The sequence below is a fragment of the Ovis canadensis genome, chromosome X (assembly GCF_042477335.2).
Source record: "Ovis canadensis isolate MfBH-ARS-UI-01 breed Bighorn chromosome X, ARS-UI_OviCan_v2, whole genome shotgun sequence".
NCBI lineage: Eukaryota > Metazoa > Chordata > Mammalia > Artiodactyla > Bovidae > Ovis > Ovis canadensis.
In genome coordinates, this window is record NC_091727.1 from 116,987,296 (window position 1) to 117,131,474 (window position 144,179).

The 144,179-nt window shown below is 42.4% G+C and overlaps 2 protein-coding genes, 1 long non-coding RNA gene and 1 other non-coding gene across 4 annotated transcripts; 1 reads left to right on the forward strand and 3 right to left on the reverse strand.

The window, feature by feature from the left end:
- Positions 1-8,631: 8,631 nt before the first annotated feature.
- SLC25A5 (solute carrier family 25 member 5) lies at positions 8,632-11,491 on the reverse strand. Its single transcript, XM_070290864.1, has 4 exons — positions 11,222-11,491; positions 9,756-10,242; positions 9,437-9,577; positions 8,632-9,038 (listed from the first exon to the last, which is right to left on the reverse strand). Exons 1-4 carry the CDS (start codon positions 11,330-11,332, stop codon positions 8,881-8,883), a joined length of 897 nt encoding a protein of 298 aa, XP_070146965.1. The 5' UTR covers positions 11,333-11,491; the 3' UTR covers positions 8,632-8,880.
- Positions 11,492-21,328: 9,837 nt separating this feature from the next.
- SLC25A43 (solute carrier family 25 member 43) lies at positions 21,329-63,774 on the reverse strand. The gene is made up of 5 exons (XM_070290865.1): positions 63,186-63,774; positions 55,799-56,040; positions 50,605-50,777; positions 23,766-23,900; positions 21,329-22,953 (listed from the first exon to the last, which is right to left on the reverse strand). The coding sequence occupies exons 1-5, from the start codon at positions 63,458-63,460 to the stop codon at positions 22,753-22,755; spliced, it is 1,026 nt and encodes a 341-aa protein (XP_070146966.1). The 5' UTR covers positions 63,461-63,774; the 3' UTR covers positions 21,329-22,752.
- On the reverse strand, positions 36,617-36,689 carry TRNAE-UUC (transfer RNA glutamic acid (anticodon UUC)). Its single transcript has one exon. It is a non-coding gene; the product is annotated as a tRNA-Glu (tRNA).
- Positions 63,775-65,471: 1,697 nt separating the features above from the next.
- LOC138930513 (uncharacterized) lies at positions 65,472-68,824 on the forward strand. The gene is made up of 2 exons (XR_011446205.1): positions 65,472-65,544; positions 68,314-68,824. It is a non-coding gene; the product is annotated as an uncharacterized lncRNA (long non-coding RNA).
- Positions 68,825-144,179: the final 75,355 nt, after the last annotated feature.

A 144,179-nucleotide genomic window follows, 5' to 3' on the forward strand; every position in this document is an offset into this window, starting at 1 on the left:
TCTAGCATGGACCACATAGCAGCAATACAGAAACACGGTGATTCCCCAACCCCCTGCTGTATCCAGAGCCTCCCTCTAAGCCCAGGAGCTGGGCAAACAATAGATGCCAGTCAAGAAGGCCCAGTGCAACATATTACTGCAGAGTTGTTCCCAGGGTGCAAGAGGCTGGATCCAGTCAGAATTTACTCCTGCAGATCAATAGGCAAGGAGCTAAGTTCACACGTTCATTCATTTCTCCCTCCAATGGACATTTACCACGCAAAGTTTTCTGCTTCATGTTAGGAATGTAAAGAGGAACAAGACACAGCCCCTAATGGGGCCAGACACTTAGTCATTATACAATGACACAAACATTAGAGTTCATTCACTTAATTATTTCTTGAGTACCTACTATGTGCCAGGCACTGTTCCAGGCACTGGGGATACAACCATGAATTGAGCATAAATACTTTAGCAGTTCAGAGGAAAGGGCAGCAAGCACTGACTAGTGGAGTCTGGGAAGACTTGTGGAAAAAGGGGTGATCTCAGCTGGATCTTGAAGGACTGTGCCTTGGCAGAGAGGTAAGGAATGGCAGCTTGTTGGGGGGAGGGTGGCGAGTAACTGGACAAAACTGCTTCCATTTCAGTAAACAAAGAATGTCGCTGCCATCAAGCCATCAGCCACTGCAGTCGCCACCCTCCCACCTTGGTGTGCCCTGAGGGGGAATTCAGAATGGCTAAAAAGAAGATACCAACCCTAGATGCATATCTGAGGAATAATTTCAATGAGCCCAGATTCTTGCATCTTCTATACACACGAAAGTGCTACAATTATTAACTTGAGATGTCTGTTTTTTTGTAATTAGCAGTAATCTTCTGATGTTTGACTATATATTTTTTTCCCAGCAAAAACTCCATTGTATCCTGGCTCCTCCTTTGCCTTTCTGGAACATTTCCTAGGAGCTAGCTATCTGAGAGGCCATCTCCTCGAGTATGGTCCTCAAAAAGGCCCCTGAATAAAACATACGTCACACCTTTTAGGTTGTGGTTTTACTGCAGTCATAGTACAACAAAGCTTAGAAATGCGAGCATGAACACTTGGTGAGGGAATGGCAAGTGGTTTGGTTTGGGACTTTGGAGCATGCACGGATGTAGCAGAACAAAAGGCACAAGTTACTGTCTCTCCATAGATGGTTCGTTCAGCTAAAATAGACCAGCGCCCTGGTGTCAACATTTTTCTGAGACCTGCCCCCAACCCTTGGCAAGAGGTGAGGGGGCGTCAAACACCACCTGGTCATGTGGTTGTGTTAGTTGGGTTGAGCATTGCCCAATAGTCCAATAACATAATAGCCCCCGCTGCAGGCAAGTAACCTTAGTAGGGGTCTCAGCATTCCTTGCTAAGAGCCTTCTTTTAAAAGGAGGGTCTGTCCTGAAAAAGTTAAGGAAATTTGAATAAATCAAATGTAGCTTTAGGTTAAAGTAATTATTCTTGAACAATAATTCTTAAATTGGCTGGAATAGTAAATAACTCATATTCTAAAATTGAACTCTGTAAACAGTGCTTTGGTTATTACAGTTTCTATTTAATATTTGTCAGGTGGTTGTCTGTGGTTGAAACTAGTCAGTTTTCATATTTTAATATATCATGACTCAAAATAAATAGTTGGACAGGCTCACCTTAAAGTTCTCTTTGAAAGTCAAGGACAGCTCAGAGTGCATTACCTCACCTCTTAAAGCCTCAGTTTCACCAGCTGTAAAATGGAGCTTATAATAATACCTACCTCTCAGGACTATTGAGAGAACAGGAGAGTTAATCCAGGCAAAGTGAATAGCACAACATTGGCATATAGGAGGTCAAAATAATTAGTTATGATTGTGATTCTGTAGTTTAGAGAAATCATAGTATTTGGTTGTATTGATTGTTTAATCAGCAGAAGCAGGCTTAACAATCCAATCTGTCTAGCTCTAGAAATTCTGAAAAGAGATTTGGTAGAAGATTTAATAAATGATGTTGCAGCTGATACTGTTAAAACACACACACAAACACATATGTGTGTGTATAACTGAATCACTTTACTGTACATCTGAAACTAATACAACATGGTAAATCAGCTATATTTCAACAAAAAAAATTTTTTTAATGGGGAGTTTCCTGGTTATCCAGTGGTTAAGAATCCATCTACCAATGCAGGGAACACAGGTTTGATCCGTGGTCGGGGAAGATCCTACATGCTGTGGGGCAACAAAGCCTGTGTGCCCCAACTACTGAAACCAGTGCACCCTAGAACCTGTGCTCTACAACGAGAAAAGCCACTGCAATGAGAAGCCTGTGCGCTGCAACCAGAGAGTAGCCCCTGCATGCTGCAACTAGAGAAAGTCCATGCACAGCAATGGAGATCCAGCCAAAAACAAATAAATAAATGAAAATGACATTGTAACCCAAACAAGAAAAGTTGATCTCCAATTCTCCTGGTAGACAGACTGAGGGACTAATCCATGATGAGCTCTGATGTGACCTAAGAGAGACAGGGAAGCATGGAGCTGAAGTGGGATTACAATTTCCATGGCCAAACTCCCAGCTTTCTATCCTAACTGGCAAGCAGCATGCTTTTACCCAGAAGTCCAAGCCCCCAGCCTCCGACCTTCACTTCTAGGGTCAGCCCACTACAAGGCTCAGTTTTTATAATAAAGGGACTCTTAACTCCTGAACTGAATTGCAAAAGTGAAAGGAGATTTTTTGCTTCCAAAAGTCTCAGTGTTGCCTCTCCCCAGCAGCTTCTTTCCCTAGGGAGTCACATCATAGACTTGGGTAATCAGGCAGGGACCTCGTGGATTCCTTGAAACACTGTAAGAACAAAGGGAACCCTGATGATCACATAGCTCTCCTGGGCCAGCAGGGCAGTGGGGGTCTGGATGTGAGGCAGGATGGATTTTTTTTGGCCTCTGCTCCCTTGAATAACTAGAATTGTAAAATAAGTGCTCTAACTTAAGAGTTCAGGATTACCACCATAACCACACATTCCTATTTAGTGCATTCCAAGTGTTTTTTTTTTTTTCTCTTTCTTTGCAACCTTTTCTTTCTTTGTGAGAGAGAGAGATTCACTTTCTATGGGACATGTGGCATTTTCGCGACTGTTTTAGAAATCTGTAGGTCAGGGATAAGTCCATTACATCAGTATCCCATGGATGAAACTAAACTCATTTAAGGCATTCCAATAAAACAGTAACAGTCATTGTTGTTTAGTTGCTAAGTCATGTCTGACTGTTTGTGTCCCCATGGACTGTAGCCCACCAGGCTCCTCTGTCCATGGGATTTCTCAGGGAAGAATACTGGAGTGAGTTGCCATTTCCTTCTCCAGGGGATCTACCCAGAGATCAAACCCATGTCTTCTGCATTGGCAGGCAGATTCTTTACCACTGAGCTACCAGGGAAGCCCAGTAACAGTCAGCAAAATTGTGTAAAGCAGGTGTCCACATTGTTCTAAGCACTTTACACATATTAACCCTGTTAATTTTCATGAGGTAGTGTTGTTATCTGTGTATGATAGATGGGGAAACTGAGGCAGAAAGCAGTTAGGTACAAACTGGAGAGTTGTCAAGTGAGACAGTTTGGTCTTTGAAAATGAGACCTCAGCAGAAACTAATACAACACGGTAAAGCAACAATGTGTGTTGTGTGTGTATTAGTTGCTTAGTCGTGTCTGACCCTTTGTGACCCCATGGAATGTAGCTCTCCAGGCTCCTCTGTCCATGGAATTCTCCAGGCAAGAATACTGGGGTGGGTTGCCATTTCCTTCTCCAGGGGATCTTCCCCACCCAGGGATCGAACCTGGGTCTCGCGCATTGAAGGCGGATTTTTTATCATCTGAGCCACCGAGGAAGCCCTCAAAGCAACTATACTTGAATTTAAAAAAAAAGAAAATGAGACCTCCAGTCCAGAAGAGTCTTATGAGCAAGTCCTGGGCGAGAAGATGGGGAACAGTGAGGAGACCAGGTGACAAGGAAGTCCCAGACCTGGGTAATGCCTCTGCCTTCATGTACAGGGTTGCCTCCAAATTCCTTCATCTATTCCAGCTCCACCAGCACGTGTAGATGCAGGTTTTGTGGGGATATCAATTTATATAATTATATTATTTGGGTGCCCCCTTTTAAAAAACACAAACATATCTTTTGAACATTTTACAAAACCCAATGACAAAATGAATACATCGCTGTGGCACCTCTCAGGGCTGGGAAGGGGCCCATGCAATGGGTGGCTTCAAGGCTGAAGCACCGTTAGGTTCTTGGCACGTCTCTCTCCATCAGGAGAGAGTACATTTGCTTCTCACCCAGCAGGGCACTGGAAACTCATTTAGACAGAAGCATTTCCCTTTGCACTCCCAAACACGAAGCCCTAGGAAGCTGATCTGTCAATAGTGGTCTAGCAAAGACTTTGCCCTGGTTATGTCTTTATGGCCACAACCATCTCCATTGTGGGAGTGAAAACATTAGAGACGGTGAAAGATGTCTTGTGATTAGATCCCAGAAGTTCCCTTAAATCTCAACAGTGCTAAATTTCCTCCCCTCATTACAAAAGTCACCCAAGGAAATGAAATCCCAGGATGGGCACCTCTCTTAAACTGACAGTTATGAATTAATACTTTTAGCCTGTAACTCAGTTGTGTCTCTGAAGAGGGTATAGTGAAAATACTGCCCAATCTGTCACTTGAACGTTGTTTATATTTGTTGCCGGGATACCAAAGGCTCTTTTAAGCCTTTGGCTAAGAAGAACACCATGCATCTGAACTTGTTCACCTGCATTTAAACCGAATAAATGACTGAAATGATGGGGAAGCTCCTCCAAAAATTTTGAGTGGAACACAAGGTACTTTTTTTGTGTCCAGAAATTGTAGCATCCAGTATTTGTTGTTCAAATAAATCGCCACTCGCATACCAAAGTGCATATTACAGATAATAAGATGAGGCTTTGAAAAGACGGATATTAACTATTTTGAGGTAAATCAAACCTCCTTTGACCCAAACTCCAAGCTGTAATTTTGTTGCTCAGCTTCTTGGTCTTGAAATTAATGTAAATCTTTACATTTGCAATTTTACTTGCCAACACCAACCCACCCACACAGTCTGCAAATGACTGTTCTGAGTCAGAGACTATTCAACTTACGACTGTGTTAGATAGTTTAAAATGTTCTCAGGGAGGATTAAATCACCTAATCCCAGTCCTTTCACTGATGCTGCTTTATGTAAAAATGATGGAGCCAGAGAACATCTCAACTGGAAGGAACTTTAAAGGAGAAATTAAGGTTCTGATGTGAAAAGTGACTTGCCCCCAGGTCACTCAGCAACCAAAGCTAAAACTGCAAAGGAAAATACTGGCTTCCTTTTAAGGTTTTAATAAAGGATCACATTTAGAAATCCTTGCTCAGAATCCAGAAACTACCCATTCCCCACCCTCCTGCCTCCGACAGCGTCTGTAAATCCTGGTCCCCAGAGTCCGACACTGGTCTAAAAGAATCATGCCATTTTGAATCCAAGCCGTCAGAATAGGATTCAGATAAAAAAACAAATCAGCTACTCTCATAACAATATGCATTACAAAATTTTTTGTCTGAATAGACAAGAAGCTGTTCATAATGGTTACTTTTGAAGACAAGAGTTAGGGATGGGACAGAGGAAACGCTTACTGTTCATTTTACATCTTTACTGTTCAACTTTGAGGACCATGTACAGATACTAACTGTGTTAAAAACCGCCAAAACAAATTAGAAATACTATGCTTACAAACCTCCTAGGAAAAAGGAAACGTACCGCAGGAACACAGACCCTTGAAAATCTAGCATCTGGCACGGCAGTACTTTAGAATTTTTTTGTACCTTAGTATCTGTAATGGCAGAGGAGGTTGAAAGGGTTCCCCCTGGGGTCTGAGGGCAGTGCCAGAACTCTTTCTACAGCTTTAAAATACATTCAAATTGTGCAATAGACTCGCTAACATATCCACATCTCTTTTAATACAAAATAATGGCTTAAATGACTTACCGTCCACGACAACTGCCCCTGTGGGAAGACACCCCTGGTTTCTTTATCCGGCGGTGGCGGTCGGAGCACCCGGAACACTGCCTCCGGTGACTGAGCCGAGTGGCCCCTGGAATGGAGAGCGAGGCTGTGTGCAAGCTGACCTGTATACTGGCTCTCTCACCTGGAATCGGGCTTCACAGATTCTGTTAGGCTTTGAATAGTAACAAAACAATGGCATAAATTAGGGGGTTGCTAAGATTGTGTACTATCAATGTTCGCATGAGCATAATGGACATAATGAATTCTATAGCACTATCCTGCACAGCTTGGAGAGATTAAAACCACTTTGTCTTTAAATTAAATTTCAAAAATCATTGAACAAGAATAGAAAGAGGGGGAAAAAAAACACACCTCATCTATGTCAGCCACCCAATTGTAGGAAGCACCACTTCTTTCTTTCTGATCATTAACGCTTGGTCCTAGGTTTATTTTAATAGCTGCCAGCTCAGTGAGCCCACATCTATTGTAATAACCATAAAGGGGACTTGGGTTCTCTTGTATTATGGTTTGCAGCCCTAAGTGAAGAGCCTCTTATCCCCTTTCAGGATCAAATTCTCTGAAAAAAGACCCGATCTGAAGTTTATTTTATATAAATCCTACACAAAATAGTATATCTAAGCTGTTGCAGAGAAAAGAGAAGTGAGTTTGAGTTCATTCTTAAGTAGTTCTCTGCTTAGGCAGATCTTCATTCCACAAAATGGATGTCTAATTATGAAAAACTCACATCAGAGAGCTTACTAGATGCCGGGCACTACATTGATTGCCTTACATGCTTTATGTTATTTAACTCTTACTCCCAAGACTCCAAGGAAATATGGCTAGCACTGTTATATCCCCATTTTACAGAAGAAGAAACTGAGACCCAGGATAAGTGACTTGCCCAAGGCCATACAGTTAAGTAAGCAGCAGAGCTGGGATTCAAATCCAGGTACTTCTGATTTTGGAGCCCCTGAAACCTTAACTGTCTGTTAATAATTATCATAGTTACCACTTACAACGTTATGTATGTTCTATGGTAGATGTGGTGGTATTCACTCAGTCATGTACAACTTTTTGTGACCCCTTGGACTGTAGCCCACCCGGATCCTCTGTCCATGGAATTCTCCAGGCAAGAATATTGGAGTGGGTTGCCATTTCCTTCTCCAGGGAATCTTCCTGACCCAGGGAGCGAAATGGAATCTCCTTTAATCCTTCAAACAACTCTCAAAGGCAGGCATTATTAGTATCCTCATTTTATAGATGAGGAAAACTGAGGCTTGAAATTAACTTATCCAACAGCACAGTTGTGGCAGAATCCAGGCTTGATACCAGTAGTCTTGTGGGTTTTTTTTTTAGCAACTTTACTAAGATATTTTTTATTGTCAGTATCACTGAAGGTAAGGGATAAATCCACTATATAAAAACATTGTGTATATTTAAGGTATATAACTTGGTATGTGTACATTGTGTTGACTCAGGTGCTTGGCCAGGTGGCACATAACAAAAAACACTAGGATCCTGTGGGCAGTAACGCCTGCCATGCAGACCCTATCTATGAGTGGCAGATAAACATGCTAGCGTTATGTCGCATTCCTCAGGAACTTTCACCTGTGCAAGTGGATTACCTATCATTTTCTACTTTGAATGTTGTGGTTTGCCAGCCATGGTGCTTCCTACAAACCTCATGTTTTAGGTAAAATCCCTGTATTTCTGAGGCTACAGGAGCTGCAGAAACTGCAAACACACTCTCATGTGGATCCCAAGGAAGGACTCTTCCAAAAGAAACACGCATCCTCCATTAACTGGGCTGATTAAAATGCCAGCCAAAATGTAGATGCGGTTTCCTTTTTGTAGTGAGATTTGGGTTCTTGGCAGCTCTCTCCATAATCTTTAACAGTATTGCCATCTCAGCACTGCCTAACTATGCCAGTTCTAATCCTCTGCTTTGAACAGGATTAGATTGACTTGAGACAGGTGAAGATGGAGGAGGGAAGGCAATTGGACAAAAATTGCTGTTACCACCTTATGGGCTTCCCTGGTAGCTGACAGTAAAGAATCCACCTGCAATATAGGCCTGGGTTTGATCCCTGGGTCAGGAAAATCCCCTGAAGGAAATGGCAATCCACTCCAGTACTATTGCCTGGAAAATCCCATGGACAGAGGAGCCTGGTAGGCTACAGTCTATGGGGTCGCAAAGAGTTGGACACGACTGAGCGACTTCACTTTCACAACACTTTTGTTTAAATGAGATGAAACTCATGGAAGAATGAATTTCATCATGAAATGAGATGAAATTCAAGTGTAAAATTCAGCTAGTATTTCATTAATAAGCACAAGATAGGAAAGGTGGTTCCAGAGTGCTTTTCAGAGAAAGCTCATTAGCTGTCACTGTCCACAGGCAATGGACCAACAGTTTTCGGTTGCTCTGGGTCTGGAATGTCGATGGGTCACACAGCCAAGGTGTTCTTTGCTAAGTGGATGGCTGAAGATTGGTTTTAGAAGAAAGCTCATCACCTCAGGATATACTGCAGCATTTACTCAAACATAGCCCTTACTAAATTATCTAATGTACTTTCAAATGAAAATAAACCACAAACAAAACTATTCCAGGTATTTTTTATTTCTTCAAATTTGTTATTTGCCAGGAGTGACTGAAATAAAAAACTGGGTCCCATCGTCATCATGGAAATGGCTTTAAGAGAAAATTGGTCAGGTGAATATTATTGCTTCCCATTTTCAACCAGTAAATAGTTGCCATAGATAAATAGACAGCTAACAGTCTGTCAGGAATGCTCAAGATATGTTATATAATACAACATGCCTAGTCACAGGAAAAAAACTAGGAAATAACTTAGGTGAACTTCTTGATTTCATCATACAGGACAAGCACAAAAGCCCCGCCCATGCCTCTGAGAACATTGGACCACGCGCCTTTGAAAAAGGCTTTGGCTCCTTCGTCACGAGCAATCTTCCTCCAGCAGTCAAGCGTGCCTGTGTACATGATATCAGCTGCAAAGGACAAAGACAAAGGGTTGGTGACCCGAGGCTGAGGTGAAAAGTCCTTAAGTTTAACCAGACTAACCCAGAGCCCCACCTCTAAGAGCTATTGTCAGTTTTAAAAAATCCAACATTTACACATTAGTGTGGCCAATTACTGCAATCTTAATATGGTGACTAAAGGACAACGGGGAGGTGCAGACAACCTGCTGGCCTTAACCTCTAACACCAGGCAAGCCCCCTTGGGCATAGGCACCCAAAGGGCCTGCTGAAAGGAGACTGTGCAGTGGACACAGACCAATCAACCCCACCTGGGATCTCAACAGACTGCCATTTTCAAAGGCAGGCATGGCTGGTCTGTGCCCATGTGCCATGCCCACATCTGTATCTTTTGCTCCAGTGGAACTTACTTCCTTTGCGCCCTGACTGCATCATCATGCGGCGACGCACAGTGTCGAACGGATAGGAAGTCAACCCAGCAACCGCCGTGACTGACTGTGCGATCATCCAGCTGATGAAGATATGAGTGTTCTTGGGATCTGGAAGCATTCCTGAGAATAGAAGAGAGACACTTTTACCAGTAAGCAGAGTCTTCCTGACTTGTTTTCCATGTCCCCCACCCCCAACATCTCTGTACACAAAGGGCTGTACGGGGTGACACTGGCTGCCTTCAGATAACCCTTTAAAAGTTCTCACATGGACAGTTCTGAAGCCCACGGGCAAACTTACCCTTCGCAGTGTCATATATACCGAAGTAGGCAGCTCGGTAGATGATAATACCCTGCACAGACACGTTAAAGCCTTGGTACAGGCCTCTAATCCCGTCAGATTTGTAGATCTTAACCAGGCAGTCACCGAGGCCTCTGAATTCCCTTTCAGCTCCAGCTTTGCCCACGTCGGCTGCTAGACGGGTACGGGCAAAGTCGAGAGGGTACACGAAACACAGGGACGTGGCCCCGGCGGCACCACCTGATGCCAGATTTCCTGCAAAGTAGCGCCAAAACTGGGTCCTCTTATCCACACCACCCAGGAAGATCTGCTTGTATTTATCTTTGAAGGCAAAGTTGAGAGCCTGGGTGGGGAAGTATCTGATCACATTGGCCAGGTTACCACGCCAGAAGGACAGGACTCCCTGCTCCTTGGGGATACGAACCACGCAGTCTATGATGCCCTTGTACTGCTTATCTGCAGTGATTTGCTTGCTGGCATGCTGCACCTGACAGACAAGGAGGCCAACAGAAAGAGTGATAATCACAAGAAGGGAAGAGAATATAGCATCTCAACGGACACCCTTAAAGGTTAGCTGGCTCCCACCTGCCCCAAGTCTGGCCTTCTAGATCCCACAGGTGGGACCCTCCTAACCTTCTGCCGCTGTCACAGCTAGAAGCATTAAGCCTCCACCCCTCTGGGTGAGGAGGTGCCACCCTCAAGCGGAGCTGTGACCTTTAGACCTGGGAGAAAGGTCATTATCTCAGACCCTGGATCAGAGACATTAGGGCGCGTCCCACATCAGGCGCGGTCACCCTGGTGACCGTGGTCTTCGCCTAAGGTCCCTGGGAGCAGCTTCCCTCCCGCTCGTGTCCCCCTCTCCTGGAGGTGACCTGAGGGCCACCACCCGTCAGCCTGTGCGGGCGCGCCCTCTAGAGCCGGAGTAGCAGAGCGCGCCGCCAGGCCGCGGGAACGCGCCAGCGGCCGCGCGGGGGCAGACGCACAAGGGACACGCGCTTCCCGGCGCCGGCTTCCGGCCCGGCCGGTCTGAGCGCGGCTGCCGGCTGCGAGGCCGCTCCACCGACCGCGTGGCCTCCCCCAGGCTGTTATCTCCTTGCCACGACCCTGAGGTCCTCGGTACAGGCAGGTGTCCCTCTTTTCAGCGTCTTCGCCCTTGACACAAGGCCCGGGAGCCAGTCACTCCTGGGCTGCCCCATCCGAGTTCGCTGCCTCTGGGATGCCCAGGCCCTGGTCTTCCTCCGCCCACCCTCCGCCCCCGACCCTTTCCGAGATCCTAAAGTTCACATCACTAAAACACCTCTCTCAAGTCTGCCTTTTTTGGTCCTACCCCGCGGCCACCCCTGCTCCCACGCTGCCACTTCCCTGGGCAGATCTCGAGGGCTGGTTCCCCCCAGGCCCCGGACCACCGCTTCCCGCGCGGCCCCTCCCCCCACTTCCTGGTCAGGCTCTCGGATTCCGAGACATACCTGCAGCAGCAGCTTCACCCGCTCGATGGGCGCGACCGCGGTCTTGGAGATGGCCGCCGCCACTCCACCTGCCAGGAAGTCCTTGGCGAAGGACACGGCGGCATCTGTCATCTTGGAAGGAAAGAGTAAGCGGACGACTGAAAGATCGACGAGGAACCGGCTTGGACTCCGGGGCTCTGGGGCGGAGCGAAGCAAATGGCTGATTTATATAGGGGGAGCCGGCGCCTGGGCGGCCGGCGTCGGGGGCGGGCCCTGAGCCCCGGCGCGCAGGGCGGCGGGGCCGCTGAGTGGCTGAGCGCGCGGAGGGAGGAGCCGTGGAGTGTGGCAGGGACCGCCCTCCGCGCTGCCCGGGCTCGCCCGCAGCACCTGACCCGGCCCGAGGAGGCGGCGGCCCCAGAGTACCTGACCCGGACGCGGGACCCCAGGGGAGGCTCCGGGGCGCGGAGGGGGAGAGGTCACGGTGTGCCTGGACCAGGGTGAGGCGCGGTATTTAAGGGGACCCTAAAGAACCAACAAAAAACATACCCCCCCTCGCTACCCAAATTTGGTTGTCAAGAGAAATAATATTGAATGCAATATTTTAAAAATTCATATAGATAAATTGTGGCGCGCTGGTCGGTCGCCTGTTTTTGTAAATCAAGTTTACTTGGAGCCCCAGGGCTAGGGTGATGGTGAGGCAAGTGAGGCAGGGCCCTGCCAATGCAAGAAGGGAGCCTGTCTTTATTCAGAAATTTGAAATGTTCATCAAGGATTTTTGCATTCCTTTGGATTTTTAAAATGGTGCATTAAAAAGAATCGTTCATTTTGATTCCTGAGTTGTTTGGTGTCCGCTAACATTTGGCGCCCGGCCAAGTACCTCACTCTCCTCACCCTAAGTCTGGCCCTGGCCTGGAACTTCGCCGGTGTTCTGTTCAGGTCAGTTCAGTCACTCAGTCGTGTCCGACTCTTTGCGACCCCATGAACCGCAGCATGCCAGGCCTCCCTGTCCATCACCAACTCCTGGAGTCCACCCAAACCCATGTCCATCGAGTCGGTGATGCCATCCAACCATCTCATCCTCTATCGTCCCCTTCTCCTCCTGCCCTCGATCTTTCCCAGCATCAGGGTCTTTTCCAATGAGTCAGCTCTTCACATGAGGTGGCCAAAGTATTGGACTTTCAGCTTCAACATCAGTCCTTCCAGTGAACACCCAGGACTGATCTCCTTTAGGATGGACTGGTTGGATCTCCTTGCAATCCAAGGGACTCTCAAGAGTCTTCTCCAACACTACAGTTCAAAAGCATCAGTTCTTCAGTGCTCAGCTTTCTTTATAGTCCAACTCTCACATCCAAACATGACCACTGGAAAAACCATAGCCTTGACTAGACAGACCTTTGTTGGCAAAGTGATGTCTCTGCTTTTTAATATGCTTTCTAGTTTGGTCATAACTTTCCTTCCAAGGAGTAAGTGTCTTTTAATTTCATGGCTGCAATCACCATCTGCAGTGATTTTAGAGCCCAGAAAAGTAAAGTCAGCCACTGTTTCCACTGTTTCCCCATCTATTTGCCATGAAGTGATGGGACCGCTGGTGAAGCCAGAGGAAACTGGAGGAGCGTTCAAAAGGACTGGGCTGGAGGGTTAGGAAATTATTTGAGCCAAAAGCCAAAGCATAGAGGGTATATCGTTAAGGTTAAGAGGTTGTGTGAACTAGATTGGTATGTGGGTCTCTGGGCCCAGGTAAAGCACTCTTGCATTGAGTGGATTGCTAATCTCCAGAAAAGTTTAGAGGAATCAACAGAACTAGATTGACACACCCATTGTCGTCAAGAGACAAGGGCTTGTTGACTCCCTTAATCTCTGCACTGGGAAAACGTTTGCCACACATGTCCTTAAAAACCTACTTGTTAGCTTAAATGCCCTTCCTCAGATTCAGAAAAGAAGCTGAAGGTGTCCTCACAAATCCTATGTCTAAGTCATCACAGCCATGTTTACAGAAATAACTGTTGAAAATACTCACTGTAGCTGAGCCCTAGGTACCCAGCACACTGAAAACATAGATGGCATGCCACTCAATTTCTTGCCCTCTCCCGCCTTCTCCAGATCTGCCTGTTAAAGGACCCAACTCTAAGATTCCTCTGGGCATGTCAGGTTCTTCCTCTAAGTATACTTTGCAATTCATTAGTCTTTCCATGAACCCGAGCAATCCAAAGTGATGAGCACACACAGCACATGTTCAGAGAAGAGCAATTTTCACTCCAGCTTTGTTGATCCTGGGGGCTATCTTTGACCAGTGTTCTGGAGAGGCCACTTGTTTCTCATTAGTTGATTATAATAGAAATGCAGCTGGATACAGAAATGACCTTGCTGTGCAGTTTCAATGATAGAGTGTATTCTCTGAAAGTGATAGCCAATCCTCTACCTCTACTGGTGAGAGAGTGAACAGTGAAAACAAAACATCAACAGCATTTTGTTTAGAGGGAGGTGGTTTTCGAATGCATTTCACTATACAATTCAAAACCTTTCTAGTCTGAACTCTTGACATTCTGATGAATGCATTTTTATTCAAATATTAATTACTCTGACCTAGGTCACTATCACCTATGTACCCTTTTCTTTTTTAGCTTTTCCTTGGCCACATCTGCTGCTTCCACTGAGCATGATATGCCTGCCATATTCAACTCCAAAACTCTCTTATTGTTTCAAGGATCTCCACATTTACTGTTCTGTTACATTTCGCTCTCCACAAAAAGATGATCAAATAATTACATAAAATTTGCCCCTTCTCAGTCTTTGGGTTGGAGAAGGCAATGGCACCCTACTCTAGTACTCTTGCCTGGAAAATCCCATGGGTGGAGGAGCCTGGTGAGCTGCCATTTATGGGGTCGCACAGAGTCGGATACAACTGAAGTGATTTAGCAGCAGCAGCAGCAGCAGCAGCAGCAGCAGCAGTCTTTGGGTGCTTAAGTGTAGTTTTACTGAAGGTGAAATACATTTAAGAGTGACTCCATGCCGTGACTTGGTATTTTGCTGAATTCAGTGAGCTGGAGCTCTCCTGGCTGCCTATGACCAGGTATACTTAAAGGAGTTGGATGTTCTCAAAAGTGTCAAGGTCATGAAAGAAAAAGAGACTGAGGAACTGTCACAGATTAAAGGAGACTAAGGAGAAAGAGGTTAATACAATGTGTGATCCTGGATTGGATCCTGGACCAGAAAAAGGACATGGTGGTACTATTGGTGAGATTTGGACATATAATCTGTAGATTAGTTAATAATATTCTACCAATACTATTTTTAGTTACAGTGGTTATATAAGATGTTACCATTTGAAGAAGCTGAGTGCAGGATACATGGAAATTCTTTATACTGTTTTTTTTTTTGTGGGCAACATTTTTATTTCTGAAAGCTAAAAAAATTAAAAAGTCAAAAGAAAAAAAAAGAGGAAAAAGAAAAGAAACCAGGAGCAAGAGTCCAGGCAAACAGGGACTAATGTCAATGATAATGATGATGATGTTGATAATGATATAGACTATTCAATTCATTAAAAAGAAATGCCTTCATTGAAACATAGTGGGAGCTCTTAGTAACTACTACGTTTCTGGAAGTTGTGTAGAATACACATGCAATTAAGGAAGAGAAAACAGAGCTAAGGCAGTGCCTACTGTCTCAGAAAAAACAAGGAAGAAGGTCAGAAATGATACTTAATGCCTCAGTTATCTATGTACTCACACACCCACTGTATGAGTAATAAAGTGAATGTACAATGTTAATACAAGCAAGAAAAGACAATTTTATAGGTATTGTTCAAACTTGGTAGAATGAGACTTCTGACTGGCATCAGTGAAAAGAAGGGTAAACCTGGTTTAGAGAGATACCATATGGGAGAGCAGAATAGTAATATATCAAGAAAGTATAGCCAGTAATTCATTGGTAGGAGGGTGAAAAGCATTCCATGAAAATAAAGGGGACAAATGAAAGTGAATGTCATTGTGAAAGCATACAAGAGACTGCCCATATAGATAAAAGCTATGAATAGTACTTCATGAAGTCATCATCTTGGGGAGAAATGTTGATCAGAGACAAAAACCATCTGAGTATCTGCTGCAAGTTTCATTATTCTGATAGCAGCACACTGATAAATACTTGACTCTCTTGCTGTAATTTATAGTTCTCAGAAAACTGAAGAAGCAATGAGGTAAATTGCTAAACTAGGCTTACTCCTGATAATAAGTAAGGAAGATCTCATTGTAAAGTGAAAGCGACAATCTTAGGGAAACAGACCAAGACTGACTGATCTGGATCTGTTAAACAAAGGAATGCTGGGCATAGTTAGATAGGTTAACTAACCTGTGTATGTGTGTGTGTGTGTGAGTGTGAGAGAGAGAGAGAGTGTGTGTGTGTGTATGTGTGTGTTTTAAAAGTCAAAAGGATCAAAAAAAAAGATAAATATGATCTCTTGTTCAAACTCCAAATAGAAAGATAGCTCAGGAGAGTGAAATATTCCAAGATAAAATTCAGATCCATACAATTTGCAAAAATTCCAATGAGAAATTTAAAAAGGAGAGATATCTAGTAAATTAAGCTGTCCTTCCAGATTCTTCTCTGATGAGCTCAAATTTTTAAAGTACATATATAGATGACAGAATGAAGGCTAGACTTCCAAGGACAAAGACTAAAGAGTATCACAAATCTCTAGGAACTGAGTCAGAAGGGCTAAAGTCCAGAATAAACCGAGGCTTATAAAATGGGAAGGACCACAATAAAGGTTTCTAATGTTCTGTTTAGTGCAGGACATTTAAGGATAAGGAGCTAGAGCATGTGTGAAAAAGAACTGAGGGTCTTAGTTGACTGTAAGTTGGCAATGCCAAAAGATGCTAATGAGTCTTGAGATGGGTCAAGATGATGGTCCTAAACAGATCAGGGGACTTTCAGTCCCATTTGGGCCTCTGCTGTTGGCCCATAGAACTTTGTGCTCACTTCTGGATGCCATTTTAAGAGGACATTAACAAATTGGGACATGTTTTAAAAAGACAGGAAAGTAAAGTGCCTTCAAATCATGTCATATGAGAAATGGCTGAATAAATAAGAGAGATTTAACTGGGAAAGGGCTTTGGGTGAAGGAGGGCCATCATGACTCTCTTCCTAATTGAAGGACTGTCTGTCAGATGGAAGAGAATTAGACATCCTGTGTAGAATCAATGGCAGCTGGTAGAAGTATCATGAAGGCAGACTTCAACTGAACAAGAAACGACTTTCTAAAACATGAGCTACTTGGGAATTCCCTGGCAGCCCAGTGGTTAGGACTCAGAAGTCTGACTGCCAAGGCTCCAGTTTCAATCCCTGGTCGGGGATATCCTGCAAGCCTGAGGCCGAAACAAACAAACAAACACAAAAAACCAAACCACCAAGTTCTCATTTGCTGGCCAGTCTTCCTGTCTTTAATGTCTCATTTCTGTTTCAGCTTCTTGAACCTTCTTGTTCACGTCCAGTTTTCATCATATCACCTGTGTTGCTCAAGAAACCAATGACTTTCTTCTGCTTAGTGGATCAATCCTGAACTCTGCAGGCTAGCATTTGAAGCCCCTCCACCTCACCCAAGGGCTTTGTTTTTGGCCCCTTTGAGCAGACTCAGAAAGTGTTTGATATATTCCAGCCCTGGATAACTGCTTCAGATAAAACAAAATATCAGTCTTATTGAGGTATAATCATATGCAATGAAACTTATATATTTAAAACTTTTAACATACATAAACACCTATGAAATTATCACTGCAGGTAAGATGGTGAACCTATCCATCACCAGTTTTTCTAGAACCCTATTGTAATCCCTCCCCAAGCAACCACTAATCTTTCTATCACTATAGACCAGTGTGCATTTCCTAGAATTTCCTATGAATGGAATCATATAGTATGATACCATTCTTTTGGGGATGGGGGCATCTGGCTTCTCTCATTATATATATATATATATATACCCTGAGATTCACCCATGTGTTTTGTGTGTTCACAAAGTCAATTCCTTTATATTGCTAAGTAGCTCCATTGTATGGCTATATAACATTTTGTTTAGCCATTCATCAGTTGATAGACATTTGGGTCATTTCTACTTTTTGCCTATTATGAATGATACTTCTATAAACATTCCTGTACAAGTTTTTGTGTGGACATATGTTTTCGTTTCTCTGGGGTAGATACCTAGAAGTGGAATTGCTAGGTCATATGGTTAACTCCATGTTAAACCAGTTGAGGAATTTCCAGACTGTTTTCAAAATGATTGTACCAATAGCAGAGTATAAGTGTTCCAGTTCCTCCACATCTCGAGGCCTTTCCTTAGCTAACATCTCAATGTCATTTCTTGTTGCTTCCCTCTCCCCCAGGGCTTCCCAGGTGGTGCTAGTGGTAAATAACTTGACTGCCAATGCAAGAGACTTAAGAGTCATGGGTTCGGTCCCTGGGTCAGGAAGATCCCCTGGAGGAGGGCATGGCAACCCACTCTAGTATTCTTGCCTGGAAAATCCTATGGATAGAGGAGCCTGGTGGGCTATCGTCCATGGGGTCGAAAAAAGTGGGATACGGCTGGAGTGACTTAGCACACACACCTCCTCCCCCAGGAGTTCCTTTCCATCTCCTCCTTTGGTTGTCTCATTCAGTCTCGTGGCTTTACATGCCATCTATCTGCTGACCACACCCACATTTCTACTTCCAGCCACCACTCCCTCCTGAGCTCCAGACTTGTCCTGTTTGGCCAGGACAGCCCAGGTATGCTTTGTATCCTGACATAATTATCAATAATGTTCTGGTATATTAGTTTTCTATTGCTGCTGTAACAAATTACTGCAAAGTCAGTGGCTTAAGCAACACAAATTTATTATCTTAACAGTTATAGAGATCAGAAGTCTCATACAGGTCTTACTTGGCTTAAATCAAGGTATCTGGCAAGATTGCAATGCTTTCTGAAGGCTCTGGGGGAAAGTCCATTTCCTGGCTCATTCAGGTTGTTGGCTGAATTCAATTCCTTATGGTTGTAGGACGGAAATCCCCATTTCCTGGCTCTTGGGCATCTTTGCATTCAAAGTCAGCCAAGTCCTTCTTGTTCCCCATTTCTTCTGCCTTATTTTGCAACCTCGAATCTCTCTTCCACCTTCCTCTTCCACTTTATCTGGCCCTACCCAGATGCTAAGTGCTAAGTTGCTTCAGTCATGTTTGACTTTTTGTGACCCCATGGACTGTAGCCCACCAGGCTCCTCTGTCCATGGGATTTTCCAGGCAAGGATACTGGAGTGGGTTGCCATTTCCTTCTCCAGGGGATCATGTGGGTTTTTTTTTGTTTGTTTGTTTTGTTTTTTTTACCAGTAGCGCCACCTGGGAAGCCCCGATAAACTATGATAATTTTTCCATCTGAATATCCTTATCCTTAATCATGTAAGTCCCTTTTGCTGTGTAAGGTAAATATTTACAGGTTCTTAGGTATTAGGGTGTGGACACCCTTGATGGGGGGTTCATTATTCTGTCTACCACAACTGGTTTGGACAATTACATGAACAGCCTATGGTCCAGCCAACTGCCTACTTGACTTCTCTACTCGGATGTCTCATGGGCATTTCAAATTTAACATGTCCAAAACAAAACTTTTAATTCCTTCTCCACGAAAACTTGGGCCCCCACCAGTCTTCCCCACCTTAGCAAATGGCAACATTATCTACCTTTTTAATAAGTCAAAAGTGAAAAACCTAGGTGCCATCCTTGATTTCTTTCTTTTATTCCCTACATTCAATTGCTCAGCACATCCTGCTGATCCCAAACTGAAAAATCTATCTTGAACCTATTCACTCCTCTCATCCTTATGGCCACCTTTCTAGTCCAAGCCATCGCTTAAATTTTTAAAAAATTTTTTAATTTTTTGGCTATGTCACTTGCAGGATCTTAGTTCCTAGACCAGGGATTGAACCTGGGCCCATGGCAGTGAAAGCACCAAGTCTTAACTACTGGACTTCCAGGGAATTCCCCATAAGTCATCATTTCTTACTTGGACTTTGTAGTAGCCTTTTAACTGGTTTTCCTACTCACAGCCTTGCTTCCTTCCCATCTATTATCCACATAGCAACCAGAGGGATATTTCAAAAATGAAAATCAGATTTTATAGCATCTCTGCATAAAAGCTTTCAATGACTCCCTGCTGCACTTAGAATTAAACTTGTTTTACTCATTTATTTTAGAATTAAACATTTTACTATGGCCCAAGTGGCCACATATGACCTGGACCTCTGTCCAACCACATCTCATCTGTTCTCACTCACCACACTGGCTGTGCTCACTTCTTTGTCATTCATCCAGCCTTTCCCACTACCAGTACCACTGTTGCACCTTCCGTTCTGCCTGCCAAGAATGCTCTTCTCCCTAGTTCCTAATGTGGTTGACTCATTTTTATTTTTCAAGTCTCATTTCAAATATCACCTCTCATAGTGGCTTTCTCTGGGTGCTTGATCAAAAATACTTCCCTTACCTCCCATGTAATTCTCTAATAAAGCACCCTGTTTATCCCCCTCATAACATTACAATCTATACCTCACTTGTTGATTAGTTTTTTGACTGCCCCCCTCACTAGAACATGGGCAAGGACCTGAGCTGCCTGGTGTACCATGATGCCCAGAGTGCAAGCTCTCAGTGAATGAATGCATGAAGCCAGTCTTCACACTCTTTTGCAGATACCTTTTGCTTCCTTCCACCTCTGTGATACCACATACGCTACCTTCAGCCTGCAACATATTCTCCCCTCAACTTACTCTGCACCAACTATTATCCTTTTACTTCCTTCAAAATGTAATGTAAGACTCATTCCTTCCCAGGACTTCCCTGGTGGTCTAGTGGCTAAGACTCTGAGCTCCCAATGCAGGGGGCTCAGGTTTGATCCCTGGTCAGGGAACTAGATCCCACATGCTGCAACTAAGCGTTTGCATGCAGCAACTAAAGATGCCATATGCTGCAACAAAGATCAAAGATCCCACGTACCACAACTAAGACCTGGAACAGCCAAATAAATAATAACTATTGCAGGAGACTTGGGTTAGATCCCTGGGTCAGGAAGATCCCCTGGAGAAGGAAATGGCAACCCACTCCAGTATTCTTGCCTGGGAAATCACATGGACACAGGAGCCTGGCAGGCTACAGTCCATGGGGTCGCAGAGTCAGATACAACTTAGTGACTAAACCACCACCATGTTAAAAAAGACTTCTTTTTTTCAATTATACTTTAAATCACTGATTCACTAAGTGAATCAATTAAGGAGCCCCTTGGTAATCTTGTTAATGGTTGCTGCTATATTATCATGCCCTTGCTTGTATTTGCTTCGTAATTATAGTCATTTCATATGTATAGGTATGTTTTGTTCCTGATGACTAGAAGTTACTCCTGGCTCAATATTGCATCACATATCTTTATAATCCTCCCAAAGTACTTAGCCCAGTTTGGTGGTGCCCATTGCAAACCATAAAGCAGAAAAGCAGAACACTTCCTTCATACCTCTGGGAAAATATAAGAAGTTGGAAATTTGTTTTAGGAACAGTACTAGAGTTTTAAAAATATTTTTTTACAGCTTTCAGAATTTTTTAAAAAGTTGTTCACCTCAAGGAAAATCAAGAGTAACTAACATGAACTATTCACTCTGGGTTAAGAATCTGTTAAACTCACCTGTCACCTCTAAACTCACCTGATGCAAAGAACTGATTTCTTGGAAAAGACCTTGATGCTGGGAAAGATTGAAGGCAGAAGAAGAAGGGGATGATGGAGGATGAGATAGTTGGATGGCATCACTGACTTGATGGATATGAGTTTGAGCAAGCTCTGGGAGTTGGTGATGGACAGGGAAGCCTGGAGTGCTGCAGTCTATGGGGTTGCAATTGACTGAGTCAGACACGACTGAGTGACTTAACTGAACTGAAACAGTAACTGATTGGGCTACAGATGAGATTTTCTTGTGTGTATTAACTTCTCTTTTCCATAAAACACAGTCTGCCCCAGTGGCTGAAAAAATGAGTTATTTTGATATATTCCAATAGGACAAGTTTCTGAGAGCTTAAAGATTTTGGCAATAGTTTTCTAACTCAAATTAGTAATAAACGACCAACACATCATTTTTCTTTGGAAAATAAATTTAATAGGGAAAAATACTTCCAACATATTGAAAGTCTCTTTCTGTTTGTGTATAAATTAACAACTTCATATTAGATATTGCTTTTTAATGCATAGATAGGCTATTCAAAAGGTACAATTACATAAACTTGACATAGAATCCCCAAGGTGGAATAAACCCAAAATTTGATTTTAAAAAAATCTAGTAGACATGATTAGCCCAAAGTGCTTTTTTAGTTACATTGTGGGTCTGTGTGCGTGTCAAATGTTCTATTTGATCCTCTCTAGGCAACTGGGACATGCTGTGAGAATAAGTTGACTAAATAATTTATTTTCTGGGTAGGCTTGCAAAGCAAGTTAAAAAGGCAGAGAATTCAGGCCATTTGGACTATACATGACTAACTGAAAGAAGGTCTTCTGGGGCATAACGAAGCAGTCATGCTATAAACTACCTTCTAGAAATAGAAGAAGGCTTCAAATTTAAATAAAGAAGGCTGGATCTACTATGATGGTGGTAACTTTTAAATGTTAAATGTTTTTCATTTAGTTTCTGGTAAGGCATAATTTACATCATGGTGTGTGCACTCCAAAGTCAGCCAGGATTGTGAGTTCTAGAATGACTGGATCGGGAAGTCTCAAGTGAATCTGGGTGAAACTAGGCTGCCATGGGTTAGTGTAAGCTGTGAGCCTGTCGTGGAGCTCCAGCATGCTGTCTGCCCAGTCACTTTAACAGCACGTTGCTCTGAGAGGTCATGGCCAGGCCCTTTGGTGTTGTGTACACTGCCTATTTGATGCTTTTGAACTATTTGATGCTTTTGAACTGTGGTGTTGGAGAAGACTCTTGAGAGTACCTTGGACTGCAAGGAGATCAAACCAGTCAATCCTAAAGAGAATGAATCCTGAATATTCATTGGAAGGACTGATGTTGAAGCTGAAGCTCCAATACTTTGGCCACCTGATTTGAAGAACTGAGTCATTGGGAAAGACCCTGATGCTGGGAAAGATTGAAGGCAAGAGGAGAAGGGGACGACAGAGGATGAGATGGTTGGATGGCATCACTGACTTGATGGACATGAGTTTGAGCAAGCTCTGGGAGTTGGTAATGGACAGGGAAGCCTGGCGTGTTGCAGTCCATGGGGTCGCAGAGTCGGACATGACTGAGTCACTGAACTGACTGACTAACATTGCCTATTTATATCCACAGTGTAAACTGTACATTTTATTACTGCTAGGTTTTGTTATAAAATCACGGTGGTGCAGGTGTTCACAGGGCCATTACTCTGGAGCTCAGGTGTGGCTGAATCTTCTCATTTCCAAGAGCAGCAGACAGGAGCACCCTCTTGTTACTCCATGCGTGCACAGTTCTGAGGCTACATTCCTCTCTGCAACACGCCTTCAATCAATGCACCTCTAGTTCCACTCAGTTTTAAAGAGTTGGTTTTTTAGACTTTAGTTGTCCAGTTTTGAAGAACTTATTTAATTCCCGTAACTCCTGGGGCTTCAAACTCTGATCCACCCCTGGGGTCAATTTATAGCTCAGAGGAGACATGATGTAACCATTTTGGTAAAGACAGATTCTCTTGCAGAACTCAAAGGTGCCAAACATAACTGCAAAATATGGAACTATCTGTAGAGAAAGAAAATGAAAATCATGTGAAAATCTTAAAACATCAATGCATCTGCAATCAACTTGGATCAGGGTAAACTGAGATAAAGGCTGTGGACAATACAACATGGTCATTCTTTTTGGAATCAGGGAAGATGGAAAAATGCAAGCCGGCCCAATGTTGGTTGGGGAGAGGAGTGGCAGAGCCACTGAAGGGCCTGCCCTGGGGAAGCCTGGGTATGGGTTGATATGCATGTAGACAATCTAACACTGCCTGTCAACATACACTTGCCTTTTTTTGGCCATGCCATGCATGGTTTGTGGGATCTTAGTTCCCTGACCAAGGATTGAACTCAGTAGTGAAAATGCTCAGTCCTAACCACTGGACAGCTGGGCAATTCCTAACATAATCTTGTCTTGATTGGAATCACTTCTGTGCCAACTAGTGCAAGGTTAGTCCACAGTTCTTAACCTTTTTTTTTAAAGTCATGAAGTTCTTTTGGAAAATGATATAAGTTATGGATCCTTTCCCCAGAGAGATGCACATATGCCCAAATGGACACATTTTTTTCATACAATTTTAGGATAGGGGGTTACAGTCCTTTTAGGAGTCTATGAACCTCCCTTTTGGGAACCTTGACACTAAATGCTTAGCTCCTCTGGGATGGGGTATCAGATGTCCCAACACCACACAGGGTCCCCAGCCAGCCTGCACTCATAGGCTCTGTGCTAGAGGAGGTGTTTGCAGGCAAACTGCAGAGGGAGTGGCAACGGTGTAGAACAGGGTGGCAGTGGCAGAGGCGGACAAGCGGGAGACTGACCATTCCTCTCACCTTCAGTAGGTTGGCTGCCAATCCATTCCAGAGCCCTAGGACCCCTTGTGCTTTCACTATCTGCCGGAAGCAGTCCACTGCTCCTGAGAAATGGACATCCACCCCTCCACCATGGGGAAGGTGGGGGCTCTGAGCCTGGTAGGAAAGAGAAGATGGGATGAGGTGATTTAGTCACTGGGAAATAATGGTTTTGTCAAGCAGCCAAGGTCTCAAGATTCAATGTCCTGGCCAAGATGATGATGAAGAATGGCTGCCACAGGACTCTAGCTTTCCTGTAGGCTTAGAATGAGTATTAGTGGGCAGGAAAGCCATGACACCCTATTCACATATTTGGGGCTATTGTTCTTGGAAGGAAGCAGCTATTCTGGACAGACTCCACTTCACAACTTACCACTGCCTCTCAATCTATACCCTCTGGACATGATAGACACCTCTCATGCCTTTAATCTTTTTTTTTTTTTTTCATTTTCATTTGTCTTCTTTATTAGCTATAAGGATTTAACACATACTATACTCATAAACAGCTGCAAGCTGCCAAGGATACTGTTTTAAATTAAACGGGTTGTAACAGAGACTTTAATCTTTTTTAAGTGCCTTCTGTTTCCTTGTCTTAAATGATCCCTCCTCTGTGAAGCCCTCAAGTGGGGGCTGCTCATTTCCCCACCTCACAGATGTCCCAGAATGGGCAGCAGAGGGAAGGGCATTCTTCCAGCTCCCGCTTTCTGTTCTCAGACCCTGGCCACTCTCATGTCAAAAGCTCTCAGCTGGGGCTGGTGGCACTAAACCACACTCATTGCTGTTTTCAGTTACTGGCCTCCTGGCCACTCTTCTACACTCACTGAGGCCTGTGACACCTAGTAGCTCCCCCTCTTCCACACTCACCACCATCACAGGGAACTTTAGCATCTATAGTCATCCCATCTTATACCTTATTTCTAGACATAGGCATCAGTGATCCTCACCTTGACACCCCTTTGACCACCCACTCCTTTGGTTATCCGATGGATTTCGTCACCACTCCCAGTACCATTCTGGCTGACCACCAAAATGCCCCATCTCTGAAAGTAATTTTTTGTCCTTTAACAAAATAATTTTTATGATCAAATGAAAGAACTTTTCAATATACAATCTACAGGCAGAATTGACACCACTCATCCAGTGTGTCAATGCTCAAACTACCGCACAGTTGCACTCATCTCACACGCTAGTAAAGTAATGCTCAAAATTCTCCAAGCCAGGCTTCAGCAATATGTGAACCGTGAACTTCCACATGTTCAAGCTGGTTTTAGAAAAGGCATCAAATTGCCAACATCCGCTGGATCATGGAAAAAGCAAGAGTTCCAGAAAAACATCTATTTCTGCTTTATTGACTATGCCAAAGCCTTTGACTGTGTGGATCACAATAAACTGTGGAAAATTCTAAAAGAGATGGGAATACCAGACCCCCTGACTTGCCTTTTGAGAAACCTATATGCAGGTCAGGAAGCAACTGTTAGAACTGGACATGGAACAACAGACTGGTTCCAAATAGGAAAAGGAGTGTGTCAAGGCTGTATATTGTCACCCTGCTTATTTAACTTATACGCAGAGTACATCATGAGAAACGTTGGGCTGGAGGAAGCACAAGCTGGAATTAAGATTGCCGGGAGAAATACCAATAACCTCAGATATGCAGATGACACCACCCTTATGGCAGAAGGTGAAGAGGAACTAAAAAGCCTCTTGATGAAAGTGAAAGAGGAGAGTGAACAAGTTGGCTTAAAGTTCAACATTCAGAAAATGAAGATCATGGCATCTGGTCCCATCACTTCATGGGAAATAGATGGGGAAACAGTGGAAACAGGGTCAGACTTTAGTTTTTTGGGCTCCAAAATCACTGCAGATGGTGATTGCAGCCATGAAATTAAAAGACGCTTACTCCTTGGAAGAAAAGTTATGACCAACCTAGATAGCATATTCAAAAGCAGAGACATTACTTTGCCGACAAAGGTCCGTCTAGTCAAGGCTATGGTTTTTCCAGTGGTCATGTATGGATGTGAGAGTTGGACTGTGAAGAAGGCTGAGTGCCAAAGAATTGATGCTTTTGGACTGTGGTGTTGGAGAAGACTCTTGAGAGTCCCTTGGACTGCCAGGAGATCCAACCAGTGCATTCTGAAGGAGATCAGCCTTTGGAAGGAATGATGCTAAAGCTGAAACTCCAATACTTTGGCCACCTCATGGGAAGAGTTGACTCATTGGAAAGGACTCTGATGCTTGGAGGGATTGGGGGCAGGAGGAGAAGGAGACGACAGAGGATGAGATGGCTGGATGGCATCACTGTCTTGATAGACATGAGTCTGAGTGAACTCCGGGAGTTGGTGATGGACAGGGAGGCCTGGTGTGCTGTGATTCATGGGGTCGCAAAGAGTCAGACATGACTGAGCGACTGAACTGAACTGATCCAGTGTGAGAGGGACAGCCCCTTATAGCTGGCTTTCAGAAATGCTGACACATTTACATCAAGCAATGCACCTACTTTGGTTCATTTCTGAGATGTCTAGTTGAGGTCAATACAGCATTTCATTATGATGGAATCAAGCTTTTCCATGTGGGAGAAGCAATAGAGTATATGAGTCAGAGAAACATAAACCCTGGAGTCAAACAGGTTGGGTTCTAGTCCATCGCTGCTCCACTTACTGGTTATGTGACCCTGGGTAACTCATCTAATCTTTTTGAGCCTTGGTTTCCTCATTTAGAAAACAGGAATAGTATGTGCTGTGAGAATGAATGAGATGTGCATGCAAAGTACTGGTGTCAGGCACATGGCAAGGATCAATATTTATGAGCTGAAAGTGAAAGTGTTAGTTGCTCAGTCGTGTTGGACTCTCTCCAACCTTATGGACTGTAGCCCGCTGGGCTCTTCTGTCCATGGAATTCTCCAGGCAAAAATACTGGAGTGCATTGCCATTTCCTTCTCCAGGGGATCTTCCCAACCGAGGGATTGAACATGTGTCTCATGCACTGCAGGCAGATTATTTACCATCTGAACCACTGGGGAAGTCCTGCTGTGACTATTCTGTAGAAAGTATTCTAAATATCAGTCAAACCCCTAACCTGACATATGAGTCCTCTGTCTCCACTTCAGAACTGCTTGGACCAGTGTCCTCATCCATCCAGCTCCCCCGCTCCCTGATGCCTGTTAACCATAATCATTCGGATCACTAACTGATCTAGTCACATGCCCTCTCCCTTGTCTCCCATGCCATTAGTTCCCTCTTGGCTTCATGTTCCTCCTTTTCTTGTCTTCCCAGCCCTTCTTTTCGTTCCTCATCTTAAAATCCTTGCCCTTCATCCTTCAGCTGATCTCCATCCCCCTTCCCCACCAACCTCTTCTCTGCACCAAGCTGCTGAACACGAATCCACAAAGGGACAGGTCGGCGCCACTGAAGCTTTAAGGTCTCTAGCCTCTGCTGGACCATCATACTGCAGGGCAAGCTCTGGAAGCATCATTTCCCATTCCTCCCAGGGGCTCTTCCCAACCTCACCAAACACAATGCCCTGCACACCACACTGTGTCCTCCATCCCAGACGGAGTTTGTGTTGTGCTGCACAGTTTGTGGGGAAAACAGATCATTTTTCCTTCCCACTGGTGCCCTGGATCTCACACCTTTGAATTCCTCTTGGCCACCTTTCCCAAGAGACCTGATTTCCTCCCTTAGTAAATGAATAAACTCAAGCCCCTCCCATATGAAAAAACGACTCCTTCCTCCAATCTTTGTCTTTTAGACTCTGCCCAATCTCGTGTTCTCCAAGTAACATACAGTAAAATTACCTTGTTTGGGTGTAGTTAGTTACATGAGTATAGACACATGTATAGATGGGCTTCCCTGGTGGCTCAGTGATAAAGAATCCGCGCGTCAGTGCAGGAGACACAGGTTCAATCCCTGAGTCAGATCCCCTGGAGGAGGAAATGGCAACCCACTCCAGTATGCTTGCCTGGTAAATTCCATGGAGAGAGGAGCCTGGCAGGCTACAGTCCATGGGGTTGCAAGAGTCAGATACGACTGAGGACCGGGAATACATGCATGCCCATGTATAGATCTGTGTGACCACCCCTGTAATCAGGACATAGAACTGCTCCACTAGCCCCCAGAATTTTCCTGCTCCTTTATAATTACAGTCACCCCCACCCTAACCCAGGGCAACCACTGATCTGTTCTGTTCCTATAGTTTTGCTCCCTGAGACTGTCATAAAAATGGAAACATGGAGCTTGTAACTGTTTTGAGATGGGCTTCTTTCACTCAGCATTATGCCTTTGAGAGTCATCCATGTTGTGTTCATCAATAGTTTTTTTTGTTTTTTGTTTTTTTACTGCTGAGTCAGATTCCATTGTGCGGACGTATCATAATTTGCTTATCCATCTAGCTGTGGATGGACATGTCTCTCCCTTTCCATCTGCACTTCTTGAAATAGCTGTCTACTCTGGCTGACTCCACTTCCTCTCTTCCCACCTCCCCACTCTACCACTCAGTTTAGCACCTGTCTCCATTACCCTGCTGAACTGATCGTGGCCAGGCCTATCTCCTTTCCTTGCTCTTTCATAGTTGGTATAATTACTTATTTTCTTTATTGGTTGCTCCTACCCCCAACTAGAATTTCAGCTCTGTAGGAAAGGGATTTCTGTTCTCCTTCAAGGCAAAGAGTGAACTTTGGGGTTAGGCCTTCCCCTTGAGGTATAATAACAACCAAGCACAGACAGAGTATGAGAAAAGGAATGTGAAATGAACAAGCTGAGTCTCCAGCCTAGTTACAGGAACCAAAAATGGTCAGGGGTCTTTGGTGAATGTCTTTAAAGTGTTCATCTTAGCACTGTTCCGACATGTCCTCTTTTCCCTCCTATCCCATTGAGAAAGAACTGCCATCAAAGAGATATTAAGCCTCCTTTCCCTTAGAAAGAATCAGCCTAATTGCAAGGTTTGAAGCACCTCCTGCTACTGAAAGATTGAAATATTAAAAAGAGGAGATTGTGCTCATGCAGGAAATTAACTGTCTTATTCTGTTATGAGATAATATTATTGATTTATCTTCTGCTGGTTTCCAGTAAAATAGCAAAAAGCCCGCAGTTATGAGTCAAGGTAATTTGCAACCTGAGGTCCCCTGCTGTTGCTGCTGCTAAGTCACTTCAGTCGTGTCCGACTCTGTGTGACCCCATAGATGGCAGCCCACCAGGCTCCACCGTCCCTGGAATTCTCCAGGCAAGAACACTGGAGTGGGTTGCCATTTCCTTTTCCAATGCATGAAAGTGAAAAGTAAAAGTGAAGTCGCTCAGTTGTGTCCAACTCTGCGACCCCATGGACTGCAGCCTACCAGGCTCCTCCGTCCATGGGATTTTCCAGGCAAGAGTTCTGGAGTGGGGTGCCATTGCCTTCTCTGCTGGGGTCCCCTACCACCACTAAAACAAAAAACACTAACCAAGTTACATGAATTATATAACAGGTTCAGCTATAGTCAATTTGTGATGAATCAGGGGCCATCTATGGTCAATCTTGGGACCCTAATAATCTTTCAGATGTCTTTCCTTCACTCCACCTTCAGTGTTCACATGGACCATTGCAGCAGCATCCTTAGTAGTCTCTTTGGGACAGAAAAAGTTTGAGACTTCTTGCCTTCTGTCTCTATAGAGCAGCCAGAGTGATTAAAAAAAAAAATCAAAGCTTTTTACTCACTGGCTTAAAATATTTTAATGACTTTATTAAAGCCACTGAGAATAAATATAAAATTTTCACTGCTGTCTGTAAGCTGTAGTGGTAATATTGTAGTAAATATTTAACAACTGGTTCTGTGGGTGGAAGAAGCCCTGGGTTGTAGCATTTCTTCATTTCAATGTTGTAAATACTCCTACCATGGCAGATTGCAGGCTACCAACTGTGAGGTCAACCAGCACCCAAATTTGCTGCAATTTAATAATCAGCTCTCTTGAGCTGGTAGGAGCTGGCTGAACCCATGACGTGAAGGCTCAGGCCCTGCGTGACCTGCCCCAGTACATATTTTCAGTTTTCATCTTGCGCCACTACACTTCAACTGCACTGGCCTTCTTCCTGTTCTCCTCTGGCCCCCTCTCTCCTTTGAGCCAGAGGATCAAGTAACCAACTGTCTACTTGACATCTCTCCACTTAAAAGTCTAATAAAAACCACAAACTGTATATGTGTTTTGACCTCTTTGCTCAGGCCCCAAGTTGGAGTTACCCTTACCCCTCGTGTATACCACTCAAAACTCATCAGATACTGTCATTGCTTTGCTTCAAAACCTTCACCAATCACCAATTTTCCAAAGGAAAACTTCCAGAAGGAGTGTTTTCCAAAGAAAACTTAATAGAATTCAAAAACTCTACAGTTTGGCCCCCACCTATCTTCCCAGCATCATTTCCCAATATCACCCCATGATGGGTTAGTTTCATGTGTCAGCTTGGCTAGGCCATGGTCAGTACCCAGGTATTTGGTTAAATACCAGTTGGGATATTACTGTAAAGGTATTTTGTAGATGTGATTAACATTTAAGTCACTAGACTTTGTTAATTTGATAAATTGGAGTTTGCGATTAATATATACACACTACTGTATATAAAATAAACAACAAAGACCTACTGCATAGCCCAGAGAACTATACTCAATATTTTGTAATAACCTACAATAAAAAGGAATCTGAAAAAGAATATAAATATATATGTACATATATATATATATAACTGAATCACTTTGCTGTATACCTGAAACTAACACAACATTGTAAACCAATTATACTTCAATTAAAAAAAATCACTAGGCTTTTGAGTAAAGCAAATTACCCTTCATAATGTGGGTAGTTCAGTTCAGTTCAGTTCAGTTCAGTCACTCAGTTGTGTCTGACTGTTTGCGACCCCATGAATCGCAGCACGCCAGGCCTCCCTGTCCATCACCAACTCCCAGAGTTCACTCAGACTCATGTCCATCGAGTCACTGATGCCATCCAGCCATCTCATCCTCTGTCGTCCCGTTTTCCTCCTGCCCGCAATCCCTCCCAGCATCAAAGTCTTTTCCAATGAGTCAGCTCTTCGCATGAGGCGGCCAAAGTACTGGAGTTTCAGCTTTAGCATCATTCCTTCCAAAGAACACCCAGCACTGATCTCCTTTAGAATGGACTGGTTGGATCTCCTTGCAGTCCAAGGGACTCTCAAGAGTCTTCTCCAACATCACAGTTCAAAAGCATCAATTCTTCGGCACTCAGCTTTCTTCACAGTCCAACTCTCACATCCATACATGCCCACAGGAAAACCCATAGCCTTCACTAGACGGACCTTTGTTGGCAAAGTAATGTCTCTGCTTTTGAATATGCTATCTAGGTTGGTCATAACTTTTCTTCCAAGGAGTAAGCGTCTTTTAATTTCATGGCTGCAGTCACCATCTGCAGTGATTTTGGAGCCTCAAAAAATAAAGTCTGACACTGTTTCCACTGTTTCCCCATCTATTTCCCATGAAGTGATGGAACCAGATGCCATGATCTTAGTTTGTGGGTAAGTGAAGTGAAGTTGCTCAGTCGTGTCCGACTCTTTGTGACCCCACGGACTGTAGCCTACCAGGCTCCTTTGTCCGTGGGATTTTCCAGGCAATAGTACTGGAGTGGAGTGCCATTTCCTTCTCCAGGGGATCTTCCCGACCCAGTGACTGAACCCGTGTCTCCCACATTGTAAACAGACGCTTAACCGTCTAAGCCACCAGAGAAGATAGTTTGTGGGTAGGCCTCATCTAATTAGTTGAAGGCCTTTAGAGGGAAAAAGACTGACTGAGGTGCCCTGAGAAACAGAATTCTGCCTGCAGTCCACTGTTGGACTTGAACTGAAACATGTCCAGTCTTGTCTTTTCCTGTTTTGTGCTCCCTGAGGTACTGGTTAGACCTCTGCCATGGGCCAGGCTACCTGGTATAAGTTATCTGGATGCAATCTCTGGGCTGGCAGCCAGCAAGCTCATGGGAGCAGACACTAGGCAGTCCTCACTGTCTCAGCTCTTCAGGGTTTAATAACCTTCATTGCACATACCAGGCACTCGTCAAATGTCAAACAAAATTCCCCTCAATATCAGTGTCACTAGTAGCTTTCCCCAATACAACTGTTTACCTGTGACCAGGCTCAAATAAGCCACATGTATGGCCAGGAAATAAAATAATGGCCAATATTTACAGAGTTATAGGTGTCAGGCATTACACTGAGCACTTGACATGGACTAGTTCATTTAATCCTCACAGAAGCCTCATGAAATAGGCAGTATTATCTTACTAGCCCAGTTTTATGGATGGCAAAATAGAGCCTGAGAAAAGAGAAATTTTCAAAATCACAGACTGCTTGAAAAAGGCATCAACTTGAATCTGGGTCAGATTGAAGCTCTACCCCACTAAGCTACACTATTTCCAGTTAGATTACTACCTCAGCCCTCTGCAAACCTGTTACCACATATCAACCTCGAATGTGGGTGCCACAGCACACACTGAATGAATGCTTTATGCTAGGACTGGAGCTCATGGCAGTGGTGTTGAGTCATGTCTGGCTCTTTGTGACCCCATGGACTGCAGTGTGCCAGGCTTCACTATCTCCTGAAGTTTGCTCAAAGTCATGAGTTTGCCCATGGTGTGGTATGAATAAATGCCTCTACAAGGATCACAGTAAACAGATACCCAGAAAATGGATAACCAACAAGGTCCTATTGTATAGTATATGGAACTCTGTTCAATATTATGTGACGGCCTTGATGGGAGAGGAGTCTGGGAGAGAATGGATACATGTACATGTGTGGCTGAGTCTCTTTGCTGTGCACCTGAAACTATCACAATATCATTAATCAGCTGTACTCCAATACAAAATAAAAACTTTATTTAATTAAAAAAAAAACAAATAGACACCCAGATTGCAAAGGCAAAATCATATTGCTGCTTGCCCCCTGGACTCAATGTCTGTGTGTCCCCCAAAGTTTGTATGTTGGATCCCTCATCCCTACTGTGATGGTATTTGGAGGTGGCAGGTGATTAGGTTATGAGGGTGGAGCCCTCATCAATGGGATTAGTGCTCTTATAAGGAGACACACAAGAGAAATAATGTCTCTCACTCCACCATGGGAGAAGACAGCAAGAAAGTGGCTATTTGCAAACCAGGGAGTGGCTTCTCACCAGATACCAAACCTGCTGGCACCTTGATCTTGGACTTTCCAGTCTCTAGAACCGTGAGACATAAGTGCTTGTCAAGTCACCTAATCTATAGTATTTCTGTTACAGCAGCTCAGATTAAGATATCCCCAAAGAAAGAAAGAATGGTATGGCTATATAACCATGCTTCTCAACCTTTAGCTACATATTAGACTAAACATGGAAGCTTTTCAAAACCATCAATGATTGGAATCACCCCCTGGAGGCTGTGATTTAACAGACTTGGGGTGAGGTTTGGATGTCAGCATTTTTGGCAAGCTCCCCACATGAGTCTGATAGGCAGACAGTTTGTTTCACTGGCGTGGGCCCTTCATAGCACACAGCAGCTAAGGCTAAGACCTGAGCCCACCCTCCAGCTGCTGACAGTGAGAGTGCCTGGGCAGTGAGAACACATGGGCACTGAGGCCAGACTGCTTAGATTGAGACATCAGTTTGCCACTCACTAACCCTGGGACTTTGAGCAAATGCCTTGGCCTACCTGAGCCTCAATTTCCTCATCTGTAAAATGGGATAATAATAATAATGCCTATCTTATAGGATTGTTGTCAAGATTAAATGAAATACATGTAAAGTGCTTAGAACAGCATTTGACAAATAGTAACCACCATTATCATTACTATAGAGTATTTCAGCTTGGAGAAGAGGGAATTCCCTGGCAGTCCAGTGGTTAGGAGTCTGTGCTTTCACTTCCAAGAGCTCAGGTTCGGTCCCTGGATGGGGAACTAAGATACCACAAGTTGTGCAGCATGGCCAAAACAGAACACCCCCCAAACCTAAAAAATTCCCCCCAATACACAAACAACAACAGCAACAACAACAACAAAAAACCCCAAAACCTCCCAAAGCTTGGAGAAGAGACAAGTATACTGAAGACTAAACCAACCCAGGAGCCTAGAATGCTAGACTGCCATTTGCCCAAACTGTATCTTACTAGTAAAGAGACACAAAGCATATCAGGTTACTAACCACAAGGCCCTGAGCTTAAATCCTCCCTCCATACACACCCAGGCGACTGTCCTGTGGTGTCAGTTCAGATCTGCCAGAATGGACATGCAGTGTTCTACAGCAGACACCACTTGAGAAAGCTGAGTCCTACATCTGGCTCTGCCACCATTTGCCTCACCCTGACCAAGTCCTTGAATTCCTTGAACCTTCCTTTCTTCACATGTCAGGAGGCTGAAACTAAATGACCTTGAAGGCTCTTTCTTGCTCCTCTAATCCACGCTGCTGGTCTACTCCACACTCCTTCCTGCCCCTAGGACTTCAAATCTGTGCTTCCCTTTGCCTAGCTAAGTCTTTCTCACCAATGAGACTAAACATTACTTCTGCAGGGAAGTCTTCCCAGATCTCCAGCCTAAGTCAGGAGCCCAGTAAACACTTTTGGGCACCCCGTACTTCTCTTTCATGGCATGTGATACAGTTTGTAATGATCTAGTGTATAGTGCTTCCCTGGTGGCTCAGATGGTAAAGAATCTGCCTGCAATGTGGGAGACCTGGGTCCGATCCCTGAGTTAGGAAGATCCCTTGGAGAAGGAAATGGCAACCCATTCCAGTATTCTTGCTTGGAGAATCCGACAGAGGAGAGCTACAGTTCATGGGGTTGCAAAGAGTTAGACCTGACTGAGCAACTAACATTTTCACTTTCAGTGTATAATTATTTCATGTCTCCCCACCCCCCATACCGCACAGGCTAAATACCATGAGGGCAGTGACTATGTCTATCTTGTTTATGGTTTTGTTCCCAAAGGCTACCAATATGCTCAGCACCCAGAATGTGCTTAATACATATTGAAGGAAAGAAGGATCGGATTTGCAGTCAATGGAAATGATAGGTAAACACTTCAAAGCAATGTGGTTGACTGTTTCTGTGATAAACTCGCCAGAGGTCTTCTACCGGAGGCAATGTTTTAGGTTTTCATTCTTTCTATGAGTACTGAAATAATTAAATAATACTTGTGAAGATGTTAACTCATATTTCCTTGATTAGCGCAATCTTAATTTTAGGAATCTATCCTATAGATACATTTGCCCATGTGGGAAATGATGTATGTTACAAGCATTTTTGTTGCAGCATTGTTGATAAGAGCAACAAACTGGAAATGATCTGAATGTCTATCAAAGAGACAGTATGTCATACTATGGAACACTATGTCACCATTTAAAAGTATGTGGCAGTTAAACCTGGACTGATAAGGTGCCATCTCCAAGATACATTTTAGGTGGAAAAAAAAAAAAAAACCCAGTGTAGAAGAGATATATGCATGCTGCTGATTTTCTAAAAACAAAAAGAATATAAATATGCATATTTATGTATATCTTTGGATAGACCATCTTTGGAATGACTAGGTAAAAAACTGGAAACAATAGGGTTTTCTCTGTAGAGAACTGGAGGGGTTAAGGGACAAAGGTTGGGGAAGACTAACTTTTTAATAGACATTATTTGTACCTCTTAGATTTTGTTTCAAATGCAAATGTTCCCTAGGCAAAAGGTAGAATGTTAATTGTAAAAGAGCATTAATCAAGACAATAAGAAGACAAACCACAGGCTAGGAGAAAATATCGGCAAAAGTCATATCTGATAAGGGACCATAGAGAGAACTCTTAAAACTCAACGATAAGAAACAACCAAATTACCACTACACATCAACTAGAATAGCCACAATCCAGAACACTGAGGGCAACAGATATTGGTGAGGATGTGGGGACAACAGGAACTCTCATTCATTACTGGTGGGCATGCACAATGGTACAGTCACTCTGGAAGACAGGTCGGTGGTTTCTTACAACACTAAATATACTCATACCGTAGGAGCCAGCAATTGTGCTGATTAGATATTGGTATTTACCTAAAGGAGGTTAAAAATTTATGTCCTCACAAAAACCTGCACATAGTTGTTTAAAGCAGCTTTATTCTTCATTTCCAAAGCTTAGAAGCAACAAGAGTCTGCTAGTTGGAGCCAACAGGAGCTCATAACCTTTCACTTGTTATTTGGAAACAACTTCTAACTTCTGCAGTAATATAGGGCACAACCTGAAGACCACACCATCCAGTTTCCAAGCCGTCTGAGAATGTATATTCGTGGAAGGCAGTTGGGCTAAGAGGCTTCTGTCTGTTGGCAAATCCCGAGGAGTCAAACAAGCTAAAAAAACCAGTGGTATTAAAGTAAAAGGGCCTTTATGTCTTGTGAGCCACATGGCTCAAGTTTCTCTTGGCAGTGCTAGGTCCCCCCAAATTGTCCTCATACAGCTGAGAAACACCCTGGCTCCTTGGGGGGGGGGGCGGGGTTGTCCATGCAAGCGGGAATAGGCAGCTGCTCCCAGCTTGGCAGGCCTACAAGCCATCCCCCATAATGACCTACTCGGAAAGCCTGCAATAACATGGGGGCAGCGAGGAAATGGACAGCAGGCTAGCATTTTTCTTGGGAAGAGAAGAGAAATAGTTTCCATGTACCAGCTGGGGGTGGAGGTGGGGAAATCGAAAGTGCAGCTGGACCAGACTCGAGAAAGCAATTGAGATGCAGGCACGGGAGCAGCCGAGGGTGGCCGTGGGAGTGTGTACAGGGCAGAGCCAACTTTTAGAGTTACCTTCTAAAATTTTGTGTTTATTTTTTTGGCCACACCCCACAGCTTGCAGAATCTTAATTTCCTGACCAGGGATTGAACCTGGGCCCTTGGCAGTGAAAGCACCAAGTCCTAACCACTGGACCATCAGGGGTGTCCCTAGTGTCATCTTGACAGGGAGTGAGACTGCGTAGGAAGCTTGCGGGAAAAGATTTGGCACATGCCAGTTTTCAGCAGGCTGGGAATACACAGGCATATGCAGGAGCTGCACCCAGTGGCCTCTGGGTAAACACCTGTTAAATTAACCCAACGAATGATCCACTCCACTACCACCCCTTCTCACCATTATCTATAGAGATGGAAGATCTTTTGAGGTCTTGTGATGTTAGCTCATTTGGGTGTTTACAGTGATCATAAAAAACACATAAACACACCTGGCCTGGCTTTTGTAGCTTTAATCAGGCCTTCAATGCCTGAGTAGATTCTGAAGAGATGCTTCAAGAATAAAAATAGTACCTTAGCTTTACTGAGTATTTATCATGTGTCTGGCTCTGTGTCTGCATTAACCCCATTCAGTCTTCTCCACAGGAATATGAACCAGGCACTAGGCTTCTCCCCGTGTTTTACAGAGGAGGAAAGATGAGGTTCAGAGAGGTGACGTGGTTTACCCAAGTTCACACAAAGAGTAAGGGGCAGGGCTGGCATCTAAAGCCCACACTCTGGACCACAGAGCTAGTCTGCCAATGAAAGCTTTAAGATAAACACAGCTATCAAAATCAAATGAGCAGGGGAACTTCCCTGGTAGCTCAGTGGTAAAGAATCTGTCTACCAATGCAAGAGACACAGGTTTGATCCAGGAGGATCCCACATGCCACAGGGCAACTAAGCCTGTGCGCCTCCGACTATTGAGTCTGTGCTCTAGAGCCTGTGAGCTGCAACTAAAGGAAAAAAGCCTATGCAACAATGAAGACCCTGCACAGCCAAAAACAAGTAAATAAATTATTAAAAACAAATAACCACCTCCCCTAACAAATGAACAGGGACTTCCCTGGTGTTCCAATGGTTAAGACTCCAAGCTCCCAATACAGGAGGCACGGTTTCAATCCCTGGTCGGGGAACTAAGATCCCATATGCCACATGGTGTGGCCAAAAACAAACAAATGACAAAAAAAGAGAGACAAATCTCCAAAACAAATGAATAACATCTATGTGAGGGAAAGGAGGTAAAAACTGGTGCTGCATTTCTAAAGCTGGCTTGATGCCAGCAGAGGGATTCACAAACCCCAGTGTGCATCTCCCCCTGACAGCAGGGCCTACAGATGAGTGCTCACAGCTGTGGGCCTTTCCTGGGACTCCCTTCCCTTCCCCTGTCTCTCTTCACCCCAACCCTGGAGGCAGAGGGAAGGGGAGCTCCCGTTTTAGCTGCTGTTATTGTCCAGCTGGAACTCAAAGAAGTCTGCTTAGCAGAGGCTGGCCATTTTGATTCCCAGACTTTATCTCTTGGAAGGAATAAGACAGTGCAAGTCAGGAGGAAAGGGCAGAGCAATTTTACAATGAGTGGAATTAGGAAGGCTCCTCCCCGTGGCCCTGGGCCCACCCCCCACCCCTCTGCCCCGCCCCGTGCCTGCCCTCTAGGGAATAGTCTTGTTTCCATGATCAACAACTGCCATCCCTAAAGTATTTAGGGCACTCTACACCTTTGGAAAAAACAAAGGGGAGACTTCTTTCCTTACACCTTAATGATGATACTCAAACAAAGCCACCTGGCCTGAGGGATGTCCAGACCTCTACCTGGATATGAAAAATGTCCTTTTTTTCCCCTCAGAATGCCAAGGCAATGCTACTGACCGAGGCAGAAGCTGTCAGTTCCCAAAGGGCCCAGCCCCCAAAGCAAAATGATGGCAAGGAGTTAAAGATGCAGTGAACTCAAGGTAACGCTCCCATCCTCTCCCATGACCCCGAGAGTTGAGAACCCAGCAGTGTTTGTATTTCTGGACCAGCGGGCGAGTTGGCTGTGCTGGGGAAACAGAACTCTAGTCCTCCTGAGACTAGATGCCATGTCAACCAAGAAATGCTGAACTAGGCAGAACACCTGAAACTCATGTAGTGCTTCCTGGCAGGTGTGATGAGAATAATCTACACTTTCTCACGCTGGGGCTTTGCATCTGCTCTGCCATGGGCTCGGCGAGCTGTTGGGGCTTTCTTCCCCGGTCTGTCTGAGCGGCATAGCCAGTCTGAGGCGGCCAAAGGTCCATGGCTGCTGAATGTTCTCTGCTCCTCATTTCAATCTGCAGGCTTCAAGCTTTCCGTTGTCAGGCTGCCAGCGACCAAAGAAAGCCAGGGCGCCCAACAGCCTGGTTTTCTAAAGATTTTTTTTCCCCTTTCCAAATGAGTTAACCATTCCTTGGCCAAAGCCACTCTCATGCCCATTTTTGAGCTTGCGTGCTGTTTTTTGTTTTTTGTTTTTTTTTTCAACTGAGGCCCAGCATTCCCAAATCTCAAAATTAGGTTTCATTCTCTGTCATCCTGAACTGAAAAACAAAAACAAAACCAAAAAAACCCTAACTGATTACCTAGCATCTAGGAACAAGCCCCAGAGAAGGCAATGGCAGCTCACTCCAGTGTTCTTGCCTGGAGAATCCCAGGGACGCAGAGCCTAGTGGGCTGCCGTCTATGGGGTCGCATAGAGTCGGACATAACTGAAGTGACTTAGCAGCAGCAGCAGGAACAAGCCCCTGGAGCCCTGGTGGATAAAGCATGGGCCTGAAGGAGAGACCTGATTTCCTAGCCCCCGAGCCACTTGGTAGCTAAGTGAATGCTGGGCAGGTAACTTACCCTCTCTGTGCCTCATGCCTCATTTCCTCACCTAGAAACTAGGGATACTAACTATACTTACTTAATAGGGTGGATGAAGAGGATGGGATGATACACGGCCTGGTCCACATTACATGATGAATAAATGTAGTTATTATTGCATTATTGTCATTTCTTATTTACTTCCCTGTGGTTTTCTCCTCCAGACATATTTTGTCCCCATCCTTATGCCAGATCTAGATCTGCTCCTTCATATCACGTTTACTGAAATCAACATGCAAGTACAAACACTATGATGCTGATTCATCAAGCACAAAGTGGTGGGAGGCTGTTGTGAAGAGGGGGTGTCCATCAAGACTGTTTTTCTCTGTCCTTTTAGCATATTTACTTATCTTGAAATGGTAACAGGTGTTGGAGCTGAGATACACAGAACAGGAGAGGTAAGGCCGGGGGTAGGAGATAGTGTGTTATCAGAGCAAGGATTGCAGGCAGTTTGAGGCAGGGGACAAAGCCGAGGTTTCCCTAGGTCAGCAGGGAGAAAAAGGCAGGCTGTTCTTACCTTCAGCACAGGGAAGGGATGAGCACACAGGCTTGGGGCTCACCCAGTGGCAGCTAAGTTTCAATTCTGTACTCACAAGGCAGTGGGAATTCAGAAGCCAGCCCTGAACTTTATTCACTTTAAAACAAGTATCAAGTGCCTGAAATATGAGGTTATGTGCTGTGGGGACAAACAGATGTGTAAGACACACGTCCCACAGGCAAGGAGCTGTCTGGAAGGAATCATGAACACAGAAGATTATGACACGAGGAAGCATGTGACATGGGCCTGCAAGCTATAGAGAGGGAGCTATGGGTGTTCAGAACCAGGAACCTCTTTCCTCTTGAGAAGGTGAGAGAAGGTTTCAGGAGGGAAGGGTAGAGGCGTGCAGCAATGGTGGAGAGATGGTAGGAGGTAGGGCACATGGAGAAATGCTATGGAAACTAAACAAGCTGGACCAGAGTGTACACACAGGCTAAGTGTATTATTTAAAAGGGGTTGAAAAGTGAAAATGAAAGGGTTAGTTGCTCGGTTGTGTCTGACTCTTTGCGACCTTGTGGATGGTAGCCCATCAGGTTCTTCTGTCCATGTAATTCTCCAGGCAAGAACACTGGAGTGGGTTGCCATTTTCTTATCCAGGGGATCTTCCCCATTCAGCAATTGAACTCAGGTCTCTGGCATTGGCAGGCAGATTCTTTACCATCTGAGCTACCAGGGAAGCCCTAAGAATGCTGGAGTGGGCAGCCATTTCCTTCTCCAGGAGATCTTGCCAGCCCAGGGATTGAACCTGGGTCTTCCCTATCACAAGCAGATTTTTTTTTTTTACTATCTGAGCCACCAGGGAAGCACCTAAAAGGGGCTGTTTAACCACAAAGCTTCTGGAACAAAATATGCCCTTGGGGGTGGGGGTAGTAACAGTGAAGACAGCATCTATAGTTATTGACAGAGCGCACTTTTAGTTAACTTGGATTCTCCTACCCCCAAATGCCCTCTGAAGTGGTTTGGAACAGCCTTATTTGTGGTTTTACAGAGGCAAAACACAAGATGGATGTCTTGATCCATCACAATAGGACCGCTGTTTGAGGGGTAGGAAAAGTGAACTCATTTATCAAATGAGATCAACATATATGTGCTGTTGTAAGTCAAAAGAGAGCTTCCCAGGTGACTCAGCAGTAAAGAATCCGCCTGCCAAAGCAGGAGATGCAGATTTGATCCCTGGGTTGGGAATATCACCTGGAGTAGGAAATGGCAACCCACTCTAGTATTCTTGCCTGTAAAATCCCAAGGACAGAAGAACCTGGTGGGCTACAGCCCATAGGGTCACAAAAGAGTTGGACATGAATTAGCTAAACAACAACTTGATAAGAGCCAGCCACCACGGGGCACATCTCAGGTGAGATGGAGGTGGATGCTCCAGGCAGACATGATTAGGAATGTGAAATACACTTATTCTTCAGGGGGATGGAGGAGAGGGGCTAAGGAGATAATTTTGATTGAACTGGAGGCTGGAACAGGCAGAGGTTAAAAAAAAAAGTCCTGTTTTGTTTAGCTCAGGCAAAATCTGACAACTTGTATTTGGCAACGTTGAAAGATTGGGGGATCTCACAGGAAAATCTGGATTTTAGGCTCCCTTGAAAAAGGGGCCCACATTTCTAAAAGGCATCTACCGTTTGGAGAAGGGGAACTCACTGCAGCCTCCCCTGGCCACTTTGTTTTATGCTGCGATTCGTATTTAGATGCTGATCACATTTTGTAAGCACAGTGCAGTTAGCTCTCCAGAATGCTTCTGAAAGCCAGGATGGCTCAGAGTGCATTTGCAAGCTTATTCTTTTGGAGGTGAGTGTTACTTATATTATCCGGCTTTCCCTACTTTCTCTTTTTTCCATTACTTCCAAGTTCCTGCCAGCATCTGATTGTGCAACTCCTGATAGAGGGGGCCTCGGTGCAACGAGGGTGGCAAAGTTGGTAAGGGCAGCCTGCCGGGCCAAGGGGCCCAGCCTTTATTCTCTCAGGGCAATGAAGGACACGACACAGGCAGATCTTAAGAAAATCCAGAAGCCCATAGGCTGGGCTGGAGGAGGCAGAAATGAATACTGACCCTGGTGATGCAAGTTACTCAGTTACTGAGTGTGTGGACTTGGGCGGGCTATGGAACCTCTTAGTGTCTCACTTTTCTCCTCTGTAAAATGGGCTTGATAACAGTACCAATCAGGCAGCTCTGTTGCCAGGATTAAAATGAGATAATGAGCATACAGCATGTAGCACAGTGCCTGGTTGGTACATCAGTGCCCAATGCTTATGATCATTTTTAGAATGAATCCTGAGATCAACTGCAGTAGTCGACGTATGAGCTGATAAGGTCCTAGAGGAGGGAAGGGACAGTGACAAAGACCAACATGGGAGTGTTAGGAATGAAGACCCAACTGGGTTCAAGGCTGACTGGGGGAGGGGGAAGAGAGACAACTTCTGGGTCTGCAGCCTGGGTAAGAGGGGAATGACCGCACTGAAATGGACAACCCTGGGAAGACAGTTTCAGGGGAGGGAGAAGTCAGTTTGATACATACTTCAAGGTGACCCTGGAGAGGTGGCGGCCAAACGGCAGTGTCCAGCAAACGATGAGAAGTGCGGGAGCAGGGCTGGGGAAATATGGCTCAGGGCAGAGGATGTGGGTTATGAACATGAGGAACCCAGAGAGGGGAGAGGCACCCTGGAGGGAATGGATGAAGCTCTGGGCTCAGTTCAGCATCTCGGTTTGAACAGCTGGGGACTCTCTTGACCCAGAGACTGTGCATATTCTGCTCAGTCAGCTGTGCCACTTGGATACCACCTTTGTCCTTCATCTTATGTGCTTTTAGTTCAAATGCTGACCGGGCCTAATCCTGCTTGCCTTGTGAGCCCTGATGAGGTCAAAGTCCCCTGTGTAAAAAGTGACAGGCTAACACTTGGTTTTATGTTTGATGAAACGGAGACACCTAATATGGACTGCAGGGAGAGGGGGAGGTCAGGCAGAATTGTGGGGGACCCAGCTTGTGGCTGGCGCCTTCCTCCTGATCCTCTCAGAAGGCCCACCGTGTTCCAAAGCTCCACCTTCTCAGCTGCTCCCTAGATTTTCCAGGCAGCTTCTCTCTCTCTTTTTTTCCACATGAACTGTTCAGAGAACCATTTGCTCAGGACTCCCTGGTCCTCATGGAGGCAAATCAATCTCCATCTACTTGTTTCCCTTCTACTTGTTCTCTCAATACACTAAGTGCTGCCAGCCCCTTCAGTCCCAAGCTCTGGGTTAGGTGTGGGACAGACAAAGGTGGCAAGGCTGGGTGTACCTGGAAGAGCTTGAGTTGAAATGTGCTGAAGTGTGGCCAAGGGCATTTCAGGCACGGTGGTCTTGTGGGCCACGAGGGCATATGAGGTGGGGGGCACCTCATCGTATGTGTGCACAGGGCTGACTCACCCCCTTCCCACCAGCAGCGATCCCATCAGAACATGCACATGCATAATTTTATTTACCTCTCCAGTCTCTAGCATGCCAGCCAGGAGCCAGGGTAAAAGGAAGAAAAAGGAATAAAGTGAGTGTAAGCACGGTGAAGGAAGGGCTCAGCTGGTTAAACAAGACTTCTGATTACTGTCATTAGTGCTCAAAAGAGTTCCAACCCGAAGTGGCATTAAATGGACAGATTGTGTGTGTATGTGTGTCTGGATAAAGCATATATATTAGAAGAACGAGACCTTCAGACAAAGTGGCCAGTCAGTGTGGGGGTGAGGAAATTTCCTATCCAGCTGGTTATCTAATGCACACCTGATGTTGATTTGCTTCCTGATGGACAAGTGTAAGGAGGAAAGCCAATGGAATGGAAATGTTACCATTAAGTGTGCTCAGGTCAGAGAAGCCTGGCTGCCCTGCAAAGCTCTCTCCTTATACATTCAGCTGGCAAACCTTGCCTGCTCCCCAGGGGGAGGTGGAGGGAGACTTAGGAACACTCTCTTCTTGGAGAAGTTGGATTGAGTACTTTGCAGGAACAAACAACCACAATAGAATTTAGTGCTAGCCTGTTGTTTCTAGGTTCCTTATCCTTCAAACTGAAGATGTATTTTGAGCTGGGATTAGGAGGTTGTAAACTGGACAATGATCACCAGCTGCAAGGCTTCCATACCCTCAGGTAGTGCTCAGATACGCTCCGTTACTGCAGCGACATCTAATGGCCAGAGAAAGCAATGCATATTTGCATTTAAAAGCAGCCTGCAGTTCTGCCTCAGGAGGTTAATTTTTTTTAAAGTAGGTTGTCATATATGGAATTTAGAAAGATGGTAATGATGACTCTATACACAAGACAGCAAAAGAGACACAGATATAAAGAACAGAATGGATTGTGTGGGAGAATGCAAGGGTGGGATGATTTGAGAGAATAGCATTGAAAACAATAACATGTGTATTACCATATATGAAATAGATTGCCAGTCCAGGTTCAATGCATGAGACAGGGAGCTCAGGGCCGGTGCACTGGGAGGACCCTGAGGGATGGGATTGGGGGGGAGGTGGGAGGGGGTTCAGGATGGGGGACACATGTACACCCATGGCTGATTCATGTCAATGTATGGCAGAAACCACTACAATACTGTAATTAGCTTCCAATTAAAATAAATAGATTAATTTTAAAAATAATGTAGGTTGGATGGGGTACTATTGTTTATTGTTGTCGTTGGTTAGTCGCTAAGTCGTGTCAGACTCTTTTAAAATTCCATGGACTGTAGCCCACCAGGCTCCCCTGTCCATGGGATTTCCCAGGCAAGAATACTAGAGTGGGTTATCACTTCCTTCTCCGGGGGATCTTCCAGATCCAGGAATTGAATCCGTGTCTCCTGCACTGCAGGCAGTCAGGGAAGCCCCATTATTGCTTATTAACTGCTGTAAAATAACATTTTGACTGCAACCCTAAGAATTCACTTCCTGAATCTTTGGATGACATTTATGTTGTCATCCATAACTGGATGTTAATCATATTTTATGAAAACCAAGTAATTGCCTCTTTGAATTTTTTTCTTACAACCATCATGACTTTGCACTATTTTAAAGCTTCTTGTTGGAGCTCTGTGTATGCATTATGAAGAAGGTTTCTATGGAAGGGAAAAGATAATAAAAATTTCCTCCAAATACCCAGTTCTGGGCTTCCCTGGTGGCTCATGGTAAAGAATCCACCTGACAATACAGGACATGACGGTTCAATCCCTAGGTTGGGAAGATCTCCTGGAGAAGGAAATGGCAAAACCACTTCTTGCCTGGAAAATCCCATGGACAGAGGAGCCTGGCGGGCCACAGTACATGGGGTCGCAAAGAGTCAGACATGACTTAGGGACTAATTGACAACAACCCATTTCCTCTATATAGTAAATTGTTGTGGTAAATATATATTCTAGAGTAGAATGGTGATGGTGGCTGGATTTCCCCATAAGAGGTCACTGTTCTAGCTCTTGGGTAAAGAAAGGAATGCTAAAAGTTTACAGAGAAGATTGAAACCTCTATTCATTGAATTTCATCTGAAACCCTTTGCGATACTGTGACTTATAATAAATATATACTTGATCTTCATCCCCATTTCTGGCACAGAGCTCCTATAATATTAACTTGACATTTCCTAAGTGATGAGAGCAATAAAGGTGCCTTGGTATTCATAATAAACCCCTTTCAGTCACACCTGAGTTTATGTTAATACAGTGACTTTTGGAAAGTGTAGAAATGGATGGAGTCCGGTTGCCAGTAATCCAGTGAATAAACTAGTTTCCTGAGTTCTGTGAGCCACTCTAGCAAGTTAATCGGATTCAAGGCTGTGTGAACGTCTAATTTATACTTCAGAAGCTCGGGTGACAACCTAGACTTGAGATCGGCATCTGAAGTAGGGGGCAGTCTGGTGGGACTGAGCCCTTAACCCAAGGAATCTAATGCTGTCTCTGAGAGTGTCTGAACTGAGTGGAATTGTAGGACTCCCATGTGCCACTGGAGACTTGCTTGGTAGGCGGGGAAAAAACCCACACACTGGAGTTGGTCCTAGAATCTAACCCCTTTCCACTGACCGCCCCAAACCCTGGGCTTCCCAGGTGGTGCTAGTGGTAAAGAATCTGCATGGCAATGCAGGAGACACGAGAGACGTGGGTTCAATCCCTGGGTCAGGAAGATCTCCTGGAGAAGGGAATGGCACCCCACTCTAGTATTCTTGCCTGGATAATTCCATGGACAGAGGAGCCTGGAGGGCTACAGTCCATGGGGTCTCAAAGAATCAGCCACAACTGACTGAGCACACACATCCTAACCTCTAGGGAGGAAGTGAGGTCATGAAACCTTGAACTCTGCATAAGGAACACTAAATTGTAAGAGGTTCCAGAAGGTGCTGGGTAGATGCCTCTGGCTTTACTGTTTCAAAAAGTGATCTCAAAGCATGGAAGCCAGTGATATAAGCAGCCTTAGTCTCATCCATCTTTTGATGGCCAACCAGCGAGAGCCCATTTTCACTCCTTAAAGGAAAAGAAATTCTGAGGGCCAGGATATTAAATGAATAAAAAGCTTGTAGTATATCATACTTCTTTCCCACTCAACTTCACTCTGGATTTTTTAAAGAAGCTATCTTTTTTAGAAAGACCATACTTTGGCCACCTGATGTGAAGAACGGACTCATTGGAAAAGACCCCGATGCTGGGAAAGATTGAAGGCAGGAGGAGAAGGGAACAGAGGATGAGATGTTGGATGACATCACTGACTCAAGGACATGAGTTTGAGCAAGCTCTAGGAGTTGGTGATGGACAGGGAAGCCTGGTGTGCTGCTGTTCATGGGGTTGCAAAGAGTCAGACACAACTGAGAGACTGACCTGAATAATTATCATATGAAGAAATCAACTTTTCTAAGAATTGACCACATGAAGTTGCCCTTTGGGTATGTCAAAAAAAGGCTGTTGGCAGTGTCATATGGTTCAGTGTTAAAAAAAGAAGAACTGAAACTAAAGGGGAGATATACTGTATTCCTCAATAAAGACAGAATATTTTATGTAAATTATTCCAAGTATATAAGTTTAACATAAGTCCAGTCATAATCACAAGGTAGTACTAAAATTCATCAGAAACAATGAATGACTGAGAATAATCAAGGAAAGATTGAAGAGTGTTGAGGGGGTAGATGCCTTGCCAGACATAAAAGGCTCTTATAAAGCTTTAGGAATTGCAATAGTGTGGCACCGGCACGAGGACAGGCCGACTGTGTTCAGGACACACAGCCCTGAGACAGACCCTATGACATATATACATCTGCTGCTGCTGCTAAGTCACTTCAGTCATGTCCGACTCTGTGCGACCCCAGAGACAGAAGCCCACCAGGCTCCTCTGTCCCTGGGATTCTCCAGGCAAGAACACTGGAGTGGGTTGCCATTTCCTTCTCCAATGCATGAAAGTGAAAAGTGAAAGTGAAGTCGCTCAGTGTGTCTGACTTTAGCGACACCATGGACTGTAGCTTACGAGGCTCCTCCGTCCATGGGATTTCCCAGGCAAGAGTACTGGAGTGGGGTGCCATTGCTGGGCCAAAAGTCATAGAACAAAGTAGTGGGAAAAGAGATTATTTCTAAAATGGTGCTTAAACAATTGGTAAATTATTATTATTTTTGAAAGCCAGGTGATTACCTCACATCACACCACAGGTAAATTCTAAATACATTAAAGTGATAAGTGTAACAATTACAATAAAATATTTAAAGAAATATATCAGTGAATAGTCGTATGATTGTGGGATGGGGTAGGTCTTTTACACAGAAGAGCAAAGTTAAAAACCCCAGAATAGTAACATGTATATATAATTGCATAAAAATTGTAAAATATGTACAATAACAGCATAAATAGCATTAGAAGCCAAATGTCAAATGGATGCAGTAAACGACAAAGGGTTAATATCTTTAAGATATAAAGACTTCTTCCCAATTAGTGAAAAGAAAAAAAGCTAAATAGTCTAGAAAAATAGGCAATGGGTACAGACGGAAAGTTTACAAAGAAATACTAATGACAAATTTATATATGAAAAACATGCAATTTGCTTGTAATCAGTGAAATTCAAATTAAAGCAACATGGCAACATGTTTCAGCTATTAGGTTCACAAGGATTCAGAAAGTGAAACCACCCTACTCACTGCTGTTGCAGGTGTCAACTAACAGCCTTTCTGGGGTGCAAACTTCATTAAGACCTTAGACTTATTTTTATTTTGTGGCCTGTATTTCTAGGAATACAGCTAAACCGTGTCATTATAGATGTGAAAAAAATACAAGGGCTTTCACTGCAGTATTATTGTACTGGAGAATTAGAAACAGCCTAAACATTTAAACATGGAGAAATTGTTATTTATGGTACAATGGAAGCAGAGATTGAAATTATACTGCCACAAACCAAGGAACACTTAGGGCTACCAGAAGCTGAGAGAGACAAGGAAGATTCCTCTCCTAGAGCCTTTGAAAGGGGCATGGCCCTGCCAACATCTTGGTAGTAAACTTCTAGGCTCCAAAACTTTGAGAGAATAAATCTGTTTTTTTTAAAAATTATGGCACACCCAAAAGAAGTTGTGCTACATATATATACAATGGAATATTATATTACTCAGTCTTAAAAAGGAAAAGGAATGAATTTGAGTCAGTGGTAGTGAGATGGATGAACCAAGAGCCTGTCCTGCAGAGTGAAGTAAGTCAAAAAGGGAAAAACAAATCTTGTATATTAAAGCATATATATGGAATCTAGAAAGATGACACTGATGAACCCAACTGCAGGGAAGGAATGAAGATACAGATGTGGAGAGCAGACTTGTGGACGCAGCAGGGGAAGGAGAGGGCGGGACGAATTGAGAAAGTGGCACTGCCATATATACACTATCATGTGGAAGACAGCCAGCTAGTGGGAAGCTGCTGTGTAACACAGGGAGCCCAGCCTGGCGCTCTGTGACAACTTAAAAGGTGCAGGATGCGGGGGAGGCTCAAGACGGAGGGGATATATATACACACAAATATATATATATATATTTATGATTCATTCACGATGTTGTACAGCAGAAACTAACACAACATTGTAAAGCAATTATCCTCTAGTTAAAAAAATATTAAAATGGAAAATAATTATGGCATATCCAAATGGTAGAATATTATGTGATAATTAGAAAAGATGTTCTTAATACTTGATGGCCTGAGGCAATATCCATTCAATAATAAGTGATAAAAGCAGATAATTTTTCATTTATTATATAATTTTTACATATAGTAGGAATGCAATTTTATGAAAAAATAACTTTCCAGATACATATATATTTATGCATACACATCTGCATATACATATGAACACACAGAAGTAAAACTTAATCACATAACGCATAGCTATTGGGCTTATAGGTAATTCTTTTCTTTGTTATGATTTTCTGTATTTCCCAAGTTTTCTATAATCTATGTGCATTCCTTTTTTTTTTCCCTGTGGTAAAACACACATAACAGAAAACTTGACCATTTTAACCATTTTGAAGTGTATGTATTCTTCTTAAAATGAGGGATAACAGTTTTTATCAATAAACATACATTAGGCAGGCTCTCAGCTTGCATCGACATGACAATTACAATAATGTGACAATTTCAAAAATTTGTTTGGACAAAGGACAGGAAAGGAACACGATCCAGAGAGATGAAAAGTTTGATGGGCTGGAGCAGCAGAATTGGGTGTAACTGTGATGTATGTTGTCCTGAAGGCAGCTTTTCCTTACAGGTTGAGATAAATACTTGCAGGCTTTTTGGTGCTGAGGAAAGTGAGGCCTGGCTCAGCCAAAAAAGGCACATGGGAAAGCCGGGGGCCACTGAGACAATAGAGGGAGAAGTTACAGACATGAGGAAAAGCAAACTCAGCTGGGGCTGATCATTTCAAATTGGATTCAACTGGCCCCAAATGAATATCTGAGCAGCTCTTCAGGATACATCAACTGTATAAATCCAGATTTGCCCAGAAAAGTCCAGGAAGGCAGGTAAGCCTTTTGATGTGGAGTCTGAGGGGAGGCTAGCAGAGAAGGAGCATGGTTCAGGGCAGATGCAAAGCCCCATTTGGTGTGAACCTGCCTGTAATCCTCATCCTTACTTGGACCATTTTGAGTTTTCTTCGATCAGAATTGGCTGATTCTAGGCTCAGTTCCTCACTATGAGACCTTGGCTATCAGGCTTTTGCCTCTGTGGTCTGTAGAGAAACTGAGTTTTCCTAGGTCACTATTAGGAAAATGCAGGGCCAAGCCCACTAACACACTGACTCATTTCAAATGCAGTTACTTCCTCAGCAGGGGAGTCAGGGACTACTGGCCCCTTGTTAGTGACGGTTCCTGGCTTAGTTTGGTTCTGAAGTAAGGACAGGCTGTTAAGGCCAGAGTGACCTGTCCTCACTGTGGAAGCCACCTTGATGTGACAGGCAGTGCAGCTATAAAGTGAGGGAAGAAAAGTGGACCTCACCTGTAGGTCCACTTCTCTGTAGACCTAAGAGAGCAGAGGGTGGGAATGGGGAGGTGGTGTGGGCCCATGCCCATTGCCCTGAAGTTACAGCAGAAATGCTGTGGAGTGGGGCTTTGCAGGTTTGTTTGAGCAGTCATGAGCATTTTGGATCCTGGTCTCACTCAGGTTCTGTGTTCTTTGCTGTTGTTACCCACCCACAAACAAGGCAAGGTCTGCCCAAACACAACTCCTCACCTGCATCTTCCTCTTCACTGTGTCAAAGGGGAAGGAGAGGGTCTGGGTCACTGCGGCAGCCAGGCAGACATTGGCAAAGTTCTGGAGGAGAGAGAACCGATCCCGGGGTCCATTCCAGATTTTCTCCAGGTTCATATAAACTAGAAGGGAGCCAGCAGAGAAAGGGAGAGCACCTGAAAAACAAGGCCAGGGAGGCTGTGATGGCTCAGGAGACACTGGATTGAGAACATAAATGCCAGTAGGGAACCCTGGGGAAAGCAACAGGACCAGCTCTGCGCTTGTGAAAAATCACTCCAACAGAAGCAGCAGGCACTTTCTTGGGTAATGGTAACGTGGTATATTTTGATCGGGTTTGTGTCATTGATCACAATGCATCGAATGATTCCCTGCAGGTTTGTGTATTCTATGTCCATTTCACTTTTAAAAGAATCATAAACAAATATCGAACTCTAGTTAATAATATGCATGCTGAAAGGCGGAGGGGTGAAGTGTATCGATGTTTGCAATTTACATGAAAATCATCAAAAAATACATGACTGATGAATGGCTAGAGGGATGGACAGATAAATGATAAACCAAAACATTCATTGAAGGACCTGGTATATGCTGGGTATATGGGTATTTCCAATTCTTTAAAAAAAATTATGTATAGTTGATTTATAATGTTGTATTAGCTTCAGCACAGTAAAGTGATGTACAGCAAAGTGATTCAGTTATATAGTCTTTTTCATATTTATTTCTGTTATCGTTTATTACAGGATATTGAATAGAGTTTCCTGTCCTATACAGTAGGATCTTGTTTATCCAGGGTATTTCCAATCCTCTTAACATTTTGGGGTGTTTGAAATAAAAAAAAATAGAGTGTTGGGGGAAAAAAATCACTCCTAAATAAAAAGTTAGTGGGAGGTACTTAATCAAGCTTTGGAGTTTAGGGGATACTGATCTCCAGCTGAGAAGGTATAACATTCTGTGAAAACTGAAGAGTGAGATCGTAGTGGTGAGGGAGGGAGGTTACTTGACCTTGCTTCTGGGAATGACGTGGCCATATCAGGGCCCAGTGGGCACCCTGCACTGTGTGGCAGTCTCAGCTTTCTTTTTTTTGAAAAAAATTTATATTGGAGTAGAGTTGATTTACAATGTTGTGTTAGCTTCTGCCATACAGCAAAGTAAATCAGTTATACATATACATATATTCACTCTTCTTTAGACTCTTTTTCCATATAGGACATTACAGAGTACTGAGGACGATTCCCTGTGCTATCCAGTAGGTCCTTATTAGTTTTCTTTTTAACTTTTTATTTTGTATTGGGGTATAGCTGATTAACAATGTGGTAATTTCAGGTGATCAGTGAAGGGATTAACCATACATATACATGTATCCATTCTCCACCAAACTCCCCTCCCACCCAGCAGCCTCACCTTTCTAGGAAAAGATGGTGAGCAAATAGTGCAGTAGTTGGCACTTTGAAGCTTCCAGAAAATTTTGGACCAATCTGAAGTTTACACAGGGACTAAATTTCTCCCTTAAGATGAGATTTAAAAGAGGGCCTAACACTAGTTGGGTTGCTCATCTTTAGAAAAATGTAGTATTTATTTAATAAAAACAAAAATGACATACCAACACTATATTTTCATTCAGAAAACATCTTTGGAGCTAATGCTATGTGATGGGCCCTTTGCCAGGTGCCAGGAATACAAAGAGGAGTGAGCAGGCTAATTCCTGGAGATGCTCACCGTCTAATGGGAGAGACAGACAGATAACGAGTCATAGTAGTGGGGCTAGGAGGGCTACACAAAGTGCACAAGGATCAGAGGGATCCATTTTGCCTGAGGGAATCAAGAAGGACTTTACAGAAGGGAGATCTTTTCAACTGGGTCTTCAGGAATGAGCAGGAGTTCATCAGACACTGACAGAGCAAGCAGAGGCAACAGCATATACAGAGAGTGGTATTTCCAAGAAATGCCAGTATTTCTGGATGGCCAAAACAGGAGTGCAGGTAGAGCATGGTACGAGATGAGGTAGGGACTGGCCGGCAGGGCCAGGTCTGAAGGCACTAGTATGCCAGAAGGATCTGGGTTTTTCCCTGTAGCTCACAGGAGTCAGCAAAGGCTTTTAAGGAGGGCAGTGGGAAGAGGTTGATGAAATGATTAACTTGCACTTAGAAAGCTCACCACACCCCTGGTAGCAAGGTACAGGGTGGACCAGGGCAGGAGAGACCCAGGACTGGGACCAGGTAGGAGCCTCTCGTGTCTGCAGGAAAGATGAGAGCGTGACCTGGGGCAGAGAAGATGCGGATGGAGAAGGGGCAGACTTGAGAGTTTAAAAAGGTGAAATTGACAGCACTTGGGGCTGAAGTGGGCATGGAGTGAGAGGAGTCAAAGTTGAGGAGATTATAGGTTTCTTCTGGCTTAGGCCACTGGGTGAAAGAAAGGCAGTCTTGTTCACAGGGACACAGGAAGGGAGCAGGCAGGCAACTAATGAGGACATCAGGTTTAGTCCTGACTGATGTATCAAGGGAACATCAGGTGAGGGTGTCCAACTGCAGGAATTCATACTACCACTGGTAGTCAGTGGCTAAGAGAGATGGCTCTGGGGTTGTATTGCTAGATCTTCCGCTTTCTATCTATGTGGTCTTGGGCAAGTTGCTTCGCTTCCCTAAGCATCTGTTTCACCGGTAAAATGTGGCAAGCATCTATTTCACCAGTAATATGTGGCTTAAATGAGGAGCTGTGTGCAAAACGTTTAGGACAGTGCCTGGCACATAATAAAGAGCAATAGATGTTAGTCATTGTTATTATAGAGGTGAGATTGGGAGTCATTAGAGTATAATAATGTTTGTTTAAGCCACTAACTTAGATGAGGCCACCCAGGGAGGGAATGAAGAGTGAGAAGAAAACTCAGAAAGGAACCAGGGAATAGCGACAGGTAGAGAGCTGGCAGCATCAGATGAGCCACACAAGAAAGAGCCGAAGAGAGGTGGGAAAAGACATCTAGAGACAGTGGGATCTTGGAAGACAGGTTTCTAGAATAAAGGGTGGTGGATCTCATCAAATACTGCAACAAAGGTCAGATAAAAGGCAAAAGTCTACTGGATTGGCAATTGGGGGTCCTGGTGACTTGTGCAGGTGTAGCCCTGGCAAAGGTTCTGAAGATCACAGAAGCTACAGTTGCTACCCTGGCTGTGCTCATACATGTATGGATGTACTTGGAGACTCCTTCCTGCAGTCATATGGGGAGTGTGTGGGACTGTTTGCCTGTCAATTTGTGCCGAGCCACCTGCAGGCTGTCCTGCTCCCTCCCAGGCCAAAGTTAGGAGTGCGGTGTATGGCTATGGAATAGAACAAAGCTAATCAACTATATATTGAATCCATATGACCTTGAACTCAGATCATTCTGTCATTTTTGAAGCAGAAGCTATTAAGAAGAGGTGGCAAGAATACACAGAATAAGTATACAAAAAAGATCTTTATGACCCAGATAATCACAATGGTGTGATCACTCACCAAGAGCCAGACATCGTGGAATGTGAGGTCAAGTGGGCCTTAGAAAGCATCACTACAAACAAAGCTAGTGGAGGTGATAGAATTCCAGTTGAGCTATTTCAAATCCTAAAAGATAATGCTGTGAAAGTGCTGCACTCAATATGCCAGCAAATTTGGGAAATGCAGCAGTGGCCACAGGACTGGTAAAGGTCAGTTTTCATTCCAATCCCTAAGAAAGGCAATGCCAAAGAATGCTCAAACTACCACACAATTGCACTCATTTCACACGCTAGTAAAGTAATGCTCAAAATTCTCCAACCCAGGCTTCAACAGTACATGAACCCTGAACTTCCACATGTTCAAGCTGGTTTTAGAAAAGGTAGAGGAACCAGAGATCAAACTGCCAACAATTGGATTACGGAAAAAGCAAGTGAGTCCCAGAAAAACATCTATTTCTGCTTTATTGACTATGCCAAAGCCTTTGACTGTGTGGATCACAATAAACTGGAAAATTCTTCAAGAGATGGGAATACCAGACCACCTGACCTGCCTCTTGAGAAATCTGTATGCAGGTCAGGAAGCAACTGTTAGAAGTGGACATGGAACAACAGACTGGTTCCAAATAGGAAAAGGAGTACATCAAGGCTGTATATTGTCACCCTGCTTATTTAACTTATATGCAGAGTACATCATGAGAAACTCTGGGCTGGATGAAGCACAAGCTGGAATCAAGATTGCCAGGAGAAATATCAATAAACTCAGATATGCAGATGATACCATCCTTAAGATAGAAAGTGAAGAACTAAAGAGCCTCTTGATGAAAGTGAAAGAGGAGAGTAAAAAAGTTGGCTTAAAGCTCAACATCCAGAAAACTAAGATCATGGCATCTGGTCCCATCACTTCGTGGCAAATAGATGGGGAAACAGTGACAGACTTTATTTTTTTGGACTCCAAAATCACTGCAGATGGTGACTGTAGCCATGAAATTAAAAGATACTTGCTCCTTGGAAGAAAATTATGACCAACCTAGACAGCATATTAAACAGCAGAGACATTACTTTGCCGACAAAGGTCCATCTAGTCAAAGCTATGGTTTTTTCCAGTAGTCATGGATGGATGTGAGAGTTGTACTATAAAGAAAGCTGAGCACTGAAGAATTGATGCTTATGAACTGTGGTGTTGGAGAAGACTCTTGAGAGTCCTTTGGACTGCAAGGAGATCCAACCAGTCCATCCTAAAGGAAATCAGTCCTGAATATTCATTGGAAGGACTGATGTTGAGGCTGAAACTCCAATACTTTGGCCATCTGATGTGAAGAACTGACTCATTGGAAAAGACCCTGATGCTGGGAAATATTGAAGGTGGGAGGAGAAGGGAACGACAGAGGATGAGATGGCTGGATGGCATCACTGGCTCAATGGACATGAGTTTGAATAGACTCAGGGAGTTGGTGTTAGACAGGATGGCCTGGCGTCCTGCAGTCCGTGGGGTCACAAAGAGTCGAACACGACTGAGTGACTGAACTGAACTGAACGGACCTTGAACTCAGTTAAATGAATTTAATGGGTTACAAGGATATACAATACATTGATATATATCCCTTGAACTCAGTAAAGTAGATTTCACTGGTTACCAACAAAGATATAAAAATCATTTGTATAGATCCAAGAACACAGCCTTTTTTTGGACAAGGTGACAAGTTCCGTCTTACCTAAAACAGTAAGGGAAACCCCTCGATAAAGGGCCAGGAACCCTTCCTGTTGATAAATAGTAGAAAATGCATGGAGGATCCCCCTGTAGGATGGTTCCAGCATGTTCTGCACAATTAACCGGGTTTTGATGAGGTCTGTAGGATATGTCACAATGGTGGAAACCATCCCTGCGAGACTCCCAGCCATGATGGAGCTCCACTGGGAAATATGGCCCAGGTCATCTGTGAACAGCACGACAAACCTGGGAGAAAACAGGGAGAAAGGCCCAAGGGAATCAGCTATGGATTGTTTTGGAGTGTTCAACGCTACTGATTGCAACATTTCCCCACGTTTGGAAATGCTTTATGAAGCAAAAATTACTATACTAATGTATTAAGATAAATGAGTAACACATTCAATTCTACTATATTTATGTAATTCTACTTAGCTCTAAGGAAGAGATATCTAACCTTCTTATTTACGTCTAACCCTAAGTCGATTTACTTCATCTTAAGCATTTTCCCCTTTTATTTGCATAACTATCAACCCCGGCTTGCCTGTGGGGTGTAAATGAACAGAAGTACTCGATAAATACTGAACTGGAATGTGCTCCTTTGATTCCGTTGCAACTTCAGTGAAATTGCTTGAAACAATGACTTTAAGCATTCCCAGTAATTGAGGTTTTTTGTTTTTGGCTGCCTCAGGTAACAGTAACAAAATATCATTTCTCACCCAGCTGACAGGAAGACAGTCCCACACACTCCCCATCTGACTGCAGGAAGGAGTCTCCAAGTACATCTTGTGTCTTCATATATACAAGAGTTTCTCTAGGATATGCACTGAGAAATGGAATTGCTGGGATGAAAGTAGGCTTTCTTCCAATTTTACTAGATACTGCCAAAGTGACCTGCCAGTGTACGCCTCTCCCAGCAGTGAGTGAGCATTCCTGTTTCCATACTTTCTCACCATCACTTGGTGTTAGACTTTTTCATCTTTGCCAGTCTGTTGGGTGAGAAATGGTATCTTGTTACTATTCTTATTTGTTATTTCTCTGACAGTTGGTGGGGTCATGCATCTTCTCTTACAATTATTAAACCAATATATTTTAAAAACTCAAGGGACTTCCCTGGTGGTCCAGTGGTTAAGATTCTGAGCTTCCAATGCAGGGGGCGCAGGTTCAACCCCTGGCTGGGGACACTTATTATTAACACATTGTTTGTAAGTGAAATTGAATAATCTAAAAGTCCACTGGTAGAGGAATGGATAAATTGTGGAAGTCATATAATGATACCATAAATGAATACACTTAGAACTGTGTATTTACATGGATAAATCACAAAAGCATAAAGTTAAGTGAAAAAAGCAAGTTGCAGAATGACCTATAGTGTATGGTACCTATCTACGGTCATTTCTCTGTTTCAGAAACCCCAACAGATGCCAACATCTGTGGATGCTCAAGTCCTTCATATAAAACAGTGTATTATTTGCCCTCTAGTATACTTTAAGTCAGGGGCTTCCCCACTGGCTCAAACGGTAAAGACTCTGCCTGCAATGCAGGAGACGCGGGTTTGATCCCTGGTTCAGGAAGATACCCTGGAGAGGGGAATGGCAACCCATTCCAGTATCCTTGACTGGAGAATCCCATGGACAGAGGAGCCTGGCGGGCTACAGTCCACGGGGTCACAAAGAGTTGGACACAACTGAAGCAACATATCAGGTACACACGCATACTTTAAATCATCTCTAGATTACTTATAATACTTAATACAGTGTAAATGCTATGTAAAAAGTTGCTGGGGCATGGCAAATTCTAGTTTTGCTTTTTGCAACTTTCTGGAATTTTTTCCCCTGAATACAGTATTTCCAACCTGTGGTTGGTTGAATCAGTGGATACAGAACCTGAAGATACAGAGGGCTGACTACATTTAAATCAAGAAATACATCTACAAAACCATATCGTAAAGTAATGATGGATATAGACATGTAAAAAAAAGTATAAAACAGACCCCCAAGAAGGTAGAGAGCAGATGGGACTGAAAAAGAGAATGAAAGGGACTTTACCATTATCTGTAATATTTTATTTCTTGTACTAGGTCTTCCCTGGTGGCTCAGTTGGTAAAGAGTCTGCCCCTAATGCAGGAGACCCAGGTTCAACCCCTGGGTCGGGAAGATCCCCTGGAGAAGGAAATGGCAACCCACCCCAGTATTCTTGCCTGGAGAATCCCATGGACAGAAGAGCGTGGTAGGCTACAGTCCATGGGGTCACAATTAGCTTAAAAGATACTTAAAGTATCTTTTTTATTTCTTGTATCTTTTAAGCTAATTCTCTTTTATGCTGTCAATTCTGCACCGTGGGTATATGAGTGTTTGCTGGACCATTCTTTGTGTTTTGCTGCAGTTTCACAATTTAGTCCCAAATGGTTTTGGGTGGACTTTTCTATTGGCAAACTAGAAAGCCACTCTGTTACAATTCCTCTTTCTGGAAGCAGTACATCCCCAGTCATGAGAGCCTACGTTGGCAGAAATTGTTCTAAGAGAACGTTTACATGGTGCACGTTCCCGGGCCAGGAAGCAAAGGAATTTTATTCATTCTTGGGAAATGTGGAGAAAATAAAAGAGGACTTGGAAACCAGGAAAAATAAGATTTTCTGTGAGAGAGTGGGTAGGGGGTGCAGGAGAGGTATAACAAGGATCTGAATAAAAGGAAGGTGAACAGAGCTAGCTAAAAGTATTTTATCTTTTTTAAAATGAGAGCATCCTGAATACTTTGGCTTCCAAAGCTCCAGTGAAGATATGTATTTCCTGCTTTTTCAGTTTGGCAGCAGGCCAGGGCCCCCTGACTGCCGAATAAGTGTTCAGGTGAAACCACTGAGAGAGTTCTAGATTGGCTCCTTTGCTCGCAAGTAAACACTTTTCTATTAAAAACATCTCCTTCAAGCTGTAGGAAAGTCTGGACTTCATTTTGTCAGCCTCACTTAATAGTCATTTGAGTGAAACAGCGCGACCTTCTAAAGAGATGGGTAAACCAAGCTGGTTCTCCCTAGTGGGCCGTCTGCCTTGGTTTCACTGCCTGCACCCTTCTTGAGTCCTTCCTCCCTCCTCTCTCCCCTGGCCAGTCGAGTGGGAGGGGAACCTTAGCAGAGGGAGGGGAGACAGAGGAAGTGGAAATGCTTGGCTAGAGGGGTGGTCTGCAGCATGCTGGAATAATCTAGAGAAGAAGGAGGAGTTTGAAGAAATACCATTCATTCTCATTGCCTCCCCCTTATTGGCCATCCCAGGGCACTTGCGCATGCATTCGTTCCCCAGTCACTGAATATATACACTGTGTGAGCTTTCAGCATAAGATCACGAGAGTTCAACGGACCTGCCAGAGAGACGTCTGATAGGGGCGGCCCGAGATAAATTAGGGTCTCTGAATGACTTGATGAACTAGGAAGAACCCTGTCTTCTATAAGTTTGCTTTATAAAGAGGGTTTTGCTGACAAATATACAAAATCGAAAAGAAGAACCAAGGAAAGCCCTTTTTCTCAGACTCTTACTATACAGAGGGGAAGACTACAGATCGTTCCTCTTACAGAGTCAAAGCAGGGCAACCCTGATAGGCCATCAATGACGTCATCTGAATGCTCACATCTTAAGTGCTTGTCTGATTGGCTGGGGCAGCAGTGTTCCCCTTTCTGCTCTTCCTTGCACTCCCACACATTGCACAGCAGCTTTTCCAGCAAGACTGGATAAGCTGATGCACGGCAGTAACCCCTTCATTTCAGGCACACGGAGATTACACACACCCTTGATGTATGTAGTTAGAACTGCCAACACTTCAACCTAACACAAGTTGGCAGCCCAACACAAGCTCGTGAATTGGTTACACAATAAGGAAATGGTGTTGGTGGTGAACAATTTCAGAGTTTCAGGGACCCAAAACGATGCTTATACAGCTAGACAAACAGTTGTAGCATAAAGTTGGGTGAGGGTCTACATTTGATAGCCACCCATTGTGTTAGATTTTATTTGTTTAGTACAAGGACCTAGCTCCTCCCAGACTCTGAGTGGATTCTTTTCATTGTAAATCCATGTAAGGAGATATGTCATCATCACAACGTTAAGCTGAGCACTGGACTAAGCAGAAGACCCGGTTTCAAGCTCCAGCTCTGCCATTAATTGTGTTTGTGAGCAAGTCACTGAACTATTGCATTTTCTTTTTTTAAATTTTTATTTATTTTTGTCTGTGCTGGGTCTTTGTTGCTGCATGGGCTTTTCCTGAGTTGCAGTGAGTGGGGGCTACTCTCTAGCTGGGGTGCATGGGCTTCTCATTCCGGTAGCTTCTCACTGCAGAGCATAGGCTCTAGAACTCCCAGGCTCTAGAGCACAGGTTCAATACTTGTGGCATGTGGGACGTTCCTGGACCAGGGATCAAACCTGTGTCTCCTGCATTGGTGGATTCTTTACAACTGAGCCACCAGGGAAGCCCTGAACCACTGCATTTTCTGAAAATTCTGTATGCTTTTTTATTCAAACCCACAATCACAGGCTGTACCATTACCCACAACTAACTGTTCTGCAAATTCAGTATAATGATGGATCCAAGGTATTGTCTTAATGTAGGAAGCCTGGCATCATGATTGATCAACCACTTTGCTGCCTATCACTGAAATATTTCCTTTTAATTTTCAGAAAGAAACTAACCTTTCAGGAGAACATTATTAGCAAACCTAGCCTGAGTAGCTGTGTGTTCTTCCTCTCTCACACATCTCCTTTTCTCCATTCCCACTGTCATCAGCCCATTTCAGATGCTCTCAGCCACCACATGGACTAGTGCAACTGGTTCCTAACTGGTCCTGCTGCCCCCAGCCTTCTTCCTCTTTAGATATCCTCTGCAGCTACCAGGTGACAATCCCTGTTGAATTGCTTTAATCACAGCACTCCCCCATCAAAAATCCCCCACAGTTACCCTTGCATTCCAAGTGAAGTCCAAACTCCCTAATCTGCCCCTCCAAGATCTCATTCCAACCTGCTTTTCTGGCTGTATTTTCCATTACAGCCAGAGGCACACCTTATGCTCCAGTCATGCCGCATGCCTTCCCACTGCTGTGCCTTTGCTTATGGCATTACCTGCAATATCTTTCTCCCCATCTTTGCCAGAAAACTCCTACTCATTTTCCCAAGACCAAACTTGGATGGTTTTTCTCCGCTGCGACATCTTCACATCTCCTCCGTCATCAGAGGTGTGAATTTCTATAGCACTCTATCCTTGGCAGTCACATGCTATGGGCACACTAGTTTTATTCTATTGCTCTGGAAGCTCCGGGACACAGGGACCATGCCCCTTTCATCCTTGCGTTGTCCCCAACATCATGCATACAGTGGGCACTTAATGAATGCAGACAGAAAGGCAGTATGAAGTAATAGGGCATGGGTATTAGAGTCGGAAGGCCAGGTGGTGGAGTTCAGCTCTATCACTGATGAGTGGTGTGGCCAATCTGAGCCCAACAGTGCATCTGTAAAGTGGGCATACTTCCTGTCCTGTGGATGGTACAGGGAAGGAGACAGGTGTTGTAAATATCCAATGATTTACACACACATACATACACACATGAAATGGTAACTAGGTAGAGGTAATGGATGTTAATTAGCTTGATTGTGGCAATCATTTCACAATGTATACATATATCAAAGCATCAACTTGTACACCTTAAACATAGATAACTTTTCATGTCAATGATATCTCAAAATCTTAAAAATCCAATGATATACAGTCATCCCTCTGTATCCATGGGTTCCAGAACTAACTGCAGATTGAAAATATTCAGAAAAAAATTCCAGGAAGTTCCAAAAAAGCAAACCTTGACGTTGCTGCACAGTATCAACAATTTACATAGCATTCACATTATATTTACAACTATTTCCATGGTATTTACATTGTATTGAGTAGTATAACCAACCAAGAGATGATTTAAAGCATCCAGGAGGATTGTGCAGGTTACATGCAAATACTACTCCATTTCATAGAAGAGACTTGAGCAACGGGCGGGTTGGGGAGTGGGGGGCAGGTGGAGGTTGTCCTGAAACCAATTCCCTCCCTGATATGGAGGGATGTCTGTATATATTGGAGAGGGTTAGCAGCAAAGCCACAGTACTTAAACCAGCCTTTGAAGTTCTGCTTCCCTCTCCTTGGTACACATTCCAAAGGAGGAGTTCCATACTTTGTAGACAATACAGTAAAGTGGGGAGAAATTGAGTCCTTAAAACTCAGAGGAGAAATGTTTACAGGCTGCAGGCCAGATGTTGCTGAGAGCAAGGGGGCTGGGGAGGAAAGAGAGCCTTGACAGAGATTCCCCATCATCTCACTACCCTCCTTTCCCAGAGTTAAGAGAGGCAACGCTATTCCCAGGCATAAGTGAAATAAGCGCTGGCCTCGAGGAATCAGTGATAAGGAAGATTCCACTGGGCTTGTCAGTTGTCGGATGAGACTTCCAGCTCCAGCCTCCCTGAGCCAAAGGCAAAATCCTTCGACTGTCAGTCTGCAAGGCAGACCTACAGTGGTCAAGACTGTGGGTTGTGTTTCTCTAATTTTGAGCCAAGGCCAGGCTTCAGAGTTGGCTGCTGTTCCCAGTGAATGGGGAACCCGGGACCATACCCCCAACTACAGAAACATCTTTACCTGAAACCCCATCTCTACCACTTCATTCTTTTAGCCTGTGTTTCCAGTTAAAATGCAAATATCTCTGAGTTCTTGAGGAAGCTTCAAGACTTATCAGGCTAATTTACATCTTTAGAAGTTTTTCTAAAAAGCAGCTGTTTTTTGTGGGAGGTGTTAAAAGGAGGCCAGTGAGCAGTGAGGGTGGGGCAGCCTCTGTAGGACCCCAAAGGCCAGCTTCTTGGGGGAGAGGGCAGGGAGCCGAACTCCAGGGCCTTTTGGTGACAGTAGATTGGGCCCTCTGTCCCTAGCAAGAACTGTCTTCTGGGGGTTCTGGTCACACAGACCCTCTTCCATACATGTATCTTCAGAGGTCTCTCTCCCAAGCCAGCCAGAGCAAAATTTCCAAGTTGGTGGACAGTGGGAAGGGGGTTAGGAGCCATCTATCCGGAGATTTCTTCTCTTCTTCCCCCCAAAATCTCCTTTCACCTTCTTCCGCCTCCTCGCCCGTCCAGCCCCGTCAGCCTCTCTGGGCCACAGCTGCGTCCCCCTCAAACTGCAGAAATCCCCAGAAAAGGTGAAGAAGAAAAGGTGGGGACTGCACTCTGGGGGCCGAAGAGGTCGCCTTCTGGCCCAAGGGGCTCCCATGAGAGCCGGAAGGAGGCGGGGGCGCACCGCCGGCCCGATCCCCAGCACCCCGGCGGCGTCGGGCCGCGGGATACCCGGCGGCGGCCTCCCGGGCCCCGGGCCCGCCCACGCCCGGCTCTTACTTGCGGTAGGCGGCTAGCTGGACGGCGCTGCAGGGGAAGAGGCGCAGGCAGGCCACCGCGTTCCCCTTCCACAGGGCGCGGGGCCCCTCGGCACGCCACACGCGGAGCCCCGCGGCCCACGGCCCCCGGGCGCGGCCGCGCACGACGCCGACCTGGGCCAGTACGGTGGCGAGCTCCAGCGGCGCGGTGAGGCTGAGGCTGAGCGCCCCCGCCAGCCCGGCGCATAGCAGCCGCTGGCTGCCCGTCAGCCGGCCGTCCCGCCGCCAAGTCGCCATCGTGCGTCCGCGGCCCGAGCCCCGGGCGGCCGGCCGATCGCGTGGCTCGGGCCTGGGGCTCCCGGGCTCCGGCGCAGGGGGCGGGCCAGGCTCCGCCCGGCGTAGGGCGGACCCGCGGACCGGACGGGAAGCCGGTCCGCCGCCGGGCCCGAGCGGGCCTGGGGCTGAGGCGGGGTTGAGGAGGCTGGTCCGGGGTTGAGGCTGTGGCCGCGCCGGTTTAGTGTCTGATTTTCGGCCAAGACGTTTCTGTTTGCAGTTGAGAAACACCGCGTTCTTTCAAGGCCTAGGCCGCCTTATTTGTGTTCTGAATATTCAGCCTCCGCCCCCCCCCCCCCCCCGCCTTATTTATACCCTTTCTCCCTTTCCAAGTTCCACCTTGCCTGCGACCTTTTTTCTGTCCTTAGGGAAAGCTTTACAGATTTCTCAGGGCAGAAGGAAAAAACCTTCTATAACATACACACGATATCCAACACTTGACAAGTATCAGGCTTTTCGTACATTGTCTTATTTAGTTTTCAAAACAGTCCTTAGTAGGTGTGTCCCCATTTATTACTCTCAATTCGAGAGGTTGTAGAGGTGCTTAGACCTTCAACTCCAACCTGTGTTAGCATCTGAGCCCTGCAGTTTACCAGCTGTGTGACCTTGAGGAAGTCATTCAACCTCTCTATGCCTCACTTGCTTCATCTATAGTTTTTTTTTTTTCCCCTCTAGGGGTTAAGTAGTAAATGAAAAATGATACAGGTAAGTACTACAGATGTGTTAGCTATGATTAGATGTTGTTTTTACAACAACAGGAAGAAGGAAGAGGAAACAGAGATTGACTTGTTCTAGGCACACAGCGGCTAGATGCCATCTGGATTCAGGTCTGTTTTGTGACAACATTCCCAACAGCTACACAAAACGTCCACTGGGACAGCAGAGTGTCTCTCGAGTAGAGACATTTTCGGTGGTTTTGTGAGCTAAGGGGACCACAGGGGCAAAGAAAGCTTAGCAGTCAGTGACTTGGCCAGAGTCTAAGAAGGATTTTGATAAGTTTTAAAAAATTCAAAATTTCTCCCTGTTTTCTCTTCTTAAAAAGCCATTTCAGTAATAATAATGGAAAGGTAGTCCAGCAGTCTGTTAGTATAAGACATCCCAGTTGCTTTTAGGCTTGTATTGTTATTTTCTACATTTACTGACAGACATGATGATATAACGATCCTTTTCTAAAACCTGTTGCAGGGTTTTGATTAGGGGAACTTGTTCTACCTATTTATTAAACAGCAACAGACTCACAGACAGCGAGAATAGACTGGTTGCCAAGGGGGATAGGGAGTGGGGGAGGGATGGCTTGGGGATTTGGGATGGGCTTATGCAAACTATCATATAGAAAATGGATAAACAAGGTCCTACTGCAGAGTACAAAGAACTATATTCAATATCCTATGATAAACAATCATGGAACAGAATGTGAAAAAGAATGCATATGTATGTAACTGAATCCCTTTGCTGTACAGTAAAAATAAACACAACATTCTGAATCAACTATACCTCAATTTAGAAAAAGGAAATGGAAAAGAGGACTTGTTCTAGTTATAGAAGCCTTGCTCTGCTCTCAACCATTTGGGATGCCTGTTTTTCTTGTTTTGTGAATTCTCCTGTCTTGTAAGCTAATTTCATGGCTCTGGGAGGTTGAGGAAAGTAGGTTTATGACTCTGAAGACCAGAGGACATGAATTTCACAGGGTTTGAATTGGAACTGGGGGACTACAGTAAGGAAACCTTCAGTTACTAGTCCTGTCCTAAAGCACTCTGTTGGACAACAGGACTAGATTCTAAAGGTCCTTCAAGGAGCTTGGCCCTGGGAATGGAACAGTTGATGGAATCACCACATTGTGTGGAGTTTGGCTTGACTGGGTTGTACTGGTTTTGTTTGGCTTTAAGGCAACTTATGTGAGCATTTCAACTGCACCCACCTCGGGAACCAGCTATCCTTTTTTCTTGAGCACTGCTGTTCTTTTTGTCTTCACCAGGAATACGATGTTCTAGTGAGCCAGAGGCAAGAAGAATCATTTCAGTCTTCCCAGCTGTGGGCCAGGAGAGATCGTGAGTAGATGGTCTATTTTAACCTCAAAAGTAATTTTTCACAGTAGGTACCTTGCACAGTAAAACGAGTAACCGTAGAATATTTTCTTTGCTGCCTTCTGTCTTTTCATGGCCATGTGCAAACAGAACAAGGTTTGTTCCTATTTTACTCAGCTAGAGTCCCATTCATTTGCTAAACCTTGGGAATATTATGTAGATTAATCTTAAACATAAATCAGTCCTTGAGGGTGTCATGTATTTGGATTGCCACTTATAGACTTGTTAACCTCAGTGCCTCTTCATATTTGTTGAAAAGTCTGTGAAGAATATAATAAGTTAAGGATCTCCAACTTTGGAAAAGGCGCACAATATGAAACTGGAGTGCTGTGTTAAAAATAAATGTATGATAACTTAGAAGTAGTATTGTAACTTGAGGAAAAAGGGTGGCTAGCTGATTCAGGCCAGTAGGCAGCCTCCTGTCCTTCTCAGCAGATGTTGGGAGATGCTCATGGTTTTGGATTCTTCAGCACTCACTTTTTGTTTCTCTTCTCACAGAGTGAAATCTTCTCTCAATACATTACCTTAGTTTAGCTTGCTGATGTTTCTAAGATTATAATTGATCTTGCTATATTTATGCCAATGTTGGTGGATTCCTGCTCTAATTTGTATTTTATTCTTTTAACCTTATGGGATTTTGTAAATTGCAAATGTAGAATATACCTGTCATACCAAGGAAAACAGTACAGAAGTGTATTTAAAAAACTGTCTCCCTGAACATCCTCTGAGGTAACATTAGAGAAGCCAGCATTAAGAGCTTGATGCGTGTATGCGTGCACACACACACACATCTTTTCTGCAGTCAAATGTTCTGTCACTGAGCTATACCCTCTCTTCTGGGTGTATCTTTCCTCATCTTTTTAAAAAATGTTCAAACAAATATTCATTTGTATGAGTATTCCCCCCCCTTCCTTCTAAACAAACAAACAAACAAAAAAACAAAAAAACAAATGAGATAAAGCCACTGTAAAAAACCCTGATAATCAGATTATTTCTAGGGAAGAAAACGGAATGGTGGGAACGGAGGTGGAAGGGAGATCAACTTTTGACTATGTGCCCTTTTGTACTGCTTTCTTTTTTCCCCTCTTTTCATTTTACCTCGGGTATGTCTTATCCATTAAAATAAAATCTCTCCACCATCGTCAATTTTCCCCGAAGCCTTTCCCATTAGGTGCAGTGTTTCTCATTAGGTGACATTTGCCTTGCCTTCCCGGAGGTGTTGGCTTTGAAATGTTGAACAACTCTTGGTGAAGTTCTGGATGAAATAGAATACAATCTGCTTTCTATTTACATGGTAATTGCATTCCTAGGAAGTTCCATGTGCATAAACACTGTGCAAAAAATGTTTTGTCTTTAGGAGTTAAGCAGAGTTAGGTTTTCAACTCTGATAATGAGAAACAGCTTTTCCACTTATATGGGTGCCTGGTGGGATCTTTGAAAGTCATGAAGGATGCAGGACAGTCTGGTGCATTGAAGCTCTGCAGCATCCCTGCCCTGCCCATTAAATGCCAATGGAATCCTCCAGTCTCTGTGGGCTCCCTCCCCCCAAACTTCCAAAATGCCCTCTAGGAAGCAGCGCCATTCCTTTTGAGAACCACTACTCTAGCTGCTCCCTCTTCTTGGAAAGTTCTTTCCTCAGATATTTGCAGAGCTGATTCCTTGTCATTCTGAGCTCAGTTAAATGTTAGCTCCTGTCAGAAGGCTAGCCAGCCCACCCAGTCTCCACACCCTCATTCACTCTGCCACATCGCCCCATTTCAATCCTCTGTGTGGCATTTTCCCCTATTTGCCATTTTTCTTTCTTGGTTTATCGTCTGTTTCCAGTTACCAGAATGTAAGTTCCATAGGGGAAGGGATCTTGTCTCTTGTTCACAACTGTGTTCCCTGTGCCTGGAACACTGGCTGGTGCATAGTTAGTGCTCAGTAAACATTAGATCAATGAAGGAATTTCTTTCTTCAGTTTTCCAAGTTGGAAAAGATTAGCAGAACATAATGTCATTACAAAATTACTTATTTAGATTTAAACCATGGTAAAAACTCAAAAGATGAGCTAGATTCACAAGCTTGTAGATTTATAAATTCCCAGTAAACACTGTCAGTTTTGTCAGAAATTGGATGTTTGCCATTTTAAATTTCCAGCCACATCTGTAATTCTAAAGTGAACTGTGATATCTGATAGAGACTCTTTGTACCCAGTCATTATTTTCACCATGTCTTGAGCAGAAGTTTTGGCAAGTGTGTCAACAATGACTTCAGTAGCCCTGGCCTTTGTGGTTAAATAGAACACTATAAAGTGTGGCTTCCACAGCTTTTTCATTTTTCTCCCTTGGCACACTGCATTTTAGCTTTAAGCAATGTTTGAATATCCTTCCATTCTGCTTCAAACTTTTTGATGATGTTGAAGACACAGGGTTTCATATCAAAATGTGTAAGCCTTTTCCTTCTTTCATTTTCTCACTCGTTTATTCATTCCACAAACGTTTGCTGAATTGTTACTCTGTATCAGGAACTAGTTTGGGGATACATATTTCACATAGTGCAATTTAGTTTGCTCCCATTACCAAGCCATGGTAATCCAAATTTCAATGTGTGTGTGTGGTTTTTTCTTTTTATGGTAGTCACATAATACTTTTAGTTTCTTTATTGCTGGTTTGTTTAGTGTCTTTGTTATTTTTATAACACTAAGAGATGGTCCAGGTGATGAAATGATATATCTTTAATATATGTCTGAAGACCTAGGACTGAAGGAGTAAACAGACAGAACAGGCTCCATCTTGAAAGCAGGACTCCATCTTGGGCTGGACTGTGGAATTGGGCTGGACTGTGGACTATATGCCCAGTATCTATGGAAATGACATACCAACTGGAAAATCAGACCCCCCGGATGGAAGAACCCCAGGGCTCATACCTACACTCTCCATTGCCTAAAAGAATTCCCTAATTATCTGTGTAACCAAATAGAATCATAAATTCTATTATGCTTATTGGGGTATGACCACAGGCCTATTGATAATTGTCCACTGTTAACTGCCTAGGCTTAAGGCATATGAATCACAGGCCAACTCTGATTGTATCTTTCTCTTCCTTTGTTCAGACTAGTTTCACGGAATTTGGGGAGGTGGGTTTGGGCACGTACACTTAGGGTATATAAGGTTTTCACAAATGCTAGTCAGGGTCCTTGGCTAAAAGGAGACTCTGCCTTGGGCCTGCCAGTGTAATAAACTGTACTTCACTATCTGCATTATCCTTCTGAGTGAGTTTGTTTCTCAGAACGTGTGGCTACAAGACTAAATTAATTACATTCTTTTTGGCCTTGCTGTGTGGCATGTGGGATCTTAGTTCTCTGACCAGGGTTCAAACCCATGCCTCCTGCAGTGGAAACATAGAGCCCTCAGCACTGGACTACTGGGGAAGTCCCTGAACTCATCACATTTTAATCACCAACTCCACCTCTATACTTTTTGTCATTTATGTACAGTAAAATTACTTTATTTTGGTATAGAATTTGTTATATGAGTACTAACACATGTATAGATCTGTGTAATTAGCCCCAATCAGAATACAGAACTGCTCCATCAGCCCCCAGAATTCTCCTGTGCTGTCTGTCTGCAGTCAAAGCCTCCCTGACTCTCAACTCTGGCAACCACTGATCTGTTCTTACAGTTTTTCGCTTTGAGAATGTCATATGAATGAAAACATATGGTTATATAGGGGCTTCTAGGTGGCACTAGTGGTGAAGAACCCAGTTGCCAATGCAGGAGACATAAGATACATGGGTTCAAACCCTAGATCACAAAGATCCCCTGGAGGAGGGCATGGCAAAGTGACTTAGCATGCATGCACATGGTTGTATAACCTTTTGAGACCATCTTCTTTTACTTAGCACGATGCCTTTGAAATTCAACCATGTTGTCATGTTCATCAGTAGTTTCTTCCTTTTTATTGCTAAGTCATATTCCATTGTGTGGATGTAACATAATTTGGTCTTCCATTCATAGACATTTATGGTGATTCCAGTTTTTGGCTATTATGAATAGAGCTGCTATAAAACATTTGTATATAGGTGCTTGTATGAAAATATCTCCTTTTGTTACATAAAAGGTGACTTTCTATAGATATAACATTGGTACTTGCTTTTTTCATTGTATACTATGTCTTAGGTATTACTCCAACTCAGTTTATAGATATCATTCTCACTTTTATTTACAGCAGCAAAATATTTATTTATTTATTTTTTATTTAGATAAAAAATATTTATTTACAGTTGCATGGATGTACCACAGTTTATTTAGCCACACTCTAGGAATGAGTGTTTAGGTGGTTTCCAGTATTTTGCAATTATAAAAAATATTGCAATGAATAACCTTGTGCATGTGTATTTTTGTATTATTGGGGGTTTATTTTTATCTACTGTTAAACTTTAAAATCCCATTTGTAATCACTGATCCATGGTGAGTTCTATGGAAAGTAAAACTGAAAAGAATGAAGCACAGGCCTAATTCCTAGTTAAAAAAAAATGTATATACTTTTACATACATCCTGTACTAAAGATTTGTCAGCTTCTGGAAATCATGTGTTGATGTGTAAATGAAAAGAATGCATGGACCTTCAAGATACAGGGCCACATACTACTGCTCTGGATTGTGACGTGGCAGTGGTCCCTGGCAATGGGCAGATAAGGAAACAAGAAACCAGGGTGCTGGGTGGTTGACTATGTGAATGTTGAAGTGACTGAGAATGATGGGAGAAGTTGGGACAAAGAGGACAGATAGTTAAGAACTAAAGCCTATATGGGGTTCTCAAGGTAAGAATACTGAAGTGGTTTGCATTCCTTCTCCAGTGGACCACATTTTGTCATAACTCTCCACCATGACCCATCTGTCTTGGGTGGCCCTACATGGCATGGCTCATAGTTTCATTGAGTTAGACAAGGCTGTGGTCCATGTGATCATAGCAAAGTAATGCTCAAAATTTTCCAAGCCAGGCTTCAACAGTACGTGAACCATGAACTTCCAGATGTTCAAGCTGGATTTAGAAAAGGCAGAGAAACCAGAGATCAAATTGCCAACATCCGTTGGATCATCAAAAAAGCAAGAGAGCTCCAGAAAAACATCTACTTATGCTTTATTGATTACACCAAAGCCTTTGACTGTGTGGCTCACAACAAACTGTGGAAAATTCTTCAAGAGATGGGAATGCCAGACCACCTTACCTGCCTCCTGAGAAATCTGTATGCAGGTCAAGAAGCAATAGTTAGAACTGGACATGGAACAACAGACTGGTTTCAAATCGGGAAAGGAGTATACCAAGGCTGTATATTGTCACCCTGCTTATTTAACTTATATGCAGAGTACATCATGAGAAATGCCAGGCTGGATGAAGCACACGCTGGAATCAAGATTGCCAGGAGAAATATCAATAACCTCAGAAATGCAGATGACACCACCCTTATGGCAGAAAGCAAAGAAGAACTAAAGAGCCTCTTGATGAAAGTGAAAGAGGAGAGCGAAAAAGTTGGCTTAAAACTCAACATTCAGAAAACGAAGATCATGGTAACTGGTCCCATCACTCATGGCAAATAGATGGGGAAACAATGGAAACAGTGAGAGGCTTTATTGGGGGGGGGGCTCCAAAATCACTGCAGATGGTGACTGCAGCCATGAAATTAAAAGATGCTTGATCCTTGGAGGAAAAGTTATGACCAACCTAGACAGCCAAAAGCAGAGACATTACTATGCCAACAAAGGTCCATCTAGTCAAAGCTATGGTTTTTCCAGTAGTCATGTTTGGATGTGAGAGTTGGATTATAAAGAAAGCTGGGCACTGAAGAATTGATGCTTTTGAACTGTGGTGTTGGAGAAGACTCTTGAGAGTCCCTTGGACTGCAGGGAGATCCAACCAGTCCATCCTAAAGGAAATCAGTCCTGAATATTCATTGGAAAGACTGATGTTGAAGCTGAAACTTAATACTTTGGCCACCTGATGCAAAGAACTAACTCATTGGAAAAGCCCCTGATCCTGGGAAAGATTGAAGGTGGGAGGAGAAGGGAACAACAGAGGATGAGATGGTTGGCTGGCATCACTGACTCGATGGACGTGAGTTTGAGCAAACTCTGACAGTTGGTGATGGACAAGGAAGCCTGGCATGCTGCAGTCCATGGGGTCACAAAGAGTCAGACACGACTGAGTGGCTGAACTGAACTGAACTGAAAGCCTATATGAATGAGGACAATCACCAGGAAGGTGATAGAAGACTACCACCAGGGTGGGGAGAGGGTGAAATAACAGGAAGGTGTGAAAGGAGGAGGAGCCAGAGACTTCTCAAGAGTGGGAGGAACAAAAATCAGGAAATGGCCTTGGGGCGCAAGGAGAGTTTCAGCTCTATCACCTGGCACTCTCTAAGGAATTTAGCTATGGGGAGAAGAGAGGATAAACAGCCTGTGCTTTAGAGGTGTCATCAGACAGTGAAAGATTCAATTACAGTAGGATGTGGAGGGAACGTCCTGAGGAGAGGTTCAAGGCTACTGGGACCTGTTGTTGTTTAGTCTCTAAGTCATGTCTCAATCTGTGCGACTCCATGGACTGTGGTCTGCCAGGCTCCTCTGTCCATGGGATTCTCCAGGTAAGAATACTGGAGTGGGTTGCCATTTTCTCCTCCAGGGGATCTTCCCCACCCAGGGATCAAACTTGCATCTCCTGCGTTGGCAGGCAGGTTCTTTGCCACTGAGCCACCAGGGAAGCCCCTCCTTGGACTTGGCCCATCATAGACTGGAAGTTCTAACCTTAATCCAATCCTAACACCCACTTAACCCTCATCTTCACCCTAACCTACTGGTGAGATTCAGCTGTTGTCATGGAGTGTTCCTTTACTTCTAGAACTGCTGGATTGCTTCTTGGCCTTTTGGTTAAGATCAAATGTAGATCAGCTGGTGCTGGCAACAGCAATGAAAATAGCAGCAACTGGCTACAATGAGCATTGTAGCCCTTTGCCCTTAGGGCACTGGTAGTGGTTTTCAGTGTCTCTCTGGATGTTCTTCAAGATTGAGCCTGAAGGCCTGGTTGGAGGGTCACAGGGCTCGGCTCCTCCTGCAAGTTTGGCAGCCACAGTTCTGGTGTTTAGTGTCCCCATCCAGAGTCTAGCCACATCTCCCACCGTATTGCCATGCTACTGCTATTTTGCATGTAATTTGCATGAGGTTTGTTGCATTTCAAAGATGTCAAAGGGAAAAACTGACTGACTAATCAGCCAGATTTCACAGGACAGTAGTACCTTGGTAGGGGTCCCTGCTATCTATTCCTTAGCTTTGTGGATCCAAAAATTCGGTGTTATCAGTGTACCCTGTGGTAATCTCATTCTGGGGGCTGACTCTTTTTTTAAAAATTAATTATTTTTGGTTGTACTGGGCCTTTGTTGCCGTGTGCAGGCTTTTCTCTAGTTGCAACGAGCAGGGGTTACTCTCTAGTTGGGGTGTGAGGGCTTCTCATTGTGGTGGCTTCTTTTGTTGCAGAGCAGGGACTCTAGGGCAGGCAGGCTCACTTGTTGCAGCTCATGGGCTCTAAAGCTCAGGCTCAATAATTGTAACACAGGCTTAGTTGCCCCGAGGCATGTGGAATTTTCCTGGACCAGGGATCGAACCCTCATTTCCTGCATTGGCAGGTGGCTTCTTAACCACTGGACCACCAGGGAAGTCCCTGGGGGCCAGCTCTTGATAACTACTGGTCACTCCTCAGTCTCCTTTGCTGGTTCTTCCTCATCCCCACAATCTCTAAATATTGGAGTGCTCTAGGCTCAGTCCTTGAGACTCTTCTCTGTTTAAACTAATTTCCATGGTGATTCATCTAGCCTTGTGGCTTTAAATATCATCTCTGTCCTGATGACTCTCAAATAGGTATCTCCAGCTTGCAATGCCCCCTTGAACTCTAGATTCTCTACTAGAGTTAGAGAATCTAGCTCTACTAGGACATCTAATGGGCATCTCAAGCCTAATGTACTTCAAACCAAACCCTTGGTCTTCCCCACCAAATCCTTTCCTCCCCTTGTCCCCATGTCAGTAAATGAAAACTTTGTTGTTGTTGTTGTTTTATTTTGTAACTCAGGCCAAAAAATCTTATATCTGACACTCATTTTTCTCTTTAAAATGTATTCTCTCTCCCTTCCATTATCAGAATTTCCTCCTAACAGGCCCACCACTGTCCCCTTCCCTGCTTTCTTTTTGTCTATAAAGTTTATCACTATCTGACATACTATGTATTTTCCTTAAAAACCTTTAGCCCACTAGAATGTAAACTCCATGAGGGCAGGAGTTTTGTTTATTTTGTATACTTTTATATTTGTGGCACTTAAAACAGTGTTGTGGCACAGAGTAGGTTAGTAAGCACTCATTACATGTTTGTTGAATATATGAATGAATGAACCAACTCCTAAGATACTGACCTATCTGATATATACTGATGTATCAGTATCAGCAGAATGTCTGTCTCTTAATTGGCTGTGAGAAGTATGACTGCTAAGCAGATCTGAATACTCACATTAGATATTCAGGGTACCCTCTTCCCTTTAGGGGAGTCTTAATGGGCTATCACACTACAGTGAGAAGTTAGGGAAATAGGATACTCTTTACAGGTTCAGTTCAGTTCAGTTTAGTCGCTCAGTCACGTTCTACTCTTTGCGACCCCATGGACTGTAGCACGCCAGGCCTCCTTGTCCATCACCAACTCCCGGAGTTTACCCAAACTCATATCCATTGAGTCAGTGATGCCATCTAACCATCTCATTCTCTGTTGTCCCCTTCTCCTCCTGCCTTCAGTGTTTCCCAACATCAGGGTCTTTTCAAATGAGTCAGCTTTATGCCCCCCTGTCATGGATGCTTGTCTTGATTGCTCTCACCTAATTGCTTTATGATGACTTACTCAGCAAGAGACAGAAGGAAAAGGGGGCGGGGGGTGTCTTGAATTGAATTTTGAAGGACAAGTGGGCATTGCCAGTCAAAGATAGGTAAAACACATTTCAGGTAGGGAACTTATATGTGAATTATGGGGTATAGAAAAAGAATTCTTCAAGTTTATATTTTTTCCAGAAGGTTGCTATGTGATTGCATCGCAATTTGTTGAACAAACTTTCTTCTCCCAGTGTCAAATGACACCTTCTACCTTTATCATACTCTTAATGTGTGTGTGTGTCCATTTGGGCTGCTATAACAAAATACCAAGCACAGAGGGGCTCGTGAACAACAGAAATTTACTTCTCACAGTTCTGAAGGCTAGAGGTACAAGATCAGGTGCCAGTATGGCCAGATGAAGGCCCTTTTCTGAGTTGCAGACTTCTCTCCTATAGGAAGTCTTCTGCATATGAATGAGTTCCATTTTGAAATTGTGCTTGTAAGCCCAATTTGTACGTAAGTCCAAAGAAGTTAGCCTTAGTACCCAACCAACAGAATTGGCTATTTACTATTGCTTTTACACTTGCTTTGGGACATCCTGGGCTAGAAATAAAGAGACTGTACTAATGTGCTCTATGCTGTACTATGCAGTAAAGTACGCAAAAGCACAACCACTTGTAGAGGATGGATGCATGTGACAATGTCCACCAGACACGTGAACCAAATTGTGTGACTGGAAATGGGAATGCAAGTTCTAAGCTTTGAAAGTTTGCAATTTGAAGATTCCTGTGTAAGGGATTTAGTATATTCTGACAAGGCAAAAGGAGCTAGGGAGCTCTATGAGTTCTCATTGTACGAGCATTAATCCTCATTCTTGGGGACTCCACCCTCATGATCTAATTATCTCCCAAAGGCCCACCTTCTAATATCAATCACACTGGACATTAGGTTTTCGACATGAATTTTGGGGGAAACACATTCAGACAAAAGCTCTGTGTGTATGTGTGTGTGTGTAGTTGATTTTTGTATTCTCTTCTTACCTAGCGAACGGTAAGTCTAACCATGTACCAGTACTAATCCTATACCAGTACTTCTCTATGTAACTATGTAGTCTTAACTATATGCTTTAAAAGCTAGTAAGGACTGCCGTCCATGCTCATTTGTCTTCTTTTTCAGAAATGTCCTGCCTCTTGTTACATGTTTATTTTTCCACGTTTATTTTAGAATTAGCTTATTTCCTACACCAATCATATTAGTATTTTTGTTGAGATCTTATCACAATTATAGAATAATTTGAGGAAAATTGATATCTGTATAAAATTTTTCATACCCCCCCCAAATAGATATCTTTCCATTTCATCGGGCATTACATTGTGTTTTTCAGTAGCATTTCAGAATTTTCTTAAATAGCTATTGCATATTTCTTTTAAAATATATTCTTAAGTAATTATCTATTTGTAGCTATTATAAATAGTGTCTTCCATTATAAATGTAATTGGTTGTTAGTGTATAGGAACACTTGTTTATATATTATTATTTTTATTCAGCCATCTAGCTCAATTCCCTTAAGGTACAGCTGTCCCTTGACATCTGTGGGAGATTGGTTCTAGGACACCACTGCCAACCATCAGATACCCAAAGCCATGGATGTTCAAGTCCCTTATAAAAAGTAGTGTAGCATTTTAGTGTTTACATATAAACTACACACATCTTCTCATATACCTTAAATCATCTCTAGATTACTTATAATACCTAATATAATGTGAATGATTCATAAATAGTTGTAAATACAATGTAAATGCTATGTAAGTAGTTGCCAGCACATGGTAAATTTGAATTTTGCTTTTTGGAACTTTCTGGAGTTTTTTTTTTTTTTAGTTTTTATTTTTTTAAAATATAAATTTATTTAATTGGAGGCTAATTAAAATAAATATTTTAAATCCAGAGTTAGTTGAACGCTTGGGTGTGAAACCCATGGATAGGAAAGGCTGACTGTATATAGCACTTTTCTCTTGGAGTCTCCAGATATATAATTATGTCATCAGCAAATAATGTTGCCTCTATTGCCCTATGTTTTAAAGATAAACTTTAAAAAATCTTAGAACAATTTCAGATTTACAAAAAAGCAAAGGTAGTTTCCATATATCAGAAAGTTCCCAAATATCACACATATTATTATTAACTAGAGTGCTTACTGTATTTCTAAGATTTTTTTCTACTAAGATTTTCTTTGTACCCAATGTTCTTTTTCTGTTCCCTGATCCCACATTGCATGTAGTAGCCATGTCTCTTGAGGCTCTTCTTGGATGTGACAATTTCTCAGACTTCCCTTGTTTTTTATGACCTTGATAGTTTTGAGGAGTACTAGTCAAGTATTTTATAAAATGTTCCTCAACTTGGATTTGTCTGATGTTTTTCCTATTAGCCTGGGACTATGGATTTTGGGGGAGGAAGACTGCAGAGGTCGAGTATCCCTTTCATTGTGTGATACGGTCAACATGCCTTATCCCTGTTAATGTTGATGTTAACCACATAGCTGAAGTAGTGTTTGTTAAGTTATTCCACTGTCAAGTTACTCTTTTTCTCTCATTCCATATTGTTGTATTTTTTTTTGGAAGGAATTCACTGCATGTAACTCACTCTTCAGGGATAGGGAGTTACGCTCTACCTCTCTGAGAGCCGAATTACCTATGTCACATATCTGAAATTCTTCTGCATGGGAAATTGGTCTATTCTCTCACATGTATCCAATTGTTTATTTATATCAGTTTTGACCCATAGATATTTATTTTATACTTTGGGGCATAGTACCAAAAGGTTACTCAATTTATTTGCTCATCTTGTTACAGCTTTGGCCATTGGGAGCTCATTCCTGTCTTCTTTGATGTAACCCCATTACCACAGGGCTTTTTTATTTTTTATCACTTCCTTTCTGACACAATAAGATCTTTCAGCCTCCTCTTCTATATTTCCTCTCTGAGCCCTACAATCAGTAATTTCTCCAATAAGCCTGGTTCCTTTATTGGAAAATAGTATTGGGAACCAAGATCTGTGCTTATTTCTACATTTGTTTCTTTCAGATTTTGAGAGTATCATTTCTCTTAGACCCTTTCAGCTAACAAGACAAAGAAATATATGTATGTATACACATGTGCCATTTATTTAACTGTTTAATTTAAGCATACATGTATAAACGTATTAGGATTATTAACCTATACCCATACAAGAAAGAATACTATCAACTAGATTACAGTGTTTTTATCTTTTGCTTTTAGTCTTGCAAACTAGATTTCTGAAGTTATTTAAGTCAGGGAATCTTAGTGAGGTGGTTTCATACAGTTGTAATATAATTAGATTGTTCAGTCAAATTCTGCATTCCATTCTTGATGTCAAAATGTTTTTTTAATATGCATACATTGATTCACTTTTTGTGCTGTATGTAAGGTTCTATGGGTTTTGACAAATACGTAGGATCATGTATTTACCATAACATCATACAGAATAGTTTCACTGCCCTAAAACATCCTCTATGCTTGGAGAAGTGTTCTTGTCTGGGAAATCCCAAGGACAGAGGAGCCTGAGGGCTACAGTCCATGAGGTCTTAAAGAGTCAAATATGACTTAGTGACTGAGCACAGTCATTTTTAGGAACAGTGTAGGCCACACAAAATACATCAGTGGCTCCTTGTTTGTGGCCTCTGGTTTGATATGTTTCTTTCCCACTTGGCTGTCTGCTCCACAGGGGCACATGCCCACATGCCCATGTCTGCTCTGCTCAGCACAGTGTCTGGATTTAACAAATGGAAAAATAAAAATAGAAGACTGAAGCTCCCTCTCAGTAGAGCATCAGGTTCAGAAAGAATACACTGGCAAGGAGATGGCATTCTGTCACTCCCCACCTCTTTTTTGATTGCCTGCTGGAAATGTCACCATTTCCCTTTAAGCCCTATTCCCAGTTGGCCCCTGCAAGCCTCCTTATCCTCTGCCCTGAAGTCATCACAATGGCCACATGGGTTCTGGCTGGGGCGGGTCCCTCTATGCCATTACCAAGGGCCCAACCTTGCTTGGTCCTCACTCTCCAGGTGCCAGGGCAGACTAGAACATCAGGGGCCATTTCCTCTCGGCACATCATGTGGTCCTTCAAATGGTTCCTGTGCTTATCCATGGGTGTTATCAGTGTTGTTTACTTCTCAGAGAAAGAAAGCTGAAGAACTCCAGGGGAAGGTGCTCTTTGGAGGACACTTTCTAATTTGGCAGAATCTACCGGAGTATGCCCAAGATTGGCTTGAGATCACGTTGCTCTGGCTTTTCTTCATTGTGCTGATGTACGTGTCAGTGAAGTTGGCAGGAGAGAGTGGTGAGAGTAATGTGCAGACTCCTCCTTCCCATCAGGGCGATTCCTCTGGCTCTCCGGGAAAGAAAAAGAAACAGGCTTCCGCCGACAAAGACTATATGTTCGATACCTTAACCCTGCTCTAGATGGACCTTGTGAAATTTGTGTCCAGGGTGTATAATCTGAAACTCGCCATGGCAACCGGTGACCCTCCCAATGTTGAGGTTCCTGCAGATGCACACAGTAACATTACAGTATATGAGCTATGGGGCAACGAAGACTCTGATTGAGTGGATTTGTGTGTCAAAGTAGGAGAGGAATTGTTGAGCGTTGACATACTGTTTCCAAACTAATAAAGCTATTCTGAAGTAAAAGAAAATAGTCTCTGAAATTTTTTTATTTGCTTTAAGTTTTACCTTTTCCAGAATGTTGTATAATTGGCATCATGCAGTGTATAACCTTTTCCAGACTAGCTTATTTACTTAATAACATTCATTCAGGTTTCATCCATTTCTTTCTGTGATCTGATAGCTCATTTCTTTTTATTCTTGAATAATATTCTGTTATATTGATGTACCATAGTTTGTTTATCCATTCAGCTATTAAAGGACATTTCCTCCACCCAGCTCACATCCATAGGACAGAAACTCTACTCCAGACATAGTAAGCTGAGAATACTAGGCTTCAATAATCTTCAAACCAGGTTCCCTGTAGAGCTGAGATTCCATACTGGGAGAGACAAACCAAGAAGACCAGCAATGCCCCATCCCCTCCTGCCCCCGAGCCTAGAGTCTTGCTTATATGAGAATGGCATTGATAGAATAAAAGTTCCTGTTCCATCTCTGGAGCAGTAGCACAGAGATTCTGCAGAGGGAGAGAGTCAGGCCATATGAACAGAGGTGTGTAGCTCTCCTGAAGAGACTGACTTTATTTGGAATAGAGACTGAGGAAGTTCAAGTTTAAGGATGCTGTAAAGAAGTGCAGGTTTTGCTGCTGAGCAAACAATACAAAAAATGGAAGAGGAGATGGAACTGTATAGGAGTAACATTTCTATATCTCACTGTCATTGTTGTTCAGTCACCCAGTCATCTCTGACTCTTTGTGACCACATGGACTGCAGCACACCAGGCCTCCCTGTCCCTCACCATCTCCTGGAGTTTGCCCAAGTTCATGTCCGTGTTCATGGCATCAGTGATGCCATCCAGCCATCTCATCCTCTGACACCCTCTTCTTCTTCTGCCCTCAATCTTTCCCAGCATCAGAAACTTTTCCAATGAGTCAGCTGTTTGCATCAGATTTACCAAAATACTGGAGCTTCAGCATCATCATCAGTCCTTCCAGTGAATATTCAGGGTTGATCTTCCTTAAGATTGACTGGTTTGATCTCCTTGTTGTCCAAGGGACTTTCAGACGTCTTCTCCAGCACACAGTTTGAAGGCATCAACTCTTTGGCCTTCCAATTAGACCATAATATTCATGGAAGGTGCTTTGGAATCACCCATGCATTGGCTCTCTTTTTTCTAGTTTCCATGTAGAGGAAACAAAGGTAACTTCTAAATTTTGGACTTATAAATGGATAGAGAGGCTTCCCTGGTGGCCCAGTGGTAAAGCACTGCATACCAAAGCAGGATATGCAGGAGATCTGGGTTCGATCCCTGGGTTGGGAAGATCCTCTGGAGTAGGAAATGGCAACCCACTCCAGGATTTCTGCCTAGAAAATTCCATGGACAGAGGAGTCTGGTGGGCTGCATACAGTCCATGGGGTCACAAAGAGTTGGACACAACTGAGCACACTTGCAAGGAAGGAGGAAATGGGCAGATAGTGAGGCAATTAACAGAGATAGGGAAGGATATCATGAGAATAATTTAGACTAGAATTACTGTATAAGTATATAGTATGAAGGATGTTAAAGTGAGAAGGGAAAGTGTTAGTCGCTCAGTTGTGTCTGACTCTTTGCAACCCCATGAACTGCAGCCCACCAGGCTTCTCTGTCCATGGAATTCTCCAGGTGAGAATACTGGAGTGGGTAACCATTCCCTTCTCCAGGGGATTCCTGATCCAGGGATTGAACCTGGGCCTCCTGCATTGCAGGCAGATTATTTACCCTCTGAGCCACCAGATGAAGAATGTTAAAACTGTAGTAAATCCAACTGGAGGGCTTGTTTCAAGTATTCAAACTGTTATACCAAAAGCAAAGTCTACTATGGCAGAGACTGTACACCGGTATTCATGTGGTCCTCTATATTTCCTATGGTTTTCCGTTTAGCCAAGTGGGATCATGTGGTTTGATATGACCAATGGAAGTGGATGATGGGATTGATAACTGCCACTTCAGGCCTGGCCCATTCAATAGCCCTCATAATTTTTCATGCTGAAACTCTCTGATGTTGATGCAGCTGGAAGCAAAGGAATTGAGATGGCATAGCATGATGCAAAAAACCTGGATCCTTGAGTTCACCACTTCAGTTCAGTCGCTCAATTGTGTCCGACTCTTTGTGAGCCCATGGACCACAGCATGCCAGGCCTCCCTGTCCATCACCAACTCCTGGAGTTCACCCAAACTCATGTCCATTGTGTCAGTGATGCCATCCAACCATCTCATCCTCTGTCGTCCCCTTCTCCTGCTCTCAATCTTTCCCAGCATCAGGGTCTTTTCCAATGAGTCAGCTCTTCGCATCAGGTGGCCAAAGTATTGGAGTTTCAGCTTCAACATCAGTCCTTCCAATGAACACCCAGGACTGATCTCCTTTCACCACTTAAAGGAAACCTATCTAGAATAGTTGTTCAGACAGGAACCATCTCATAGGACTTTGTGTGAGTGAGAAAAAAATCTCTGTATTAAGCCAGTGAAATTTCAGGGTTTGTTTATTATTACAGCAGAGTCTAACCTACCTTGACAAACATGTCTGTCTACACACCACTGTCCATAGGAAGACTCTTTCCACTGGAGCTACACGTGGAGATGCAAGAGAAGCACTTAATGCTTGTTAGTTCTGTTAAGGGTTTTTTTCCTCAGCTTTATGACTTTTGCTCAAGAAAGTCACTGACTTTCATAAGGAAAAGTCATCACTTGATTATTTGAGTTTCAAGAAAAATCTGTGTCTTTCTGGGAAAAAAACCCCCTCAATTTGAATGATTATAAGCATGGCTCAGATTGACTTTGAACAACCCAAATTTATGCTTTTATGATGAGCTTCATCATTATGGTACCATGCAAGAGAAACTGAATGCAGTGATGGGAAAAACTGTAGCTGTAGCACCTAGGCTTTTGATGGAGATTGTGAGTTTGGGGTAGTAAATGATTTTCATTGTCTGAATTACCTAGCTGTGAAGTAAACTGAGGAACTTGCTGAAAACATGTTGATCATAACAGAGAGACTCTTGAAATGCTTGATTAAGTGTCTCCTGCAGAATTTCTCAAAGTGGATGGTGGTGGTGAATGCTTAATTGCGTTAATTTGGGTCCTCTGGGAAGCAGATGCTAATATGGAGTTAGGAATGCAAGATGTTAATTGGAGATAAAGCCTGTGAAAGATAAAAGGGCAGGGAACAAGACTAGGTTAACGGACCATAATGTGGATCTAACACATGTGAAAGGGTCGAGGGAGGGAGGGAAATTGGGCAGAGATGCCTTAGGCTGCAAGACAGATGTGACAAGGTCTTGGTCAACCCAGTGGAGAGTTCTGGAGGAAAGATCGCCTGTTAGAAGAGTCCGAAGTTGGAGAGAAATGGCCAGGCCCTAGTATCACCACTATTCCAGGTTGTTGGCTGGAATCTTCCAAGGGAAAGTATGGCTTTGTCAAGAATACTGCAGCTGATCTTGGAAGACAGTGTAGTTTGAGCCTGTCAGCTACCTTCACTCCTTACAGATATATGGCAAATTCTTTCTTGAAAGGTGATCTAAGCCATGCACGTCCATGCCTGCCCAGCCTTCCCTTTGCATTGCATTGATTCATTTCTCCAAGCCTGCACAATGTTTCTGTGAGCCTCTATATCTGAGGGGAAACAGAAGAAGAGTCTAGACAGACCTTGCTGCAATTGTCTCAGGGCTTCCACTGATTCTCATCTTCTCCCTTCTCCATTCATATTGATTTTCTGTCTTCTGGATCTATCAATTACTAACAAAAGGATGTTGAAATCTCAAATTCTGATAGTCGGGTATATCTATTTTTCCTTTCAGTTTGCCAGTTTTTTTTTCTTTTTTTTGGGGGGGGGGTGAAATCTTAGTTTCCTGACCAAGGATCGAACCCATGCCCACTGCAGTGGAAACATGGAGTCCTAACCACTGGACCACCAGGGAAGTCCCTGGTTTTGTCCGTTTTTGTCTCACTTATTTTGATTCTGTGTTGTCAGGTATATATACATTAAGGATTGTTATGTCTTCCTGAGAATTGACCACTTTATCATTATGTAATGCTCCTCTTTATTCTTGATAGTATTCATTGTTCTGAAGCCTCCTTTGTCTGATAAAAATGTAGCTACTCTAGCTTTCTTTTGGTTAGTGTTTTTTTGGTATATGTCTGTCTATCCTTTTTTTTTTTTTTAACCTACCTGTCTTTATAATTGGGTCTTTTTAAAATCCACTCTGACAATTTCTGTCTTCTAATTGGTGCATTTAGACCATTTACGTTTAAAGTGATTATTGATATAGTTAGATTAATATCTATCACCTTTCTAACTGTTATCTATTTGTTGCATTTGTTCTGTTTCCTCCTCAACCTCTTTTTCTGTCTTCTATGACTTTAATTGAGCTTTTTATATGATTCCATTTTATTTCCTTTCTTAGTATACCAATTCTTTCTTAGTATAACAGTTCTACTGTGTGTTTTTCACCTTTTTACCCCTCTATTAGTATCATGGTTATAATTGTTGCCCTAGAGTTATAATATACATTTTAAACTAATATAAGTCCATCTTCAAATAATACCATACTGCCTTATGTGTGGAGAAGGCAATGGCACCCCACTCCAGTACTCTTGCCTGGAAAATCACATGGACGTAGGAGCCTAGTAGGATGCAGTCCATGGGGTCGCTAAGAGTCAGACACGACTGAGTGACTTCACTTTCACTTTTTACTCTCATGCATTGGAGAAGAAAATGACAACCCACTCCAGTGTTCTTGCCTGGAGAATCTCAGGGACGGGGAACCGTGGTGGGCTGCCGTCTATGGAGTCACACAGAGTCGGACACGACTGAAGTGACTTAGCAGCAGCAGCCTATGTGTAATACAGGTGGTTATATGAATAACAGAGTATTTTTGATTCACATCTCCCATCCCTCTGGTGTCCAAAGGCATTGCTGGCAGCTTATAGTTCAACGGGACTCTTGCTATGCCCCTGGTAAGAGTGTGCCCTCTGGGTACCAGTACCTGTTACACTGCAGAGCTCAAAACTATGGGGGACTGAAAGCACAATGTCTCTCTGTGTGCATGTGTGCTCAGCCACTTCAGTCATGTCCAACTCTTTGTAACCCCATGGACTCTACCCTTCAGGGCTCCTCTGCCCATGGGATTCTCCAGGCAAGAACACTGGAGTGGGTTGCCGTACCCTTCTCCAGGGGATCTTCCCCAGGGATTGATTCTGCATCTGCCTGCATCTCTTGCATTGCAGGTGGATTCTTCACCCACTGAGCCACCTGGGAAGCCTAATGTCTCCCTTCTAGTAGGTTATCGGGAATGACTGTGTACGTGGTCACTTCTGCTTCCTTTCCTTGGTTCCTTCACCCATGTATTTTTCCTCTGGGGAATATGGAGCCATAGAAAGGTCTTGGATTTAGCATTTACATCATATACTGGAGGATGGTACCACATCCTTGTAGAGGATTGCTTCTGAGCTGGTGCTTCAGCTGCACCTTTAGCAGGCCATTCCATTGCTCTATGAGGGCAGCATCTTCTGAATGGTGTGGAAGGTAACATGCCAGGGGGTCCTGTGGTCATGGCACACTCCCACACTTTCCTTGAAGCAAGTCCTTGGTTAGTTGCTATTCCATGGTGTGAATAGTCAGGTACTCCTTAAGTCCCTAGATTAAGTGGTGCTGGCTGAGGATCTATGGGCAGTTAAGGCAAAACCACACCCAGAGTAAATTTCCATTTCTCTGAGTGAATTTCTGGTCCTTCCTAAATGGAAGAGGCCCTGTTATCCCTTTTGCTATTTATAAGCCCAGTTCTGGGTTTGCCCTGCCTACTGTTGGCCCTGGCCTGCAGAGGAGAGCCACATGAACTTCTGAAAGGTTGTTGCTGAGCCGTGAAAGATGCCAGGATTCTTGGCCTCTGGAGGAGAAGAATTCAATCTGGGGCCAGTGACAAGGCTTGATTGCTCAGAGCTTTTGTGTAATAAAGTTTTATTAAAGTATAAAAGAGAGAAAGCTTCTGACAGACATCAGAAGAGGGGAGAAAGAGTGCCCCCCTGCTAGTCTTTAGCAGGAAGTTATATACCTACTAGCAGGCTGCTAATTAGAGAAAGGAAAAGTTTCAAAACTCAGAGAGTGGCACCAAGCCGCTCACCCACAACATGCATTTTGAGATAACATTGGCATAAAGTAAGTCATCCCAGGCCATAAAACGATTGACATGAATCTTGAAGAAAGGCAGGTTTCCAAGCAAATACATAGTCTCATTAACATAGCTTAAGAGAACTTTTCCATAAGAAAAATGCGTTAGTTAGATCAAGGTTTGAGGAAAGTTAAGTTCAGGTGGAACCAGGTGTTGTCATGGCAATACAGAATTTTAAAAGAAACCTCTTTTTAATTTTGTATAGAGAAGGGGAAAAAATCTGACACTTGTAGTTTGTTTCCTCCTGCCGCTTAAGAGATACATGAAATGAATCTGACACTTGCAGCCTGTTTCCTCTGTTTGGGGACCCCTAGCCTTCCTGCCTCTTACCCTTTCACTTCTCAGTGACGCTGGTGCTCTCACCAGCACATTCCACATGGCCTTGATGAACAGTGTGTTCCCTGAGCTGTTCTGTACAGTATAATCCTGCAGTGGGCATTCTGACCTCAGATAACACATCCATGCCAGCATGCCCACCTTCCTGAGCCTTCTCATCACTGTTGTGGCAACTGGAGCATTTTTAATTTATTAATTTCAGGCAAAGTTAATATCAACCAACATGTTTTCCATGCTTCTAGGATCCAACCTTCTATGTGTGTTTATATCATCTTTCAGGGTCCTTGCCAGGGTGTTAAATCCTGTATTCCAGAAGAAAACTCCTATATTTATAAAGTATCTTTTATCCAAATCTGTGTTCTGCCTCCCTATTTATTACCTGGAACCCCTTACTAGAGAGACACTTTAGGTCTCTGGGTATTAATGTCCAGTGATCCTCTAAATGTCTCCCCTTTCCCTAGCATAGAGTCACCCAAGTCAATGGCCACACATCCCTTCAGGAAAGGACTGGAACTATTATTATAGTAATTGCCATGGTGATGTATTGTTCTTCCTCCTGGGGGCCTAGCCATTTCTTCAGCCAGGGGGTTCTGGGTCTGAAAACTGACTCAGGTCCAGGAACTGGGTAGGGTATCATGGCTTTTTATTGGGGTGTTAACGCCTGGCCTCTTTTCTATTGTTGCTTTTTAAAAATTTTTATTTTTACTTTATTTTACTTTACAATACTGTATTGGTTTTGCCATACCTTGACATGAATCTGCTATGGGTGTATACGAGCTCCCAATCCTGATTCCCCCTCCCACCTCCCACCCCATATCATCTCTCTGGATCATCCCCGTGCACCAGCCCCAAGCATCCTGTATCCTGTATCGAACATAGACTGGCGCTTCATTCCTTACATGATAGTATACATGTTTCAATGCCATTCTCCCAAATCATCCCACTCTCTCCTTCTCCCTCACAGTCCAAAAGTCCATTCTATACATCTGTGTCTCTTTTGCTGTCTTGCATACAGGGTCATCATTACCATCTTTCTAAATTCCATATATATGTGTCAGTATACTGTATTGGTGTTTTTCTTTCTGGCTTATTTCACTCTGCATAATCAGCTCCAGTTTCATCCATCTCATTAGAACTGATTCAAACTTATTCCTTTTAATGGCTGAGTAATACTCCATTGTGTATATGTACCACAGCTTTCTTATCCATTCATCTGCTGATGGACATCTAGGTTGTTTCCATGTCCTGGCTATTATAAACAGTGCTGCAATGAACATTGGGGTACATGTGTCTCTTTCAATTCTGGTTTCCTCGGTGTGTATGCCCAGCAGTGGGATTGCTGGGTCATGCTGCTTTTTAAAAATCGTATTGTTAAACAACATCCTTATTGGCTGTCTGTTTGCATCCGTGCATGCTAAGTCACTTCAGTTGTGTCCAACTCTTTGTGACCCTATGGACTATAGCACCCCTCCTACCCCGTCGGGGCTCCCCTGTTCATGATATTCTCCAGGCAAGATTATTGGAGTGGGTTGCCATGCCCTCCTTCAGGGGATCTTCCCAACCCAGGGATTGAACCTGGTCTTCTGCATTGGCAGGTGGGTTCTTTACTGCTAGAGCCACCTGGGAAGCTGCATCAATCTGTTTACCCTTGGGCTATTCACTTAGTTTTCAGTTGTTAATTGTCCTCAGCAATTTTATTATTCCTCCATAGGGTTTCAAAGCAATTTATTAATAATAACAGCCAGGCAATTCCACTGTCCTTGTAAACAATATTATCCACGTCTTTTCATTGCATCTGCCAGAGCATTTTCTCTCACCAGAGCATTCTGTCAACTCACTACTAGTGAAAATTTTAGCAATTGGGCCATCTTGTGCCAGGGACTATCCTAGGCCCACATACCAGCTGGGATGAGGTCCTCATTTCATTTCACGTAGTAAGTGATCCAGTCCCAAAGCCCCACCTTACCTCTGCTTCCTCAGATCAATCCTAGTACCAGTTGTTGCCAGTTCAGGTCCTCTGGGAAGCAGATATGAGAGTTTGGAGTGCAAGAGGTTTATTGGGGGTACTAGCTGTGAAATTGGAGAAGGCAATGGCACCCCACTCCAGTACTCTTGCCTGGAAAATCCCATGGACAGAGGAGCCTGGTGGGCTGCAGTCCATGGGGTCGATAGGAGTCAGACACGACTGAATGACTTCACTTTCACTTTTCACTTTCATGCATTGGAGAATGAAATGGCAACCCACTCCAATGTTCCTGCCTGGAGAATCCCAGGGACCGGGGAGCCTGGTGGGCTGCCGTCTATGGGGTCGCACAGAGTTGGACACGACTGAAGCAACTTAGCAGTAGCAGCTGTGAAATACGAGAGGGGAAGAAACAGGATTGGGCAGGAAATGCCGCAGGCCATAATGCAGACCTGACACTTGTGAACAGAGAGAAGCTAAATAGGAGAATTGAGAAGGGTGAGTCTCAGATTACAAGGCAGATCTGACAGTCTAATCTCAAAAATGTTAGAATGCTCTAGGACTCAGTCCTTGGTCCAAGTCTTTTCTCTTGTTTAACTTACTCCCTTGATAATCTCTTCCATTCCCATGGCTTTAAATACCACCTCTACCCCATGTCCAAAGAGCGGTGGCTGCGTGGGCTCAAGAGGGCCGAGAGGAGCTACTCCATTTTCAGGGTCAGGAGGGGGCAATCTTGTCCAAGGTAAGGCGCAGCGGCTGTGCTTTGCTGGAGCAGCCATGAAGAGATACCTCACATCCAAGGTAAGAGAAACCCAAGTAAGACGGTAGGTGTTGAGAGAGGGCATCAGAGGGCAGACACACTAAAACCATAATCACAGAAAACTAGCCAGTCTGATCACATGGACCACAGCCTTGTCCAATTCAATGAAACTAAGCCATGCTGTGTGGGGCCACCCAAGATGGGAAGGTCATGGTGGAGAGGTCTGACAGAATGTGGCCCACTGGAAAAGGGAATGGCAAAACATTTCAGTATTCTTGCCTTGAGAACCCCATGAATAGTAGGAAAAGGCAAAATGATAGGATACTGAAAGAGGAACTCCCCAGGTCAGTAGGTGCCCAATATGCTACTGGAGATCAGTGGAGAAATAACTCCAGAAAGAATGAAGGGATGGAGCCAAAGCAAAAACAATACCCAGTTGTGGATGTGACTGGTGATAGAAGCAAGATCCAATGCTGTAAAGAGCAATATTGCATAGGAACCTGGAATGTCAGATCCATGAATCAAGGCAAATTGGAAGTGGTCAAACAGGAGATGGCAAGAGTGAACATCGACATTCTAGGAATCAGCAAACTAAAATAGACTAGAATGGGTGAATTTAACTCAGATGACCATTATATCTACTACTGTGGGCAAGAATCCCTTAGAAGAAATGGAGTAGCTGTCATGGTCAAGAAAAGAGTCTGAAATGCAGTACTTGGATGCAATCTCAAAAAAGACAGAATGATCTCTGTTCATTTCCAAGGCAAACCATTCAATATCACAGTGATCCAAGCCTATGCCCCAACCAGTAACACTGAAGAAGCTGAAGTTGAACAGTTCTATGAAGACCTCCAAGACCTTTTAGAACTAACACCCAAAAAAGATGTCCTTTTCATTATAGGGGACTGGAATGCAAAAGTAGGAAGTCAAGAAACACCTGGAGTAACAGGCAAATTTGGCCTTGGAGTACAGATTGAAGCAGGGCAAAGGCTAATAGAGTTTTGCCAACACACTGGTCGTAGCAAACACCCTCTTTCAACAACACAAGAGAAGACTCTACACATGGAAATCACCAGATGGTCAACACCAAAATCAGATTGATTATACTCTTTGCAGCCAAAGATGGAGAAGCTCTATGCAGTCAACAAAAACAAGACCAGGAGCTGACTGTGGCTCAGATCATGAACTCCTTACTGCCAAATTCAGACTGAAATTGAAGAAAGTGGGGAAAACCACTAGACCATTCAGGTATGACCTAAATCAAATCCCTTATGATTATACAGTGGAAGTGAGAAATAGATTTACGGGACTAGATCTGATAGACAGAGTGCCAGATGAACTATGGACAGCGGTTTGTGACATTGTACAGGAGACAGGGATCAAGACCATCCCCATGGAAAAGAAATGCAAAAAAGCAAAATGGCTGTCTGGGGAGGCCTTACAAATAGCTGTGAAAAGAAGAGAGGCGAAAAGCAAAGGAGAAAAGGAAAGATATACCCATTTGAATGCCTAGTTCCAAAGAACAGCAAGGAGAGATAAGAAAGCCTTCCTCAGTGATCAATGCAAAGAAATAGAGGAAAAAAACAGAATGGGAAAGACTAGAGATCTCTTCAAGAAAATTAGAGATACCAAGGGAACATTTCATGCAAAGATGGGCTTGATAAAGGACAGAAATGGTCTGGACCTAACAGAAGCAGAAGATATTAAGAAGAGGTGGCAAGAATACATGGAAGAGCTGTACAAAAAAGATCTTCACGACCCAGATAGTCACGATGGTGTGATCACTCACCTAGAGCCAGACATCCTGGAATGTGAAGTCAAGTGGGCCTTAGGAAGCATCACTATGAACAAAGCTAGTGGAGGTGATGGCATTCCAGTTGAGCTATTTCAAATCCTGCAAGATGATGCTGTGAAAGTGCTGCACTCAATATGCCAGCAAGTTTGGAAAACTCAGCAGTGACCACAGGACTGGAAAATGTCAGTTTTCATTCCAATCCTAAAGAAAGACAGTGCCAAAAAATGCTCAAACTACCACACAATTGCACTCATCTCACACGCTAGTAAAGAAATGCTCAAAATTCTCCAAGCTAGGCTTCAGGAATACGTGAACCATGAACTTCCAGATGTTCAAACTGGTTTTAGAAAAGGCAGAGGAACCAGAGATCAAATTGCCAACATCTGCTGGATCATGGAAAAAGCAAGAGAGTTCCAGAAAAACATCTATTTCTGCTTTATTGACTATGCCAAAGCCTTTGACTGTGTGGATCATGATAAACTGTGGAAAATTCTGAAAGAGATGGGAATCCCAGACCCCCTGACCTGCCTCTTGAGAAACCTGTATGCAGGTCAGGAAGCAACAGTTAGAACTGGACATGGAACAACAGACTGGTTCCAAATAGGAAAAGGAGTATGTCAAGGCTGTATATTGTCACCCTGCTTATTTAACTTATATGCAGAATACATCATGAGAAACATTGGGCTGGAAGAAGCACAAGCTGGAATCAAGATTGCTGGGAGAAATATCAATAACCTCAGATATGCAGATGATACCACCCTTATGGCAGAAAGTGAGGAACTAAAAAGCTTCTTGGTGAAAGTGAAAGAGGAAAGTGAAAAAGTTGGCTTGAAGCTCAACATTCAGAAAACAAAGATCATGGCATCTGGTCCCATCACTTCATGGCAAATAGATGGAGAAACAGTGGAAACCGTGTCAGACTTTAATTTTTTTGGACTCCAAAATCACTGTAGATGGTGATTGAAGCCATGAAATTAAAAGATACTTACTCCTTGGAAGAAAGTTATGACCGACTTAGGTAGCATATTAAAAAGCAGAGATATTACTTTGCCAACAAAGGTCCGTCTAGTTAAGGCTATGGTTTTTCCAGTGGTCATGTATAGATGTGAGCATTGGACTGTGAAGAAAGCTGAGTGCCGAAGAATTGATGCTTTTGAACTGTGGTGTTGGAGAAGACTCTTGAGAGTCCCTTGGACAGCAAGGAGATCCAACCAGTCCATCCTTAAGGAGACCAGTCCTGGGTGTTCATTGGAAGGACTGATGTTGACGCTGAAACTCCAAATCTTTGGCCACCTTATGCGAAGAGTTGACTCATTGGAAATGACCCTGATGCTGGGAGGGATTGGGGCCAGGAGGAGAAGGGGACGACAGAGGGTGAGATGGCTGGATGGCATCACTGACTCGATGCTCATGAGTTTGGGTGAACTCTGGAAGTTGGTGATAGACAGGGAGGCCTGGCGTGCTGCGGTTCATGGGGTTGCAAAGAGTCGGACATGACTGAGCAACTGAACTGAATTGAACTAAACTGATGACTCAAAAAACACCAAAAAAAAAATCGAGCCCAGGCCTTCCCCTGAGCTCCCAACTTGAATATTCAATTGATGTCTCCACTTGAAAACTTGGTATATTTCTAATTCAACAGGGCCAAAATGGAACACTTGATTCTGACCCTAATCCAATCTATTCTTCCTAAGGTCTTCCTCATCTCAGTAAATAGCTCTCACTGTTCACCCAGTTTCTATGCCATTTTTGTCTCTTCTTCCTTATTTCCCATGAGTATCTATTTCTTAATAAATTCTGCTATCCTTTCTGTTCTTCAGATATGCCAAGGTGTTTCCATATGCAGTTCCCTCTATCAGAAGTGATCTTTCTCTGTCAGGGAGATCCTACTTCACTCTCAGCCTAAAGATTCTCTCTCCAGAGAGGACTATTGCAAACACTCTCTTATACTCCTTGTTCAGTCACTCAGTCATGTTCGATTCTTTGCAACCCCATGAACTGCAGCACACCAGGCTTCCCTGTCCTTCACTTTCTCCTGGAATTTGCTTAGACTCACGTCCATTGAGTCGGTGATGCCATCCAGCCACCTCATCCTCTGTCACCCCCTTCTCATCCTGCCCTCAATCTTTCCCAGCATCAAGGTCTTTTCCAATGTGTCAGCTCTTCACGTCAGGTGGCCAAAGTATTTGAGTATACGCTCTCATAGTGCCCTATATTTCCTTTGTATCATTTTTTGTCCTTATATATTTATTTGTTTTATGTCTTTCTCCCTCACTAGCGTGTAAGCACCATCATGAGAGAAGCCAACTTGCTATGTTCCCTACTGTATCCCCAGTAAGTGCCATATAGCAAGTGTGCAATATTTATCAGATGAAGAAATGGATTAAAATTATTTCCAACAATTTGTTGTCTTCTGTCACTGAATAAAATCATTTTTTAAAACTGTGGATTGGGGAAATAGAGAAATGTCCTTAAGGACATCCAGCTCCAGTAATATGGTGGACATGGTCAAAGCTTCTCAACTGTATTGATAGTATTAGCATCACTAACAACAGCAGTAACAAAGTACCAGGGTCTGGGTGCAGACATTTATTGTCTTACAGTCCTAGAGGCTAGAAGCTGAGATCAGGTGTCAGCAGGTTTGATTTCTTCTGAGGGCCGTGAGACAGAATTGCCTGTCTCTTAGTACTCTTGCCTGGAGAATCCCATGGCTGGAGGAGCCTGGTGGGCTACAGTCCACAGGGTCGCAGAGTCGGACACGGCTGAGCGCCTCCACCTAGCTCTGGCAGTTTGTTGGCACTCTTTGCTGTTCTTTGGCTTGGGGGTGCGCTGCTCCAGTCTCTGCCTTAATCCTTACATGGCGTTTTTCCTCAGTCTCATTCTGTGTGTCCGAATTCCACCTCCCACCCCCTTTTGAAGGATGCCAGTTATATTAGACTAAGGCCCATCCTAATGACCTCATTTTTACCTTGATTACCTCTGTGAAGACCCTACTTCCAAATAAGGTCACATTCGGAGGTACTGGGGGTTAAGATTTCAACAAACCTTTTGACGGCTATAATTCAACCCTTAACTCCAACCCTTTTGAGGAGGAGGATGAAAATATGAGAATAGCTACTTTTATTTTTAAACCAGGAAGTAAGATATTGATTTTTAACCTGTGGATTGACATCATGAGCATGCTGACATAGTCTTATGCCTGACAACGGGTGTCAGACATAGGATACAAAGTAGATATCTTGAAAAAAGAATGGGAGTTTCACAACCCAGAGGGTTTGACAGTGGTGTCATACTCATTCTTTTACTTCTAGTGTATTGCAAGGTTTTGCCATTCACTATGTCAAATTAAGTGAAGTCATGAATAACATGATCTTATTTTAATTTAACCCTTGCAAAATGTAAAAATAGATTTAAATGATTCCTGTACAAGCAAAATAAATACCCATCTGCTCAACTTCCCCACAAACCCAGCTATAGATTAAAAATAACACTAATACTTCAAGCACAAATAAATTGCAAAAAAGAAAAAAATAGAATACGTAGAAAGCACAAATTAAAGTGGTAAAAGGAAATCCAATAAACTAGCAATGACAAGTATAAACAGATGAAATGTACAAGTTAAACAACATATACTGAAAAATTGTATTTTTTTGGTATTTATTTTTATTTGGCTGTGCTGGGTCTTAGTTGTGGCATGCAGGATCTTTAGTTGCAGATTCTAGTTCCCTGACCAGGGATCAAACACAGGCCCCCTGCCTTAGGAGCATGGAGTCTTAGCCACTGGGCCACCAGGGAATTCCTGAAAAACTGTGTTTTTAAAGATCTAACTATGCTGTTTATAAGAGATATACCTAAAATATAAAGACACAGAAAGTTTGAAAGAAAAACACAGAAAAAAATATACCCAGAAAATTATAACCAAAAGAAAACTGGTACCGTGTTAATATCAGACAAAAATAAACTTTATGGTAGAAAACATTAGGCATAAATATGGTCCCTATATAATGATGAAGGGAACAATCCATCAGGAAGATATAAAAATTCTAAACCTGAAATGGATTAAGGTCCTAAATGTGAGATCAGACACTATAGAACTCCTAGAGGAAAATATAGGCAGAATACTCCCTGACATAAATCATAGCAATATCATTTTTGATCTGTCTCCCAGAATAATGGAAATAAAAACAAAAATAAACAAATGGGACCTACTTAAACCCAAAAGCTTTTTGCACAGCAAAGGAAACAATAAACAAAATGAAAAGACAACCCACAGGTGGGGAGAAAATATTTGCAAATGATGAGACTGATAAGGGATTAGTCTCCAAAATTTGCAAACAGCTTATGATGCTTAATATCATCAAAACAAACAACCACTCAAAAAATGGGTGGGAGACCTGAATAGACATTTCTCCAAAGAAGATATACAGATGGCCAATAGGTATGTGAAAAGATGTTTAATATCGCTAGCTGTTAGAGAAATGCAAATCAAAAGTATGAGATATCACCTCACACTGGTCAGAATGCCTATCATCAAAAAGTATCCAGAAACAACAAATGCTGGAGAGGGTGTGGAGAGACGGGAACCCTGCTACACTGTTGGTGGGAATGTAAATTGGTACAGCCACTGTGGAGAACAGTATGGAGGTTCCTTAAAAAAACTAAAAATAGACTGCCATATGACCCTACAATCCCACTCTTGGGCATATATCCGGAGAAAACCATGATCCGAAAGGATACATGCACTGCAGTATTCACTGCAGCACTGTTTATAACAGCCAAGACATGGAAACAACCTAAACTAAATGTCCAGCAACAGAGGTATGGATAAAGAAAATGTGATGCATATATATAATAAAATTTTATGCAGCCATTGAAAAATAAACTAATGCCACTTGCAGCAACATGGATAGACTTAGAGATTATCATACTGAGTGAAGTAAGTCAGAGAAGGAGAAATATCATATGATACCTGTTATATGTGTAATCTATAAAGAAATGGTACAAATGAACTTGCAAAACAGAAAGAGACTCAGACTTAGAGAATGAACTTATGGTTGCCAGGGGGAAGGATGCAGGGAAGGGATAGTCAGGGAGTGTGGGATGGACATGTACACACTGCTATATTTAAAATGGATAACCAACAAGGACCTACTGTATAGCACAGGGAACTCTGCTCAATATTATGTGGCAGCCTGGATGGGAGGGGAGTTTGGGGAGAATGGATACACGTATATGTATGGCTGAGTCCCTTTGATGTTCACCAGAAACTAGCTCAACGTTCTTAACTGGCTATGCTAAGTCATTTCAGTTGTGTCAGACTCTTTGTGACCCTACAGACTGTAGCCCACAGGCTCCTCTACCCATGGGATTCTCCAGGCAAGAGTACTGGGGTGGATTGGCATACCCTCTTCCCAGGGGATCTTCCCGACCTAGGGAGTGAACGTGCGTCTCTTATGTCTCCTGCATTGGCAAGCAGGTTCTTTACCACTAGTGCATCTGGGAAGCTCAGTTGGCTATGACCCATTACAAAAGAAAAAGTTATAGAAATTCTAAGCCTATATGTAATCTAATTATATTGTTGTAAAAATGCAAAAATGGACAAATTTACAAAGAGAAAAGGAAAAGTACACTCAAATAGGAGAAATTTTAACATACTTCTGTTTGTATTTGAGAGATTATGCAGACAAGAAATTAGTAGTGTATAAATGATTTAAAAGTACAATTAAAAGGCTTTCTCTCCTAGACATATATAGAACCTTGCATTTATCAATTAGGTAACACATATTCTTTTCAAGAAATATAATAGTTTAAAAATTGATCATTAACTTGCAAACTAAATAACAAACACCAATGAATATTTATCGTGGAAATCAGTCTTTGATCACAGTGAAATTATATAGAAATAATAAACAAGAGGATAATTTTAAAGCCACAGATACTTGGATATTTATAATCACATATCATATGGGTCAGAGAAGAAATTGTACTGGAAACTAGAAAATATTAGAGCTGAATGATAATAAAAATGCAAAATATCAGAGCTTGTGAGGGTGCAACTAAGGTGGTCCTGAGAGGAAAACATATAGCTTCAAATTCTTAAAAAAGGTGAAAGGCTAAAAAGTAACCCAAGAAGTTAGAAAGAAAGTGAGAAAGTAGAAGGAAAGAATTTCAAAATGGTAAGAGCAGCAATTAATAAAATAGAACAATAAGCCAAATCAAGAGGAACAACAAAATAAAACTCCAGTTTTTTAGTATGAATATAAACATGAAAAATATACATGCTGAATGTGCCAGGATAGGGCTTGATCTCACATGCTTAACTGTTACATTAACAGATAATTATTCTTGTTAAAGTTTGTATTTCTTCTCATGTAATTTTATTCAAAAATGTTATTGATTAAATAGAGAATTAAATGACTCAGCCTTCATAAGTCTATCTTATAAATGCATTTACAAGTGAGAAATAAATGAACACCTGGTTGTTTGAAAAAAAATGAATAAAACACAATTCTCTAGCTAGGTGAATAAAACAGACAATTATCTGGAAAAAAGGAGAGAAGGCACAAGTAATAAAAATGAACGGGGTGTAAGGTAACTGACACAGTAGATAGGATATTGACACAACAATAAGAGATCTTTATGAACAGCTTTATGCCAGTGAATTTGAAAACTTAAATGAAATGGACAACTTCATATAAAACTATCAATATAATTTGCCATAACTGATGCAGGAAGAAATGGGAAAAGTAAGCAGACTTATGATTATTAATGAGATTGAAACAGTCATTAAAATCTATCAAGCAACCAACAAAGAAGCACATAGACAAATCACCACAGTCCCAGGAAATAGCTGGCTGTATGGGTGAGTTCCAACGCACATACAAGGAGCAGAGCATCTCAATACTACATAGACTGTGGCAGTAAATACTCTCCAACTCATTTTACAAGGCTAGCATAATCTCGATACCAAACCAGACAAGGCTATTGAGAAAGGAAAATTACAGGCTAACTTCACTTATGAATATACATGCAAAAATCCAAAACAAACTACTAGAAATCAGAAGCAATAATGTATTAAAAATGCATTATGGCCAAGTTGCATTTATCTCAGGAGTATGAATGTTTTAGGATCAGAAAAATCTACTAAATCACCACTATCGTAGAATAAAGGGGCAAGACTAGCACTTCTATTCAACCTTGTACTGTGGGTCCCAGTCAGTATCATAATAAAAAGAAAATAAACAAAAAATATCAAATAACCTTGTACTGTGGGTCCCAGTCAGTATCATAATAAAAAGAAAATAAACAAAAAATATCAAAGGTGAAACAAACATTATTAACAGGTGACATGATAGTCTACATAGAAAATACAAGAGACTATGCAAGAGGAGAATGAAAAAGTTGGCTTAAAAGTCAACATTCAGAAAACTAAGATCGTGGCATCCAGTCCTATCATTTCCTGGCAAATAGATGGGGAAACAATGAAAACAGTGAGAGACTTTATTTTGGGGGGCTTCAAAATCACTGCTGATGGTGACTGCAGCCATGAAATTAAAAAACACTTGCTCCTTGGAAGAAAAGCTAGGACTAACCTAGACAGCATATTACAAAGCAGAGACATTACTTTGCCAACAAGGTCTGTCTAGTCAAGGCTATGGTTTTTCCAGTAGTCATGTATGGATGTGAGAGTTGGACTATAAAGAAAGCTGAGTGCTGAAGAATTGATGCTTTTGAACTGTGGTGTTGGAGAAGACTCTTGAGTGTCCCTTGGACTGCAAGGAGATCCAACCAGTCCATCCTAAAGGAAATCAGTCCTGAATATTCATTGTAAGGACTGATGCTGAAGCTGAAACTCCAGTGCTTTGGCTACCTGATGTGAAGAACTGACTCATTGGAAAAGACCCTGATGCTGGGAAAGATTGAAGGCAGGAGGAGAAGGGGATGACAGAGGATGAGATGGTTGGATGGCATCATCAACTCGATGGACGTGAGTTTGAGTAAGCTCCGGGAGTTGGTGATGGACAGGGAAGCCTGGCATGCTGCAGTCACAAAGTTGGACATGACTGAGTGACTGAACTGAACTGATGCAAGCTATTGAAACATGTAAGAATAGTTAACAAGGTTTGAGGATATAAGAGCAATTATAAAAAAAATTAGTAGTGCAGCAGTTAGAGCTTACAGTAGCAACAAAAACTAAAAGACACTCAGGAATAAATCCAATAAAAGATGTGTGAGACCTCTGTGGAGAAAAATAGAAATCTTTATTGAATGACATTAAAGAAAACCTGAGTTAATGGAGGGACATAACTGTGCTCATGTACAGGAAAAGTTAGTGAGTAATGGTGTCAAGTCTCCCTAAATTCACTTAGAGGTTTGATTAAATTCTAATTAAAATTCTAAATAGGAACAGGAAGAGCAAAGACAATATTAAGCAGCACAAACTACCCTACCAGATGTCAACACTTCTTATAAGCTATAGTAATTAGCATAGTGCAGAGAAGAAGAAATAGATCAGTGGAATATTACAGAGAACCCAGAAACAGACCCACACATAAATGGAAACTTGATACATAACAGTGTGGAAAGGAAGAATTATTTAAGAGATGCTACTGGAACCATTGGTTAACCATATGAAAAAAAGTTAAATTAGATCCCAATTGTATATTGTATACAAAAACAGATTCAAAGAGGTTTAATGACTTAAATGTGACAAGTACTTCTAAACTTCTAATACAGGCAAATACCTTTATGATCTTGTGCTAGGGAAGAATTTCTTAAAATGCAGAAATAAACCATAAGTAAAAACTTGAAAAATTTTTCTACATTGAAATTTAAACATTTGTGTATAAAGAAATAAATCATGAACAAAATAAACAACAACAACAACAACAACAAATAACCAAGCCACAGACTAGGAAATATTTGCTATATGTTTGCTCCTGCCTCAGACCCCTGACACCTGATCATCCTCTGCCTGGAACAAATGTCATCCAAATACAGGTTTCACTCTCTCCGTCAATTCAGTAATGCCTCTGTTCCCATGTCACCTCCTCAGAGAGGCCTTGCTGTCCACCCTATTGAAAATAACACCTCTGTCGCTTCACCTTCTTCCTCTGTTTTCTCTTCATAGCACTTATTGCTACCTGATACTCTATGTCTATTTGCTCACTTATTTATTACTCATCTCTCTACTCCTTGAGAGCAGCGACTTTGTTTTGCTGTCATATTTCTCAGCACTCAAACAATGTCTAGCACATGATGTATACTAATACATACTTTTTGAGTGGATAATAAATGAATATAGATGGTAAGGGATTAGTATTCAGAATATGTAAAGAACTACAGATCAATGAGAAAACTTTGAACACATGGCTCAATAGAAAAATTATTTAGGTCTCTGAATAGGCAGGTCACAGAAGAAGACACCTGAAGGGACAATAAGAATATGGAAAGAGATTTAATATCATTTGTGATCAGGGAAATGTAAAGTTAAACGATGACTTCACACAAGAGACTAGCAAAAATTAGAAGTCTGATATTGCCCATATGGAAACTTAGTGAGTAATGGTGTCAAGTCTCCCTAAATCTGCTGAGAGATTTAATTAAGTTCTAATTAAATGATTGTCAATAGATTGTAAAGGAGTCAAGGAAAAAGGAACTCTGTTCACTGTTAGTTGGAGCATAAATTGGCACAACCATCCTGGAGGAGAATTTGGAAATATCTAATAATCATACACATGCACTTACCCTAAGACCCAGAAATTCTACTTCCAAGTAAACATGTTAGAGATACTTTTTAATATTTGAGTCAAGTGACTACAAAAGAATGTTTATAGTAGCATTGTTTTAATAGCAAACAACTGGATATAAACCAAATGTATACCACCAGTAGACTAGACAAACCATGGTGTAGTCATAAAATGGCATAGTCTATAGCAATAAAAAATTGCTATAGCTATAGTCTATTTCTCAAGAGGCAGGTTAGGTGGTCTGGTATTCCCATCTCTTTCAGAATTTTCCATAGTTTATTGTGATCCACACAGCTAAAGGCTTTGCCATAGTCAATAAAGCAGAAATAGATGTTTTTCTGGAACTCTCTTGCTTTTTCTCTGATCCAGAGGATGTTGGCAATTTGATCTCTGGTTCCTCTGCCTTTTCTAAAACCAGCTTGAACATCAGGGAGTTCACGGTTCACGTATTGCTGAAGCCTGGCTTGGAGAATTTTGAGCATTACTTTACTAGCATGTGAGATGAGTGCAATTGTGCGGTAGTTTGAGCATTCTTTGGCATTGCCTTTCTTTGGAATTGGAATGAAAATTGACCTTTTCCAGTCCTGTGGCCACTGCTGAGTTTTCCAAACTTGCTGGCATATTGAGTACAACACTTTGACAGCATCATCTTTCAGGATTTGAAACAGCTCAACTGGAATTCCATCACCTCCACTAGCTTTGTTCGTAGTGATGCTTTCTAAGGCCCACTTGACCTCACATTCGAAGATGTCTGGCTCTAGATGAGTGATCACATCATCATGATTATCTGGGTGGTGAAGATCTTTTCTGTACAATTCTTCTGTGTATTCTTGCCACCTCTTCTTAATATCTTGTGCTTCTGTTAGGTCCAGACCATTTCTGTCCTTTATCGAGCCCATCTTTGCATGAAATGTTCCCTTGGTATCTCTAATTTTCTTGAAGAGATCTCTAGTCTTTCCCATTCTGTTGTTTCCTCTATTTCTTTGCACTGATCGCTGAAGAAGGCTTTCTTATCTCTTCTTGCTGTTCTTTGGAACTCTGCATTCAGATGCTTATATCTTTCCTTTTCTCCTTTGCTTTTCACCTCTCTTCTTTTCACAGCTATTTGTAAGGCCTCCCCAGACAGCCATTTTGCTGTTTTGCATTTCTTTTCCATGGGGATGGTCTTGATCCCTGTCTCCTGTATAATGTCCTGAACCTCTGTCCATAGTTCATCAGGCACTCTGTCTATCAGATCTAGTCCCTTAAATCTATTTCTCACTTCCACTGTATAATCATAAGGGATTTAATTTAGGTCATACCTGAATGGTCTAGTGGTTTTCCCTACTTTCTTCAATTTAAGTCTGAATTTGGCAATAAAGAGTTCATGATCTGAGCCACAGTCAGCTCCTGGTCTTGTTTTTATTGACTGTATAAGCTTCTCCATCTTTGGCTGCAAAGAATATATTCAGTCTGACTTCGGTGTTGACCATCTGGTGATGTCCATGTGTAGAGTCTCCTCTTGTGTTGTTGGAAGAGGGTGTTTGCTATGACCAGTGCATTTTCTTGGCAAAACTCTATCAGTGTTTGCCCTGCTTCATTCCGCATTCCAAGGCCAAATTTGCCTGTTACTCCAGGTGTTTCTTGACTTCCTACTTTTGCATTCCAGTCCCGTATAATGAAAAGGACATCTTTTTTGGGTGTTAGTTCTAAAAGGTCTTGTAGGTCTTCATAGAACTGTTCAATTTCAGCTTCTTCAGCGTTACTACTTGGGGCATAGACTTGGATTACAGTGATATTGAATGGTTAGAACTGGACATGGAACAACAGACTGGTTCCAAATAGGAAAAGGAGTACGTCAAGGCTGTATATTGTCACCCTGCTTATTTAACTTATATGCAGAGTACATCATGAGAAACGCTGGACTGGAAGAAACACAAGCTGGAATCAAGATTGCCGGGAGGAATAACAATCACCTCAGATATGTAGATGACACCACCCTTATGGCAGAAAGTGAAGAGGAGCTAAAAAGCCTCTTGAAGAAAGTGAAAGAGGAGAGCGAAAAAGTTGGCTTAAAGCTCAACATTCAGAAAACGAAGATCATGGCATCTGGTCCCATCACTTCATGGGAAATAGATGGGGAAACAGTAGAAACAGTGTCAGACTTTATTTTTTGGGGCTCCAAAATCACTGCAGATGGTGACTGCAGCCATGAAATTAAAAGACGCTTACTCCTTGGAAGAAAAGTTATGACCAACCTAGATAGTATATTCAAAAGCAGAGACATTACTTTGCCGACTAAGGTCCGTCTAGTCAAAGCTGTGGTTTTTCCTGTGGTCATGTATGGATGTGAGAGTTGGACTGTGAAGAAGGCTGAGCGCCGAAGAATTGCTTTTGAACTGTGGTGTTGGAGAAGACTCTTGAGAGTCCCTTGGACTGCAAGGAGATCCAACCAGTCCATTCTGAAGGAGATCAGCCCTGGGATTTCATTGAAAGGAATGATGCTAAAGCTGAAACTCCAGTACTTTGGCCACCTCATGTGAAGAGTTGACTCATTGGAAAAGACTCTGATGCTGGGAGGGATTGGGGGTAGGAGGAGAAGGGGACGACCAAGGATGAGATGGCTGGATGGCATCATGGACTCGATGAACGTGAATCTGAGTGAACTCCGGGAGTTGGTGATGGACAGGGAGGCCTGGCATGCTGCGATTCATGGGGTTGCAAAGAGTCGGACACGACTGAGCAACTGAACCGAACTGAACTGAACTAATAGCTATAGTCTATAGCTATAAACAAATTATAGTTGGCCTTCCATAACTGAGGATTCTGCATTCACAGATTCAACCAACCTTGGATTGAAATTATTCAAAATGAAATTTCAGAAAGTTCCAAAAAGCAAAACTTGAATTTCCTGCACACTAGCAACTATTTGCAAAGTACTTACATTGTATTTACAGTTATTTATATAGCATTTGAAGGCTTCCCTGGTGGCTCAATGGGTAAAGAATCTGCCTGCAATGCAGGAGTCTCAGGAGCTGCGGGTTCAATCCCTGGGTCTGGAAGATTCCCTGGAGAAGGAAATGGCAACCCACTCCAGTATTCTTGCTTGGAGAATCCCTTGCACTGAGGAGCCTGATGGGCTCCAGTCCATAGGTCACAAAGAGTTGGACATGACTAAAGCGGCTGAGCACACAGAGACACATATAGCATTTATAATTTATTAGGTATTTTGGACTTAAATGATTTGAAGTACAGGGGAGGTTGTGTGTAGGTTATATGCAAGTACTGCTCTATTTTATATAAAACACTTGAGCATCCATGGATTTTGATATGTATTGGAGGTCTGGGAACCAATTCCTTATAGATATAGGAGAACAACTGTATCCACACATCATTGCGGGTGAATCTCATAAACACAGAGAGCAAAAGAAGCAAATGGCAGCATACATGTTATATAATTCCATTTATGTAAAGTTTCAAAATATGATAAACTGTGCTGTATGTTGTCTATGAATAGATGGACATGTGGTCAAAGGGTAGTGGTTCACTCTGAAGTGGGAGGGAGTGGTGTGGGATTAGGAGAGGGTGCAACAGGAGGCTTCAACTCTCTGTGGTTTGTTACTTTAATAAGAAACAAATATATTAAAATTTGATAAAGATGTGTGGGTAGTGATAATATCATGACACAACATGAATAATAACTTCATTATTCCCTTAGTATGTGCTTGAAATGATTCATTTGAAGAAATTACCATTAGCTCAGTATCATCTGTGTTTGGGTACGTGTGAGTTAAATGCTTAACCAGTTTGCTAATGCTACTATTTTCCCACCTTCATGGCCTCCTCTTTCTGTTTATACAATCCAGCTTCAGAATTATTTGCTGAATCAGGAACCACACAGTTCTTAAACTTGAACCTCAGCTTCATTTGGGACAGGAGTCAGCCAACTTTTTCTGTTAGGGCCTAGCTTGTAAATATTTTCAGTTTTGTGGAAAAAACAATGGAAAGCAATGGGGTGGGCAGAATTCTAAGACGGCCCTCAAGCTTCCTGGCCCTAATGTACATGCACTTTATCCCAGTTATTCAACTAAACACTGATCTAGGTGCTGCTGTGAAAGGATTCTGGATATGTAAATCAGGTCCCAAATCAGTTGACTTTAAAACTATCCCTGATAGGTTTAACCATCAGATAAGAGAAGAGACTCAACTGTGAGGGAGAGTCCCTGTTGTTGGCTTTGGAGGTAGGAGGGCCATGTGACAAGGAATGTGGGTGACCTGTAGGAACTGAGAGCAGCCTCAGTTTTACAGCTGTAAGGAACAGTTCTGTCAACAACCACTTGATAGAAGACTTTGAGCCTCAGATGAGGCTGCCATCCTAGCCAATCCTTTCAGTTCAGCCTTGGGAGACCTTGATTGGGAACCAACTAAGTCCTGCCCAGACTTCTGACCTACAGGAACTGTGAGGTTATCAAATGGTGTTGTTTAAAGCCACTAAGTTTGTGAGACTTTGTCATACAACCATTCACAATGAATACAAGTAGCCAGAGATAATGCACAAATGAATGAGCATGGGAGGTTGTTCCAATTTCATGTAATTTTCATGCGTCACAAAATATTTTCTTTAGTTTTTTTTTTCCCCACCGTTTACATATAGAAAAGTCATTCCTAGCTCATGGGTTATATACAAACCAGTGGTGGGTGAATTTTGGCTTGTGGGTTATACTTGGCAATCCATGATCTAGGAATTGGTGTGTTTTTAAATCAAATCCTCTGAACTTTTGATAATGTTTCAGATCTCATAAGAGTATGGAAATATCTAAAACATTTTCTTCTTCAAGATTTGAAATCTGTTACCATTTATTTTCTTCACATAGCATGATAAGCATGATAGCTTTTCTCAAACATATGATAACTTTTAAAACAATTTTCTCTAATGGTCTAAGCCTCTTCTAAATATAAAATCTGAACTAGAAAAGCATTTCACTTATACATCAATTTCTAACACTCAAATAGGTTCAAAGGAACATTGCCAGCTATTTAATGAAAATATTGTGGTTATTTATTTATTTTATATCCCCAAGGAAGTCTTCTTTATTTTTTTGATTGTGTGATTCTAATTAGTTGAGAAACATGCATGGCCTTTCTTGAGACATGTTAATTAATATGGATGTTGCTATAACAATCTTCTAGTAATTTACATTTTCTGAATATCTGGTATATCATGCATTCATTTTTATCATTTAATGAAATTACTAAATTAGGATTTAGAATGCTGTGCTTATGCTTTCTTTAATTAGAAATAGAAATAGGAAAGTGGGCAGGACCCTTGGAAACAGTGGTTTGATAGCACAAGATAGACATGCTTGGGAGAACTTTCTGGAGTAGTTTCCTTGGGCTGCTACAACAAAGTACCACAAACTGGGCAGCTTAAAGCAATAAGAATTTATTCTCTGACAGTTCTGGAGGCTAGAAGTCTGAAGTCAAGTTGTCAGCAGGGCCATACTCCTTTTGAAACCTGTAAGGAAGAATCCTTCCTTCCCCCTCTCTCTAGCTTCTGTCTTTTGCTGGCAGTTGACAGCTGGTTGGTGTTCTTGGTTTATAGATGCATTAATCCAATCTCTGCCTCATCATTGCATGGCTGCCTTCTCCCTGTGTGTTTCTTTCCATCTTTCTTTCTTTAACAAAAGCATGTATTAAAACATCTTATTGGAAATGTTAAAAAATGAAGGCACTCTAAACTTTATGGTTTCCTTGAGGTTATAATTTTCAGCTACTCTTAGTACCATTTCAGAGAAAACACATATAGACTAAGACCACCTTCCAGACACCCTGATTAAATACACTATATTTAACAACGAATAGCTCCGCTTTCAACTCAGCAACCTAAACCCAAGAAATGAAGTGGAGCTGGAGTCTATAATCCTTCCCCCCACCTCTGTATTCTCTGCTTGCCCTTTTGTCTGTGGAAAAACTTTAGCCAAAGAATAAGTTTCATCAGAGAAGTGAGAAAATGTAGAAACAATAATAGTCAAAGGAGACCGAATAATAATAGTTTAGTCATTAAACAGTCAAGGACCTTTAGTTCCTCCTCAAGATCTGTAGGTAATATTCTGAGCCATACCTTATAGATATTGAAACCCTTACCAGATGGATTAAGTTAACTACATGATGCCCAGACTGTAGCCATGACATAAGCTGCCACAGTTCTGAGAACTGGCCTCAAAGAAATGGAAACAAACCAACCTTGGAACTGAAGATTCACTGTACCTACACCTGATACGAAGAGCTGACTCATTGGAAAAAACCCTGATGCTGGGAAAGATTGAGGGCAGGAGGAGAAGGAGGTGACAGAGGATGAGATGGTTGGATGGCATCACTGACTCAATGGATATAAATTTGAGCAAACTCCAGGAGATGGTGAAGGACAGGGAAGCCTGGTATGTTGCAGTTCATGGGATCACAAAGAGTAGGACATGACTTAGTGACCGAATAACAAGTCTCACAGCTTGCAAGTGGCCAGGCTGAGATGCAAACATAGGCAGAGGCTACATTCTTAACTACTTGGCTACTTTGCACCTCCCTTCTGAACATCAACCTTTTCCCACCACCATATGCTTGCATACCTTCTAGACTTTGCCCAAGGGCCCTCCTGGAGGTCCTCCTTAAACCCACCTTCCCAGCATGGGCCCTGCATTTCAAAAACATCTCTTGGACTCTGCCTGTTGTCATGATGAGGTGATAAAGAAAGAAACCAGCTGACGGTATGAGCAGGGCCTCCAGAGGCCTAGGATCCATTTGTCAAATTCGAGGACTCCAAAACTTTGTCTTGTTGGCATCCTCAGGAGTGTTCAGGTCTGGGTCAGAATTCCCTTGTGTAAATCTACAAAGGGTTGATTGCTAATCCAGAATACCAATTTGGGAACTTACACTGAGAAATATGCCTGCCAAGTGTTGCAAATATTGCCAAGAGAGTTGGTTGGAAAGGGACAGCTGCTCAGGCAATGCCTTCCCAGGGGTCCTTTGGTGGGATTCTCCTGCCCGAAATGTGGGTCCTGGTCCCCCTCCAAAAAGAGGCCAGGGCACATGGAGTGGGTGGGAGTGCTGGCACAGGCTTGACTTCGGGTATTAGGGTCCCAGGATCTGGGTTGTCTCAGGACTTTTCTGCAGCCTGAGGCAGAGAGCCAGGCATCACGTGGAGAAGAGCCAAGGTTCTGGCAGGAGAGTCCAAACCGTGCGTTAAGTCCAAAGGCTGTGGGAGGACAGGAAGGGGAATATGAGGAGGGAATTTGGTAGCTCAGAGGGACTGGGCCGGAGAGCTGAGGGGAGATGTGATGTCAAATGCCTGGCTCAGTGTGACTCCTGCTTCTGACTCTGGATCTGGGCACGTGTGAGGTCATCCTGGTGATCAGACCTCAGCTCTCTCCTATGGTCTTTGACTTGACCCAGTCTTCCGGTGCCTGGCAGCGTCTGCTAGAAGCCTCACACTCTGGTTCTGGCCCCATAAAATCCAGTCCTCCCCAGGAAGGGAAGATTCAGATGTTTAGCCACAAATCTGGGGTTTCTGAGGTCTGCACAGCTGCCCTGGCCAGACTCTGTCACTCTCTCCTCCATGAATCTGTGATGATACAGAAGAAAAATGCAAGTTCTAAGGGAGGGTTTCCACTTTGGCAGCCCCCAAAGCACAAGGAAGAGCAGAGTCAATTCCATAGTCGGTTCCAAGAGCCAGAAAGTCTTTAGGCAAAAGTTTTATGAGAAACATGTTAGAATTTTTCAAAGTTGCTTGCTTTTGGCATCATTAGATACAAATTTTTCACCTTTGTCATGTTCAGTTTCACTGTTGGACAGTCTTGTGATAGGCATTAACTTCTTATTTTATTGGTGCCGTTCATCATCCACACTTGGTCCGGGCCATGTTAATTGCTGCTGTGTCTCAGTCATTTTGTGTGACAGCTGCCTTCAGCCATCACCAGGTAAGTGAGCTGCTTTGGATCACAGCAGGTGCCTGGCACATAACAGGAACTTTAATATATGTTGAATGAATGAGGAAATGAACACGTGATTGAATGAATCCCTGAAGATTCATTTATAAACTTTGCTTGTGGTCCAATATGCCTAAATATCACAAGAAAGCAGGTTGTAACTGCTCTTATAGTAAAGTTTTGGGCATCTTTTGAAAAAAAATGACACAGGTACTACACGAATATATTCTCATCAAAAAAGAGTCAAACATTCTAGGGGCTTCCCTGGTGGTCTAGTGGTTAAGAATCCACCTGCCAATGTAGGGACATGGGTTCATTCTCTGGTCCTTGATGATCCCACATGCCCTGGAGCAACTAAGCCAGTGGACGACAACTACTGAGCCCATGCATCACAACTACTGAAGCTCACCCGCCTAGAGCCTGTGCTCTGCAGCAAGAGAGGCCACCGCAACGAGAAGCTTGTGAACCGCAACCAGGAGTAGCCACCACTCACTGCAACTAGAGGAAAGCCTGCGTGCAGCAATGAAGACCCAGCACAGCCAAATAAATAATCTTTTCTAAAAATAGACTCAAACATTCCAGAAGTACACAGAATGAAAGTCCCTGTTACTTTCCCTGCCACTATCTGAATTCCAGTCCCCCCATTAGAGGTAACCACTGTTACCAGTTCAGTGGGCATAATTCCCACCTACTTTTCATATATTTACATATATGTGAAGAATGGGTGTTGTTATAAGCATATGACTTTCCTCCTTTTTATAAATGGGATTCCATTATGTCTACTGTTTTGCAACTTGTTTTTTGGATTTAGCAACATATTTTGAGCATGTTTCCACATTGAGACATCTACTTCATTATTTTTAATGACTGCTTAGTACTCCATCTTTTATCTTTTAGGATCATCCTAAAAGAGGATGCTGTTAAAGTGCTGCACTCAATATGCCAGCAAATTTGGAAAACTCAGCAGTGGCCACAGGACTGGAAAAGGTCACTTTCATTCAAATCTAAAAGAAAGGCAATACCAAAGAATGTTCAAACTACCACACAATTGCACTCATCTCACACGCTAGCAAAGTAATGCTCAAAATTCTCCAAGCGAGGCTTCAACAGTAGTGAACCAAAAACTTTCAGATGTTCAAGTTGGATTTAGAAAAGGCAGAGGAACCAAAGATCAAATTGCCATTATCTGTTGGATCCATAGAAAAAGCAATGGAGTTCCAGAAAAACATCTACTTCTGCTTTATTGATTATGCCAAAGCCTTTGACTATGTGGATCACAAAAAACTGTGGAAAATTCTTAAAGAGATGGGAATACCAGATCACCTGACCTGCCTCCTGAGAAATCTGTATGCAGGTCAAGAAGCAACAGTTCAAACTGGACACAGCATACTTATTCCAAATTGAGAAAGGAGTACATCAAGGCTGTATATTGTCACACTGCTTATTTAACTTATATGCAGAGTAAAACATGAGAAATGTTGGGCTGGATGAAGCACAAACTGGAATCAAGATTGCCAGGAGGAATATCAGTAACCTCAGTTATGCAGATGACACCACCCTTATGGCAGAAAGTAAAGAAGAACTAAGGAGTCTCTTGATGAAAGTGAAAGAGGAGAGTGAAAAAGTTAGCTTAAAACTCAACATTCAGAAAACTAAGATCATGGCATCTGGTCCCATCACTTCATGGCAAATAGATGGGGAAGCAATGGAAACAGTGAGAGACTTTGTCTTCTTGGGCTCCAAAATCATTGCAGATGGTAACTACAACCATGAAATTCAAAAGATGTCTGCTCCTTGGAAGAAAAGCTATGACAAACCTAGACAGCATATTACAAAGCAGAGATATTACTTTGCTGACAAAGGTCCATCTAGGCAAAACTGTGATTTTTCCAGTAGTCATATATGGATATGAGAGTTGGACCATAAAGAAAGCTGAGCATCAAAGAATTGATGCTTTTGTACTGTGGTGTTGGAGAAGACTCTTGAGAGTCCCTTGGACTGCCGGGAGATCCAACCAGTCTATCCTAAAGGAAATCAGTCCTGAATATTCGTTGGAAAGACAGATGCTGAAGCTGAAGCTCCAATACTTTGGCCACCTAATGTGAAGAACTGACTCATTGGAAAAGACCCTGATGCTTGGAAAGATTGAAGGCAGGAGGAGAAGGGGACGACAGAGGATGAGATGGTTGGATGGCATCACCGACTCAATGGATATGAGTTTGAGCAAGCTCTGGGAGTTGGTGATGGACAGGGAAGCCTGGCGTGCCACAGTCCATGGAGTGGCAAAGAGTTGGACACGACTGAGTGACTGAACTGAACAGAACTAGTACTCCATAACATTGATATACTATATTTTAGCTAGTCTTATTTGGTAAGTATTTCAGTGGTTCACAGTCTGTGTCTAATACAAACACTGCCATAATAAATATCCTTGCTATTTATATATATTGCATATGATTTAATATCTAGTAAGACAAGTCCCCTCTGTCCCATTATTCTTCCCTTTCAGCAGTTTTCTGGTTACTCTTCTTATTTTTCCATGTGAATATTAAATAAGCTTCTCTAGCCCCCAAAGTAAGCGGTTTTACTGCATGTATGTGTACTAAGTCACTTCAGTCATGTCCAGCTCTTTGAGACCCTATGAACTGTAGCCCACCAGGCTCCTCTGTCCATGGGATTCTCCAGGCAAGAATACTGGAGTGGCTTGCCACACCGTCCTCCAGGGGATCTTCCCGACCCAGGGATTGAACTCTCATCTCCTTCAGCTCCAACATTGACACGTGGGTTCTTTACCACTGAGCCTCCAGGGAAGCCCTGCAGTCTTCCTGGGATCGTGTTAAATCTGTAAGTGAAGTTAAGAAAGAATGGGCATGTTTTGATGTTGTGTCTTCCTATTTGAAAACATGGTATGCCTTTCTATTTAAGGTTTTGTCTAAGATTTCTAAAAATATTTTATTAAAACATTGCAAAGTTAATGAATGTCTGTTGTAGACAGTTTAAACTGCTTACAACTATATAAAGTAAAAGTTAAAAGCTTGACCACTGGTACTAGGTCATGGTGTTTTAGCCTCCCCTCCCCCCACGTTTTGATTTTTTTTTTAACTGGAGGATAATTGCTTTATAATATCGTATTGGTTCTTAACAGATGAATGCATACAGAAATTGTGGAAATATATGCAATGGAATATCACTCAGCTATAAAAAATAATGCATTTGAATAGGTCCTAATGAGGTGGATGAACCTAGAGCCTATTACACAGACTGAAATAAGTCCCTCCTCTTTTTAAAACTTTTTATTTTGTATTGGAGTATAGCTAGCTAACAATATGATAGTTTCAGGTGTATAACAAATGGATTCAGTTATATATAAATTCAGGTTATTTTCCTTTATAGGTTATTACAAAATACTGAATGCTGTTCCCTGTGCTATACAGTAAATCCTTATTGCTTATCTATTTTATGTATAGTAGTTTGTATCTGTTAATCCCATACTCCTAATTTATCCCCCACCCCTCACTCTCCCCTTTAAAAATGTAAGATCATGCTTTTCCTGTGATCTGAAATTTACCTTTTCCACTGTAAATATCTCTGAAGTAACTTTTTGTGTCAGCATATACAATGCTTCCTCAATCATGTTTTTAGACATGTGGACTTCTTTTTTAAATTTTTATTTATTTATCTTTGGCTGAACTGGGTCTTTGTTGCTGTGTGCAGACTTTTTCTAGTTGCGATGAGCAGGGGCTACTCTTTGCTGTGGTGTGCAGGCTTCTCATTGTGGTGGCTTCTCTTGTTCGGGAGCACAAACTCTAGCGCACTTGGGCTTCAGGAGTTGTGACACACAGGCTCAGCGGTTGTGGTGCCTGGGCTTTGTTGCTCCACAGCGTGTGGAATCCTCCCAGACTAGAGACTGAACTCATGTCCCCTGCATTGGCAGGCGGATTCTTACCCACTGTGCCACCAGGGAAGTCCCTGCTTCAATCTTTTTTAATTTCTGCAGCACATTACACTCTGTGGATATACTCTCTCTCTCTCTCTCTCTCTATATATATATATATATATATATATATGTGTGTGTGTGTGTGTGTGTGTGTGTATGTTTTTTAAATTCAATGCTCTGTGATAGGTATTTGGGTATGTGCATATTTTATAAACCATTTATAATAAACATAAATAGTGTTACATGAATTATGTAAATAGTTTTGTAGGGTAAATTCCTAGTAGTAGATTTGCTGGTGTCAAATGGTTTTGTGCATTTAGAATTTTGATTGACGTTGCCAAACTACATTCCCAATGGTAAAAGAGAGTGTGTGTTTTTTCAAAAGCTTGTCAACACTAGGGTTATGAATCTTTTAAATATTTGCTGATCTATAATTTTCATCTATTTCTGAAGTAAGAGGTTGAGCATCTTTGCATTTGTTTGTTGGCTGTTTATAATTGGTTTTCTGCGCTTTACCAATTTTTGTTCTTTACCAATTTGTCTACTTTTGTTTTGTCTTCTCTTACTGACTTATAGCAGTTATTTGTATATTACTAATATTAGTCCTTTGCTTTTTACATTTTTTGCACAGATTTCCCCCAATTTTGTGCCTTTTGGCTGTGTTGATGATGTTTTGGCTGTTTACATACATAAAATTGTTTACAGCCAAATGTTTAACTATTTTTTCCCCTTTGATTTCCGGATTCCCAGGTTGTAAAAATATTCTTATATTTTATTTTACTCCTGGTATTTTATTTTTAAATTGAAATCTTAACTCCATCTGGAATGTATTTTTGTGTAGGAGGTGAGATAAGGATCTCGCTTCATGTGTTTCTAAATGACTAATGAATTAAGGATTTTTAGCTACTAGTAAAGGAGCTAACTTTAACTATGAGAATATGGTGTATTTTCCTGAAACCCAAGTTCTGGGATGGAGTTTAATTATCCAAAAGGACCAGAGTCTGGGACGGGAAAGGTGTCAGGAATGTAAAGAGTACTAGTTTCTTTCCATCTCTCATCTCTGATGCTCTCTGAGTGTTGGCTTAGTTCATCTCTCTCTGTGAACTGGTTTTTCTTTTTTTTTTTTTCTACTACTGAGTCCTATGGTGGAGCTAGCCATACCAAAGTTCAACAACTACGGTTTTAGGTCTCCTCCCTTCTAGATGCCAGCACTTCAGACTGGAAGAGACTCTGATTAGTTCAGCTTGGGTCAGGGGTTCACCTTTGATCTGATCAGGGACACGGATTACTTAATAAAAACATGGCTGTCGTGAGCTCAATCCTGAAACCCCATGGACTGGGATGGGGAAGTTAGAGGGTGGGCATTCTCTAGGAGGAATCATTGTGAATGGATTTGGGCAGCCATGTCTACTACACCTTGTGTCCCAGTGCCTTATTTGAACGATGCATTTTCTCCCTTTCTTTTGCATTCTCCTGGATAACTATTTCCTGCTACATTCACAGTGGCAGGTGAGCAGGGTTGAATAGCTAAAGGTGACTCAAGGACCCAATGGCAGTGCTTACAGTTTCACAGTTTACTACAGGAGAAGGATACAGCAAGGGGTCCTCTTGCCTTCCTCTGTAAGGGTGGTGGCTGTACATTTTCTTGCTTGGACCAGGAGTCACTGATATTTGCATGGAACAAGGGAGTCCAAAATGGAATCTCGTTTGGGGTTAAAAATTTTCTTTTGCCAGTCATACAAGCATATTCCAGCCTCAACACAAGAGCCCTGGGAGGAAGGGACAGATATCATATTAAGACCAGGTGTGAATCATTAATCTCACTGTTATCAATACACAATGTGGGGACTTCCCTGCTGTTCCAGTGGCTGACTCCACACTCCCAATGTGGGGGACCCAGGTTCAATCCTTGGTCAGAGGACTAGATCCCACGTGCCACAACTAAGACCTGGTGTGCATCCGTGCTAAGTCTCTTCAGTCATGTCCGACTCTATGCAATGCTATGGACTGCAGCCCACTAAGCTCCTCTGCCCATGGGATTCTCCAGGCAAGAATACTCAAGTGGGTTGTCATACTCTCGACCCAGGGATTGAACCTGTGTCTCTTATGTCTCCTGTATTTGCAGGTGGGTTCTTTTACCACTAGTGCCAGCTGGGAAGCCCTAAGACCTGGCATGGCCAAATAAATAAATAAATTTTACAAAATACACAATGTGCGCAAACCTCGTTGCATTTCCTCAGACCCCTTGTTACACAGCAACATCAGTATGTTTCATGCCTTGATGAGGGGTCAGTGCCATGCAGGAGCTTTAGTACAACAGGTCAGGCTAATTCTAGACCTACACAGCACACACATCTTTTCTTCTTTTAAGCCTCTGCACCCCCTCTTTCATAATCTCTCCTTGCTTCCTATGTCACTGAGAAGATAGGAGCAATCAAGAACTTCCGCAAGCCCTCACCATCACACTTGCTCTCTTACCTGCAGCTGTATCTCTGTTCACTGTTGTGCTTCCTGTTGCTAGAAAGCAACTGTCCACGACTTTCTGTGCAGCCCATCCCATGTGTGTGCACTAGATTCCATCTCCTTTCTTGTGCTTGAGGACCTCCCCCTGGCAGCTTCTCCTCTCTCTGCCTCATCGGCTTTTCTCTTCACAGCATTATTCCTATCCACATCCAAAGACGCTATTTCTATTCCCCATCTTCAAACTTTATCTTTTTTTCTTTTCTTTTTTAAAATATAAATTTATTTATTTTAATTGGAGGCTAATTACTTTACAATATTGTATTGGTTTTGCCATACATTGACTTGAATCTGCCACGGGTGTACACATGTTCCCCATCCTGAACCCACCTCCCACCTCCCTCCCCGTACCATCCCTCTGGGTCATCCCAGTGCACCAGCCCCGAGCATCCTGTCTCATGCATCAAACCTGGACTGGCGATTTGTCTCACATATGATAATATACATGTTTCAATGCCATTCTTCCAAACCATCCCACCCTCGCCCTCTCCCACAGAGTCCAAAAGACTGTTCACTATATCTGTCTCTTTTGCTGTCTCGCATACAGGGTTATCGTTACCATCTTTCTAAATTCCATATATATGCATTAGTATACTGTATTGGTGTTTTTCTTTCTTGCTTACTTCACTCTGTATAATAGGCTCCAGTTTCATCCACCTCATTAGAACTGATTCAAATGTATTCTTTTTAATGGCTGAGTAATACTCCATTGTGTATATGTACCACAGCTTTCTTATCCATTCATCTGCTGATGGACATCTAGGTTGCTTCCATGTCCTGGCTATTATAAACAGTGCTGTGGTGAACATTGGGGTACACGTGTCTCTTTCGATTCTGGTTTCCTCAGTGTGTATACCCAGCAGTGGGATTACTGGGTCATAAGGCACTTCTATTTCCAGTTTTGTAAGGAATCTCCACACTGTTCTCCATAGTGGCTGTACTAGTTTGCATTCCCACCAACTGTGTAGGAAAGGGTTCCCGTTTCTCTGCACCCTCTCCAGCATTTATTGCTTGTAGACTTTTGGATCGCAGCCATTCTGACTGGCGTGAAATGGTACCTCATTGTGGTTCTGATTTGCATTTCTCTGATAATGAGTGATGTTGAGCATCTTTTCATGTGTTTGTTAGCCATCTGTATGTCTTCCTTGGAGAAATGTCTGTTTAGTTCTTTGGCCCACTTTATCTTGATTCACTGCCTCCTGTAGTCCCACATTCTCTGCTCTGCTCTAAAACAAAGTTCCTTAAAAAGCTGCCTGTTCTTGCAGTCTCTAATTCCCTTCCTCCCATTCTCTCTTGAACCCACTCCAGCCATTCTTTCATGCTTGCCACTTGGCTACAACTGCTGTTATAAAGTTACTTTCCTATTGCTAAATACAACAACCTGTGGGTGATATTTACATCATTGATGAATTCTTCCACCTTGAAGCATTTTCTCCACTTGGCTTCCAGGATACACATTTTCCTGGTTTTCTTCCACATCTCTTGATTTGTTTTTTCAGTGTCCTGTACCAGTTTTCCTTTAGTACTCCTTCCCATGCCATCCCTCCACACCTGATCTCTTAACATTGGGCCAGTTCTTAGATTTTTCTCTGTCTGAATTTGCTCCCACAGTGAGCTCATCTAGTTTCATGACTTTCAATACCACCTATATGCTAATGACCTCAAATTTATATTTCCATCCCTGACCTCTCCCATGATATCCAGACCTGTATAGCCAGTCGACTATATCCCTCCACTTGGATACCCAAAAAAGACCACTCAAAGTCAACATGTCCAAAACTCAACTCTAATTTTCCTCAAAATTGGCAACCCCCAAAGTTTTCCCCATAACACTAAAGGGAAACTCAGCCTCTCAGTTGCTTAGGCTAAAATCCTGGGAGTCATTTTAAAAAAACAAACTTTTATTTTATATTGGAGTATAGCCAGTTAACAATGTTGTGATAGTTTCAGGTGGACAGCAAAGGGACTCAGCCATACATACACATGTACATATTCTCCCCCAAATTCCCCTTCTGGGAGTCATTTTTGATGCCCCTTTTATTCACATCTGTCAGCAAATCCTGTTGACTCTACCATGAAAATACATCCAAAATCCACCACTTTCCCCCATGTCCATTGCTCATACCCTAATCCAAGCCTTTTTGAAGCTACCTCTTCTCTGGCTTATCACAATAACTGGTCTCCCCGCATCTTCCCTTTCCAATTTATATATATATATATATATATATATATATATATATATATATATATATATATATATATATATATATATTTGTTTGACTCTGTCGGGTCTTAGGTGTGGCATGTGGGAATTCTAGTTGTGACGTGAACTCTTAGATACGGCATGCGGGACCTAGTTCCATGAGCAAGAATTGAGCCTGGGCCCCCTGCATTGGGAACACAGAGTCTTAGCCACTCGATCACCAGGGAAGTCCCTTGCTCCCCCACAATCTGTTCTCAACACAGCAGACTGAATGGTTCTTTGAGAATAGGAGACATCAAATCACTTCTCTGCTTAAAATCCTCCAATGGCTATTCATCTCATTCTACATAAAAGATGTGCGTGTGTTAAGTCCCTTCAGTTGTGTCCAGCTCTTTGTGACCCTATGGACTATAGCCCACCAGGCTCCTCTGTCCATAGGATTCTCTAGGCAAGAATACTGGAGTGGGTTACCATGCCTTCCTCTAGGGGATCTTCCTCACCCAGGGACTGAACCTGAGTCTCCTGCATTGGCAGATGGGTTCTTTATCACTAGTGCCACCTCGCTCCCCTGGTGGCTCAGATGCTAAAGAATCTGCCTGCAATGCAGGAGACCTGGCTTTGATCCCTGGGTTGGGAAGATCCCCTGGAGAAGAAAATGGCAACCCTCTCCAGTATTCTGGCCTGGAGAACTCCATGGACAGAGAAGTCTGGCAGGCTGCAGTCCATGGGGTTGCAAAGAGTCGGACACGATTGAGTGAATAATGCCTTCAACACTTTTCACATAAAAGATAAAGTCATCACAGTGTCTTACAAGGTCCTGTATGATCTGACACAGACTACCCCCTCCCTCAAAATATATTACATCATATTCTACGGTTCTCCTCCCAGCCCTGCCATGCAACCTGACCCTTGATCTATGCTCACTCCACTCCAGTCACAATAGCTCTCTTGCTGTCTCTTTAGCATGCCAACCATTCTCCTCAGACACTTGGGACATTTGCCCACACTATTCTTTCCAAACCAGAGGTTTTCAGTTGGGGGCCATTTTGCTACCCAGGTGACTTTTCTCAATGTTTACAAACATTTCTTCTTCTTCTTTTTTTTTTTTTTTTACTTTATCAACTATTTATTTTTTATTGGGGTATAGCCAATTAACAGTGTTGTGATAGTTTCAGGTGAACAGTGAAGGGACCCAGCCATACATATACATCTATCCATTCAGCCATATATATACACCTATCCATTCTACCCCAAACGCCCCTCCCATCCAGGCTGCCATAACGTTGAGCAGAAGATGGCAGGTATAGTTAGTTCAGTTCAGTCACTCAGTTGTGTCTGACTCTTTGCAATCTCGAGGACTGCAGCTTGCCAGGCCTTCCTGTCCGTCACCAACTCCTGGAGTTATGTCCATTGAGTCAGTGATGCCATCCAGCCATGTTATCCTCTGTTGTTCCCTTCTCCTCCCACCTTCAATCTTTCCTAGCATCAGGGTCTTCTCCAAGGAGTCAGTTCTTCGCATTAGGTGGCCAAAGTATTGGAGCTTCAATTTCAGCATCAGTCCTTCCAATGATTCAGGACTGATTTCCTTTAGGATGGACTGGTTGGATCTCCTTGCAGTCCAAGGGACTCAAGAGTCTTCTCCAACACCACAGTTCAAAAGCACCAATTCTTCGGCACTCAGCTTTCTTTAAGTCCAACTCTCATATCCATTCATGACTACTGGAAAAACCATAGCTTTGACTAGATGGACCTTTGTTGGCAAAGTAATGTCTCTGCTTTTTAATATACTGTCTAGGTTGGTCATAACTTTTCTTCCCAGGAGCAAGAGCCTTTTAATTTCATGGCTGCAGTCACCATCTGCAGTGATTTTGGAGCCCCCCCAAAATAAAATCTGTCACTGTTTCTATTGTTTCCCCATCTATTTACCATGAATTGATAGGACCAGATGCCATGATCTTAGTTTTCTGAATGTTGAGGTTTAAGCCAACTTTTTCACTCTCCTCTTTCACTTTCATCAAGAGGCTCTTTAGTTCTTTGATTTCTGCCATAAGGATGGTGTCATCTGCATATCTGAGGTTATTGATATTTCTCCTGGCAATCTTGATTCCAGCTTGTGCTTCATCCAGCCTGGCATTTCTCATAATGTACTCTGCATATAAGTTAAATAAGCAGGGTGACAATATACAGCCTTGACATACTCCTTTCCTGATTTGGAACCAGTCTGTTGTTCCATGTCCAGTTCTAACTGTTGCTTCTTCACCTGCATACAGATTTCTCAGGAGACAGGTTAGGTTGTTTGGTATTCCCATCTCTTTAAGAATTTTCCACAGTTTTTTTGTGATCCACACAGTCAAAGGCTTTGGCATAGTCAAGAAAGAAGTAGATGTATTTCTGAACTCTCTTGCTTTTTTTGATGATACAGTGGATGTTGGCAATTTGATCTCTGGTTCCTCTGCCTTTTCTAAATCCATCTTGAACATCTGGAAGTTCATGGTTCACGTACTGTTGAAGCCTGGTCTGGAGAATTTTGAGCATTACTTTGCTAGCGTGTGAGATAAGTGCAATTGTGTGGTAGTTTGAACATTCTTTGGCATTGTCTTTCTTTAGGATTGGAATGAAAACTGACCTTTTCCAGTCCTGTGGCCACTGCTGAGTTTTCCAAAGTTGCTGCCATATTGAGTGCAGCACTTTCACAGCATCATCTTTCAGGATTTAAAATAGCTCAACTGGAATTCCATCACCTCCACTAGCTTTGTTTGTAGTGATGCTTCCTTTTTAAAAATTTTTTGTTTTGTTTTGTATTTTTTAAATTTTTTTATTATTTTTTAAATAAATTTATTTATTTTAATTGGAGGTTAATTACTTTACACTATTGTATTGGTTTTGCCACACTTCAATATGAATCCGCCACAGGTATACACGTGTTCCCCATCTTGAACCCCACTCCCTCCTCCCTCGCCGTGCCATCCCTCTGGATCGTCTCAGTGCACCAGTTCCAAGCATCCAGTATCATGCATCGAACCTGGACTGGCTATTCATTTCATAAAGATATTATACATGTTTCAGTGCCATTCTCCCAAATCATCCCACCCTCGCCCTCTCTCACAGAGTCCAAAAGACTTCTATACATTTGTGTCTCTTTTGTTGTCTGGCATACAGGGTTATCGTTACCATCTTTCTAAATTCCATATATATGCGTTAGTATACTGTATTGGTGTTTTTCTTTCTGGCTTACTTCACTCTGTATAATAGGCTCCAGTTTAATCCACCTCATTAGAACTGATTCAAATGTATTCCTTTTAATGGCTGAGTAATACTCCATTGTGTATATGTACCACAGCTTTCTTATCCATTCATCTGCTGATGGACATCTAGGTTGCTTCCATGTCCTGGCTATTATAAACAGTGCTGTGATGAACATTGGGGTACACATGTCTCTTTCGATTCTGGTTTCCTTGGTGTGTATGCCCACCAGTGGGATTGCTGGGTCATAAGGCAGTTCTATTTCCAGTTTTGTAAGGAATATCCACACTGTTCTCCATAGTAGTTGTACTAGTTTGCATTCCCACCAACAGTGTAAGAGGGTTCCCTTTTCTCCACACCCTCTCCAGCATTTATTGCTTGTAGACTTTTGGATAGCAGCCATCCTGACTGGTGTGAAATGGTACCTCATTGTGGTTTTGATTTGCATTTCTCTGATAATAAGTGATGTTGAGCATCTTTTCATGTGTTTGTTAGCCATCTGTATGTCTTCTTTGGAGAAATGTCTGTTTAGTTCTTTGGCCCATTTTTTGATTGGGTCGTTTATTTTTCTGGAGTTGAGCTGTAGGAGTTGCTTGTATATTTTTGAGTTTAGTTGTTTGTCAGTTGCTTCATTTGCTATTATTTTCTCCCATTCTGAAGGCTGTCTTTTCACTTTGCCTATAGTTTCCTTTGTTGTGCAGAAGCTTTTAATTTTAATTAGGTCCCATTTGTTTATTTTTGCTTTTATTTCCAATATTCTGGGAGGTGGGTCATAGAGGATCCTGCTGTGATTTATGTCAGAGAGTGTTTTGCCTATGTTCTCCTCTAGGAGTTTTATAGTTTCTGGTCTTATGTTTAGATCTTTAATCCATTTTGAGTTTATTTTTGTGTGTGGTGTTAGAAAGTGTTCTAGTTTCATTCTTTTACAAGTGGTTGACCAGTTTTCCCAGCACCACTTGTTAAAGAGATTGTCTTTAATCCATTGTATATTCTTGCCTCCTTTGTCAAAGATAAGGTGTCCATAGGTGCATGGATTTATCTCTGGGCTTTCTATTGTTTTCCATTGATCTATATTTCTGTCTTTGTGCCAGTACCATATTGTCTTGATGACTGTGGCTTTGTAGTAGAGCCTGAAGTCAGGCAGGTTGATTCCTCCAGTTCCATTCTTCTTTCTCAAGATTGCTTTGGCTATTCGAAGTTTTTTGTATTTCCATACAAAGTGTGAAATTATTTGTTCTAGTTCTGTGAAAAATACCATTGGTAGCTTGATAGGGATTGCATTGAATCTATAAATTGCTTTGGGTAATATACTCATTTTCACTATATTGATTCTTCTGATCCATGAACATGGTATATTTCTCCATCTTTTAGTGTCCTCTTTGATTTCTTTCACCAGTGTGATGCTTTCCAAGGCCCACTTGACTTCGCATTCCAGGATGTCTGGCTCTAGGTGAGTGATCACACTATCGTGATTATCTGAGTCATAAACATCTTTTTAGTATAGTTCTTCTGTATATTGTTGCCACCTCTTCTTAATATCTTCTGCTTCTGTTAGGTCCATATCATTTCTGTCCTTTATTGTGTCCATCTTTGCATGAAATATTCCCTTGGTATCTCTAATTTTCTTGAGGAGATCTCTAGTCTTTTCCATTCTATTTTCCTCTATTTCTCTGCATTGATTGCTGAGGAAGGCTTTCTTATCTCTCCTTGCTATTATTTGGAACTCTGCATTCAAATAGGTATACTTTCCTTTTCTTCTTTGCCTTTTGCTTCTCTTCTTTTCAGAGCTATTTGCAAGGCCTCCTCAGACAACCATTTTGCCTTTTTGCATTTCTTTTGCTTGTGGACAATCTTGATCCCTGCCTCCTGTACAATGTCACAAACTCCTGTCCATAGTTCTTCAGGCACTCTATCAGATCTAATCCCTTGAGTCTATTTGTCACTTCCACTGTATAATCATTAGGGATTTGATTTAGGTGATACCTGAATAGTCTAGTTGTTTTCCCTACTTTCTTCAATTTAAGTCTGAATTTGGCAATAAGAAGTTTATGATCTGAGCCACAGTCAGCTCCCAGTCTTTTTTTTGCTGGCTGTATAGAGCTTCTCCATCTTTGACTGCAAAGAATATAATCAGTCTGATTTCGGTGTTGGCCATCTGATGATGTCCATGTGTAAAGTCGTCTCTTGTATTGTTGGAAGAGGGTGTTTGTGATGACCAGTGCATTCTCTTGGCAAAACTCTATTAACCTTTGCCCTGCTTCATTCTGTACTCCAAGGCCAAATTTCTCCAGGATGGCAGGTTAGTGCCTCAAAATAATCATCTTATGGGGTCTGGATGCCAGGTTCTTTTATAGATTAGAGATGGTGAGGGGGAGGTGAGGAAGAAAAGTGAAAAGACTATTCATCTTGCAAACATCTTCTAGAATGGCAAGCCTCAGGCACTGAATGTGTTAATTTCTTCCTGCCATGTATAGGTGGACAGAAAGTTCTGAACAAAGGCACTTTAGTTTACAGTCAGGTGACCCAGGTTTGATCCCTGGGTTGGGAAGATCCCCTGGAGAAGGATATGGCAAGCCACTTCAGTATTCTTGCCTGGAGAATTCCATGGACAGAGGAGCCTGGAGGGCTACAGTCCATGGAGTTGCATGAGTAGGACATGACATAATGCCTAAACCACCAGAGGGAGAGGGTCCTTTTAAGCAAGGCATTATGTATGATTATATTAACAAAAACAATGAAAAGCAAGTTAAAGAAATAGTTTCCAACATGGAGTCAAAACTGGCTTCTTCTCTGTAACAATTCCTCAATCTTATGGAAAAAGGGGGTGATGACTGTTCTGCTTAGTCAGGTGGATCTTTCTGGGAGTGTCCGCCATCTTTACCAGTGTTTCAAATGTTGTGATTTGTCTTCTTTTTGTTCCTCTTTTGGAAAGCGTCTGTTTTACACCTGTAGACTTAGATATGCTGAACTTCAAATTCACGAGACAGCATCTCAAGTGAAGAAATTTAGCGCTCTTCTATGTATGGAATGATGCAAGAATCAGGGCTCATTGATATTATTTCCTTCATATGTACCTCAGCCATCTGGGGCCTGTAATCCTGCATTCTCAGTTTCCTCAGGGTTCACCATAGGGAGTGGCTGGAGTGGCTGCAGTTTGATGACTGTTAGGTGGTGTTGATTAAAAAATATGATCACAACCTGAAAGTAGAGAGTTATTTTATTTGGTGAGAATGTTTAGGACTCTAAGCCCAGGAGACAACATCTCATTAGCTCTGAGAAACCTGCCCCAAGGAGGCAAGTGGGGGAGTCAAAGTATATACAAGTTTGCAACAAAGGGAGCAGGCCTTCTGAAAATTAAAGATCAGGTATCAAGTTAAGGAATTTAGCATTCCATGTATGGGAAGATGGAAGGTTCTCACTCACTGAATTCACTCCTTTCATATGCACCTCAGCTATCTGGGGCCAATCTATTTCCTTGTTCACCTTGCTTCCTGCATTCCCCCAGCTCCTCAGCAATCACCATGGTGGATGGCAGCATCCTCTGGATAGCAGTTTTGGGAGCCCTCATTCATATTTGGAGGCCAGAAATTGCTAAAGACTGTGACATTTCTTGTTTATTCATATGACAGGACATATTTTCACTTCATAATGGCAGGTACTTCCCTTCCTTGGGGCTCACTGGCTCACATTGAAGGGCTGCAATCAGGTCTTACCCTCTTGGTCATGAATGACCATTGTCTGGGAAATATTTCATGACCAACTTTTGTCCCATGGTCCTGGGAGGCTCATCCCAGTTAAGCCAAAAATTCTTGCTATGTCACTCCAGGTCTTAAGATTTGGACCAGATCCCATCAATAATTAAAAATTCTCTGGATTCTGTCTACAATAATCCAGGAGACATTTTCCCTTGTTGCTTCTTCCCATACCTAGAATCACATTATTACAATTATTTTACGTTAAAAATGTGATTTTTTTCAAAATGTTTAGCCATAGAACTTTTATTGGAGGCCTGAATACACATTGGTTACTTCAAGAGACAACAATCTTACAAATTAAACAAGATATAAGTAATGCAGACAATGTCATAGAGCAGCAGGGAGACACAAAGCACAATTTGAAAACAAAGGACAAATTTAAACAATGATTAGTGTAACTACTTGTAATCCAGTTGCAGTAATCAAGTGACCAAAGGAACCATAACTGATTTAATCAGCTAACTATAGTTTCATTGCACTGGGCATACACACTGATGCGTGGCCTAATCTTTGACACCAGCATATGTTACTGTCAGGATCAACCAGGTAGAGAGAAAAAGATGTATGTTCCAAAAGGCATAATCTACCAAATTCCTGGAAGTCATAATTAATTGAAGAAGTTTTTCTTATACTTGGAAAACCCAGATTTAAACCAGTAATCCTTTGAAATAGCAACCATAAAAATTGCAACCATATTTACCAGTTTATTCAGTTCTATGTAAATAATCCTTTTTGTTAATAGCTTTATGAAGTCATCAGGTTTCTCATTAGAATTTTTCAGTTATTTTTTTCTATTACTCAGTTCAGTATTATGTTATCAAAATCAGAAACTTCTAAAGTCCTTTTTATAAATCTTGAAGAGGAGACATTTTGCAAAGGCATTGGAGTGAAGCCATGTTGGTTATCCATTTTAAATATATTAAGTGTGCACATGACCTTCCCAAACTCCCTAACTGTCCCTCCCTACCAACCATCCCCCACAGCAACCATGAGTTCATTCTCTAAGTCTTTACAGACATTTCTGATTGTCACAACCGGGAGGAGGGTAGCTACTGGCATCCAGTGGGTAGAGGCCAGGGATCCTGCTAAACACCCTATGATACACACGACAGCCTCTCCTATGGCAAAGAATTATCTGGCCCAAAGTGTCAACGGTGTCCATGTTGAGAAACCTCACCCTATCTAATCTACCGTCTATATGGCTCATGCTCCTGGTCTTTGCTGAAATGTCACCCTCTCAGAGATGACTGCTCTATTTAAAACTTCAGTCCATCCACCTCCCATCTCTCTTTCCTGCAAGAGTTTTCTCAATAGCACTGATCACTGTCTGATATATTATATATTTTATTTATTGCTTTTTTGTTTTTCTTTTTCATGAGAATTTAAGCTACATTCAAGGTAGAAATTTTGAGTGTTGCAGGTCTGCATCAGATATGACTCAGTAAATAATTGTTAAATGAATGGATACCAACTTCATCATATAGGACTATGTTCTCCCATATATTTAAGTCCATTTCTACACTCCATTCTTATCTGTTAAACTGCCAATTCCTGTCAATTCATGTATCATACTCTTTTAATCACTTTTTATGATATACTTCACTATCTGGCAGGATTAATCCTACTGATTACCCTTCTTTTCCAGATTTTAATGTATTTTATGATTTTTGTCAAGCTCTCCATCTCTCCCTTCAGATAATTCACTTCTAGAATTTTGGTTGGGTGTATGTTGGATTTCTAGAGAGAACTGAAGTGTTTGGGAGAACTAAAGTTGTTTTAATGTTCAATCTACCTATTTAAGAATAAAATATATCTCCATTTATTAAAGTCTTATTTTATGTTCCACAAGGGTTTTCTTTGTATAAGTTCTGCTTATTTCTTATTTATTTCTAGATATTTTATGAATTTTACTACTATTGTGAATGGGGTAATTTCTTCTATTGTAAATTCTCACTGGTTGTAGATTTTATATGACAACCTCAAAACCAGCCATCCAGGATAATAAGTATGAAGGAAAAAAATTTAAATAGAGAACATTCTTTTTCCTAGTTTTGCTTCCTTAATGAGAAGGCTTTAAGTCTCTGTTTCTGCACTCTAATATTTTAACAGCTTCACAGTTTCTTATAATCTGAAAGAGATTTTGTAAACTTTTTTTTTTTTTGGTAATGTTTGAGTCTGGATGCTTTAATTGGTTTTCCCTACTTTGGACACTTACTGAATTCAAAATATACCTCTGAAACACCTGCTCTACTTTGGGAAAGAAACAAGATTGAAGAGTCTTTCTTCTATAGGTGGTTAAGAGCAATTTTTTTGAGTTGACTTGTTAATTATTAAGAAAATTACTGTAAAAATTCAGTTCATACTGAAACTCTTTTGTTTCAGCTTTTAGGTTTAAAGAAAGTTCAAATTACAGTATTCAAATATTGTAGAAGCCACTTAATGTAATGGAATAGTTGTGGTTTCTAGCCCATGTAAGGTAAAAATCTCTTACCTAAAGAGCTTGAAAAAGCATGATTAAAAAAAATTTGGAACAGAAGTACTTTATTTCAAGTGTGCTTTATACATGAAATGAACCAAAATCCATTCAGACTTTGAAAACTGCATTGCTACTATTTTATGCAAACTGCATGCTGAAAATATTATGTGTATTTTACAAAAGGGATGAAAAAGCCTCATAGGCTGCCTTACTCGTGTTTGTTCTTGTGTTTGTTAGAGAAAACATGTGGTCCCATTAGCCCCTGGGTTTTGTGAGGCCAAACACACAGACGTATTCACTGAGTACACAGAAGTCTCAATTAGGCAGTAGGAGTCTTTGCCAACAATATAAAGAGAAACATCTTGATTAAAGTTGGGGGTGGAAAGGGGCAATTTTGTCCCCATTGCAGATGTCTGATTAGCTATGAAAGAGAACGTGTTCTCTCTAAGCGTTGGGTTAATAATCTTAAAATCTATTTCTTCAGCTCTTGTTAAAAAACAATCAGTTGTGACATTGATGGGAAAAACCAATAAATGAAAACAATGAAAGCTTGGGACACATTACAAAGGGAAAACAAACAAAACTCAAGCTCTATAAAAATACCATAAATAATTTCAAAAATGTTTAACTTTATATTGGAGTATAGTTGATTAACAATGTTGTGTTGGTTTCAGGCGTTCTCATACATATAGAAATATCTTATTCTTTTTCAAATTATTTTCCCATTTAGGTTATTACAGAATACTGAGCAGAGTTCCCTGTTATCTGTTTTAAATATAGCAGTGTGTACATGTTAATCCAACTTCCAATCTATTCCTCCACCACCTGCCTTTCCCCTTGTAAGGTCATTCGCTAAGTCTGTGAATGTTTTTGTTTTATAAATATGTTCATTTGTATATTTTTCTTAGATTCTGTGTATAAGCGATATCGTATGATATTTGTCTTTCTCTGTCTGACTTACTTCACCTAGCATGATAACCTCCAGGTCCATCCATGTTGCTGCAAATGGCATTATTTCATTCCCTTCAAAGGATGAATGATATTCAACTGCATATATGTACCACACCTTCTTCATCCATTCATCTGTCAATGGATGTTTAACACCATAAATAATTTTGCAAGTCAAACACATTTTGGGGGAGAAAATATTTGCAACATATATGATATGTTTCTAACAAATCGATTAAAATGCACAAATGAAAAATTGGCAAAGTCCCCAGTTGTAATACAAAAGAAGGAATGCAAATGAAAATAAATATGAAAGGCTGTTCTGCTTTACTGATGATCAAAGACATGCAAATTAAAATAACATTGCTATTAAAAAAATGTATCAGGGTGGCAAAGATTAAAAGATTATTAGTATCCAGTGCTTTGAAAGGTGGGGGGAAAGAATAGTTCTTTCATGTTACTGATGAGAGAGTCACTTGAGGGCGATTTGACAGTCTGTGTTAAAACTGAAAGTGTGCATGCAATCAGCCCTCCATATCTGAGGGGTTTCTGCATCTGAGGATTCAACCAACTGCAGATAGAAAATATTTGGGAAAAAAGATTCCACAAAGTTCTAAAAAGCAAAACTTGAACTTCCCATGCTCTGGCCACTATTTATACAGCATTTACATTTTTTGGGGTACTGTAGGTAATCTACAGATGATTGAACATGTACAGGAAGATGTGCCTAGGTTATATGCAAATACTACACCATTTTATTAAGGGACTTGAGCATGCCTGGATTTTGGTACACATGGGAGTCCTGGAACCATCCCTTGTGGATATCAAGGGACAAATGTAGTCTTTATTTAGCGGTTTCAGAATTCAGAATCTTAGAGACATATTTTGCATGTGCACAAGAATGTATATTCAAAGATATTTGTGGTGGTATTGTTTATAATCACCAAGATTAACAGCCTGGATGTCCATCCAAAGGGAACTGGAAGAATAATTATAGTGATCCTTACACAAAATAAGTTTTTAAAATAATGAAATAGATCTGTATGTGTTAATAGGAAACAATCCCAAGAACTTTTACTGAAGAAAGGCATTTCTAAAACACGCCAGTATGACCACTGTCTCTAGTTCTACTCCTTCCATACTCTGACTCAGTCTAGCCAACTCTTTGCAAGTTCTCTGTTACTTTGACCTCAACGTAGCTGATGTTTAACCTTATGTCTCATTTTCAATTCTCAGCCATCACATTACTGGAAATAGTTATCATTCCTTCCATTTGGAAACACTTTTTTCACTTGACTTCTGGGACCTCACACTCTCCTGGTTTCTTTCGGTCCCATTGACTCCTTTCTGAGTCTCCTTTATTCATCCTTTTCCTCTCCCCAACTTCCCAGCGATAGTTTCCCAGGACTCTGCCCTGCTCCACCTCTTCTCTCTCACTCTCTCCTCACTTCATATCCAATCTCATGGCTTTAAATATATCCCATGTGCTGTTGTCACTTTGATTTACTTCTTAAGTTGACCCTCTCCTGTGGATTCAAGACTCGTATATCCAACTGCCTACTCCATCTTTCCTCAAGCTAACAGACATCTTACACTTCTCCTGTCCAAAACCAAACTTCTGATTTTCACCTGAAAAATTCCCTTCTCTTAAACTTCCATATCTCGGTAAATGACAACTCCACTCACCTAGCTAGCTGCTCAGGACCAAAACCTGGGCACCATTCTCGACTCCTCTCTCTCACTCCACATCTAGTTCTGTAATTACTCTGAGGCTGATTAAGCTTAAGTGTCAAAGTCCTTCACTTGTGGGAGCTTCTTACAAGGCCCCAACAATGGGATGACATGGCTGCCAGCTTTTGTAAACTTTGCAGAAGTGAAAAATTTTAATTGCCGTCAGTTAAGATAGCTGTCTTCTTACACTCCAGCTTCCCCTCTGCTGTTGCTCCTCTCGTGGTGGGGTTGGTATTGGGTGGCTGTGGACATTTTGGGGTCATAGAAAGGGGAAGTTCAATTGGGTTTATGCTTCTTTGGGGTTTGATCAAATATTTTTACTCGACTTGCAGTCACTTCTGTATCACTGCTAACCATCTTGTCATAAGAATGGCATCCAGGAATACTCTTTGCTCACACTATGCTGACTAATGGTATAGAGCCAAAGATCATATCTCGGTACTAATGTGTCCTGCAGCACCAGCACTGGAAATATGTGTAGTTGAGAAGAAATAAGGTTGGGAATGTACAGAGCAGAAACCAGCCTGTGGAAAATTCTTCTGCTCACTGGACATGTAAAACTATATATGGAGGATTCAGAATGGGAGTTTCCTGCTGTCAGTAATGGACGGATGAATGGATAAAAGAATGGATGGTGCATTCAGAGTTGCATATGAATGTGGCATATGCAACTCTGAATGCACCATCCATTCTTTTAATTGTGGCCAGAGTAGTTAACATGAGCCCTGCCCTCTTAATATATTTTAAATTGTATAACACATTTTTGTTGACTATAGGTACAGTGTTGTACAGCAGATCTCTAAAAATGATTCATCTTGTATAGCTGAAACTTTATGCTCATTGAAAAGTAAACTCCCTCTTACTTCCTCTCCCCAGCCCCTGGCAACCACCATTCTACTCTTTGCTTCTGAGTTTGACTATTTTAGATACCTCATATAAGTTGAATCACGCAATACTTATCTTTTTGTGATTGGCTTATTTCGTTTAGCATAATGTCCTCAAGCAATGGCACCCCACTCCAGTACTCTTGCCTGGAAAATCCCATGGATGGAGGAGCCTGGAAGGCTGTGGTCCATGGGGTCGCTGAGGGTCAGACATGACTGAACGATTTCACTTTCACTTTTCACTTTCATCCATTGGAGAAGGGAATGGCAACCCACTTCAGTGTTCTTGCCTGGAGAATGCCAGGGACTGGGGAGCCTGGTGGGCTGGTGTCTATGGGGTCACACAGAGTCGGACATGACTGAAGTGACTTAGCAGCAGCAGCAGCAGCAATGTCCTCAAGGCTTTTTCATGTTGTAGCCTGTGAAAGGTTTTCCTTCTTTTTTAAGGCTGAATAATATTCCATTGTGTGTACATGTATCTCTCTATCACATTTTGTTTACCCATTCATGTCAATGGATATTTAGGTTGTTTCTATATCTTCGCTGTGGTGAATAATGCTGCAGTAAACATAAGGCTGCATAAATCTCTTTGAGAGCTTGAGTTCAGTTCTTTTGGATATATATCTACAAGTGGGATTGCTGGATCATGATTTTTAATTTTTTGAGGAAACTCCATAGAGTTTTGATAGTGGCTATAGCAAGTTTTTGTGGGAATCTTGTGAAATAGAATATATCAGAAATCTTATTTTTGCAGAGCACCAGCCTGTAGCAGTACTACAAATTATGATTTTGTTTATGAATCTGCGTATTTTATGCATCTTAACATATTGGATCATATTTTAGCGTATCTGATTCATCTTGCTCTGATGAAATCTGGCAATTTCTGATGAAAATGGCACATGAAAGTATCATAGACACGGTTGCTAGCCTGAAGAAACACGTTTTCTTGTCACAAAAAGCCAAAATATATTAATCAATAACTGGAACCCACTTGCCAATATAGGAGACATAAGAGACACAGGTTTGATCCCTGGATCAGGAAGATCCCCTGGAGAAGGGCATGGCAACTCACTCTGGTATTCTTGCCTGGAGAATCCCCATGGACAGAGGAACCTGGCAGGCTACAGTCCATAGGGTCACACCGAAGCGGACACGATTGAAGTGACTTAGCATGCATACACTCAATGTATGGGATATTGAGTGATTTGGTTAAACAATTTCATAACTCAGTGTGGTGCACTGTCAATGTTTAAGTGCATTCAAACTGCTCATATAAAGGCCCTATTTTCAGGTCAATTTTGTATTTTTTTGGAATTTATGATGAACAAGAATTTAAATATGATAGGAAGTTAATATGTAAGAAAGAAAGGAGACTAGCCTCACAAAACTTGTCTTATTATTAACACAATGGCAATTAAAAGGTCTATCAATGATAAAAGGAAATAAAAGTATTGATAATAAAATATAAATTTTAAGAAATTTTATATTGGAGTATAGTTGACTTATGTTGTATTAGCTTCAGGTGTACAGCAAAGTGGTTTGGTTGTATGTACATACACATATATCTATTCTTTTTCAGGTTCTTTTCCCTTATAAGTTATTACAGAATATTGAGTATGGTTCCCTGTGCTTTACAGTAGGTCCTTGTTGTTTATCTATTTTATATATAGTAGTGTGTGTATGTTAATCCCAACCTCCTAATTTATCCTTCTTGCCACCTCTGTGTGGTAGGAAGGATAAATAACCATAAGTTTACTGTAAATTTATTTTGTAAGTCTGTGAGTATGTTTCTGTTTTGTAAATAAATTCATTTGTATCATTGTTTAGATTCCACATATAAGTGATATCATATGATTTTTGTCTTTCTCTGTCTTAGTTTACTTAGTATGGTAATTTCTAGGTCCATCCATGTTGCTGCAAATGGCATTATTTCATTTTTTATGGCTTAAAGCTCAACATTCAGAAAACTAAGATCATGGCATCTGATCCCTTCACTTCATGGGAAATAGATGGGGAAACAGTGGAAACAGTGTCAGACTTTATTTTTTGAACAGTATGAAAAGGCAAAAAGATAGGACACTGAAAGATGAACCCCCCAGGTCAGTAGATTCCCAATATGCTACGGGAGATCTGTGGAGAAATAACTCCAGAAAGAATGAAGAGACGGAGCCAAAGCAAAAACAACACCCGGTTGTGGTTGTGACTGGTGATAGAAGTAAAGTCTGATGCTGTAAAGAACAATATTGCACAGGAACCTGGCATGTTAGGTCCATGAATCATGGCAAATTGGAAGTGGTCAAACAGGAGATGGCAAGAGTGAACACTGACATTTTAGGAATCAGGGAACTAAAATGGACTGGAATGGGTGAATTTAACTCAGATGACCATTATATCTACTACTGTGGGCAAGAATCCCTTAGAATAAATGGAATAACCATCATAGTAAACAGAAGAGTCTGAAATGCGGTGCTTGGATGCAATCTCAAAAACGACAGAATGATCTCTGTTCATTTCCAAGGCAAACCATTCAATATCACAGTAATCCAAGTCGATGCTCCAACCAGTAATGGTGAAGAAGCTGACACTGAATGGTTCTATGAAAACCTACAAGACCTTTTAGAACTAATACCCCAAAACAATGTCCTCTACATTATAGGGGACTGGAATTCAAAAGTAGGAAGTCAGGAGATACCTGGAGTAACAGGCAAATTTGGCCTTGGAGTACAAAACAAAGCAGGTCAAAGGCTAACAGAGTTTTGCCAAGAGAATGCACTGGTCTTAGCAAACACTCTCTTCCAACAACACAAGAGAAGACTCTACACAAGGACATCACAAAGTGGTCAATACTGAAATCAAATTGATTATATTATTTGCAGCCAAAGATGGAGAAACTCTATACAGTCAGCAAAAACAAGACTGGGAGCTGACTGTGGCTCAGATCATGAACTCCTTATTGCCAAATTCAGACGTAATTTTGATAATACTGATAATTAAACTCTCAGTTCAGTTCAGTCACTCAATTGTGTCCAACTCTTTGTTACCTCATGGACTGCAGCACACCAGGCTTCCCTGTCCATCACCAACTCCCAGAGCTTGCTCAAACTCATGTCCGTCAAGTTGGTGATGCCATCCAGTCATCTTATCCTCTGTTGTCCCCTTCTCCTTCAATTAAACTCTAGGTAAAAGAAGAAATGTTATATTGAAATAATATCATAAGTAGTTAAATATTTACTGTTCCTTTGGTATCATATTTCTTATGGTAAAATATTAAATTCAAATATTAATAAGGAAAACAACTGGTCCTGAATATTCAGGCTCCCAGAGGAACACAATAATGAATCATTTTTGAAGCTAGACAGCTTCACCCTTAATCTGCTCAGGGAATAGGAACACAGTCATTTTTCAATCATCTTTTTATAAAATGAATGTAAATTTCTTATTAGTCTGTTCCCAAAATGGAAATGGCCTTCTAACATCATTATGATAAATATTTGTGCAAGAAATTCAGGCATTAACTTAATATATAAAGAGGAAAGGAGGTTAAGAGTTTTAGTTTTGCAAGATGAAAAATGTTCTGTAGATGGGGGTGATGATAGTTGCATAGCAATGTGAATGTACTTGGGCTTCCCTGGTGGCTTAGTGGTAAAGAATCCACCTGCAATGCAGGAGACGCAGGAGACATGGGTTCGATCCCTGGGTTGGGACGATTCCTTGGAGGAGGGTATGGCAACCCACTCCAGTATTCTTGCCTGGAGAGAATTGTTGACACCCTGGAGGGGGCCTGGCCAACCAAGTGACACTTAAGCAGAGACCTGAAAGAAATGAGGGAATTGTTATGGAAATTAAATAAATAGTCTCGTTTAGGCTTCAGAAATTAAACAGATTAAATTTTATTTAATAAATAATCTTGTTTTAGGCATAAATTGTCTTGTTTAGGCATCCGGGAATCCATTCCAATACTCTTGCCTGGAAAATCCCATGGGAGGAGGAGCCTCGAAGGCTGCAGTCCATGAGGTCGCTAAGAGCTGGACATGACTGAGCGACTTCCCTTTCACTTTTCACTTTCATGCATTGGAGAAGGAAATGGCAACCCACTCCAGTGTTCTTGCCTGGAGAATCCCAGGGACGGGGGAGCCCGGTGGGTTGCCGTCTACGGGGTCGCACAGAGTCAGACATGACTGAAGCGACTTAGCAGCAGCAGCAGGCATCTGGGAGTTGGTGATGGACAAGGAAGCACGGCATACTGCAGTCCATGGGGTCACAAAGAGTCAGACAAGACTGAGCGACTGAACTGAACTGAGGCTTCAGAGACAAAGCAGAGCAGGCCCTGATTGGGAATGACTGCCTGTTGTGAGTGCAAGACTTGCAGCACCATAGATAAGACGGGGAAGAAATCTTGAGATTGTTGAGACCCTGGAGGGGGCCTGGCCAACCAAGCTCCAGGCTTAGCAGCATTCCAAGCTTTATAAGACAAAACAAATAGCAGTAACATAAAACCAGGCTTGCAGTTTGGTCACAGATTGATGATGATATCAGTTTGCTTCAGTCCTGGGATTATAAGCGGGAACCCAGAACTGCAGTCTTTGAAGTGTCACCCACGGAGCAGACGTGCTGCCTAGGACCCTTTCCCAACTGGGATCCCAGATGTGCTGTGACATGGGACTTCCCAGCACTGTTTAAGTGTGGATGTTGGTCAAAATCCAATTTGTTGATGTATTCTCTGCTTTTTCTAGTTCTCTTTTCTTTTAACATTAGTATGTTAAAAGTAAGCTAGATAATTCTCTAATGAATATCTATATCATTTATTTGTATATAACAAGTGGCTTATTTTGTTAACAAATCCTTTGAAATTGAGACAAAAGTGAAAACTTTCAGCAAAACAGGAGTGAGCCACGTAGAGGGAATAACCAAGGCCAAGGTCTTAAGACAGAAGTAGGTTTGGCAAATTCAAGGACCAACAGAAAAGCCAGGGTAACTGGAAGAGAGGAAGTGAAGGGAGAGGAGCAGGAGAGGAGGTCAGAGAGGTGTGGAGGATCCCAATCGCACAGGTCTCTGAAGACCGTAAAGAGGACTTTGGATTTTACTCTGAGTGAGGACAGAAATCATTGGAGCATTTTGAGCAGAGGAAGGACCTGATATGGCTTTGGCTTAGAAAACATTACTCTGGTTGCTGCGTTGGGACTGAACTGAAAGTAGGCAAGGCAAGAAGAAGGGAGAAAAATTAGGAGGCTGATGTAGTCATCCAGGTGGGAAATGATGGTGGCTGAGACCAGAGTGGTGGTGATGAAGATGCGGAGAGGTGCTCAGATTGTGTACATATATGGATGGTGGAGCCAACAGTATTTGCTGAAGGGCTGGATATAGGCAGAGGTCAATCTAGGCTTTGAGAGACCTGAAGCTTATACACTTTGTGGGGGGGATGGTTCTCTCTTCATAAGGATACAAAATTAGGTACAGAAATGAATATTTATTTATAATGAGAAGAGAAATCACAATATCTTACAAATTTATAAAAGCTCACAAATACTACAAACATCAGACAATGTAGAAAATAACCTAATATTAACTTCCTAATACACCCCTACAAAGTCTTTTACTATATATATATATATATATATATATATATATATATATATATATATATAAATTGTTAGTATAGTTGTATACTATTAGTATACTAGTATTCTAGTATACTAGTATATTAGTATATCTATTGTATGCTATTTTTAACTGTGGTGTTGGAGAAGATTCTTGAGAGTCCCTTGGACTGCCAGGAGATGAAACCAGTCCATCCTAAAGGAAATCAGTCCTGAATATTCATTGGAAGGACTGATGCTGAAGCTGAAACTCCAATACTGTGGCCACCTGATGGGAAGAGCTGACTCATTGGAAAAGACCCTGATGCTGGGAAAGAGTGAAGGCAGGAGGAGAAGGAGATGACAGAGGATGACGTGGTTGGATGGCATCACCGACTCAATGGACATGAGTTTGAGTAAACTCTGGGAGTTGGTGATGGACAGGGAGGCCTGGCGTGCTGCAGTCCATGGGGTCACAAAGAGTCAGACATGACTGAGCGACTGAACTGAACTGATAGTATACAGTAGTATAGTTGTATAGTATTTATTCACCTGTTCATATGATAATTTCATAATATTTAATATGAATAATAGAAAGATAATTTTCTCTTCCAGCACAGTTGATCAAAATTTCTATTTTAAAAAATCTACAAACAATAAATGCTAGAGATGTGCTCAGTCACTCAGTCGTGGCTGACTCTTTGCAACCCCATGGACCCCACCAGGCTCCTCTGTCCATGGAATTTTCCAGGCAAGAATACTGGGGTGGGTTGCCATTTCCTTTTCCAGGAAAATAGTGTCTAAATTACTGGTGAAGGTATGGAGTAAAGGGAATCCTCCTACACTGTTGGTGGGAACATAAGGTGGTGCAGCCACTATGGAGAACAGTATGGAGGTTCCTTAAAAAACTAAAATTAGAACTATATGACCCTGCAATCCCACTCCTAGGCATATACTCAGAGAAATTCATAATTCAAAAAGATACATGCACCCCAGTGTTTATGGCAGTGAATTGATAATAGTGAAGACATGGAGGCTAACTAAATGTCCATTGACAGCTGCTGCTGCTGCTAAGTTGCTTCAGTGGTGTCCAACTCTGTGCGATCCCATAGATGGCAGCCCACCAGGCTCCCCCATCCCTGGGATTCTCCAGGCAAGAACACTGGAGTGGGTTGCCATTTCCTTCTCCAATGCATGAAAGTGAAAATGAAAGTGAAGTTGCTCAGTCGTGTCCAACTCTTAGCAACCCCATGGACTGCAGCCTACCAGGCTCCTCCGTCCATGGGATTTTCCAGGCAAGAGTACTGGAGTGGGGTGCCATTGCCTTCTCTGTCCATTGACAGAGGAATGGATAAAGAAGATGTGGTACATATATACAATGGAATATTCAGTTCAGTTCAGTCGCTCAGTCGTGTCAGACTCTGTGACCCCATGGATCACAGCACACCAGGCCTCCCTGTCCATCACCAACTCCCGGAGCTTACTCAAACTCATGTCCATTAAGTCGGTGATGCCATCCAGCCATCTCATCCTCTGTTCTCCCCTTCTCCTCCTGCCATCAATCTTTCCCAGCATCAGGGTCTTTTCAAATGAGTCAGCTCTTCGCATGAGGTGGCCAAAGTATTGGAGTTTCAGCTTCACCATCAGTCTTTCCAGTGAACATCCAGGACTGATCTCCTTTAGGATGGACTGGTTGAATCTCCTCACAGCCCAAGGGACTCTCAAGAGTCTTCTCCAACACCACAGTTCAAAAGCATCAATTCTTTGGCACTCAGCTTTATAGTCCAACTCTCACATCCATACACTACCATTGGAAAAAACATACCCTTGACTAGACGGACCTTTGTTGGCAAAGTGATGTCTCTGCTTTTTAATATACTGTCTAGGTTGGTCATAACTTTCCTTCCAAGGAGTAAGCATCTTTTAATTCACGGCTGCAATCACCATCTGCAGTGATTTTGGAGCCCCCCCCCCCCCAATAAAGTCTGACACTGTTTCCCCATCTATTTGCCATGAAGTGATGGGACCAGATGCCATGATCTTAGTTCTCTGAATGTTGGGCTTTAAGCCAACTTTTTCACTCTGCTCTTTCCCTTTTCATCAAGAGGCTCTTTAGTTCTTCTCCACTTTCTGCCATAAGGGTGGTGTCATTTGCATATCTGAGTTTATTGATATTTCTCCCAGCAATCTTGATTCCAGCTTGTGCTTCCTCCAGCTCAGCATTTCTCATGATGTACTCTGCATATAAGTTAAAATAGCAGGGTGACAATATACAGCTTTGACATACTCCTTTTCCTATTTGGAACCAGTCTGTTGTTCCATGTCCAGTTCTAACTATTGCTTCTTCATCTGCATACAGATTTCTCAGGAGGCAGGTCAGGTTGTCTGGCATTCCCATCTCTTTAAGAATTTTCCACAGTTTGTTGTGATCCACACAGTCAGGGCTTTGGCATAATCAACAAAGCAGAAGTAGATGTTTTTCAGGAACTCTCTTGCTTTTTTTATGATCCAACAGATGTTGGCAATTTGATCTCTGATTCCTCTGCCTTTTCTAAATCAAGCTTGAACATTTGGAAGTACATGGTTCATGTACTGTTGAAGCCTGTCTTGCAGAATTTTGGGTGTTACTTTCCTGGCATGTGAGATGAGTGCAATTGTGTGATAGTTTGAACTTTCTTTGGGATTGGAATGAAAACTGACCTTTTCTAGTCCTGTGGCCACTGCTGAGTTTTCCAAATTTGCTGACATATTGCGTGTAACACTTTCACAGCATCATCTTTTAGAATTTGAAATAGTTCAACTGCAATTCCATCACCTCCACTAGCTTTGTTTATAGTGATGCTTCCTAAGTCCCACTTGACTTTGCATTCCAGGACATCTGGCTCTAAGTGAGTGATCACACCATTGTGAATATCTAGGTCATACTCCAGTGTTCTTGCCTGGAGAATCCCAGGGACGGGGGACCCTGGTGGGCTGCCGTCTCTGGGGTCGCACAGAGTTGGACACAACTGAAGCGACTTAGCAGCAGTAGCAGCAGCAGCAAACATCTTTTTAGTATAGTTCTTCTGCATATTGTTGCCATCTCTTCTTAATATCTTCTGCTTCTGTTAGGTCCATGCCATTTCTGTCCTTTACTGAGCCCATCTTTGCATGAAATGTTCCCTTGGTATCTCTAACTTTCTTGAAGAGATCTCTAGTCTTTTCCATTCTATTATTTTCCTCTATTTCTTTGCACTGATCACTGAGGAAGGCTGTCTTATCTCTCCTTGCTATTCTTTGGAACTCTGCATTCAAATGGGTATATCTTTCCCTTTCTCCTTTACCTTTAGCATCCCTTCTTTTCTCAGCTATTTGTAAGGCCTCCTCAGATAACCATTTTGCCTTCTCACATTTCTTTTTCTTGGGGATGGTCTTGATCACTGCCTCTTGTACAATGTCACGAACCTCCATTCATAGTTCTTTGGGCCCTCTGTCTATCAGATATAATCCTTTGAATCTATTTGTCACTTCCACTGTATAATTGTAAGGGATTTGATTTAGGTCATAGCTGAATGGTCTAGTGGTTTTTTTTTTTTTTTTTTTACTTTCTTCAATTTAAGAACATACACTGAACTGGGGAAACAGACTCTTGGAGGGCAAAAACAGAATGTTGTGCACACCAGGGCCCAGGAGAAAGGAGCAGTACCCCACAAGAGACTGACCCAGATTTACCTATGAGTGTCTAGGAGTCTTCCAGCACAGGCATGGGTCAACGGTGGCATTGGTGGTGGCTGCAGGGTCAGGGACATTGAGTGTGGAGGTGCGTGCACAGGACCTTTTGAAGGAGGTTGCCATTATCTTCATTATCTCCACCTTAGTTTGGCCTCAGGTCAAACAACAGGGAGGGAACACAGCCCCTCCTCAACAACAGAAAATTGGATTAAAAATTTATTGAGCATGGCCCCTTTTGCATTCCAGTCCTCTATAATGAAAAAGGCATCTTCTTTGGGTGTTAGTTCTAGAGGTCTTGTAGGTCTTCATAGAGCTGTTCAACTTCAGCTTCTTCAGCATTATTGGTCAGGGCATAGCTTTGGATTACTGTGATATTGAATGGTTTGCCTTGGAAATGAACAGAGATCATTCTGTCATTTTTGAGATTGCATCCAAGTACTGCATTTCAGACTTTTCTTTTTCAGCATTCAGAAAACTAAGATCATGGCATCTGGTCCCATCACTTCATGGCAAATAAATGGGGAAATAGTGGAAGCAGTGACAGACTTTATTTTGGGGGGCTCCAAAATCACTGTAGATGGTGACGGCATGAAATTAAAAGACACTTGTTCCTTGGAAGAAAAGCTATGAACAACCTAGACAGCTTATTAAAAAGCAGAGACATTACTTTGCCAACAAAGGTCCATCCAATCAAAGCTATGGTTTTTCCAGGAGTCATGTATGGATGTGAGAGTTGGACTATAAAGAAAGCTGAGTGCTGAAGAATTTTGTGCTTTTGAACTGTGGTGTTCGAGAAGACTCTTGAGAGTCCCTTGGACTGCCAGAAGATGCAACCAGTCCATCCTAAAGGAAATCAGTCCTGAATATTCATTGGAAGGACTGATGCTGAAGCTGAAACTCCAATACTTTGGCCACCTGATGTGAAGAACTGACTCATTGGAAAAGACCCTGATGCTGGGAAAGATTGAAGGCGGGAGGAGAAGGGGATGACAGAGGATGAGATGGTTGGATGGCATCACCGACTAAATGGACATGAGTTTGGGTAAACTCCAGGAGTTGGTGATGGACAGAGAGGCTTGGCATGCTGCAGTCCATGGGGTCGCAAAGAGTTGAACATGAATGAGCAACTGAACTGAACAGAACTGAGCATGACCCCGCCCATCAGAACAAGACCCAGTTTCCACCTCAGTCAGTCTCTCCCATCAGGAAGCTTCCTTAATCCTCTCATCCTTATCCCTCAGAGGGCAGACAGAATGAAAACCACAGTCACTGAAAACTAATCAAACTGATCACATGAACCACAGCCTTGTCTGACTCAATGAAACTATGACCAACAGGGTGTAGGGCCACCCAAGACAGATGGGTCATGGTGGAGAGTTCTGACAAAATGTGGTCCACTGGAAAAGGGAATGGCAAATCACTTCAGTATTCTTGCCTCTGGCATGCTGCAGTCCATGGATTTGCAAAGAGTTGATACAACTGAGCGACTGAACTGAACTGACTGATTATACCAGTTATGCAATATCACTGATGCAAGAGAGAGGAGGGAGAAAAGTGGCATGGATTGAGAGCCTACTGGGTGTCAAGGGTCTTGTCAGTACATCCAGTGACCTGTGCTTCCTCAGACCCCAATCACTTGTCCATGCTCTCAGGCCAGGCTGAATTGAATCATCTGCATTTTGTGAAATTGGGCTCGACAGGATCACCTGTTACTTCCCTGTCACTAAATTCCGGTATGTACTTACTTTTCAATCCTTGTTAGCTTGAAATCCTAGCAGCAGTCAGCACAGATGACCACACCCTTCTTATCAGAATTCCTTCTTTTAGTTCATTACCAGAGCTTTCTGATTCTACTTCCTTTTTAAAAGAATTTTGGCTGCACCCCGCATGTGGGACCTTAGTTCCCTCCCCAGGGATTGAACCCATGCCTCCTGCACTGGAAGGCAGTGCAGCAGGGAGACTGTCAGCAAGCAGCTGCAGTAAGGCAAGTGAGAGAAGGTGGCGGCTTAGCTTAGGGGAGCAGTCAAGGTGGTGAGAAGGGGTTGGATTATGAATATATTTTGAGAGTACTGTCTTAACCACTGGGCCACCAGAGAAGTCCTTGATTCTACTTCCTAAATAAAAAAATCTTTCCACCTCTCTCCATATCCATTGTTACCACCCAAAGTAGTCGGAGACACCATTGTCTCTCACCTGAACTACTTCAGTAGCCTCTTAACTGCTCTCCTTGCCTCTGGTCTTCACCCTCTTACCCTGCTCCCCCACCCCTGTCACCACCATCACAGGGACCCATTTTCTATATACAACTGCCAATGGTATTTGTGACCTATGATCACATCACTCCCTTGGTTATAACTCCTCAATGGATTTTCCTTGCTTGGGACTTCCTTACTCTGGTCTACAGATCTCTTCCCCCTTTGGCTCCTGCCTACCTTTCGTGACTCCAGATTGAGCCACTTTCCTTTTTAACCATACTCTTAGGGACTTCTTTGAATTCTTTGAATAAGCCACACATCTTTCACCTCTCACCTTTGCATTTGCATTCCCACTGCCTGGGCTACTCTTGATTCATTTATTTATTCATTCGATATTTATTGAGTGCCTACTAAGTGCTAGACACTATTCTAAATATTGAGAATATTTGTTGTTGTTAAGTTGCTTAGTCCTGTCTGACTCTCTTGTGGCCCCTTGGCCTGTAGACTGCCAGGCTCCTCTGCCCATGGGATTTCCCAGGCAAGAATACTGGAATGGGTTGACATTTCCTTCTCCAGGGGATATTCCTGAGCCAGGGATTGAACCTGCATCTCTTGCATTGGCAGATGGATTCTTTACCAGGGAGCCACCATAGCAATGAGTAAATTAATATTCCTGTGCCTGTTAGCAGGTTGCATTCTAGAAGGAAGTGAGAGATTAAAAAGAATAAGTAAAATCAATAAGTAAGCCACCTAGTGTTTTAGAAAGGGATAAGCACTATGGGAAAAAGAAGTAGAGAGCAAAGTAAGAGAGATCAAAAGTTCAGAGAAGGGTGAGTGAGTGAAATTTTTCATGGCAAGATCAAAGTAAGCCTCACTGAGACAGTCATACTTAAAGACTTGAAGGAAGTGACAGAAAAAGCCACGTGGATGTCTGAATGAAGAACTGTTGTTGGGGGTGGCAGGGGTACCTGGTGGGATTTCTTTGGGGAACAGCAAGGAGCATGGTATGGGTGGAGTGGAGCAAGTGCAGGGAAGTGTGATTGGAGATGACTGCAAACTAGCTGCTGGAGGCTAGATCATGAAGGGGCAGGTAGGCTGCTTTATGGAGTTTGGTTTTTCTCTGATTAAGATATGAAGCTGTTGGAAGGTTTTGAGCAGAACAGTTATATAATCTAATTAATGGCATGAAAAGCTCCTTCTGTCTGCTATGTGGAGAATAGACTGTAGGGGGTGGAGTATGATAGGGATGAAGCAGGGAGACTGTCAGCAAGCAGCTGCAGTAAGGCAAGTGAGAGAAGGTGGCAGCTTAGCTTAGGGGAGTAGCAGCAGTCAAGGTGGTGAGAAGGGGTTGGATTATGAATATATTTCGAGAGTACAGCCATCTGGACTTGCTGGTTGGGTATAATATATAAGCAGGGCTGTAGTCTATATGTAAGACTTGAAGCTGTTAAGATTTGTGGGACTTTTTTAAAGAGTACAACATTAGGTAGAAAAGTGAGTATGTATTTAAGGTGAGAATAAAATCACAATGATCAGTCAGGCTTTGTCAAGTCAAAGTAGGTGGGTCAGATACTCTGAGACTTATGTGATTTGGTATGCAGGGATTCATCAAGAAAACATCACACACACACACACACACACACACACACACACACTGCTTACAGTCCTGCTACAGGTGTTTGCCTTACAAACATAGGTATTCTGATTGATTTTACTTGAAAGTGAAAGTGTTAGTCGCTCAGTCATGTCTGACTCTTTGTGACCCTATGGACTGTAGCCTGCCAGGCTCCTCTGTCCATTGAATTTTCTGGGCAAGAATACTGGAATGGGTTGCCATTTCCTTCTCCAGGGGATATTCCTGACCCAGGGATCAAACCCAGGTCTCCTGCATTGCAGACAGAATTTTTACCATCTGAGCTACCAGGGAAGCCTATTTTGCTTAATGGACCAGAAGAAAAAAAAAAAAAAAAGAGCAGCCTGCACTTGAACTTGTGTATGCTACATTGTCCAGTATATTTTTAACAAGAGAGAAATTTTGTTTTTATTTAGACATCAATAAGAACCAAACTTTCTGCAAACAGCTCCATAATTTGGGAGAATTCTGCATAGACTAGATTCTGGCTGTGTACATTTCAAACCTTCTGTCACTTCTACAATCTGTATACTTCCTATGCCAAGTGCCATAGGACAGATTCCCATCACAATATGACTTCTGGTTCTCCACTGTCCTGTCATGACCCCAGGAAGTGAATGCAAACCACATGCATGTATCTCCCCAAAGCCCAGCTAAATGTGTCTACATGTTAACTTCCAGTAAACAGGATCCCCAAAATGTCCATGGTCACTCAACTACCGTGCAACACAAGGGGAAAATGTGATGGAAGGAATGTTGGAGTGGAAAGAGACAGTGGTCTCAACTGACTGCAGTTAAAATATCTTTCCCAATCATACAAAAATCTATGACAATGTGAACACATGCCTATGGACCTGTTCAGGACCTTGGAATGTGAGGGCCCCTGAAACTAAAACTTTATCAGCTTCAAGAAAAGATGGCACTGGATATGAGGGGTATGATGGCACTGGATATGGGATGTGACAGGAAGAGAAACATTTTGGATGATTCTAAGGTTTTGGGCCTGAGAAGTCAGCAGGATAAAGTTGCCCTTGCTGATGTGGCAAAGATGGGAGGAGCTAGATGGTCAAATAGTGGGGGGTGGAGAGGGGGTGGAGACAGAGAGACAGGGCTGTATTAGGATTGAGATGCCAAAAAATGATACACATGAACTTATATACAGAACAAATATAAAACCACAGACACAGAAGACACACTTATGATTACTAAAGGGAAAGGTAGGGAGGGATAAATTAGGAGTTTGGGTTTAGCAGATACACACTACTATATATAAAATAGATAATCAACAAGGTCCTACTGTATAGCACAGGGGCTTCCCAGGTGGCTGACTGGTAAAGAATCTGCCTGCTAGTGCAGGAGACATGGGTTTGATTCCTGAGTCAGGAAGATCCCCTGGAGGAAGAAATGGTGACCTGCTCTAGTATTCTTGCCTGGAGAATCCCATGAACAGAGGAGCCTGGTGGGC

Coding starts and splice junctions, on each gene's coding strand:
- SLC25A5 (XM_070290864.1), bottom strand. CDS start 11,332: ATGACAGATGCCGCCGTGTCCTTCGCCAAGGACTTCCTGGCAGGTGGA. Junction 9,578..9,755: donor TATATATGACACTGCGAAGG/GTAAGTTTGCCC, acceptor TTCTATTCTCAG/GAATGCTTCCAGATCCCAAG. Junction 9,039..9,436: donor GCAGTCAGGGCGCAAAGGAA/GTAAGTTCCACT, acceptor TGTCCTTTGCAG/CTGATATCATGTACACAGGC.
- SLC25A43 (XM_070290865.1), bottom strand. CDS start 63,460: ATGGCGACTTGGCGGCGGGACGGCCGGCTGACGGGCAGCCAGCGGCTG. Junction 56,041..63,185: donor CAGCTAGCCGCCTACCGCAA/GTAAGAGCCGGG, acceptor GTTTTCTCCCAG/GTTTGTCGTGCTGTTCACAG. Junction 50,778..55,798: donor GGTTTCCCTTACTGTTTTAG/GTAAGACGGAAC, acceptor CTTGTTTTTCAG/GTGCTCTCCCTTTCTCTGCT.